This window comes from Oryzias latipes, chromosome 14, assembly GCF_002234675.1.
Source record: "Oryzias latipes chromosome 14, ASM223467v1".
Classification (NCBI taxonomy): Eukaryota; Metazoa; Chordata; class Actinopteri; order Beloniformes; family Adrianichthyidae; genus Oryzias; species Oryzias latipes.
In genome coordinates this window covers 23,408,705-23,511,815 of record NC_019872.2, presented here as the reverse complement: position 1 = coordinate 23,511,815, position 103,111 = coordinate 23,408,705, and the positions used below count along the sequence as shown (strand labels likewise).

Genomic DNA, 103,111 nt, shown 5'->3' with positions numbered 1-103,111 from the left:
GCCCATGCCAATCTCCTATAAAATACGAAATTTTTCGCGACTCCTGATGTGTGTGCCAAATTTGGTGAGTTTTGGGGTATGTTAAAGGCCTCAAAAAGGCGACTCTTCCGGTAGAATAATAATAATAATAATAATAAACATTCGAATTACAATAGGGTCCTTGCACTCCGTGCTCGGGCCCTAATAAACCTAACAGATACAATAGGGTCCTTGCACTCCGTGCTCGGGCCCTAATAATAATAAACGTAACAGATACAATAGGGTCCTTGCACTCCGTGCTCGGGCCCTAATAAACCTAACAGATACAATAGGCTCCTTGCACTCCGTGCTCGGGCCCTAATAATCCGAGTAAATACAATAGGGTCCTTGCACTACGTGCTCGGGCCCTAATAATAATAATAATAACTCTTACAGATACAATAGGGTCCTTGCACTCCGTGCTCGGGCCCTAATAAACCTAACAGATACAATAGGGTCCTTGCACTCCGTGCTCGGGCCCTAATAAACCTAACAGATACAATAGGGTCCTTGCACTCCGTGCTCGGGCCCTAATAAACCTAACAGATACAATAGGGTCCTTGCACTCCGTGCTCGGGCCCTAATAATAATAATGGATAAGATTTATCTGCGCTTTTTCCAGACGCTCAAGGCGCTTACATTGTGTCCATTATTCATTCACTCCTCATTCTAGCCCCCTGCTAGAAGACAGGCCGCGGGCGGGTAACTCTGTTAATCATACTGATAACAATTTTCTTTTCGTTCCTGTCAAGATCTGCTGGAATTCTGAAATCCATAACCTAAAGGCTTTAATTGATTCTGGAGGCGAACAAAGCCTTATTGATCATCATCTTGTCTCAAAACTCTCTCTGCTTACAGAACCCCTGAATACCCCCATTGAAGCTTCTGGATTAGGGGGTCAACATCACTCACACATCACTCATCACACCAAACCCGTTCACCTGTTAACATCCGGTAACCACAGAGAATCTGTCATGATCTCGCGGGATTACAGACAGACCCAGACGCTGGAACCCAGAAGAACACTTGGAGACGAGAGGTAAGAATTAGAAGATTTAATTTACAGGAGGTAAGTAAAGAGCAGGATTCTTGGTGCGGCGTGGCGGCTGACTGGAGGTTTGCGGCAGGTAGAACCAGAGAGTGAGGCTTCGGCTGAATCCGTGAAACGAGGATGGTGGACTGCGACCCGTGGTACTCTCGTGATGAGGATTCCGTGGGAGGAACAACGAACTGGCATTGAAAACAGGTCCTGGATCTCCTTAAGTAGGCGGGGAACAACGATGAGGTGAGGGGAACCAGCTGGTCCCGTCCAGAGCAGAGCAGGAAGTGGGAGGGGGAAGGTAATTGACAACGGCAACATGTCAGAATCTATTCAATTTCTTATTACTCAGTCCACTCATACTCCTATCTTACTGGGCTTTTCATGGCTTGAACTACACAATCCCCAGTTTAATTGGACCCAGGGTAAAATTATCAATTGGAGTGCTTACTGTATTGCTAATTGCCTCAAATAAGCCATACCCTCTGTTTCAACATTTATTTCTGATAAATCCTGCGAAGTGGACCTTTCTAAAATCCCCTCTTGTTACCATGATTTAAAAAATTTATTTTTGCAAAGCTAAAGCCAGTGCATTACCACCTGACCGCCACTATGGCTGCTCCATAAATCTGTTGCCTGATGCCACCCTTCCAAAGGGTAGATGTTGTTTAATCGTTGTTGTTTAATTTATCCGGTCCTGAGAAATCCTCGATGGAAAATTACATTCAGGAGGAGTTATCCCTGGGACACATATGTCCTTCCTCCTCTCCTGTGGGAGCTGGATTTTTCTTTGTGGAGAAAAAGGACAAAACTTTACGCCCATGTATTGATTACCGCGAGTTAAATCAAATCACCATTAAAGATAAATACTCTCTACCTCTCATTACTTCCGTATTCGACTCTGTACAAGAAGCCTGTGTCTTCACTAAATTGGATTTATGCAACGCTTATCATCTGGTTTGCATCAAAGAGGGAGACGAATGGAAAACGGCATTCAACACACCCCTGGGACACTATGAATATTTGGTAATGCCCTTTGGGTTAACCAACGCCCCTGCCTTTTTTCAGAGGTTGGTAAATGATGTTCTTAGAGAATTTCTTAATTGTTTTGTATTCGTTTATCTGGATGATATCCTCATTTACACCAATAACCAAACCCTACATTAACACCATGTCCGTCAAGGGCTCGAGAGACTTCTGGAAAATCAATTGTTTGTCAAATTCAAAAATTGTGAATTCCATGTCAATACCGTTCAATTCCTGGGTTACATCATTGAGGCTGGTCACATCCGACCTGATCCCTCCAAAATCGAGGCTGTCATCAATTGGGAACCTCCTGACAACCGCAAAAAATTACAGCAATTTCTGGGATTCGCCAACTTTTACCATCATTCATACGAAATCATAGTAGCATTGCCTCCCCTTTGACGTCTTGTTTAAGGAGTTTACCAGCTGACAAAGTTTTCCGTACAGAGCAAAAATTTTCAGACCCTAAATATTTTTACTGTAGCCCATAATAAGCAGAAATACAGACGTATCTGTGTTTACATCCAGAAACAGTTTTTTCTTTCATTTATTCATCATTTCTATTTATTACAGTTATACTTTATTTTACAGCAAATATGATCATTTTGACACAAGTTTAATTGCCTTTTCACTGCTTTGATCAATAAAAGCTGCTTGAAAATAGGCATATTGTAAAAATAAATAGGATTTCACTTGTAACATTTATAACAGTTTGATTTAACACTCAAATGGGATTTTTCTGGAACAGCATTTTTCAGATAGAAACTTTTGGATCTCTCTGGACTGCACCCCATAGATGATGGGGTTTAAGCTGGGGGGCAACATAACGAAGAGGATGGCACTGAGTTTTCTGTATTCTGAGTACTGGGGGAAACGGTGCAGAACAATGATTGAAACGCCACTGATTGACATGATCAAATACACCACTAAGTGAGTGCTGCAGGTCTGTAGGGCCTTGTTGTTTAAACTCTTGCTCTTGCTGGTCAGACAGACCGCCGTGATCTTACTGTAGGTGAGGACTATGCTGCCGATGGATGAGGTTAGGAGGACCGCGGTGAAGGTGAGGCCGTAGATGTTGTTGATGACAGAGCTCTCACAGGACAGCTTAAACAGCGAAGCATTGTCACAGAATGGGTTCTCTATCAGAGTACGGCATCGGTTGAGTCGAATGGTCAGACCGAGCAGAACCGCTACCCAGACAAAGGGGACCCCCCACGCAAAGACCGTCAGTTTGATGATCATCCTGCTGGTCATGATGTTGGCGTATCGCAGAGGGTTACAGATGGCCACATACCTGTCGAAGGCCATGACCATGAGGACGGTGTGGGAGGTGGAGCCAAACATTTGAGTGGTAAAAGCCTGAACCACACACTCGTAATAACTGATGAGGCGCTCAGAGGGGGGCACCAACATGTCTGAGAGCAGCCGGGGCAAAATGTGAGTACAACCAACAATATCACTGACTGGCAGGTTACAAAACAACAAGTACATGGGTTGATGGAGGCTCTTGTCAATGGCAATAATAGCCAAGATGCCTAAGTTCAGTATCATGATGACAATATAGGAGAAGAAGAAGAGGAAGAAGGCATATTCTGTTGACTCCTTTGTCACCTTGAAGCCTTCTACCTGCAGAACGATGCTGTTGTAGGTAATGTTTTCCATCAGACTGAAAGAACAAAACAACAGAACTGATTAAAACATTTGCAAATGCATTTTTCAAATCTCTAACCACATTCAGAGCTCGTTATTGTTCAAAATGCTAAATAACAAACCTAGTGCTGCTGGAGGTGAGCAGGTACTGTTCTGCACCAGTGAGACTCGTATCTTTTGTAGATGTGGTTTCACCATCAGGGTTACCCTGACATCCTGGATGATGCAACGTCAAAACACCCAAGAGGTCACTCTCAAACTTTCATCCAAACACAAACGAAAGCTTTCAAAGTTTGAGCTTCACAGCAAACAACCATTTAGAACAACCTTCTAAAAGGAATACAGAGAGGATCCTTTATTCTTCTGAAAATTTCCTCTCCCTCCTCATGTGCCATTATTCTCTTTGAGGTATCAAAAGTATCTCAAGTACCTTGAGTGGGTGGAAAACAAAGCCTTTGTTGAATAAATGTTGCTGCAAAGTCAGCATAATCTTTACTGTGACCCCTAAAGACAAGAATCCCTGTATTGTGTCATTTATGCATTGTGCGATCTGTGGTTTGTTTGTGTGTCTGCAGACTCAGAAACTGTGTTTTCTGAGAGCTTCTGTGATTCATTGATCCTGCTGTGCTTAAAGAGCAGGGGGTCGCTGATCTTCACTCTGACATGAGCAGGATGTCACCTCATTAACCAACCCTCCATTACCACATCGACTCTGTTTCTCCTGTTTTTCCCTCCAACTGTGAATGCTCCTTCATGTTCTCCCACATGTTCCACCAAAAAATCCTCCTTCATGTTCTCCTTTATGCTCGTTTATGTCATCCTACATGTTCTCCTTCATGTTTCCCATTAAAGTTTTCTACCAGTTTTCCTTCATGCTTACTTTAATGTTCCCTTATTTGTTCTCCTACATGTTCTTTTTTATGTTCTCCTACATTTTCTTGTTCTCCCTCATGTTTTTCTTTTATTTTTCTACCTGTTCTCCTATATATGCACCAAAGTCATACTAGACGATGTTGCAGGCAGCAGAATGTTCTCCACAGTGTCTCCAGACACTGTCACGTCTGTCACGTGTTCAGTTTTGACCTGCTTTCATCTGTGAAGAACACAGGGCGCCAGTGGCGAATCTGCTAATCGTGGTTTTCTCCATCAAATGTAAAACGTCTTGCACGGTCTTGGGCTGTTAACACAACTACCACCTGGAGAATTTAGGGCCCTCTGAGCACCCTCATGGAGTCTGTTTCCAAGGAAAAGCGGAGCGGAGCACAGCTTGTGGCTTTTCATCACAGATATCATAATATTAAAACATCAATGAAACAATAACGAAAAGTGGAGTTCGGATTTTAACAATGGATTTGTGCTGAAAAACGAGACGCGTTCCAAGGGGTAAAAACTAAACTGCAGGAGGATCAAGTTTTCTTTTGACGTGCCAGTGACATGTCCGGAAAAGGAAGAAACACAAACTCCCACTGTGAACGCTGTTGAATATGTTAACAAGAAATAAAAGAACTACAAGCATGAGTATTTGCTTTAGAATCTGAAAATGGACTCCACAAGGCCCTTTCAGTAGCATCTGGTGGTAAGAAGCCTACTCTTACTACAAATGAGCGGAGGAACTATGTGTTAAGCCAAAGCAAAAAGACGACAAACAGATTTTTACCTCTATCGCAGTGTGAATTTATAGAACAAAGATAAATTGGATCAATTTAGAAGAATAGGTATCATAATTTTGACAACAAAGCACAGGCAGAGAGAAAATCTGTGCCAAACGTCAGGGTCAGAGATACGCTGCTCCTTGGAGATTGGGCTATCAGTGGAGAAAGCCACAGAAAAAAGCAAACTTTCTGCTGCACGAATGTTATTGTTCCAGTGATTACAGAACTCTTATCTCAAGTAAAAGAACAATCTGAACTTTTAAAAAAAGACTTCATAAAGTTATTTGAAGAGATTGGCTGAAGTCAATTGTCATTGTCAACTTCCATGCGGGAACCTCCCAAATGGATAAATAAAGTTGTCTATCTATCTATCTATCTATCTACCTATCTATCTATCTATCTATCTATCTATCTATCTATCTATCTATCTATCTATCTATCTATCTATCTATCTATCTATCTATCTATCTATCTATCTATCTATCTATCTATCTATCTATCTATCTATCTATCTATCTATCTATCTATCTATCTATCTATCTATCTATCTATCTGTCTATCTGTCTGTCTATCTATCTATCTATCTATCTATCTGTCTGTCTGTCTGTCTGTCTGTCTGTCTGTCTGTCTGTCTGTCTGTCTGTCTGTCTGTCTGTCTGTCTGTCTGTCTGTCTGTCTGTCTGTCTGTCTGTCTGTCTATCTATCTATCTATCTATCTATCAGTGGACCTCTTCCTAACATTGATGGGATGTCACTCAATTTTAGCTGGCTGTCCAGAGAGTGTGCTTCCAGAGGACTCCATTACACTGAAAACTTTAAAAAGGAACCATTCATAGGAAAAGGCCCACACCTGAACAGAGGTGGAGCTAGAGAGTTAGTGAAGAACCTCCTCCACGCTCTGAGGCAGAGAGCCCAGGCCCGTGAAAAGACAATAAGGAAAGACCAAGCCAGTGTTCCAAGAACCACAGCACCATGTCATGAACAAATACCTCCACCACCATCGGTCAAGGACTCAACTGCAGCAGCACAACAACAACCTCCAGCTAAGGACTCAACTGCGGCAGCGCTACAACTAAATCACCATCATCTCCACTGTCCCTGGGGCTTTCATTACAGGCCTTGGATCCATCTGTGGCCCCAACAACAAGTTGCAGCAGAAAGTCTTGTGTCTTGGTCGCAACAGTAAACAAATTAACAAACCCTCCAGCTTAGCTGCCATTGGAACTGGTTTGCACAGGGCATTTAAAAAAGCTATAAACCCCACAACACAAATGACTACCCAACAGCCACCTAGTCACTCTAAGATGGCTCACTTTATACGTGACTGACAAAACAAAAGATTATCACCTGTCTGAGTTTGTCTACATGCTGCCTTGATGAGTTACCCACTAGATTTCTAAAGTCTTTACTGAACACCCTTTTTGTTCAACCTCTACATGGTGCCACTAGGTCAGTTAATTTGCAGTAATAACATATCTTATCACAACTATGCAGACGATAATAAGATCTATGTGTCACTGACTGCAGGTGAATATGGGCCAGTGGATTCACTCAGTTGCTGCATCCAACAGATCAGTGCTTGGATGCAAAACAACTTTCTCCAGCTAAACTCAGACAAGGCTGAAGTCATCGTCTTTGATCCACAGAAACAAAGAGAAAGGGTCAACAGCTACCTTCACTCTCCAGGTCTCAAACCTTCATATCAAGTGAGAAACCTAGGGGTAATCATGGACTCAGACCTGAACTTTAACAGCCATATCATGTCAGTAACATCAGCAGCATTTTACCATCTAAAAAACATTGCCAAAATCAAAAACATTGTGTTAAAGTCAGACCGGTAGATACTTATTCATGCATATGTCTCCAGTAAGTTAGATTCCTGTAATGGCCTGCTCACTGGCCTCCCCAATCGAGCTGTAAAGCAGCTTCAGTAAATCCAGAACGCTGCTGTTCGAGTCCTGACTAGAACCAGGAGGTACCATTACATCAGTCCTGTGCTCAGGTCTCTGCACTGGCTTCCTGTGGCTCAAAGAATAGACTTCAAAGGAGCTCTGCTTGTTTACAAGTCTCTCCATGGCCTTGCACCAAAGTACATCTCTGACATGTTAGTGCCAATTGAACCATCTTGGACTCTGAGAACCTCAGGGTCCGGCCTCCTGCGGGTGCCCAGGGCATGGGCTAAACAAGGGGAATCAGTGTATCAATCTTATCAGTGGTTATCTTATATTCGCTTACATGTTTACGCATTCTTCCAATTGTTCTCTCTCTTATTGGTTGAATGCTGTAAAGCATTCAACCCTTTGTTTTCCTGTTTCTCTTTATTTATTTATTTATTTATTTATGGTATCTTCCGCCGTTTTTTGGCACCTAACTCCTCCTACAGTTTTTATCCAATTTTAACCATTAGACTATTAAAACGTTCAGCTCTTTCAGCTTATTCCAGCTATGACTTTTGGTTTTTCAAATCCTTGTACTTTTTAAGATATTCCAGGTTGTCCAGGATTTTTTCCCCCATAGAAATACATAGGAAACCCCCCCACCACCCCCTGCAGAAGCTCGCCGGTTCAAGACCCGGCTCATCAGCTTTTACAAAAATATATATATTTTTAGTTTGCTTTTCTTTTTAATTTTATTTATGGTCAACTTTGATTATTTCTTAATTTAAACCTTTTTCCCCCCACAAATTATCACCGTTTAGACCAGGGGTCGGGAACCCTCGCGATCCATAACTGGCTCTTTTGATGGCCACATGATCTGGGTCGTAGACAAAGGGTTTTTCCGGAGCGTTTCACCGGAGCGTGTCAGCGTGTTCTGTCGGTCGAGTTGTAAGAACGAGATGTCGAGACCTGCTCAGTTAACAAGATCCATCATTTATTTTCTTCTTCCGTTTTGGAATGACAGTCTATAATAACACCACACAGCGGTGACTGTGTCGCCGGCGACAAGCGGAGCTGGCAAGCCAACAAAAGTGGCAAGAAATGAAAAAGCTGACACGCAGACCACTTGATCGTCAAAACTTGAAACGCGCTTCCTGTCACACTGTCACAGGAAGCAGACAAAGCAGAGAGCTACTTTGTCTGCAGTTTTCTTGTGACCCACATTATTTCAAGAGAGGATCATGCGGTGCGAAGCGATGCCCTCCTGTACCGCGCGATCCGAGGCACGGGGCTTTTCGCAGCGCATCCGCGGCGGATCGCGCGGTGCCGGCGGCTTTCCACCGCTTAATGCGCTGCAAAAAGCCCCACGCCGCTGATGGCTGGGTGTTTGCACGGCGTTACCGCTCGGCAGCCCCCGGTCCTTTCTTAAAATAATGTGGGTCACAACAGAACTGCGGTCAAGCCAGCCATCATTCACATACCACACACTGCAGCGTGTGAGTATTGCTGTACTGACAATGTTTGGCTCTACGTCTGCACGTGAGCAGTATTTCTCACATCTAAAGAACATTAAGACTAACCTACGATCACGTTTAACGGGTGGAAGTCTCAACACCTGCATGAACCTTAAACTCACCATGTAGGTATGGTGTCAAATTAATGCCTAAACTATTTGGCATTAAAACTGTAAAACCAGGAATCAAAACCCCAAATCTGCGAATCAAATTCTGAAATCGTCTTTTGAGTTGAGCTTTTATTACGGATGAACCAGATTACAAGACCATGAGCAAAACCATGCAGCACCAGAAGTCGCATAAGAAATACTTATCATTAATAGCAACAGCATCACAATCATATTAAGAAATAATCCACAGATGTTTTGTACTTTAAAATTGTTGAAATTACATAAAATTCACACATTCATTTAAACATATTGTATGGCTCTCATGTAATTACATTTAAAAATGTATGGTGTTCATGGCTCTCTCAGCCAAAAAGAATCCCGACCTAAAGAGCCTAAGGAGCCTAAATAAAAGAGTTTGTTCGTCATCATTTTTTTGTCCATTCAGCCCTGTTTTGAGCTAATTCAGCTTTCATTCAGCAGTACAGCATTCAACCCTGCATTTTCTTCTGGAAATGCAGACTTTCTAGTTTAGTTCTACTTTCCTTCATGTTGTCCTCTATTTTCTTCATTGTCTGAGACATTGTTAAATGAAATTTTCCGTTAGTTTTCTGTGTTTATTCCTGCGCTTGTACTCCTTTATTTTCTCTTACATTTTATCTTGATGTTCTCGTTCATGTTTCCCCACATTTTCTACAGACTCTTCTGTGTTCTTAAACATGTTATCTTTTATGCTCTCCTTTTTGTGCGTTTTTGCTTTCCTGTGTGTAGTTTTCCTTTGTGTTCTACGTGTTCTCCAACTTCTCCTTTATGGGATCTGTCCTTCCAGAGAGAGGGTAATGAGGTCATCTGAGGTTGCTCTGGGTCGCTGAGGTGAAGTGTCCTGAGGCCTCTGAGCACCCAGGAGCTTAGGTGACCAGCAGGCTAACAGAATTAAAATGTGTTGTGTAACCTTCAAGAAGTGTTGGACAGGGATGTCCTCAGTCTCTAAGGAGGCTGCTTGGTGCTCTCTGAGCCTCCGTCCAGTTCCAGTTCATCCTGAATTCTTCAGGGCTGAGGGAAATGAAGCATAAATGAAAGAGTCTGAAAAGTTTTGATTTCAGGCTTACATCATGAGTTGTAGAAGTTTCCTACTGCGAGCCAAAACAAAAGATACAGAGACTGTGATTGTCACACTAAGCTCCTCTCTGCTTTGACACTCAGGTAAGAGTCTGCAGACCCCAGGAGTTTTCGTTACAACCTCCTTATTCCCAGTCCTCCTAAAACGCAACCATCTATATCCTCACGGACTAATTACCATCAGAAACTGTTGATCAGTGTTTGTCAGGAGAATCCCTTAATTGTAGCCACATCTGAAAAAAATTACCACTACTTTGCCGCTGCTGGAACAACAGAGATGCACAGTGATGAAACAAAGGTCCTTGTGAGGGGGCAACACCGTCCCCTGAGCTTCCAGAACATGAGGATTCCAAACACCATGTTGAAACGTTCATAGACTTTAGTTGTTTATGTTCATGCGCAAGAGTTTCTACACTTTTTCTTAAAACGTCTCTGTAACATATAACTAAAAACACCTTAGAAAAAGGATGCTTTTTTCACTAGATTTGAAAAAAAAAGAAAGAGGTCTGAAGTGTATTTATTGTCCGCTGTGAATGGTTACATGTACTAGGTACTGGTGTTGTATCACCCAAAATGCAGGAGACTAGGCTTGGTGACAGAAACTGAAACATTTTATAAAAAAACTGAACAAAACAACAAAACAATGGGAGCAACAAAAAGGGTGAAAGCAGAACAGAGCAGAGCAGATGACCTAACAAGGAAGAATTGAAAACCAGAAGAGACTCTTTACAGATCCCATAATGCAGCGCTTCAGCTGCCCTGGTAAACACTAGACTTCACGATGCCGAAGAGAATTCTGATTCTTTTGATTCTGAAAACAAAGCCTTTAAAAACACATTAAAGGCAGAATAAATGTTTCTGAGATTACTGGGAAACCCGTTTGTTTCATTTGTGGGAATGTGGCTGAAATGCAATATCAGACAAACATCAAACACACACTTTGCTGAGCACACTGAGTTTACACGGCGCTTTGGTAACTTTGAATGCCGTCGATGTTGAAACTGTGCAGATTCAGATGCAGCTGAGTGAGCTGCAGGGTTTTGGCACACTGAAGGAAAAGTATATGGTGGCCGAGAACCACCATTGCAGCAAAAAAAGAATAGCAACTGCAAAAAAACAAACAAAAAAAACGGAGATGCAAAGAATAAAAAAAATTAGCAAAAAGAAAAAAGAAATGCAAACAAGAAAAGCTACATTGGAAGTGAATCGGAGATTTTCCGGTGACACCTCTCTGCTAGCAGCCCGTGGGCTTGTGGGGCTTGCTCGCTTGTTACACCGGCAGACATAGATCCACTGCGGGATGAGAAGCTGCCGGCTCAGGCATTCTCTGCTCACCCCCTGTCCAAAAATGTGTTTCTGAGCTTGATCCCGAGGCCCCGTGTGGGAGGAGCTTCCAACTAATGTTTTTAGCCCGATGTTATTTACAATGCATGGAAGACACAGGTGGTGTTGAGATATCAGGTTAATTCATTATGAAGAGTTCTACAAAAACATCAGCAATCACTTCTGCATTCAGGGTTCATGGGATCGTCCAAAGATTCTACCGGTACCGGCCGTTTCAGTCACGCTCCAAGAGCTGTCTGTATGTCAGCCGCTTCTACTGTGTTTCTCTGTGTCTCTGTGACCCACTTTGAAGGCTCACTGTTCCGTATTAACCCAAGAGGGGAAAACAAAAATAAAATTAGGGGACCTTTTTTATTTTTATTATTGTGGCAATGAAAATAAGTTATTAAGTTGTTGTTGTTTTTTCCCATTAACGAGAAGTGTTCTCTTCCAGCTGTAAATGCGAACAGGGCAGCAGACGGCTGCCAAGGGAACGTTGCTTTCATTTTCTTCCTTAACCCCTGTGCTATCTTAGATGACCCCACCATAGTGGGTCTAGATGACCCAACTCCCAATGTTAAAGTGCCTAGGATAGCACAAGGGTAAAAAAAATGATCCCAAAGATTCCTGCAATCATCTGGCTCCATCTCCTGTTCACATAGGAAACTGCAGGTTCTGCAGGTCAGCACTGCTGAAAAAAGCAGAAAAAGTCGTCCCACCAAGCTTAGGTGGCATGTGGAGCTCTTGAGGCTGTTGACAGATACCAGCACTTTAACATTTTAACACCAGAGATGTCGCTGGTGACATTTAAACAACACACACTCTTTGACCTACCGTAACTTTTCAACCATTTACATGATCAATGTCAATCAGCTGATTCTGAAGCGGAGAAAACCAGCTTTGCACCTTACTGTTAAATAACTCATTATTTATTTACTATAACTTTTTAAAGTGACAATTACAGCTGCATAGAAAACATATATTTGCTTGTTATTTTAGCATAGATCCTTTTACATTTGATTCTGTCAAGTTAGGTTATATGGACAGTGTTTAAGTCCTAGTGTATAGTTGCCCAATCCGATATTTCAAGTCAGATTCCCCCTAAATATGAATAAATACACACCCCTTTTATTTTTTATTCTAAGAAATTAAAAACTTTTATGCTCTCACAGGCTTTGAGTTTGACACATGTGCCATCGAAAAAGAAACCATAGAGGTTTATTCTATGTTATTTGCAGGCGATGTTGTCCTCTTGACCTTCAGATTGTGGTGAAGCGGATTGCGGCCGATTGTGAAGAGGCTGGTTTGAGGATCAGCACCACAAAGTTTGAGGCCGTGGTTCTTTACCAGAGGAAGGTTGTTTTTACTCTATTGGTGTGTGGAGAACTTCTGTCCGAGGTGGAAAAGTTTAAGTCTTTTGGGATCTTGTGCACGAGGATGAGGGAAGATCAGAACGTGAGATCTACAGGCAGATTGGTGTGGGGTGTACTTTCATGCATGATTTATTTTCTTCATTAATTTTCAGGAGCTTGTAGCCTGAGGTGAACATAATTATACATAGATAAGGATTTCATTTGCAGCAACCTAAAAAAAAGGAGGACTGAAATGCCAAATATCCACAGGTTGGTTTTTTATTCTTCACTATAAAGATGTCACACATGGATCATGAAGAAGACTCATCTCATCTGATTTCTAACAACAAGCTGCAAAAAACAGGTTTTCTTTTTTGTTTTTCAGTCAAATTTCTTTAATTTGAACAAAAAACCTTTGAAGTAAGAAAATTCAGGCGCTGCTTTTTATTATTTTCTCTTCATCTGTCTCTCAGTGTTTTCCTTCTTTAAAAATGTTGTTTCTCCACTTTTTTCTTCTTCTTTCTTTTGCATGCAGAGGTTTGAAATAATTAGTGAGAATCACTTATTGTCGGCATGATCATAGGTGTAATTTGTGGCTTTGATCAGAATAAATTCAGTACTAAGTAGTAACTTTTTGCTGAAACTTACAGTTTCTTCCAAAATGGAGAGAAAAGTCAGATTTCACCTGCAGTGAAGCCCAACCCTGCATTCGATGAAATGATAAAGTTTGGATCTAGACTTTGATTACCGGTAATTTAGATCCGATCATGGTTTTACATTTTTCAAAATCAAGATTAGTCTTTTAAAAAGGAAAACGTTAAAAGTCTTTCTAAAAGTAAAAAAATAAAAGTTACAAAGTTGAATTACAATGTTAGCATTTGTGCAAATGAGTGAATCTGACACCAGAATGAACCAAAATCAACACCCCAACCTTTATTTAGACGTGTGCATGCAAACATCTGGGGCTGTTAGTTTCAGCCCACTGTGACTTCACCATTGTGTTCACACGAAGTGGCTCTGGAGCAACTACACAGCAAAGGTGAGAGGACTAAAGGTGAAGGTCAAACCAGAGAAGAAGTCCTGCTCAGCTACCTCAAATGGCTTTTCCCAGGATGAGGACGCTCATAAAGAAGAACAAGATGAAGAAGAGCCACATGAAGAAGCGATCCATCACCTTGGCAACCTTTCTCCACTCTGTGATGCGCAGCTGAGCAACCCGCTGGTCCTGGTACGAGCTGGCAATGAATTCCACGTTGCTGCGGAGCCGCTGGTGCTGGCACACGCACTGGGTTCTCACCAGAATCTCTCTCCGGTTCTGCTGAGCTCCACCTTCAACATCGCTCTTTTCCTCTGCATGTTCTCCTGCGGCAACTCCTCCCGCACTCATACTGTTTGACTTCTCCCCTTCCTTATGGCCTCCAGCAGCTCCTCGCTCTGCAGAGTGGTCAATGGTCACAAACAGATCTTCCTTCCAGATCACCTGCTTGGTTAAGTCCTGCTCTGTGCTCAGGGACACCCCTGTGTTGTCCTCTTCCACCTTCCCTCTCCACACCTGTCCATTTCTGTCCCAGTTGGTTCCTGTGGTTCCAGCACCAGCTGACGGAGCATCAGACTCTTGCTGAGACAAAGGCTGCTTCAGGGACGAGGCCCGGGACAGGCAGCTGTCTCCAGCCTCACGGAGGAAGCAGATCCGAGCCAGGAAGTTGAGTACGAAGCGCTGAGCCCACTGGGGGACAGGCCGGGCCTCTGAACCACAATGGTGTATGTTCATGATGAAAATGGTGAGAGCCGTGGATGCAGTGACCATAGTCATGGTAGCGATGTAGTACTTTCCTGTTGGAGAAGGACAGACGGTTCAGGTTCAAGACCCCAATGATCCCGCTTGGTTCCTAAAAAATAATTCCTATTTGGTGAAAAACCTGGGGAACACCTTAATGTCGGCTACAGAAGTATTGTCCAGTCTTCAGCAGCTGCTGCAAGCAAACAGGCTAATTGCTGGTCATTTTGTCCTTCAAATGCTGTGATGCTCCCTGTGACCACTGCCCCTCTATAGCAGCTGCTGGTGGGTTTTGCGGCCCCAGGAGCCCATGACTCTGTCAACTGATACCAATGTGAGTTTCCTTTATGTAAGAATAAACAAATATTTTGAATCTGCTTCTGCAGCTTCTCTTCTCTCCAACAATTCACTGCACCTCAGAATGATACAAAGGACTTTTTAGCAGCAGACATTCCCCTACTTTTTTTTATAACCACTGTTTCTTTTAATTGAGGCTGTCAGTTTTTTTTAGGGATGTCCCGATCAGATCACGCGATCTGAAGTCTTGCCCGACCACATGGTTCATTACTCCATCGGAAATCGGATGTTGTCACCTGATTAGTATCGGGCATTTAATTTGTTCTTATCATGATCAGATTATCAAGATGATTATTCCAGATAAATACTCTACTAGAAGGCTGCATATCATGAACTGATCACCAAATTTTATTGCAATGCTAGTTTGAGCCGGAGGCACACAAAAAGATTTCAGCTACTGGATTATCTCAACGCAAACAACAACCTACAAAGGTATCTTAACACAAAAAAAGATTACGTTTTTGAGGATGAAGGCTGCTGAACACACAGCAGGACAGAAGTCTGGAACTCACCGATGAGCGGGACGCTCTCAGATGGCGGCATGCTCTCTGCCACCAGCAGCTGAAAGACGGTGAGAGCCAGCAGCACCGTCACACCGAGGGATACTTTTTCACCTGAGTCAGCCGGCAGGTAGAAGCCCAGCGGAGCCAGGAAGGAAATCATCATGCAGGGGATGAGGAGGTTAAAGATGTAGAAGGAGGCTCGTCTCTTCAGGTTGAGCGTGAAGGTGATGTCTGGATATGGATCAGAGCAGCAGCCGTACAAAATGACGTTCTTTTTGGCTGGCATGCCCAGAACCTGAGGAAGATTCAAATCAGTTCATAAAAAGAAGGGTTGTTTTTTTTTATTCGTTCTTTTGTGTAGTAAATTTGACCTCTGACCTCCCACTCAACGTTGGGGACAAAGTCAGACAGATCTGCACTGTCCAAAGCATTGAACAGGTCCATCTGGTTGCCATTGTGAGTCCAGGAGCCGAAGGTCAGATGACACTGCTGAACATCAAACGGAAAGAAGGCAACATCTACAGAGCAGGAGCTCTTGGTTATGGCTGGCTGGTCCCACATGACCTGGCCGTCGTTACGGAGCACAACGTTGGTCTCCATGGAACTGGAGAACTCATCATTCGCACTGCGAGGGAGAAGACGGGCTCAGAAGAGGAGTTGAGGAAGATTCAAGGATCAGAAAGCTTCTCTCACCTGTTATACAGGACAATGTCTGGCCTCCAGACAAGGCTGCTGGGTATGCGGATAGTGTCAAGTCCATCATAGTCCTCTTTCCTCCAGCTGAGGAAAGCATCCATCCACACCTGACGAATCCACAGGTAGGTGGTGAGGATCTGGTTGCGTTCATCCTGCGGAGACAACAGCAACTTTAGTTGAGCGTTTGGAGTAAACTGTGTGTTTGCATCGCCTGGTTACCATGTCGATGATCTGGGAGAGCGTGATCTGCAATGTGACGTTGATGATGTTGTCGGTGTCCTCCACCGGCCGCAGAGCGCTGGTGTAGTTGGAGAACAAATCGTTCAGCAGCTTCTGAGCGAAACGTCCCTGAGCAGCTGAGCAAACTGTAGAAGGAAGAGGGGTTGATGCATTTTTCAGGTGGCCAACTAACTTTATTCTCACTCCTTACTGCAGCGCCACCTTCAGGGCAGCCACAACACAGTTACCAGTTTGGCAGTTTCAGTTGTCTCTGAAACTTCCTGTTTTTGACAGCACTACTTTTTTATATTTTGATCCATCACTGCAGATCGTCAAACATTGACGGCGATGCTCTGGTGGACTCAGCCTCTATCGTTGCTGCCAAACTGAAACAAGGACTGAGTCTAAGGATACGGGCTGTGGGTCCATTTAATATCCTCATCAATACGACTATCAACCATCCATTGGTTTGTTAAATTTTCATTGTCAAATTGGGTTTGTTTCTAGAAAAAAAAAATGTTTTCCCATTTATTGTTTTAAGGTGGAACTTCTATTAATATTGTGAAAAAACCCAGCTAGTGTGGAGCGAGGACGGGGGTACAAACTGAACAGGTCACCATTCTGTTGCAGGGCTACACACTCACACTCACATGCACACCTAGGAGTAATTTAGATTCACCAACTAACATATAAAGCATGTTTCTGGACTGCTGGATGAAGCTGGAGTTCCCAGAGAAAACCCACACATCACCAAGAAGAACAAACGCCACACAGAAAGAACCCAGTTGGGATTTAAACCAGGACCCTCTTGCTGAGAGGCGAGAGCATGAACTACTACTACTACGCCCCTTAATTTTGTCTTTTGAAAATGTAAAATAATCTTGTTTTCAAAGCCTCCTGACAACACTCATACTTTTGTCATGACTGTCCAGTTACATGTCATATTCATACCAGGTGTTTCATCCACTAGTCTTTGTTGAATGTGTGGTATTTCTGCAGACACGTTTGTGTCACACACACATGAACAAAGAAGTCTCAGTTTAATTAACCTGCAGACACTCTTGTCCTCCTTCAGAAAGCAGCTCAAAGATGAAATCTCTAAATCCTGTTGCCAGATGCTGTAGTTTTGCTCCTTCCTCTCCTGTGAAACAGTCTGCCTGTAAAAATTCTGCGGTTAGTCCGGCTCTTTGTTGTCTTCTCATCTGGAGGATCGTATTGAAAGAGCTGTTTCTGCCTGTGGATTTTAGGATTCTGACAGTTGCTGGTTCTGACGCTGCCTTTACCGCATTCTGCTGTCATAATGACCTTTAGATCTGCATCAGCTGATGCTGGACTGATGTGTTGCTGCATCTCTTCTGATGCAGCTACATTTTATTTAACATCCAGATGTTGTCTAAATGTCTTCGTGCTTACAGCTGTTCTTATCATTGTGGGAAGGAAACTTTCAGGTCCTTCAAACAATTCCTGCTTGTTCTCTATGTTTTTCTCCCCTTTACTAGTTGTGAAGTATTGAGCTGTAATGTTATTTAAATGAGGTACAGGGTTTGAAATCTAGTATAAACCTTTGCAACCATCTTATTTGTGTATTTACCAGCTGATTAAGACCTAACCTCACAATTTATTAATTCATGTTAAGAGACTTTATTTAATGTTTAATGTTAATGTTATATAATGTTCACAAATTCAAGTTGAACATGTGCTTTGTGTATTATTCCAATAGTAATGTCATATTTTGGGTCCAGGTTTGGTGGTCAGTGAGATTTGTCTCATCAGCATGAGGGTGTTGTGGTGTAACTGTAAGATTTTAAATGACAGCTAAATTAACAAGAAATAAAGGAATTAAGAAAAAGCCTGTTTAGAAAATCAGATGAGTTCAGTCAGGTGGGTGTGTAAATATACCACAAACAATGTGCAAAGACGATACTAAAAAGGTTCAAAATGTCGAACTGTAAGAACTTTGAACCCAGAGAGACTCATCATAAACTCTGTTTCACAGAAGATACCATTAAGATGATAGACATAAACATGTTTAGAGAGGTTTTATGAAGTCTCACATATCTTATGAAACAAATTAAAGATGGAGCTAAGTTCTGTGGTAAAGAAATTATCACCAAACTTGTTTATTTGGATAATAGTAGCGGTCATGTTTTTGGTTTTCTTTTTTTCAGTCACACCACTTTAAGGTTCATGATCCACAGCTGTCTTCAATTCAGTTACCCTCAGCCTATTTAAGTGTCTTGGTTTCTGTTCTCTTTTGTCAGGTCATCTGCTCTGTTGTATCACCGGTTTGTTTCTCCCCGTAGTTTTGTCATGTTTGAGTTTGTTTATTAAATGTTTTATTTCCTGTCACCAAGCATGGTCTCCTGCATTTTGGGTCCTCCACCACCAGTTCCTGACAATTTCCTGTTTAAGTTCAACACTGCGAGCTCTGACACAAGGGAGATTACACAATCCTGAGTGAAGTCGGGTTGATTGCTCCTTTAGTTTACTCATTGTATGCTAATAATGTAAAGTTTTTTTTATTATTTTACATTCTAGTCATTTTATTTCATCTTCTGTCTGTCTAAATGATAGTTCATGTATTTCACTACAGATGTGACGCGAAGCTGCTGAAAAGACAGAATGAGGCAGAAAAACAACTGAACTTATCTTTATATTTTTTGTTTATTAATATAAACAATGGAACATTTGTTTTATGAATGCATATATAAGTTTTTACTGTTGGTGTTTTTGGAGTCGTCTCAGGTGATTGTTATTTAATACTTGTAAATTTTATATTCACAAAATTTTTTTTTCAAAAATCAGACTTATGTTTCACAAGATGAATGTTTAACTCACCTAAATTCATGAAACATAAAAATACAAGAACAATTTTTACTTTTTTTATTTTTTTACTTTTTTTTCTGGATGATGCAGATTTTGTGTTGAAATTTTGTTATTAAAAAACACAAATTGAAACCTGGCTGATGAGTTTAAACCAAAGCTCGTGTCTACTCTGTCCTGGATCAATATGTACACAGTGTGCCCCCCCCCCCCCTCCCAACAACAACAATCTAACAGGTTTAACGCACTCTGAACAAAAAAGGAACGCTGTCCGCTGGCTGACCCCCAGATGACGACGGGAGTGAGTGAATATGGACGGCAGAGTTTTCTGAACAAACATGGACATGCTGGAATCAGACACTACTGCAATCATCTGCTGGTATCATTTGCCCGCAGGAGGATCCCAAAAGCATTAACACTGTGGTGTGCAGAGGGGGACGGGGCAGCTTTGAGCTGACTTTTTAACAATTCAAATTGCAGTTGTTCACTACACTTTCTTCCATTTAAAGACAATGAGATGATGACGTACTGAAAATCAAAGCTACGGTACGATAAGGCTCCAAGTGGAAATGCCTAATACTCGGATAGACCCAGAACAAGCAGCACTAAATTACTGCAAATGATGACACACCTGAAAATGGTTGGAAACACATAAGAACATTTGAGAACACCTGGCTTTTGTGAAACACAGAAAAGAACATCTGTGAACACCTGAAAACATGTTTATCTGTGTATACTTGAGAACACCAGTGAGCAACGCAGAACAGGGGTGTCAGAATCCAGGCCTCGAGGGCCGGTGTCCTACATGTTTTCCAACCAACCTGCCTTTGAAGCTTCCTTATTGGCTAAACACCCATCAAGGTTATCAGCAGCAAAAAAAAGGCAGGGTTTCTGGAAAACCAGCAGGAGGTTGGAGTTTGATCCCCCCTGCCCCAGAACACCTGTGAGCTTCCAAGAATTCCCCAAAACATCTATGAAGGCCCAAGAACACCTGCAAACATCCAAGAATACCAGAGAACACCTGTGAACACCTGAGAATGGCTATGCAAACTCTAATACACCTGTGAACATCCAAGAATGCCTAAGAACACCTGGAAACACTTAGCAACACCTGTGAACGTCTAAGAAAACCTGAGAACACCTGAAAACACAAAAGAATACTTCAGAACACCTGTTAACACCCAAGAATATCCAAGAAAACCTGTGAACATAGAATAAGACATTTTTACACCAGAGAACACATGAAAACATTTCTTAACACCTAAGAACACCCAAGAATATCTGAGATTACCTTATAACACCCGTGAACTTCTGAAAGCACTACAATTGAGAATATCTGAGAACATGGAACTACCCAGGACACCTGAAAAAACTAGGAATATCTAGGAACGCCTGAGAACACTTCTGAAAACACATGAAAGCATACATGAACATCTGAAAAAATATGTGAATACCTGAAGAACACTTCGGAAAATTTGAAAACACAGATGAACACTTGGGAACACTTGTAAACACACGAGAACATGTATGATCATTCAGCAGACCTTGCTTATTACAAGCTGATCGTGTAAGGCAGGAAACATTCTGAGAAGACTCTAGAAACATGCCATTTGTCTGACAAAAGTTAGTTTTAGTTTTTGTGTTTCTTACTTTGATATGGTGCTTAAAAAATGCTCTGAGCTTGACATTTCACTAACCATAAATACTGACATTTTTCTCACAAAAGATTTGAAAAATAAGTGATTGAATAAATCGAGCTTTGGTGTCTTTTTACATTTTTTGTGTGAGATGAGGAAGACTGTTGACCTTCAGTGAAACCAGGTTTGTTTTTCTGCATTTAAAGCATCAAAACAGTGATACAAGCCTTGTTCAGTTGTCTTCTTAGGAGCCAATAACTCTGGAAGCATGTCTGCTGGATTAAATGTACCTTTGAAAAATGTGGGTGGAAGTGGAATTAGGCTCGTGTTTGGGCTGCATGTCTGGCCTCTGCGCTTTTGAAAGTGGTTGAAGAAAGACAGCCGCAGCTAAAACAAACGCATGAAAAGTCATAGTCTTTCATTACTGCCAAATGCTGACAGCAGAACTTTTAACATCATTTGTTGGTTCTCCAGCCAGCATGAGGACCTGAGATGTGGCGCCCAAGACCTGCCTGTACTTCAGCCAAACTATTCCAGAGCAGATTTCCATCAGGAATGTGAGGCTGCATGAAATCTGTTGATGGATGAAAGTCACATTTAGCAGTACAAGAAAGAACATCTGGGAATCTAAAAGATAGATCATTTCTTCACGGAGATTCCCTAATTTGGTGTTTTGATGGTGAGGAGGACCATGTACTCTACAGGTCATGCTCCGATCTGCATGTATCAACACAGTTAAGAGCCTCTTCAGCCTTTGTGAGGTTTCTTGGAAGCATAATAAGACCTAACAAATGGCAATGGTGGCGGAGCAGCACACGTGTTTGTGACTGACAGATCAGGCGCACTTGATTTTTCCCATCCAAATCTTCTCAACAAATGCAAACATTTCTTCTCAACACATGAACATTAAAAAACAATGTTTTCAGATGAACACAGGCTCTTGACATAGATGTTCCAACAAATGAGACCTCTTTATGAACTAATGTTACTAAAGATCACAGATGAAGGTTTTAAAAAAGGTCATAACTGTGTCTGATCAACACAGGGGTATTTCTGAAGAACACAAAACATTCTGATAAAATGTTTGAACACACTCATTCATTTGAATGAGAAGGTGTGTCCAAACTTTTGGTCTGTACTGTACAAATAACTCTCAAGAACACATTGATGTTCTATACTGAGGCTTGAATGTTAATGATCAAGAAATGACTGTTCTGATAAACATACAAACGTGTCTAAATAACACATGGATGTTCTTGATGAACCCACAGTGCATGATGCCTTTCATTAAGTAGGTATTCGAACCTCCCTGGGTTTGGTTTGAAAATCCTAAACAAGATCCACGCGGCTTTTTTTCAGTTCTTGGTATCAATCTAAAAACAAAAGGTAATATTTTTCAGGACTAAAGAATGATTCAGTGATGAAATGTAGATTGGAAGTTGCGTTAATTTGCAGCAGCTATCAAGCTGCAGGTATCAGTCAAATGGCATCAGTTTAATTTTAAGTCTTGTTACACTCAAAAATGTTCATCTGACATTTCCTAACAATAAATGTGTGGACCTGCAACCACACCTCCACCAGGCAGAGTCCAACACGCTGCTGAAAATATTTAAGGAAGAAAATGTATTTTTACCTGAAAGGAACAAGGGGAGCAAAAGGAGCACCATGGATCTGCTGCAGAGGATCTTCATCTCGCTCTGGAAACCCTCACACTCACTAAACAACAGTCGATTGTAGCTGTGATCACACGAGGCAGGAGAGGGGAGCACTGTGAGGGGGAGGGAGGGAGGGAGCTGCTGATGATGGGGGTCACTGTGTTTGCTGCAGTGTGGTGGTCTCTGATGTATGAGGGGTCGTTAGTGCCACGAGGCGGCAGGCTGCGCTCCATGTTAGGATAGAAGGGTGGGCTGCAATTTGCAGCAAATCAGAAGCATTTACAGCATGTTTGACTCATTATGAAGGGATCCAAAAACAGATCAGTCCTTTAGGAAACGATTCAATTTCACATCAGTCACCAGTTGGATAGCGAAGGATATATCAAGATCTCCCAACAACTAGAAGCCACAGATCCTTGTTTGGTGGAAAATGCATAATGTTTGATGAAACTGGTGTCTGCTCAGCACTCCAAATGGGAACCAGCCCACTAAGGTCCACCACAGACTAGGAACGTTCACCACAGATGATGAAGTTACACCAGAAATTAAAAAGGTGCACCGTGCTACAGACTTCACAACAAGCTGTACAGGTCCACTGCAAACTTCAAAAAGTCCAAGATAATGGTTCAACTCAGAGATCAGCTCAGCAATCGATCTTAGCTGGGCCTGTTGGATGAAGCAGTGCATGCACTTACAGCCACACCTACAGGAAGTGAGCTCAAAGAAAAAAAATGATAACCAAATACTAATACGTGACGTGTGCAAGTGATGTGCAAGAGTACTGGAACTTATGTTAGGTGAGTGGAAGCTTCTTCCTCACAGAGTCACAAGGTTGCTAGAGCCTATTCCAGCTAATGTCGAACAAAGGGAGGGTGGAAGGAGAAGATACAAATTAAAGGAGCGGGGATTGTTCCTCTGCTCTCAATTCAAATATATAAAAACATCATGAATTTTGGGAGGAGCACAAACTGTAACAATGAAAATTTCATCCTTGTTAGATTTGAACTCCACTTGCTGATCACATCGTCAACAAGTCACTACCAAAGCTGAGCTGCTAGTTGGTTCATGCAATGCAAATATTTGCCCAAGTTCAGTTTATTAAACTGGGGAAAATTTGCACTGCCTCTCAAATATTTTGATGTGTGGCAAAACTTTTGATGTGCCACACAGCCTGAAACTTAATGCCGCGCCGTTTTTTGAAGTTATATGGAAGGACTTCTCAGTGCATCTTTACTTTGACTTTACATTAACCTTTTAAGACCTGGCGTCCACATGCCATCACATTTTGGGTTATATTTCCCCAGTAGTCAATTTTTCTTACTTGGGGCCCTGTGATTACGCATGTAGAGGATCAGCTGAAATAATAGCTAAGGTCTAAAGAGGATTAAACTGAAAATGCTAGTAGTACAAATGGCATTCATTGAGAACCTAGCTTGAAATTTCAAAAGTGACTTCAGATCAGCCCAAAATGAAGCATTAGGTCACATGACCTAACTTTGAAAGGTTCTTCCTGCCCTTTCTGCTAACTTTCTACTTGTCATTATGTCAGACGTTTAGTTTATTCTCTGCTTTGTTTAATGATACAATTGCAGGTGTAGTTTGTTGGCAAGGTTAGAGGCAAAGCTCATGAAACGGAGCTCTGCATTATTGAGAACCAACCTCTAGTTAGTCAGACTCTGTTAGCTTGTGCCTTGCTGTCTAACTCAGCCAGTCCTGCAAGGAGACATTGCTAGAAGATCAGGTGAAGCTTCTGTCCACATTTCAAACCTCTTTTCTCCACTCAGTGGTGCCCCATTGAGAAATAGACCCATATCCAGGTAACACTGTGGCTGTGTCTGATTTCATGGTCATTGGTCATTACATAAGCTGCATTTACACTGCAGTTCTTGATGCCCATATCCGATTTTTTTTAAATCTAGTGCTCTAGTCCCGCAATGGGTTTGTAGTAGTTAGGCATTAAGGTAGGGAATTCAGACACAGCCTGTCATATCACGTTGACAACACACAGTTCCATCATCCAAAGGTTGCCAGAGTTGACGTTGCTTCAGCAAGTACATTTTTGAGACATTTTTGGAGACTTAAAAGTCTTTAAAGCTTTAATATGATGACATCTTTAGCTGTCCTTCAAAATCTGGATGTCCAAGTGGCTCCAGAAACAATGTTGACATTAAAAGCTGCTGAGGAAAACCTGGTCTTTCACCTGGATGTCGCAATATCCATCTTACTCTAGATGGTGCAGCTCTCATTTCCAGAAATATGGACCATTTTTTTAACCACTTAAACTGTTGACTAACCAGGACTGAAAGCAGGAAGCAGTAAAAGTCTTTCTCATTTCTCCTTCTTCTGCCATATGTACAATAACCCCCCAAAACTACAAAACTCTATCTGCCCTCAAGTAACAAAAAATGTATGAACACAAAGTAAAATTTTAAAAAGTTGGTTCAAAAATGTGTTTTAATAGTAATAAGTTAGTTATTTAAAATATCTCAACAATAATGAATGCTTAAACTGTAGAGAATAACAAAATAATTGAAGGTGACCAATTGAAGATCAGATGTCTGTCCTCAAAGTGTCTGCTACTGAAGGGTTTGATAACTAATGACCAAGTTGATCTGTTCTGTCTGACAGAAATCTGACTGCAGCAGCAAGATGATGCTGGAATGAATGAATCATCTCTTCGCCGTTTTTTTTAAACTGAACAATCCCAGAAAGGGGAGCAGGGAGTCCTGCAGTTTATCAATCAGATCTACTTATCAGTCACAGAGCAGCTCTAACTCATTTGTCAAAAAACGTGTTTCTGTCCTGCCAGATGTTCATCTTCATCTTCTTCTGTTTTGTCCCTTTCGGGGTCACGGGGCTGCCGGAGCCTATCCCAGCCGCTTGTGGGCGAAGGCAGGGGACACCCTGGACAGGTCGCCAGTCTGTCGCAGGGCTCCTGCCAGCTCATCTATTCAAAATATCTGAGTTTACTTTGGCTGAATATACAGCAGCTGACAGAAAAACTAGATCAACTCAATCCATACCATAAAATGCAGAGACTGAATTCAAGGAAGAAATACTCCTGAAATCCTCTTTTAAACCAGCTACCAGTATGATTGAGAACTTTTTGGTTTTTCTCCTGTTGCTGATAGTTTTTTAACATCTGTGTGTTCGACATTAGATATTGAGTACCCTCTTTAAAAAAGAAAAAGTCAAAAAGCTTTTCGGTTGAATTCAAAGGTGACTGAAACAGATCTGCTGAAGGTAATCTCCTCATGGCCGCAGACTGTTGACTTGTGTTTGTTCTTCCTCTTTTGGACCCTCGGTGCTGCAATTAACAAGACTGATCAGAACATTTTATGGCAGGACTGGAACATGAGAATTAACAGTGTTTTGGTGTGGAGTTTGCATGTTCTGTTGTTTTCTCCAGACACACAGTCCAAAAACATGCTTCACAGGTTGATCAGTGTCACTAAATCGTCCCTAGGTGTGAATATGAGTGTGCAATTGAGTGACTTGTTCAGAGTGTACCCCACCTTCACCCAACAATAGCTAGGTTGGCTCCAGCAGCCCCATGACCCCAAAAGGGATTCAGGAGGTTCTGAAGAAGGCGGATGGAAAAATGGCTTATGTTGTAAATAAAACATAAAGTTGACATTTTAAGAGCCTGACAGAATTAGCTGAAGGTTCAGCCTTCCTTTCTCTAAATGGAGTTTATTTTTGTGACATGATCTCCATCCTCAGGTGGTCTGCTCATCTGGGTGGCTCCATCGCAGAGAGGAGGGGTTGTGTGAGGAGCAGCCGTTCAAAGCCAGGCCTCTGCGGGTCTGCTCGAAGCTGCAGCCACAAACCTTCATTAAACAGTGAATAGTGTCAGAGAGTTAGAACAGATTAGAGGATTAACAGAAAATTAATTGAGTGGCAGAAAAAGTGGAGATGAAAGCAGCGGGTCACAAATCACACACTCCCCAATTTGTACTCTTTAATGATTTTTTTTTTTTTTTTTTTTTACTGAAGAGTTTTTTTCAACAGCCTGCTGCCTGACACTAACATCTGCAGGTGTAGCAGCTACATCCCTGGTGGTCCTTTTGTCTTTATGCACATTTGAACGAGGAAAAGGCTGGAGGAGCTGCAGCCTGACTTTCACGGCACGGTTCTAAGAAAAACAATGTGTCAAAAGTCCTTAACTACTCACTACATAGTGCACTATATAGTGTGTTTGCCATTTTGTTGAGCTGTCTCAATTAACAATTCCAAAATCCAGTGCCCTAAAAATTTCCCACAAGTCTCTGCAAAAAAAATGTGTGTGCATTGATGCTCAATAAATTGGTGAATATATCCCACAATGCATTGCGTTTTCAAAAGTTTTTCATGTGAAAAAACAAGTATTTAAATTTTATGTTATTTATTTTTAAACATTTGGTTCGCTTTAAGTGAACCAGAGTTTGTTTTCCCCGATAATATGGAGAAAATTTTCAGTCTAAATATACCCAAGCAGAACTTGGTCCAGGACCAGGAACCGCTCTCTGACCCATCTATGGAGGTGATCTTGGTTCGTTTCCAATCAGACTGAGCTTTGGTTTGTTCTGAGATTCCTCAGTCTGAATACAATCCGTTCCCGGAGCGGTACAACTGAACCAGAATGACCACCATAGCCGGTGGTCACATGATGTAAACACTGTGAGAATGTTGCAACAGAAAAATATAAAATCAACAATTGTCATGTTATCAAAAATGAAAAGAGGGTGCAACTGTGTATTTCTCAAAACATTTAGTCTAACATCCCTGAAAACACTTCTTTTATGTGGCATCACATTTGCCGCTTAAATAAGAAAATAACGTAGTGAGCATAGTGCCTGAAAATCCTAAAATCCAGGGTACAAGATAGTCCCACACTATATAGTTTTTTAGTAGTTAGGGATTAGGAAAGGAATTTAGACATAGCCTACAACGCAGTGAACATTTGATTTGAATTTTTGATTTGAAATGGTTTATTTCAAGAAATTAAAGCAAGAATAATGCACAAAACGATACAATCAGCGGTCATACATTCATACATGTACGTATCAAACTTGGGATAATTAGACATTAAATCAAAGATTGCTTGAAAGGGAGTCGAAGGAAGCAAAATTATATAATCCCACCCCTGTTCTACCGTAACCACTTTTTAGTATTCGGTTCATAACTTTTATCAGACAGAATTAAGAATCTTTAATTATCAATAAATCACATGACAAAGATGAACTCAGTAATTATTATGTAAAAATAGACATAACTCTATTTTAGAAATCAACACAGCAAATGCAGATCAAAAGTCAAAAATATGTGTAGATTATTTTTAAGTAGAAAAAAAATCATGAATCAATTTTTGAGGCAAGTGAAGTGATATAATTATAAAGCTATCCCTTTAACCCCTTCGATTAAGCAATTTTATCGTCATAATTATAAGGTATTGATGTGAAATAAAAAAGGATCTATATACAGTCCATTGTCCAAGGTTGGTAAATCCATATTCTGCTGCCTGATTGACAGCCGTCCTTCTGGGTTTAACATTTTTTGTAGGTTCTCTTTGCTGTAAGGTGTAACATGTTGCTTTTCCTTAAGTCCAGAAACTGCAGATGGGAGTTAAAGATTTGTTCTGCAGTCTGTCTGCAGGTTCAGGCTGTTTTCTGTAAGGGAGGCGTCTCTGGTTGCATCACTCTTAGAAAGGGATGAGCTGCTGATGCTCAAAAAGTTGAAGGAGGCTCAGCCTTCAGACTTTGTGTTTGTTTGCAGCAAACTGAACTTTACTGAGTCCCATTTACACGCTTAGCAACTAAAAAAGAAGTCTTGCTTGTTCAACTAACAGCATGGATATAAAGAGAAAACACATAGGCTACAGACCATGCAGTGATCTCCAACCCTGTTCCTCGTGAGCTACTGCCCTGCTTGTTTTGCAGCTAACCCTGCTTCTGTAATTATTGGTCACCCAGATAGGGTGTGTTCAGTCAGTCAGAATCTGGGCCCACTCAATCCAGCTAATCAGGGTTGGAGATGCCTTATAAGAACTGGACTGAGTGAGTGTGACGTCACCCATAGAAAACGGCTTACTTCTGGAGTCAATTCTGGAGTCAATTCAGCCACCAGTTTTTCGCGATACAGACGCCACCATGCTGGAACCAGAAATGACCAGTAAGCAATGATTGGTCCGAATCGGTTTGAGTCTTGTATCTATGACAACCACTCTTTCCAATAAGGAGCGAGCTTGTTGAAAGTCTGCATCCCTTCCACTAGAAAGCGGGCTTGGGATAATCTGTCAATCAGATATATTGAACATGTGACATGAGACCACATGCTTTTACTGAGGACTCTGACTGGTCAGTTTATAACTTGAATACCTTGCAATAAAGAAACAAAAACATATTAAAAAGGTGGCAGCCATAGAATGATTAATCTGACAAATAGAATGACAGAGTATTTATTTTTCTAAAGAATCTGTGGTATTTTGTCTTGTTTTTGAACCAGCGGGTACTTCCTGTTTGGAACACGAAGGGGGATGGGTCACTCAGTACATATCATTGACGGTTTAATATGACAGGATGGATTGCATGTGATGTCACTCATAGAAAATGTCTTATTAATATTAATATCATTATTATAATTACTGACTTATTATTCACTTAATGTTGTGCTTTTCTAAATAATTTAAATTACATGTCAAAGAGGTCTAAAACTTATAAATGTTTAAAAATTATTTTTTTAAATTCTTTGTAATAATTGTTTTATTTGTAAGAAGTCCTGCAACTAGAAAGCGTTGTCATGTGGGCACCGACGACCTCACCAAGGTGGCGTAGCACTCCGCCACCATTGGCTAGGCTTCCGAAGTGGGCGTGTCTCCTCTCGCAATATAACTCATTGGTCCATGTCCAGTCAATAATACAATCACACACCCAGACAAATTGTAACAACCCAAGCAGGCAGAGAAGCATAATCTCTTTTCTAGATTCAGGGCCTATTTATTTGAAAACCACTTAAACAGTCAAACAGCATGGAGGTCACTTCTGCTCACAACGCCCTCACTCATGGTGAGGAACTTTACACCCAAGATTCCCCACTTCCCATGAGCCTTCGGAGCTGAAGGCAGGGCTAACCCCCAGGTCGCCACACTATATACATGCACACACACAAACTAATAATCACGTGCACACAAACATCAGTTAATATTTTTTATGCTTTTTTAAAAGCAGTATTTTTATGATCGTCCTGTTCTCCTTGGATCTTTTCTCCTTCAGCGGTTTTATTTAATATTTTTGGTCTCCAGGAAAAACATTCGTGTGAGGACACGCCTCCAGAGCTTGATTGGCTGACGCTCCTGCCATTCAGTCAGGAAGCAGCCAATGACAGCGCGCGGTCATGGTACAAACCGACAGCCGCCATGTTGGCTCTGCTGGGTCAGGTTGTGAGCGGCAGATGACAGAACCTCCGCTTCGGCCGCTCGTCGGACTAGGACCGCAGCTGGGAGCCATGAGCGGTCCGTCCTCAGCCGGAGCCGGAGGACTCGGGGCCGCGAAAGCAGGCGGGGGGAAGCACGGAGCCGCTTCAGCCGCCGCAGCTGCTGCCGCCGCGGCCGTGGCCGCCGGCGCCGGTGTGGGCTCTGTGGCCGGGTCGGGCTCGGCAGCATCTTCCTCCGTCTTGTCTCTGCCCGCAGCCGGCCTCCCCGGGCAGCCGACGGAACTCACGGCGCTGTTCGAGTGTCCCGTCTGCTTCGACTACGTGCTGCCGCCCATCCTGCAGTGCCAGTCGGGTCACCTGGTCTGCAACCCGTGCCGGCAGAAGCTGAGCTGCTGTCCGACCTGCCGCGGCCCGCTCAGCCCGAGCATCCGTAACCTGGCCATGGAGAAGGTGGCGTCCACCCTGCCGTTCCCCTGCAAGGTGAGCCGGCCGCCCAGCCCACAGTTCGGGTCCGCAGCGGTTCTGCAGTATCAACCAGCTTCTCTTTGTGGTCCAGTCGAACTTTTCTGAAACTCAGAGGGCAAACAGAATGACACAGAGGTATAAAACGTAAACAAACGAACCATCAAACTGAATGTTGCGTTCACTGTCTGAGATAACAGTAGGACATGTCAGTTTCAGGTTTTAGGAACCACAAACAATGGACCTATATTCTCTGACGTCACTTAAAAGATTACGAACGGAATTAAAGTGAGAATTCCTCCCCCCACTTCAATTTTTTGAGCATCTCCATTTGGCACAAAGTCAAGGGATAGATAAATCCACAAGTGACCTAAAACTATCTGTAGTTTAATAAAAGGCACCCTCACCCCATACCGACATTTCTGTGTAGGATGTCAGAAGGTCATTTCTGCTGTCATGTTGGATTTTTGTAAGATGGGAGTTGATGGGAAACCAGCCTGCTGTGGTCATTTGAGGAACTGCAACCTTCCCCGGACTGGCATTTAGGCACAAAAGGTAGGGGGGTCTAGGTGGGAACAGGGGCGTGGAACGCCGTGTTCCCCCCAGACGTTGTACCTAAAACAGCGGCTCAGGTTCTGTCACGGACTCGTTAAAGTTAAATGAGGGGATCAGAGCTGAAAGGTGAGTCTTGACCTCACCTGATCAGGAGGAGGGGCTGAGGGAGGACACCTGATGCTTCAAGGTGAAGACACCCTCTCTGCTGCATCAAGGCTCACACCTGAGGCAGAAGCACGATCAGGAAGTCAAGGGCAGATGTTTTAGATGACGGAGGCCTCGCTCTCACAGGTTTAGTTCTCTGGTCCGACTTAATTCAGGAATTTGGATAAGATGTTTTGATCTGGATCATGGTGAACGTGTGCACATGTCTTGTAGTTGTAGAGCTTTACTGTAGGCCCTGGTCCGTAAGGTTCTGCTTTGAGCCTTGTTCTAGCTGTTCTGCTGTGAAGCTTCTTAAACCAAACTATCTTGAAGTTGCCTCTGGATGGGAGTTTGTGCTTCACACCTCAGGTTCTTGAAGCCTTCAGGTTCAGACAACAGAGTGTTCTCTTTGTGTTTGTTTATGATGTATTTGGTCAGTTGCTTTCATTTTGGAAAAAGTTCCACCCCTTAAACGGTCTACGCCCATCATTCTTCAATCTAACCAATCAGAAGTGGTTATCGTCTTCACTTCCTCGTTCCGTGGCTCAAAGTCTCTCAGTTCCAACAAAAACATCCCCTCAAGATCGAGTTTAGCGCTGTAGCTTCCCATGGGATCCGGTGTTAGATCATTTTAAAAGTGAATAAAATAACAAAGCTTGGAGACGCTGGTCTGTCCGGCATCGATACCGCAGCACTACATCTCCCATGATTCATTGGGTTAATGTGACAGCATCTCCTCCGGTGCTGCTGTTAACTGGCATGAAGCAAACGCAGAAATCTGTTCCGTTCTAACGGTTGGAGAATCTTCTTGCTAAAATCAGAGGTAAAGGTTTGTGTTGGAGCCCAAGGAGTCATTAACGGCCAGAGGTTCCAGTCTTTTTAGTCTAAAGTCATCTTTAGATCAGAAACAGCTGCTTTCTAATAATGTCTGTTTGAAAGACAATTTCATATTCAGACTTCAGTCACTTTTCAAAAAAAAATCTAAACGGCAAAAAATGTTTGTTTTTTTATCTTTTAAATAAATAAAACCTTTTTTTTTAATTTATTTAGACAAAACAATTGTGCTTTTTTAAAGTTCCAATTTAACTTATAACCCTGAATATAGTGCTATAGTGTTTTTTTATGAATGTATTCATGCTGTGGTTACATCATTTACAGTTGCTCTTGCACAAAGGAAATGAACAAAATATTTAATGAATTAACCCTGTTTAAAAGGAACGTCGTGGTTTTATTATTTTTTTTTTTACATTTTACTAAATCGTATCTTAATAAACTGGAGGATACAACACTGCTTGAACATCCCCATACAGCCTTTAGTTGAAACAATTAAACTATCCCAACTTGTGGAAAAATCTGTTGCAACTTCAAGCGTTTTGTGCTGCAAGTGTTACAAAATGTGAATACAAGATCCTGGAGATCCTGTGACTCTTGGTTTTGGTCGAGGTATAGTGACCCATTGCTCAGAGAAGGTTAAAAAACTCCGTTTTAAGGGCGTTCTGTGCAGCGACGTTCGGGGGGGTCCAATCTGTGTGTCCTGCCCGTCTCCTGAGTTCCGCGTGCACACATGTGGTCACAGTGGATCCCACAGACATCTTATGAAAATCAGGCGGCCGAGGGCGGGGCTAAACCTAATCACCAGGTTATTGCTGAAGACAGAGGAACACATCTGCAGTGAACAGGACTGTAGCTGTAGGGCACAGTGCTGCCCCCGTCTTTGGGGCAGTGCCATTAGAGTTCAGGGTGGGAGCCCTGCATAATTTTGGGTGACGGATGTTGAGGGGGGGGTACCTTTGCCCCTCCCTCCCACTGCAGCATCTGTACACGCACGTTTTACTGCTGCAGCGTCGACGGCTCACAGCTGACGGAGCAGCTGCTGCCCCCCCCCCCCCGCAGCAGCAGGAGAGCGGGACGGGCGAGCTTCAGCTGCATTCGTGTCTGTTTCCATCCATCACTGCCGGCTGGTACGTGCGCACGCATGCATGTGCACGGTCCTTGTGTTGGGTCAGTGATCATCCGCTGGTTGATCTCCTGTGGATGATTCGTCTTAATGCGTTAAATTGAGTCTGTTTATTCTCTTTGGTGATGCCTTCTGGAGCGGCTGGGAAACTTGAGCTGCAGCATCATGTGGACGTTGTTTTGTTTAAAGTTTGATGTCAGAAGGAAAGCATCTATAAATCTAAGCTTCAGATGTGAAAGAGACGATCAGATTTCTGGAAGGTGATGGTCCTCCAACGTCTGATGTTCCTTTTCTTTGGTGATGGAACCAGCAGAACACCAGCCGCTCCTTTTCCATCTGTCTTTGAACTCGCCAGCTGCTATGCAGCAGTATAAGGAGACTGACCAGCCTGCATGCTGCTCCTGAATGCACCGTGCGGTTTCTGTCTTCAGGTTTCTGAAGCTTCTTGGTTTTAACCGTTTGGTCTCTGAGCTCAGAGGCGAGTAATATGATGGTTCATGCAGAAACCAAACTCTGTCCATAAGTAGACCTAAGACAGCTGTTGGGGACAAACCCAGTGGACGCTCACGGAGATCAAGCACGTCTGTCTCTGGTGGTCCGTTTAGTTTGAATGTTTTACAGTTTTTATCAAAGTGTTGTAAGTTTTCTTCTGGTTCTTTAGTTGTCTTGTTCTTTTAGTCATTGTTCCTTTTGGTCCGATGGTCTTTCATGTTCAAGTCAGTTCCCTTCTGTTTCTTTCCCAAAATCAATTTAGCTAGTTTGTGATGTTGATTCCCAAACCTGATGATGATGATGATGGTTGGTTGACCCGACTCCCTTCTCCTGGGGGGATGGGGGGGGGGGGGTAGCATGTACATCCGGGGAAATCCCTTTAGACTTGAGAAAAGGCCTCCACCTGTTTCTCCTCTGCATCTCACCAGATTCCTCAGCGTTGTTGATGTTAGGTGGGTTAGTAATTGATCGAGGTTTGACCTTTATTCCGGTTATTGTTGATCCTAAAGTTCTGATCTTGGTCGTTCAGGACTTTAGCGATCGTGTTTTGTTTTTGTTGGTTCAGAGCTCGCCGCTGTCTCGCCTCCTCCAGCATTTCCTGTGTGCATTTCTGCTGGATCTTCATGAATCTCTTCTCCTCCACCAGGAAATCGAGTGATTCCTTCTCTTCATTGGCTGGGCTTTTCTTTTAGGCCATGGTCAAAATCACCTTTCACAATCATTTCACTTTAGGTCTGGCTGGGATGTTGTGTTGTTTGTGTGTTAGTTGGCGTGTTCTTGCATGTGCACGCTCAGCCTTTTCTGAGGTCGCCGCGTGAACTATGTTTCAGCTTCACGTATCGCCGGTTGTCGTGCGCAAGCGCCCTTATGTTGTGCTCCGCCTCTTGCCTGCCCCTCCTCCGGGAGCTGGCTCCGTGGCGCTGCCTGCTGGGCTGGCCCCGCCCCCGTGGACTTGCTCCATTCGGTGCTGACGGGCTGACTGCCAGCACCAGCCAGCAGGAGGTCAAAGACCGAACCCGGCACCCCGTGGGACGCAGCACAGCGCTGCCGGGGGGGCAGGTGAGTTCTGCACTGCACTTCCATGCGCCCCCTGCTGGTGTCCACAGGGATCAATGAAGTGAGGTGTTGGATAAAACCCAACTGTTCATGCAGACTTTAGCCTGAACTCTTGATTTCCTCTAAAGTCAGATGTATGAAATGTAGCAGAGATTTAGCTCCGTCCTGCAGGAGTCTGATCCTTCCGTCTTTTGTTTTCCTCTTTTCACTGCATCCGTGTTCCACTGTTGAGCTGCAGTTTGACATGAGGAACTGAGCGGACAGTCATGACAACAACTGCTCATTTTCCAAGCCAGAAGTAATACGACTTGATCTCTGAAGCTCCGCCTTTCGCTCCTTGTGGGTGCCGCCCATTTCATGATGTCATCCTAGAGTCGCCCTCGGCAGTGTGTCTGGGTGTCTCCCACGAAAACAAACAACATCCAAACTTTTGCAGAGATGAGTGTGCATATTGTGCATAGAAAAGGAAAGCGTTTAGCCGATCACTGCTAGCTCTGGAGAAAGTGGGTGTGTGTGTTAGTCTGGGGGCGGGGCTGGCAGCACAGACTCTTCCTGGAAGGGGCGGTTCCTCTCTGTGTGACATCACAATGTGAGGAACCTGCTCGTTTTGGTGGGTTGGGAGGGGCTGATGCTCAGAGAGCACGTTTTTAGAGGAATGATCAGAAATACATGAATGGATCAAAAAACCACTTTGGGTTGTTTATAGTGAGGAATGAACATTAGAAAACACGTAAAAGCTCAAAAGGTTTTGCATAGTATTGGCCCTTTAACTGGTCTACAGAGGCTGACTTCCTCTCAGAGCTCTCAGCTGATTGGTTGATTATTTGATCTGCTGCGTTGGGTGGTTCAGAGCTGGAGTTTGTGCACGTGCAGTCGTACACAGAAATGACTGCCGTGCAAAAAGCTTCTTGTTCCTTTAAAAAATGACACCACATCACTATTTCCTCATCTCAAAGATGGAAGCGTTGACTGTGGTTACCGTGGCAACAGTGTGCAATATGTCAGTGGAGTGGGATATTTTCAACAAAGCGAAGTTGGAGTTGCAATGCATGGTGGGAAACTGGAGTACACTTAAATGGATTCTGGATGTAATGGCCTTTGTCTTCAGGTTTCAGGAGGATAATTAGATTAGATTAGATTAGATTGTTATTTTCAGATGTTTTTCATGAGTCATCTTAATTTTTCCATCCAGCATGTACAATCAAGTACATAATGTATGATGGGATTGAATTCTTACACTTTAAGATCTCAGGATCATTTCTACATTATGACTAGATGTGGTCGGTATTTTTCTTTTGTCTCCCGATATTTAAAAATGAGAAAAATGTTGTGAAATAATCAATAGTTGGTGAAGTGCAGCAGCTGCTTATCTGCTGATGAACATCTTTCCTGCTCCTTTGCTCTTCGCCGGGGCTCCTGATGTTGGCGTCCAGCTGACGCCCGCTCTGTTTTCTGCAGTACTCGTCTGCCGGATGCCTGCTGTCTCTGCACCACAGCGAGAAGCCTGACCACGAGGAAGTGTGCGAGTTCCGGCCGTACACCTGTCCGTGTCCAGGAGCCACCTGCAAGTGGCACGGCTCGCTGGAGGCCGTCATGCCTCACCTGATGCACGCCCACAAGTCCATCACCACGCTGCAGGTCAGAACCGTGTGCAGATCCTGGTCTGAGAACTCCTGATGCTTCTGTCATGTCTTTTTAACGTGAGAATCCCTGACTCAGCATTAGCCTGAAGGAAGAAGAGACCAGATCTTCATTGTTCTTAAAGGTCACATCAGACCAAAACGTACAGCAAGTTCCTCCTTCGTGGTGATTCATGAAGGAGGACTTCCCTGTTTGTTTCCTCAGGAACCATCTTTCTGCCATTTACCTGCTTAACCTTCTATCTGCTGCACTAATCTGAAGCAGCAGATGGATCTGGTCACCATCTGGTTCTGGGTCCTGTTTAGTTGAGGTTCATTCAGAAACCTGCCGGACCTAAACCGACAGGAGCACGTCTCCCTCGAGGAGCAGATGACTGCAGATCAGCTGAAACTCCTGAAGCTTAGAACTTCCTCAGAAAGGACAGATTGTTCCTCATGAAGTCTGCTTCAGGATAAAGGTCTCCCATGCTGAGTCCGTCGTCTTCTTTCTTTCTTCCTGTCTGCAGGGAGAAGACATTGTCTTCCTGGCGACAGACATCAACTTGCCGGGCGCCGTGGACTGGGTCATGATGCAGTCGTGCTTCAGCCATCACTTCATGCTGGTTCTGGAGAAGCAGGAGAAGTATGAAGGTCACCAGCAGTTCTTCGCCGTCGTCCTCCTCATCGGCACGCGCAAACAAGCTGAGAACTTCGCCTACCGCCTGGAGCTCAATGGCAACCGACGCCGGCTGACCTGGGAAGCCACGCCACGCTCCATCCACGACGGCGTGGCAGCCGCCATCATGAACAGCGACTGTCTGGTGTTCGACACCTCCATCGCTCACCTCTTTGCAGACAGCGGGAACCTGGGCATCAACGTCACCATCTCCATGTGCTGACGAGCGACAAAGTCCAGCTCTGCGGCGCCACCGCAGACGTCATGACCTGACGCCGCTGATGAAGACGAGCCCGGTTGGATCAGCGCACAGATCTGTACACGGATGAGAGTGCACGAATGAGCGTGCACGTCAGTTCTGAACAGAGAGTGGAAGTACTTGCTCCATGACAGAGCCGCACAAAGCTCCACCTTAGGGTCCAAAACCGCCTGAGCACCGATCAGGGCAACCAGAACCGTTCAGACCCACAAAAGGACCACCTCAGTCAAGTGTCCTGCAGTCTGAATCAGCAACCTGTAACCATAGCAACCCTAAAATTATTATGCAAATGATGCCACGTGACGTCAACAGGGGGCGCCAGTGCATCAAAGCAGCTCAGGTTTTCGAGGTAAACTCCGCCTCCTCAGATTTCCCGCAGCTGCACTGAATGTTTCAGCGGCCGAACCGGAGGTTGCAGCGGCATTAAAGGGTGTTTGGCCCTGCAGACGCGCCGGAAGAATCCGTTAGGTTTCTTCCACGGTTTCAGACATTTTCTGGCGATTTCTGCTTTTTCAGATTTCCTTGTACTGTTGGATGAATTCCGAACTAAAGTCTGTGTGATCAGACAGACGATTATAAAATGTTTCTTTTCACTTCTGATTCATTTCTTTGTTTCTCTTCTTTTAATATCAGTTTTCTTGTACCTCATGATTTTAACTGGGAAGAAGGCGGAGCCTGTGTTTATGAAATAATTCATTCCTTCATGTCTGTCTCATAAACCAACCCTCTGTTGGATTTGATGAACCGATGTTTTGTAAGTGCAGATGGACTGAGCAGCAGCAGGCGGTGCTGTTCATGAGACAAAAAGCAGTTTTCCATCTGAGGTGCTGCATGTTTGACTCAAAGCAGCTTATAATAAACGTTTTTTTACTGTGGCTTCATGAATGAAAGCTTTCATCAAGAACTGTTGTCTGTATCCCTTGTGCTATCCTAGGCACTTTACCATTATCTAGACCAATGTTTTTCAACCAGTGTGCCGCGGCACACTAGTGTGCCGTGGGAGATGGTCAAGTGTGCCGTGGGAAATTGCCCTCATTAACTGATCTAAAAACTTTTCCCATATCCAGGATTTCAGCTCTCTGTTCATCCAAACAGGCCCTGATAAAACACTGAGGAGTTAGGAATATAAAATATTGTTAAATACTTTTTCTTTGCGTTTATTTTATCTTATTAAAGACATTTTGATAAGAATGACATTACCGCGATTCAGCTGCAGCTTCGGCTGTATTTTGGAAAAGTCCCGCCCTTTTAACTGTCTCCACCAATCATTCTTGGGGGGCTGAATCACATGTCATCAGTCTGACCAATCAGAAGTGCTTAAAGTCTTCACTTCCTTGTCCCGATTGAGCTCGTAAAGTCGCTCAGTTCTAACAAAAATTCCAGCTAAAGCTCGTCTTTAGCGCTGTAGCTTTCCACAGAATCCGGTATCAGACCGTGGAACAAGTGAACAAAACAATGAAGCTCCGAAATCCGATCTCCGGCCGTTTTATGCACTACATCTCCCATGATGCATTGGGTTGTGAGAGTGACAGCGCACAAGGAGATCTGTTGTTAAACGTCTTGAAACCAACGAACACACATCAAACTGTTTTTAAATCTTCTAACTTAACTTTTATTGCATCTTTTAGGAAAAAAAACAGCTGCAGTTTCCAGCTTTTTCTGTAACAATTATCTCAAAAATGCATGTGAGACTGTGGAGGGAGGGGCTGTAGATCAATAAAGACTGAGTTTCTCCTTTTTTTTTAATTTTTGAATGCTGGTGTGCCGCGGAATTTTTTTTTTTAAGGTTAAAGTGTGCCGTGGCTCAAAAAAGGTTGAAAAACACTGATCTAGACCCACTAGACGGTGCTCTGAACCTTTTTTCTTCAATGATTTGTGATCTTCACTGGTGTCCATGGATTACATGAAATCTTTCCACCTTTATCCACCTTTGTCATGGTAGGGAGAACACGTCAATGTAAGGGTGGGGTCATCTAAGATAGCACAAGGGGTATGAGCGAGTGAGTGTGATGTCACCCACAGAAAACTGCTTACATCCGGCTCCAACCAAATGAAGCCGGTTCAGTTTTTCACGGTCTGGACCCAACTATGTTGGAGTCAGACGTCAGTAAGAGTTGGTCTGATTCAACATTTCTATGGCGAACACCCTAGCCAATCAGTAGTGAGCTTGTTGGCAGGCCGCACTCCTACTCTCACAGATGCATCTATTTGGTCAGTTTATAACTTGCAATAGAGAAAACTATTTAGTAAAAAAAAAATGATAAGCCAAAATGTGTTCAAAGCATCAAATAGTCATTCTGACCAATGGTAAAATGCCAGGGGGAGGGGTCACTCAGTCCAGTTCTTGTAAACAGTCAATGTCTGAAGTTTTCTGGATCCCTTCAGGCTTGATACACATAAATAATTCTGTTCTCCAAATGTCTTTATTTAAATGCTCCTTAAGCTTTAGTGAATTCTGAAACGTTTTCAAAAGAGAATCAAATTTGCTGTTTGAATTTTTTTTAATAAATCAATTATTTAAATCATCGCCCAGAAGACAAACTTGTTTTTTAACACTTAAGACAAACTTTACAAATATCTGTACAAAAAAAGGCTTCTCATGGAAGCTTTGTTTACAGGAGGATGTCAGCCAGCAGGGGGAGCTCTTCTGCTGAGGAGAGAATGTATCATTCTCCTCTCTTTACTCCTCCATCTATCTTCTGGAGCTCTCCTTGTCCGCCTCTCTCCTCTTCTCTCCTCTCCTTCTGTCCTCCCTCTCTCGTTCAGTCTCTCTCTTACTCTCCACATCTCTGTCTCTCCTCTTCTCCTCCCTCCTCCTCTCCGTCTCATTGTGTCCGTTCTGTGACCCCCCCGTGGCGTACTTGTCGTACGCCGTGTCTCGTTTTTCTTCTTTGACTCGGATGGGAGGTGAGGAGGAGGAAGCTCGGCTCTTCTTCTTCTCCTTCTTCTTTTTCTTCTTCTCTTTTTTGTCTGCAGCAGAAGAGTACAGGTGAAACTGACCCTCCCCCTCATAAATGACAGAACAGGAAGTGACCTCACCTTTTTTGGGTTTTTTCACAGGTATGACGAGCTGCTCGTCATCCTCAGAGGAGGACGGGGGGGCGGCAGGGCCCGTGGGGGCGCAGCCATCCTCCCTCAAGCGTTTGGTGACATCATCGATGTCCTCGCCGTCTTTGGGGGGGCGGTAGTTTTTTACGTGGTCTACGCGAATGGTGCGTCCTTTGATCTGGAGGGGAGAAAGAGCTTCATCATTAAGGATGCTCACAGTGGCGCCGCCCCGGGTGGGGGGTGGGGGCCTCACCTTGATGCCATTGAAGTTGTCCACAGCCAGGATGGTGCTGCGCTGGTCCTCGTAGCAGATGAAGCAGAAGCCTTTGGACTTTCCCGTCTTCTTGTCGCGCACCAGGTTGACGTTGACGATCTCACCGTACCTGAACGGACACATCAGTAAGCGGTGTGTGCCCCCACCCCACCCCAAAGCGAGGCTGTGGGTACGTACTGAGAGAAGACGCAGAGCAGGTCCCCCTCTGTGAGCTCGTAGGGGAAGCCTCCTGCAGGATCAGAACAGACGTCAACCACCTGCTTTCACGCTTCATTTACTGCAGGTTCCTGTGAGAAGCTCCGCCCCCTCACCCACAAAGATCCAGGCGCTGTCCCGGTACTCGCTGTGCCACGACACCTTCTCGTTGACCCCGAGGTCGGCCTCGCGCTCGTTCAGCTCGTTTATCAGCTTCACCTTCGTCAGAGGACTGAAACAAATCAACCGGCAGGAAACTTTCAGTGTTTTAGAAGACAGCAGTCAAGATTCTGTTCATTTAAACAAAGTGAAATAAACCTGAAGGTCAGCTTTCTAATATTCATGTTTCATCAATTTATTTTTTTATGCACCATCTCAACATAATGAACATTATGAAGATTTCAACCATATCTTCTTTGTCTCTTAGTTGCTACATTAATCATCCAGCTCTCTCCTCTATCGTCCCCACCAACAACCCTCATGCCCTCCTCTTCATCCATGAACTTCCTCTGTGGTCTTCCGCTAGGCCTCTTTCCTGGTTTCTGTAACCTCAGCATCATCACTGCTGCTCCTCCAAACCATCTCCATCTGCATTCATGTCCCAAATATCAACCATGATCTGCTCCTCTGATGGACTCATTCCTGATGCATCCTGGTCTCTCCCAAAGAGAACCTCAACATCTTCATCTCTGCTACCTTCAGCTCTGCCTATTGAATCGATATTGGAAACCACCGTTTGGATTGAGACCTGGTGAGGTCATTTTACTATAACATAAAGGCTGTGCCCCAAGTTCCCACCCTAACATAAAAAAAGAAAATTGCAAAAACTGTTCGACGCAATGCATTGTGGTTTATATTCACTCGATGCACACTGCTTTTTCGCAGAGACTTCTGGGAAATTTCTAGGGCACTCGACTTTGAAATTGTAGGTTCGGACAGCACTACAACATGGTGAATGTTGTGCACTATATAGGGCAATATATAGTGCACTACATAGTGCCCCCTAGGTAGTGAGTATTGAAGGAATTCAGACACAATCAAAATTAACAGAGTGCATTACAGCAGACAAAAAACATGTAATTTCATCAAAAACTGATCAACCATCATTCCAGTCCAAAACTGAATTTAGAAAGTCATGTGACCACACAGTGTGCTAGAATGTTCCCTTTGGATTCTTTGGATGTGGAAAAACAACAGTGGGCTGAACTTCAGGAAACTAAAATGTGGATGGATTTGATTTTAATTCTTTGTTTGTACATATTTAATTTAAACTTGATTATCTTGGAAGAAATCTAAGGAATCTGGAAAACTTCACATTTCAGTAGCAGGTATTTCTCGCTGAGTCACACTGGATGATGTTTTGGATAAAGATGTCCTGGATCCATTAGGTCACTGAATCGGATAAAACGAACAATTATCGAATGATTGAATCACATCAACAACCACTGATTGGTATGCAATCGTTACACCTCTAAAATGCAAATACAATCAAACGCAAGTACGAATTCAGTAGGTGGCTATTCAGTACCTGGTCTATTAAGTTTAAAAAAATCAAATTTGATTTTTTAGAAGTTTTTAGAAGTTTTTGAAGTTCTACAGTGGAGAATTTGAATGGAAATGGGGAAAAGGCGACACACACGAAACATAAAGCCTGCTGCTATCGGCTGGAATCCGCTCAACAGGAAACCAACGACCAGAAAAGGGATTCTCTACCAAATGAAAAATAAAAACTAATGTAATGGCTGTAGAGGGAAACGTTTACTTACTTCATGGTGAGCTCGAACAGCAGCGATGTTATGGTGCCAAAGACCAAGCGTGGAGAAGTGGTGCACTTCCTGTGGAGGTTCTGCGTGTGCTGCCGCCTGGTGGTTGGATGACCGAACTACAGATGAAATGAACGAGAAAACTGCGCGAACGCGAAGCGTCTAACACTGCCCGAATGCTGCTTTTAATAAACAAGAAATGTATTTATTTTATTTTTGTAAGAAATTGTGAAATGCTGAATGTTCTGTCTGTAAAAAGCAAGCGTCCAATCTTTCCGCCTGCACGACAGGTGGCGCTAACAAGCTAACAGTTCATTTTTAACAGGATGCAACACTTAAACCAGACAGTGGACGTTTTAAAGCGTGTTGTGTTTTTCAAGCTTTTAATGTTTAAATAACACCCTTTCTTAGAGTCGACATCATTGCAGGAGATTTTACGTGGAACTGGAAAATGATTTGTAATTCCACGTTAGCATGGCTTTAAAACACTTAAAGTTCAGTTTAAACGTCTGAACTGTGTCATCTTTTCAGGTAAATTCAGTTTTCCTTCGACTTGTCTTTACCCTATTCCGCTTTACTCAGTGTCACCTTTAACACGTTTGAGATTAATGTGTGACGCACACCTACAGTAGCACACACCAGACAATCTGATTGTTTATTGTTAGTTTATTTTTTTCCTCATAATAACTAGTTTCATGCAGTGAATATGAGATGCTGCTTGTTTGTCATTTCCCCCATAAACAGGGGTTTTCTCCTTTATTTCGGCTTGACTGCAGTTCTGCAGACAGACTTGGACGTGTTCCTGCAGATGTTGTTTCTGCAGATGTTGCAGTGGCACTGAAACTCCCCCTAGCTGTCCCACCGGGGTGAACTGTTGCCCCGACAGTCCTCTATCCTCTGCAGGATGATCCGGCAGCTCTTCATCTTGTCCTCGAAGGGCGACCCCCTCCTCTTCAGAGACTGTATCCTTCTCAGCTCTCACCTGCTTCTGTTTAAATCATCCTGCTTTGAAGTTCAGTTCTGCTATACAGTGAAAGATCTCCCCTTTGGGACAGACTTACTCTAGCAGGGGTACTTGTACTTGCCCATCTGGGGTACATTTTTTGCATCAGTCAGACACAGGTGTTTTAAAGTTGTTATTTTCAATGGTGATGGGCTTCTCTGAAGGCCTAAAAATTATCTGAATCATGTGTTAATTAGAGTTCGTCCATGCATTCTCATTAAATCATTCCAAATGGTCTGTCCATTCCTCTTTTAGTGTGTTTATGATGGTGATGCTGCTTCCAGACGTATTTTCACATTGGAACATTTAACCAATCACATTCCAGCTCTCCTTTGTTGCCAGGCAGGGTCAGAGCTACAGAGGCCTTCACTATCTGTTCTGCAGGCCCTCTAATGCAAAATCAATGTCGGAGATTAATTTCCCTCATCCAATCAGATTTTGAGTTGGTGTCAGCAGGGCCTTCTAGCAGGCTTAGACAGCGTCACAGTATTCAGACCCTCTGATTGGACAGAAGTTTCAGGAAGTCACATGCTTCCTTGTCCAGTTTGACACAGAGACATGGAGAATGATCTGTTCCCTCTCAGTTTATAGCAGACTGACTGTAATGTACTCCATGGAGGATTTAGCAGGAAAATCTCCCACTGATCTCCATCAGAAAAATCTGAGTGAATCGTGACCCTCCCCGTGTCCACTGTGTCTGTCAAGCTGACAGTTTGAGCTGGTTCATGAGGGGTTGAGTGATTCAGACGTAGCACTGCTGAAGGCCCAGGTGTGTTATGCACGGTCCACCAAAGGTTTTCAATAATAACGGTGGTTTTTATCATAACCAGATAATTGGGTTGGGGGTGGGGGGGTCTTTGCTGGGAACATCCTTCAAACTGGACGTTTCTCCCATCCTGAGCGACCCACAGCTTCTCTGTTCTCGCTGCTTTGGGCAAACAAAGCCAGTAATGGGATCCACGGCTGAAAAGAGGCGGAGCATCCCTGCTCTGGAGGACATGCGCCTCAGTGCATCCGTCAGGCATGAGTCTGAGTCTACCTTGACCCTGGCTCCAGTCCGCGGAGAGACGGGGGACGATGATGTGGTCAACGTTTTCTACCAGAAGGTCACGGCGCTACCTGGAGACCAGCCTCCGGTTGTCATGGTAACCTGTCCTCCAGCGGAACTTTTCTATTTGTTGCAGCTCTTATGGAGCACGTTTAGATGCCCTTAAGGGCCGTGTGTACGCTAACAAACTCTGAAACTCCGTGAACATGGCAGCGCTAACAATTGTAGTGTGAATGTGTCTTTAAAATAAACGACACAATGCTGCTGTTTGAACTCAGGGAGGAAGAGACTCTTGTTGCCTTGGATACACAACACTACCCTGAGATCCCAGACGTAAAACTACAAAGCATTCAGATGGCGTGGATGCATGCTGGGAAGGATTGTATTTTCAGGGGGAAATCTACTTTTGTTATTTAATAAATTTGGTTATTGGATGAAGGAGTTGGGATTATATCACCAAGTAAAATAATCCCAGATCTGCAGAAATAATGTCTGGCTGCTTTTATAAGTCTGCGCTTTTCTCCTGCAGACGCTCAGAGACCTCCACTTCCTGCACATCAGGCAGGGGGGCCTCTACTGGGTCGCCACCACTTCAGCCGACTCCTCGCCCTTCACCATCGTTGAATTCCTGAACAGGTTTGGTGGTCAGCTTCCTGGACCCTCCAGCAGAGCGCGCTGGCTTCTGCTGTCAGGACTCTGACGCTCTGTGTTTCCAGGCTGGCGGCGCTAGTGAAGGATTACTGCGGCGGCCTGTCAGAGAAGTCGGTTCAGATGAACTTTGCTCTGATCTATGAGCTGCTGGACGAGGTTCTGGTGAGTGCCTGACTTTGGGGCTGTGGTGGAGCGTCCTTCCTGCTGAATTTTGTTGCTTTTGTTGGTCACCAGATGAGATGTTTGGGTGAAGCTGGGTAGCTGTGTTCTGCAGTGGAACCAGCTTTGACTCCTGTTTGTTTAAAGTGTCAACATTCAGAAACACAGAGCAGCAGGCGGGACAGTGAACGCATCACCGCCTGCACAAACCAGTGAAAGTGGAGGACATTTTAGGTTAAATGAGTTTGAGGAGCTCAGCTAAAGATGCGTCTCTTGTGTGGTTATCATGCAGGTTTCCTGTCCGTCCGTCTGTCTGTGTTGCAGGACTACGGTCACATCCAGACCACCTCCTCTGACATGCTGAAGAACTTCTTGCAGTCGGAGGCGGTCAGCTCACGTCCGTTCAGCCTCTTCGACCTCAGTAACGTGGGCCTGGTAGGCTGCTTCTCATGGGTTTACTGTCATGCTGTGTTTACACCGGGCTCGGAAATGTGTGTTTGAGTGACTACTTCATATCCAAAGTCTATGTAAACGCACATATAGGCGTGTTTCAGGCTTCAAAAATATGGCATTCTCTACATACAAAACACGGTGACATTGAACAGTTTGACCAAGCAGGAACTCAGAGTTGGTGGTGACATATGCATTGCACCCTTTTTAAAACACGGAAGTGCTGACCGTTTGAACATGGATCACGAAGAAGAAACTTTTAATAGCAGCTTTTGCTGGCTGGAACTTCATGTCACCAAGTCTAAGTCTGAATTCCCACCCTAACCTCTAACTACTAAAAAGCTATATACCCCAGATTTTAAAAGCAATTCGGACACCGTGCTAACTACTTCTATTTTTTTTTAACGGCGGATATGACGTCATTAATTTAATGAAGTTCAAATCTAATTAATATGAGCGTTTTGTGGTGATTATTTATGCGTCCACCGTCTTCTGAAGATAAAAACGCTGATGATTTATTTAAAAAATGGTTCCAGCGTAATGCATTGTGGTCTATGTTCACTGATCTAGTGAGCATCGATCCACACTGCTGTTTCGCAGAGACTTCTGGGAAATTTCTAGGGCACTCGATCTTTGGAATTGTAGATTCGGACGGCTCTACAAAATGGCGAGCGCACTATATAGTGCACACAACCCAAGTCTTTCATAAATTAGAATAGAGCTGTGAAAGAAAAAGGCTGGAGCTAGATTTGCGGAATTTGCACGGCTTTGACATTTCACACCAAGCCTCTTCCAACTGTGAGCGCATGCACAATCTGTTAGCCACAGACCCGTGTGCACCGTATGCAAAAAGCGTGTTCAAAAAGCCACGGTTCTTGAAAGCGCCGCACACACCTGTTGTGTGTGTAGCTTTAGCGCGGCTCCTGCTCACGTCGTGGTGGTTTCTGTGCAGTTCGGCGCAGACACTCAGCAGAGCAAAGTGGCTCCGAGCTCCGCAGCTGCCAGACCCATCCAGGCCAGCAGGGAGCAGGTAAGGTCACTTCTCCATGGAGGTGTCTGACCCCCGCCTTTCCACGAAGTCATCCGACTCCAACCGTCTCTGTCTTCCAGGGGGGGCGGAGCGAGATATTTGCGGACGTGGTGGAGCGGATGTCGGTGGTGGTGGGCTCCAATGTGAGTGCATCAGCTGAGGCTTTCTGCAGGTCCTGAGGCGTTTCGGGTTCAGAAAAACCACAAGCACGGATCCAGCGGTCCTCAAAGTTCTGACCGGAGTATGGATCTAAGTGGAACTCTGGTCCTGGTGGGAGAGACGGTGTCTATGTGGGCCTCTTCAGAGCTCACTTCTTCACAGGTTTTCATGGCAGGATATGACATCACCAGCCCTGCCCTTCCTGAAAATAGACATACAATTCAGTTTATCTATAAAACTGGTCATTCTATTGTCCAACCAAGCAGAATCACAAGGTTAGGATTATTATAATCCAGTTTAGTGTAGATTATTCAAAGAAAACAGAACTGTGTGTGATCAGAGGATTAGACAGCAGGAAGTCCTGCTAAAGCCGACACGGTAACTACTGAGCTCTCTAAATTTCAGGAGGATTTATTTTTGGTGAATTTTTTATTTTATTTGTTGGGTTAGGGTTAGGGGTTAGGGTTTGTTGTGTTGTTCAACACCTGAAAACAGAGACGCTCTGTCGTGTTGGGAAAAATGTCGGTCTGTGAGATGCTCAAGCCAGCGGCAGCTGCCAAAAAACCTGCCGCCTTGTTTTACAAACAAGAAAAAGAAAAAACTTCATGCTGGCTGCTCTGTTCTGCAGGGGGTTCTGATGAAGGCGGACGTGGAGGGGGAAATCCGAGTCAAGTGCTTTATGCCCAGCTGCTCAGGTGAGTGAGAGTCCGGGTCACCTGAGGGTCACCTGGAGTGAACCTTCACTCACGTGTCGGTCTGCTTTCAGAGATCCGGATCGGCCTGAACGAGGAGCTCAGCATCGGGAAGTCCCAGCTCAGAGGTAAGGTCTCCACGATTCTTCAACGTTCAGGTCAAATGGAAGCAGGAGGGGGGTCTCCTCATGCTTCAGCGCGGTCCTAACTGTTGGAGGGCGGGGCATGACTTGGTTGGGGTGGGTCATAGTAACCTTTTCAGTGGGTTTATTTCTTGTTTTTTAAAAGTTCCAGCTTTGAACCGAACAAGCTGACGGTTCCCGTTTAGACTGTGGCTCTGCAGAGGAGCTGACCTCAGGTTCTGGTGGGTCTTCAGGTTATGGAGCGGCGGTTCGAGTGGACAGGTGCAGTTTCCACCAGGGCGTGCGACTGGACGAGTTCGACAGCCACCGGATCCTCCGGCTCTGCCCCAGCCAGGGAGAGGTGAGGCGGTCCAGTGACCCGGCAGGAATGTGTGGTGACTGTTTCTGTACAGACCCGTTAATGCGTTCCCACTTTGTTCTGTTAGGCAAATATCTAAGAGATGCTTTATCATTGAAAATCATCTCATTACCAAAGTTTATTCTGTTCCATTTCTGCTCTTCATCTGTCAGTGCTGAATCCTCCTCTTCCTCTGCCCCCCCCCCCCCCCGCAGCAAACCGTGATGCAGTACCAGCTGACCGACGACCTGCCGACCGCGCCGCCTTTCCGGCTTTTCCCAACCATTGAGCGAGATGGCACTGGAAGGTGAGACCGAACCTGCGGACCACTTTAATTATGAGGTTCAGACTAGAGCCCTGCGCGGGACTATTTTCTTCATCCCGCTCCCGCCCGCACCCGCCAAATTTCTGACCAATCCCGCCCGCTCCCGCAACGTATGCGTTACACTCCCGCCCGCACCCGCAATATGTATGTCCACTCCCGCCCGCACCCGCAAAACTCATAGAATTTAGTCCCGCACAGTAATAGAGATGCATTGATTTTGTATCGTCTCCCGTCCCGCAGAAAAAAACACGTATTTTTATTGATATTATTACAGAGATTCATGTCCCTCCTCCAGTCTCATCTTTTCATGCATTCCTCTTTTGTGTAATGTGCAACATAATCATTAAATATATTTTCACAAATCCTGTTCGGTAAAAAAAGTGTGCGTGTGTCCGCGACATTGTTTGTCCACGACAGACGGCCTGAAGCGCGCTGAACCAGCTGGGATAGATGCAGGTCAAAGTCATTTGCAGGAAGAAAAACATTGTAATGGTTCAACAGAGCTGAAAATCTATGAATTAATTTTTTCCTGACGGAAAAATACTTTTTTTTTTTTTTAGCTTCAGCCTTTTCCCGTTTTTGCTGTTTTGCCCCTCAGTGGGGCATTGGCACGCAGATCTGAACACGATGAACCTCGTTTGAGGTTCTTTTCTGCTTCATCAACTGACATCATGTCCCTGTCAGGAAACCTCTGCTTCTTCCTTATCCCGCGCAGTGTTGCCAGATAGATTGACAGCTCTTTCATCCTTCTGTTGCGCTAGAGCGTTCCGACTAACGTGTTAACCTGCTATGACCGTATTTTGCGCTCTCTGTGTAGAACACACTGGGAGCGCGGGGAAAATAACTCTAAGCTGCAGAGGATGTGAACAGGTGAACAGGTAGAGAGGAAAAGCAGGTAAAGAGGCGGGGGAGGGGCTTTGGCTTCAAACTCTGTCAGAGAGATGGAAACACGGCGTCAGATTGAGACGCAGCTTTCACTGCGGGAGTTGAAGCAGAGACTTTCTCTGGGATGATTCTATGAACTCAAACATGGAAACATGATTATCAAGCAGAACTCTTTAAAATAATAAACCTGATCTCTCCACATTCTTCGTGTCTACCATGCATTGATGCACACATCGCTCCATGCAGCGATCAGACCAGAACTTTAGCTGATAGCTCCGCCCATACGCGACCGCGGTATCAGGCTTTAAAGAACACAATTTCTAAGAGGCGGGGCGGGGCGCTGCACACCCCCAACAACAGGTTAGATGACAGTGGCCATTGGGCGTCTCTACCTGGTGCCTTCACGGAGCTTCAGTACATAAGACTCCAACAGCCGCACAGCCTAACGTAGTCCGCTATTATACATTCATGAGATATTCATGGCAAAACTGATCCCGCAGAGTTTTTTTTTGCCGCCCGCAGTACAATTCAAACCGCCCAAACCCGCGAGATTTGCGTTGGGTCCCGCGGGACCCGGCGGGACCCAATCCCAATGCAGCCCTCTAGTTCAGACTCACAGATCAAATTGTAATCAGATTACAACGAGCCCTCATCACTCGCTGTAATTAAATATGGCAGCTGTTGCTAGGTAGATTTATGTTCTAACAGGGGCATTTCTATGATCACACCTGTATGGACTGTAACTCTTTCCTGCAGAAGAATCCCCTGGAAGCTTTTAGAACCGTGGAATTCAGACCTTTATGTTGGGGGGGTGCTGGGACGAGCTTCTGAAATCTTCCACAACTGTCAGGTTTTGTAAGAGCACAGCTGTCGTGCATGTGGCATTGGTGGGACTGCATAATTCCAGAGAAATGCTCTTACGTTGTGACCTCTGACCTGCGGGGGTCACAATATTTAGTGCGCCCGTGTGCCCTGTCTGTGACCCCTCTCCCTGTGACCATAATAAGTGACTTACCCCCCACCCCCTACAGGTTGATCCTGTTCTTGAAGCTCCGCTGTGATCTGCCCCCCAAGAGGTCAGTTCTCCTGCTGAACATGTGAGGAGGAGGAGGATGCGGATGATGATGATGATGATGTCACTGTTTTCTCTACAGCTCCGCCGTGAACGTGTGCGCCTCCGTCCCCGTCCCAAAAGGAGCTGTGAGGTAAGGCTTTCCATCCACACCTGGGGGGTGCAGATATTTGGACGTGGGGGGTTGTTTGTGTGAACTCTCTTCTGTGCTGTGGTCCAGTTTGTCTCAGGAGCTCAGCAGTCCGGATCAGAGCGCCGAGCTGCAGTCCCAGAACCGGGCCGTGGTCTGGCAGATCCCCCGTTTGGCCGGTGGAACGCAGCTGTCCGCCTTGTTTAAGGTGAGCCCCCCGCCCAGCACCAACTCCTGTCAACCCCCCCCTCAGAGCTCACATCAACCTCTCTCTGGCCCCCTGTCCCTCTGCTCTCAGCTGGACGTCCCGGGCCTCAGCTCGGCTTCCATGCTGGAGGTGGGTCCAGTCGGTCTGAGCTTCGAGTTGCCCAAGTTCACGGCCACTGGCCTGCAGATCCGCTTCCTGCGCCTGTCACCAGTGCAGCCGGCCCCATCGCAGCGCTGGGTCCGATATGTCACACACTCTGACTCCTACAGCATCCGGATCTGACCGCAGCGGCAAATGCTGACCGGAACCGAGTTACTCTGGGCGGCACCGCCTCTGTTGTGCCCGGATGGAGCTGCTTGTTACAGCTGTGCTCTGAAAAAGTTGAGAGGCTGAGTTTGTTCTATGAGCAGCCGCCGGTTCAGCTCTCTGCTCAGAACCAGGGGACAGATGAACCTGCCCCGTGGTTCTGCCCCTCCTCTTCCTCTGGAGCCCCACAGGAAACCCAGCAGCGCTGAGCGGGTGAAAATGACTTTCCGGATCTCAAAGGCGGATCTACAGGATGCAGTAAGGAAAATATCCTGGAAGAGCCTGGAAAAGGAGGAGGCATGTCTGACGTGCACCCGTTCAGCCGTGCTCAGCTTCAGAGCTATACTCGAGAACCAGCACACCAGAACAAAACCATCCACCGAAACCAAACACTGATCAGAAAAATGTCCTGAAGTCTGTCGTACGACTTATTGGGTCTATTTTAAATTCTCTTTTCACAAAGATGGACAAAACTGTTGATCCTCCCACAACAATCACTGAAAAATCCATAACTATCACTGAGGTGATCATAAACAAAATCTACTGAGTGAAAATATATCACATGACACACGCATGGAAGCGTTTCTGTGCAGTTCTGGAGAGGCTGGGTCAGGACTTCAGAGGAAAAGCCTTTCTCAGCTCGATCAATGTTTGAAGTCAGTCATGGAACAAAGATTATACCAGGTCCAGATTGGGAAGTTTGTGTGTGTTTGTGTGAGGTGGGGACACAAACAGCTACACAACTGGTGACACTTACCAGCGGGACAAGGAAAGGAATCACACGAATGTAAAGCCTGGGTCTGTGCTCGTCAGCCAGCATTTTCCTGCTGCTTCATTCTTCTAATGATTTCATGATTCAGAGCAGCAGCTGCCTCTGACAGAAGAAGACCAGGCTCTCCCCAGAGTCTGTTCCAGTTTTCAGTGGAGTCCACGTTCTGAAACCACCTGGAAGCCAGAGGTGAGCATACAGAGACTAAAGTCTCCAGCATTGTCCTAACTACAGGACTCTCTGCAGCAACGTCAGCTCTGGTGACCTTTCCATGACGGAAGCGGGTGTGGTGAACTCTTTTACTGCGTTTCTGTTCATCTGGACGAATGCATTTCTGTTTGCTGGTGTTTCAGACTAAGCGGCTGCCGGTGGTGCGTTCCATGAACCTTGGAGATCTGAGCATCAGTTATCCCAGTTCGCTTGTTTTTGTCCATTTTCAGAAGGATTTCCAGCGATCACATGTGCTCAATGACAGACGTGTTCTTGGTGCTGCAGAGGTTCACATGCTTTCCTTTACGAATGTGTTGATGAATGTCTGCAGAACAGACAACATGATGCAGTTCCGGCTTCCACAGCTCTGATTTGTTTTTTCTGCTTTCTGTGTTTAGTTTACATACATGTAAAACTAATTAGATTCTAATCTTATGCTTGGCGTACATGTAAATGGGCTCACTCCCCCATCCTGATGCTTTGCCGATACACCACACGTCCTGTCTGACCAAACTGAAATGTGTTTTTTTTGAAAATGTAAAAGCCCCTTTGTGTTGTCCTGTGGGTAAAAAGTGACCCACTGCCATGTTTAGTAGAACAAATGTGATTACTTTTACCTGAAGAGACTCCATCGTTAGAAAAAGTGATACTTTGTTTTTTATTTATGTGTACATGTGGGCTGTGCACCACTATGATTGTCTTGGGGGTCATTTTTCACTATTGAAATATAAAAGCGCCACACGCTGGTGCTGTCGTTTGCGCTCTCGCCTCACAGCAAAAAGACTCTGGTTCAGGGTTGCATGTTCTCCTCCTGCATGTGTGGATGTTCTCCAAAGTCCAAACTCTAATTCACAGATACCTAAACACACACACATCTACACACATCAGAGCCAACTGAGGTTGCAGTCGGGTCAGTCAAAAGAAAAAGGTCCCAGTGGGAAGACTGATCACAGGACAAAAGCTGTGTGCTGAAACGTTAGAAACCCATCTGCAAAGCTCGCTGTCACCTTTACTGTCCTACATGTGCTAAATATTGAACATTGTTTTACTAAGTCAAAGCAACAGTCGTGTTTTGAGAAAAGTACTTCTAGAATTTACTTCCTAAAAATAATAGAATAAACTGTTGACACTTTTATTCCATTTCAATATAATAAATTCAGAAGTAATTTCTTCACATTTATAAAATATCAATAATAAAATAAAACATTTATTACAGTTTGACAATCATTAGAAAACATAAAAAGTGTTTCCCAGTCATTGTCTTTTTTTATTCTAGAACAAAATTCATGCACAATAGATTTTGGAATAAAAATTCAATTGAACTGCTTTATTTTGGGACTTTGGTAGGGTGGGTAATTGGTCAAGGGGAGTACACAAAAATGTAAAGATGGCACACGGGTTGAATATCAAGGAATCACAAAACTTGCATGTTTATATATAGTTTTTGTTCAACAGAATCAGTTTAAAAATGAGACCTGAAAAGAATAAAAACACAATAGAGCAATACCAATGAAGTGACCACAAGGACAAAGGTACACACAAGGTAAAACTCAGGCTCGACCACAGATTAGAGGTCACAGGGGTCATTAAAAACCTGTTACGAGTCGGTCTGCCTTTTTAACCAGATTCTCTGTGCTGCTTGGTGTCCCACACTAAACACGGACCACAGACGGTGAGAAACTCCCAGAGCGGTATGTTCAAGACTGTGAGAACGTCTACTAACAGCTCGATGTTCCTGAGATTGAAGCTGCTGAATAATCAACCCCACAGAACCGGAGGTGACTGCAAGAAAAAACGGACAAACTGGAACGTCAGATAATGCATATGGAGATCAGAAAACCCCAAATGACCTCAGAGATTTAAAGAGTCCAAGATCAAAGTACACCAGAGTCTTATCCACCATCTGGAGCTGTTTGAGTGACACTGGACTTCATTTGAACTTTCAAAGAGGACACCGCTGATTGAAGAAATCCTCCTGAAGCCAGACTGAAAAGTTGTATTCTAACAAACCACAATTCCTCTGGAAGAACGTTTCTGTTGTCGAACACGGAAAGGGCTCAGTCATGATCTGGGCTGGTCTGCTGTATGTGAGACAGGGTTGCCTTGAGCCAGACCATCAATCATTCTGGAGCTAGCGTTGCTTCTGGTGTCACAAAGTTTGGTCTCAGTATTCATGGATCCTCAACAGGAGAAATTCCTGTTTCACTGGTTTATCTGATTCTGTTTAAACAGATTGAAGTTGGGAAGCAGTAACCTTTGCGGTGTTTACTCCCTATTAGAAAGGGGGGCTAACAGTTCCATCCCCATCGGTGAAGGACTACCGTATTTTCCGGACTATAAGTCGCCCTTTTTTTCATAGTTTGGCAAGGGGTGCGACTTACACTCCGCAGCGACTTATATTAGAAATAAATACATTGTTAACCCTCCTGTTATGTTCATTTGTGAGGAACAGAGATGATGTTTCTGGGTCAATTTGATGTTTGAGGTATGTTAAGTGTTAAGAGGATGTTAAGTGACTCAGAGAATCAGCAAACTTTTTTTTACAGTAAGATCTTGAAGGCTAACAACATGATATTCTATTTTCCAATGATTTCATAGATTCAGAAATGCAATAAAAGTGAAAACTGTTTCTACAAATACAGGATGAAAACAGAGTATTAGTTAGCCAATGATGCTTCATGAAAAGAATAAATAAATAAGTTTGAGAAAAAATTACACGAATTTATCTGCGATCCAGAAGTAAATGAGGGAATTCTTTCTGCTGATTCTTATCTAACCGTATCTCATATGTATCCATTTGAACTTTTTATTCTCTGTTTTCTTTAAACGTCATAATTGCATTCAGTGACGCTGGCACGAGTGTTCAAAGCTTTCGGTGTTGCTGTGAGAGCCTCTGCAACTTCTTTGCATATGAAAATCCCTGAATGAGCTCAGTGTTTGAATTTGATACACAAATGCAGCCGTTTTGCCTAAAATGTTGCATCATACGCAGGCGAGGGCCACGAGTGTCTGGGGCACTTGAATCTTTGGGGCCCTTTAGTCTGTCTATGCCCTGAGGGCCCCGTTGATGAAACGGCCGTGCCCCCCCATCCTTCTGTGCTTCTTGTTGTCATTCTGATGAAGAGCCTCAGTTGCGCAATCTGAAGGCGCTGCGCATTCACACGCGCACGCGCAGTGCTGTCAGGACTTCTCCACGGGAGCACAGAAACCTCCATCGCGGGTCCAAATCATCGCTCCATCTTCTGATGTCGCGGTGAAGCACTGGGATCCATTCGGAACCGCGATCCAGTTCTGCGTGGATCCGAGAAGACGCTGCCCGCCGCGCGCGCACAAGCGCGCATCTCTTTGCGGAAGCCGAGGCGGCGCTCCGGACATTAGCATACTAACGAGTGTCGGCGCGCGGACGGCTGAGCGCGGCTGCCCGCACACACGCCGCCTCTCCCAGTAAACAACCACCGGCCCCGGCCTCCGTCTGTCAGCATCGAGTGTCCGTCCGCCTGCCGAGGAGATGGGGGACAAGGCGGGCACCAGGTAGGACGGTTCCGCTGCGGCGGCTAACGGCTAACTAGCTGCGTTTTCACGCACTTTGATTGCTAACGAAAGTCGCGGCGCTGCTGCCCTGCACGCGGGGGCTGAACCCCGCACAGCTAGCGTCGTATAGAGATTCACACTAAGAGGGAATTGACAAAGAATCGGGCCCAGTTCGGGTTCGAGTGCGGGAGCTGCCAAGCTCCTCGAGCAGAGGTGAAGTTAGCAGAGCAGGGCGGGGTAAGCTAACCCCCGACGGCAGGCAGCTGCTCGCTCGCTCGCTGCTGTCCGCTGCGGGGCCCCAGCTCCGGGGTGTTTTTGCAGACATGCTGAGCTGCGGGGAACCGGGCGTTGTTATGTAACTGGACACCTACTAGCGCCGCATCCACGGTAGAATTCCCACGGTACCTCTGGGTCACGGAGGTTCTTACACGACACAAACGAGTCAAGCAAGCGGATCTGGTTGGACTGGTACTTTCGATTTATACGTGTCGAAGCTGACCCGGTTCTGCAGTTCGGGAGGGTACAGGACCGTCCATGGTTCGTACCGTTTCCGGTTTTACCAGGCTGCATCCAAGTCTGTCTAGATCCCCGGTACTTCCACCTGCTGAGTTCCTGCTCCGGTTTCTAAGTCTGAGCTCGGGTTTGGTCCAGTTCTGTTCTAGCAGATCAGAACCAGGACCTTTTCCGCTGAAACGTGTCCTGGTGTTGGATCAGAACTCTCAGAGGTTCTGTCACCACTGAAACAGCTCCAGATGATCCATGTTGGACCTCACAGGTTCTAGGCGGTGGGCTTGAGGGTCTATTATGTTCCTCAGGTTCTGGTTTACCTGTTCATGTCTGCAGAGTTCTGTGGAGTTCTGATATCAGGGGTCAGCGTTAAGTAAAAACCATCAGAACCAAAACTGCTTTGGATCGGCTCGGCTCTGGGTCAGAGTCAGCCCGCAGCATTGGACCCAGATGTGTGATTGTAAACAAACGTGTGCAGCAGTTGAGGATGGAGTTCTGGCAGAAACCACAGGTGACGGCGCTGACTCGGCGTCAGAAGGTCCTCCTCAGCCGGTTCCTCTACTGCCTGACCTGCTGACGCTCTTCAAAAGGACACGATCCATGCCCTTTCTGCTAGCTTCCCAACTTCCTGCCAGGCACTTCCTGTTAGGCAGGGACAGGGGGAGGGGCTTCCCTATGTATGCTTAGCAGCTTCCTCCTTTATGCCCCACAGCTTCCTCTTCTACATCTTCAAGGTTCTGAAGCTTCCAGCCTCTCTTCATCACGCATGTCCCATGACTTCCTCATGTAGGTCCAAACGGTGCAGCAAAGGTTTGCACCTCTCTTTGGGTTCATGTTCTGTTGGGCCAAATGGACCATCAGCAGTTATTTGAGCCCTGTCCTCCAGTTTAGTAGAGTTCAGAGCGGATGGATGTTTTCTACCTTTAGCGTGGGTCACTCTGTCCACCGTCACCCAGTCTGCTGTTCATGAAGTAAAAACCTCCATTTTTTTGGGTCAATCATCAGGGTTTCCTCATCTTCCAGCCAGAACCAATAGGTTCTTGTAGGACCTAGAATCTTCTCAGTGTCTTCCCTGGTTCAGCATAGCTGGAATCTCCTGGGCTGATCCAGATCTGGTTTCCTCTGGTCTTCTTCCTCTGGTCCTCTTCCTCTTTTCTCGTCCTGGTCAGAGCTCGTTTTAGAGCACAGCAGCTTGTGATGAACAGCTGCTGGACCTGCATGCTTTTTTTTTTATTTTTTTTTTATGGTTAGGTCGTCTTCAGTCTGTGGCTCTTTCCTGGGAGCCCCCGGTGTGAAAGCAAACCAAGGCAGATGAAGGGGGAGCATTTCCTGGATTCTTGTCTCTGCTGGTCTGTCCACAGACCCTGCTCAGACCCTGCTCAGCAGGCCTGCAGGGCCTCCTCAGAGCTTCGTGTCTCTACAGGTGTCTCGCCCCCCCCTGTGCTGTTAAAGCTGCAGGAACCGAGCGTTTCCGGGATGTTCTGGGTCAGACTGTGGAAATGGAAGCTGAATCTCCTCTTTACCCCCTAACTACTAAAAAATGAAATAGTGCAGGACTGCCTAGTGCCCTTTGTTTAAAAAAAACAATTCAACACAATGTTCAATTTCTTTTTATATTCTTTAACAGCAACTATGACGTCACAGATTTCTTAAAGCAATAATAATATTAAGCTTTTTATGAATCCACTGTGTTCTGATTAAAAAAAAATTAATGAAAATACATTTTTTCACAACAAATGTTCAAAGGAAATGCATTGTGGTCTATATTCGCCAATCTAGTGAGCATCGATGCACACTGGGTTGTTTTTTTTTTTCCAGAAATTTCTGGGAAATTTCCATGGCACTGGATTTCTGAATTGTAGACTCGGACAGCTGTACATTCTGGCAAACATTATGTAAGTGGTGAAGGAATTCAGACACAACCGTGGATTCTTAAAATGACTTGACTGGACTTCACCTTCCACAGACCCACTCATGACCCTGCAGATTGAGACTTCATTAATAGTTACGAGTCATTTGTCAGGAATCCCTTAAATCAACTCTTCTTCCTCGGTGCAAAGAGGAAGATCAGCGCTGGGGGGTCAGCAGAGCCCCTCCCACTTATGTGTTCAGAAATTGCGCTGCTGCTGTTTGTGATGGACGTTGTTTTCCTTGAGTGGAACACAAATGAGAGAGGTGTTTTGTTGTAAGAAGCGCTGAGTCATCGTCGGAGAAGTGCTGAGTCATGGCTGTAGCAGGTCTGCTGTTTTTGTGAGGGAAGTCTCTGTTGGTTTTCCATTAGTGTCTCCGTCAGCACAAGCGAGCTGCTAGAAGGGAGGAAGAGGAGCAGGCTCCGCCCAGGAAACCTGCCTACTTCCTCATTTCTCCCGTTCTGCCGTTCGTCCCTAAAACGTCTGCGTTTCATGAAGTCGGCGAGCAGAGGTTCAGGCGCCGTGACCTTTTTAACCCTAGCTGAAGCTGCAGAAAGCCTCATCATTGTGGATCAGATCTGCTCTGTGCTGCTTCATGATGAAGAGGTCATCCTGACAGAAGGGACCTCTCCAAAGTTTAGCAGAACATGTGAGACAGGCAAAAGCTGAAACTGTTCCTCTCGGTTCGTGGTTCAGTTGTGTTCAGCCCGTGTCAGTGTTGGCTCTTTGGAGTCACCACCTTTAGCCTGACTACAGGTGAGACAGGTGTGGGTGAAAGCAACAGCGTAGTGTGCAGATCCATGTGAATCCATACAGCCCAAACCGCCTAAGAGTAATCAGATTACTGCAGACGGCAGAGATTGCTCAGCAAAAAATAGACAAACAGAATCAACTGATGGGGGGGGGGGGTGTCTGTTCGAAAAACCCTATATTTACGAAATAAATAAGCTGAAAACACAAAAAGAAAATGAAGCACAAAGAACCAGAAATACCGCAGTTAAAAAGGAAATAACCCAGAAGGCAACTAAAAAGATGGACTTCACCGGCAATAATTCAACTCTGAATACGTGAAGCTGAAAATGCTGAAGGGATTTGGATTTAAAGTGTCCTTTAGCAAAAAGTTTCAATAATTCTGCAAATGAAGAGCTAAAGACCCTAAGGGAGGTTTCCTGAGAAGTTGCTTTTTATTTCGCTGAAATCCTGAATCTCTTTCCTTCGTTTGCTGCAAACGCTGAAGGGGTTTGCTAAAAATTCAAACTCTTGGCTGACATTGCTAAAAGACTTCCAGTTTTCTTCAGCAAATCATTTAAATAAATTGTGAAATACGTTTGCCAAAAAGGCTGAAGTGATTTGCCTTGTGTTGAAAAAGTTCAAGTTTTCTTAAGGAAAAGCTTTGAATAGATCTGGAACTTTGAATACATTTGCAAACGTGCAGCTGAACAATCTGGAGGGGTTTGCTAAACTCATTTGTTTAAAATGCCAAAGCAATATTCTTAGTCAAAGGGCTGAAGAATTGTACGTTTCCTGAGCAAAAATGTTAAATAAATTGCTGGAAATGTTTGCTTTTTGTGAAAATATTGGACATATTAGAAGTTTCCCTCTGGTGTTTTTAACATGATCTTGTAGTATTTTTCTAAAAATGATTTAATTTTAAAGCTCTTTTCCGAGTATTTCTTTGTTGAAATAGTGATGGATCAAGAGCAGACGCTCAGGTTTGTGACACGGGCCAAAGCCTCCCTTCACTCCAAATCTGATCCATCCACTTGCAGAAATATTTTATTTACCTGGTCTGAGCTGGAATCTGGTTAGAAACTGTTCGCCTGCAGTTTTAAACCAATATTGCTGCCGTTTTTGTTGCACCAGCAATGTTAGGTTGGATTTTTGAGGGACTAAAAGTCAACATGAGAGAGTGTTAACAGTAGGTTGATGGGAGTCTAAAATGGCCTTACTTCTGCACTAACAGTCCCGCCCACAAACCAGAGGGGAATTTCTAATTAGCTACTGCCGATGTGTAGAAAATGTGTCTTAAAAAACAAAAAAGGGCTTTTTGAATTTTGCCTAAAGTGTTTCTACAGTTGAAAAAATAGAGTTGGTGTGAAACTTGAAGCAAAAAATTGAATTAATTGAGAAAAAATTGATAAAAGCATAAAAAGTAATTTATAGAATAATGGATTATATTTTTCTCTGCTTTTCCAGACGCTTAAAGTGTATATATGAGGATATATATGATTATTCATTCACTCCTCATTCATACTTGGTGATGGTAACTACTGATGTGGCCACAGCTGCCCTGGGGCAGACTGACAGAGGCGTGGCTGCCAGTGGGCGCCTATGGTCCCTCTGACCGTCACCGGGACATTCATACACATTCACACACCAGTGGAGACACACTGGACATGACGACGGTTGGCTGGGGGGGAGCGGGGATCGAACCGCCAACCCTTCGATTGTTGGCCAACCTGCTCAATCACTTGAACCACTGCCGCCCAAAAAAAGGGTCCTCACTAATATTTAATCAAGTGTGAAATGTAAGTGTTAATAATGTTTCTGTTTCTTTACCGTTGGTCTGATCGTAAAACTACGGTACTTTTAGTTTGTGAGGCTGAGAAGAAGAGGAATTTATTCTGTGTCTTTATGTGAAATTGGTCAAACATGTGAAGCGCCAGTTCCTCCCTGAAGGTATTGATGAGTGTTTACATGCCAAATTAAAATCTCAGCTGTGTGAATAATTCCCTATTAAAAGCATTCAGTCAAAGCAGAATAATTAGTGATCAGTTTGATCTGAACGCGCGTGAACGTGTGTGTGTGGTTGTGTGCGTTCATGGAGGTGTTAAAGGAAGGCTGCACGAAGCTGACCAAAAGTCAGTGTTTGGCAACTTGATGTGAGAAGAGGAGGAAGGAAGGAAGGAAGGAGGAGCTGTGAAACGGCTGGGTCTGTGTGCTGGCTGCTGAAGTGCCTCTAAGCACTCATTAAACGCTGTTGGGTGTTGTACTGCAGTGGTCCTCTCCTCTGTCGTCACCTCTAACCCCTGAAGGCGGTCATTGCACAAACTATACTCTGCTATATCTTGTTATTGTCTGTGACCGCAAGCACGGCCTGCTTTGTGCCACCTGTCACTAACCTGGAGAAACCGCTGACTCTTTCAGAGTTATCTCTGTTTTGTAGTTTCCTGTGTGATGGTGATTGCAGCTCTGAGCGATGTCAGTGAACGTGACGGGGAGAGCCGCTAGAACTGAAGGCTGGCATGTCGGCGGATGAAGCCATTCACAGGAGACTTATCATTTCAAGTCTGCAGTTTGACTGGATCTAAATGAGAGTGGGACTGGATTGAACCAAAAAAAGTTCTTTGTTCTTGATTGTTGGCGGTTAGCATGGTTGAAGGTGGTTTTAAGGGGAAGTGTTTGCTGCAGACCTGAACTCAGCCCCTATGCAGCTCTTGCTTCTGCACAGGTTCAGCCGTGTGCTTCATAGGTGTAGATTCAGGCTGCACACATGCAAACAACAAACTGCACGAGGAAGACAAAGACGTTCTGGGCTGTAGAATCACTTGTTTCATAGATGCACCAGCACACGAGTTAGGCGGAACCACATTATTAACCACAGTCCATTTGACAGCAGCTTGAGTCACTTTTTGTTCTTCTGTGCATTTGCTGGTGCTGAAGGGAAGAGGAGACAGACACTCTGTGTATTTATTGCACCATGAAATGTGTTTGTAGCTGCTTTCAGCTCAGAATGTATTAGAGATGCACTAAAGTCAGCCGTCATCTTCCTCTTCCTTCCTTTAAATTAAACACAGTGCATTATAAGGCTGCAGGATATGAGGAAAACTCGTGATTTGGGATATTGGTGATCAATATTGCGATGACAATTTAACTTGCGTTACACAAACAAATAGCAAAACAACTAAAAACATCATTTCTATTTTACTGCAACAGTTTAATTCAAAGAAGAGTCAACATAACTTATATTACATTCCAAATGACCTTTGTCTACAAAGGAGGCAAACGTCTAACATTAAAGGACTCCATCCGATAGGTCAACAACGTAAAGGGTTCCATCTGATTGGTCAAATGCATAGATGAATTTATTTGATTTGGTAAATCCTTCAAGCTGTCATAAGATTGTTTTAGCCCAATCAATGTTAACATTTGATATTCCGATAACGATAAATTTGCGATTTATTCTGCAGGCCTTGTGCTCTATCTCATGGGCTTTACTATACCTGAGCAGTAAAACTGGCGAGGAGACTCTGGACATTTACACAGTACGGGAGACACCCCACCCCTCCCAATGGATGCATATTTTGTACTATTTTCTCCGCAGAATGTTAGATTTTAGGATTGTTGTTGGCAGGATTGTTTTTGTGCGATGTTCATTCATGTTGAGATAATCTGGGAGGCTGTGATGCCCCTGAGGTTAAACCCAGCTGGTGTCTCTAATAGTTTAGCTGCTGCAAGTAAATGTTGTGAGGCTCACGTTAAACCTCTGTAGACTGAGGCTCACATTAAACCTCTGTAGACTGAGGCTCCCATTAAACCTCTGTAGACTGAGGCTCCCATTAAACCTCTGTAGACTGAGGCTCACATTAAACCCCTGTAGACTGAGGCTCACATTAAACCTCTGTAGACTGAGGCTCACATTAAACCCCTGTAGACTGAGGCTCACATTAAACCTCTGTAGACTGAGGCTCACATTAAACCCCTGTAGACTGTGCCCCTGACAACCCGACCTTGGATCATAATCTGTGGTGCTGGAGGCAGGGCTCTGATCAGGACTAGTTTGGGTCTGAAGGGCATGTGGCGGCTGTTAGGATGCTGGATCCCCGTCTGTATTTGGGTGAGCCTGTCTCCACAGAACTAGCTCAAGTATGTGCACGTTTTTGGGTCATGTGGAGTCCCTGTGGTTTGTAAACATCATGGTTCTGTGAGAAACCCTAGCAGTGGGTTTTCTCACATGTGAAGATGAGGTAGCTGCGATAACCATCTTTCCCAGCAACTGATGAGTGCATGATAAGCAGCAGTGTTTGTGGTATGGCGACTTGTCAAAGCGGGTTGTCGAGGAGCTCCTGTTGCCTCAGGATGGATGTTCTGAGTTGGGAACCAGCAGGGTTGAGGCCTGAATCTCAGTGTGAGTCCTGCAGGGTGCAGCTCCTCTGGGGAAACCGCAGTTCAGCATTAAACCCAGACAGAAAAGTTTGATGGCATCCCATAATACATGCATCTTCTTCTGACATGACCCCACCCCCCACCGCCGGCGTGCGGCCAACATAAAACAAACTATTTATTCTGCACAGCAGGAAGCTGCCTTACTTCCTGTTTGACAGCAAGTTTGATGAAACAGACATGAGTGACTAACTTCTCCTCTTCTTCTCTTCCCCCATGCTGCTGTTACCACTCCAGAGTCTTCAAGAAGTCCAGCCCCAACTGCAAGGTGAGTGTGAGCGTGCTCATCTGAGCAGAACCTTTCCCCATCAGGCTGTCTGCTGCTGCTGCCTGTAGAAACAGCAGCTATTTCTGTAGAGGGGACACTAACGTTTACCTCCACCGTCACTGATGATGGTGACGTTCTGGGGCGGAGTTAGAAGTTTTGCTGGCGTGTGTTGATTTTCTTGGTCTTGGGTTTCCATGTATGTTCAAATGAGTGCTCAGATTGTGGCTCTCTTAGATGATTCATGAGGTCAGAAGGTTTTTCTGACCTGGTTTCTGTTGTCCTGCAGCTCACAGTTTACTTGGGAAAGAGGGACTTTGTGGACCACCTAGACCACGTGGATCCAGTGGGTACGTGTCCATGAGCAATGCTCGGCTCTCGTCAACCTGAGCTGCTCCAGTCACTGTTCTGTCTTCTGTTCACAGACGGCGTGATCCTCGTGGACCCAGAGTACCTGAAGGACAGGAAAGGTGGGTCTGCTACTTGCTGACCTGTGATCACTTGCCCACAGCCTCCTTCTAGCTTCTTCATAAGTTCAGACAGTCTTTCTATCTTCTTCATCGGCTTGCTTCTGTCATCATTGAGGCATGGAAGTCCTTTGCAGGCTCCTCCCTAAGCCAGCCTGATACACCGACAGGTGCATTTAAGTTTCCTCTGGCTGAGGAGGAAAGTTCCTTTGATACCCTCCAGCAAAATGAACCACAGCCCTGCCGTCATAAATAAGTAGGTGGGCGTGGTTTGAGTTGTACCGACTCCTGAAGGCCAATCGGACCAGGCTTTCAGGTGATTGGCTGTGAGAAACTTAGATGCTGTCTCATTGACAGAAGGCTGTAAATCAGAACATCCAGTCATTATGCCTGACCCATTGACCGGATAAAAGAACTGGACCGAGTGACTCCTGCTCCCTGGCGTTCCAAACAGGAAGTGCCCGCTGGCTCCAAGAAGCCAAAATCCCGTAGAGAAATAAACAGCTGTTACTCAGTCATATATATTTTTAAACATTTAAAGTTTGTGGTCTCGTGTCCAACGTTCAAAGCATTTGACAAATTTCGTGCAGCTGCTTTCAGTGGTAGGGGTGTGGACTTCCAACACAAGAGTCGTAACTATAGAAACCTAGACTCAGACCGACTGGGACCAATCACTGCTTACTGACGTCGTCTGGCTCCAACATGGCACCTGTATTGCAAAATAATGGCGACCAAATTGATTGCATCTGCTTGGAACCGAAAGTAAAGAATTTTCTCTGAGGGATGTCACACTCACTCAGTCCAGTTCTCTGATGCAGTCAATGGTGGGACCTTAAACCTGCTGAGGCATCAAATTTTTACTAAATCTGATTGTTATTGTCCAATTTAGTCCAGATCATTGCAATGTGTCCAGGCTATCTTAACGATGTAAAGATGGCCTCCATAGGGGGTCCATGGAAGGATCTTCAGGGTAATCTCCAGAGTAACAGGTGACAGTGGAGAAGACAACTTCCTTTAAGGCCCGCCCACTGCCCGCCAGAGACAGAGACAGCGGCCCGTTCCTTGGCTCTAAAAACCATATAGTTGTTCCAAAACGGGACAGGGAACAATATGATGATTTACAGGTTCTGTTGGATTTTTGAGCAAAGGGGGGTAGGAGCTACCACAGAACAGATGGTGTGCTGAGAGTTTGCCTTCAATAATAGATTAGGAAGAACCCTCCAGAACCCAGTTGGAGTGGCCAGGATGGGTTGGAGTCCCCCACTGATCCCCCTGTGCTCTTCCTCCCACAGTCTTCGTCACTCTGACCTGTGCGTTCCGATATGGCCGCGAGGATCTGGACGTGCTGGGTCTGTCCTTTCGGAAGGATCTGTACATCTCCACCTTCCAGGTGAGTCTGTGGCTATGGAGCGGAGCCAGTGCCCCCTGACCCTCACACGGGTTCTGAGAGAGGGTTCTGGTGGTTCTGTGGTGTGTCCTGCAGTAGAATGAGGCAGGTGCAGAGGCCACTGAGGTGTTTGGGAGGCTGAGCGGTCTCTTGTCTGTGCAGGCGTTCCCCCCGGTGCCTGAGGAGCGCAAACCCAACAGCCGTCTGCAGGACAGGCTGCTGAAGAAGCTGGGCCAGCATGCACACCCCTTCTACTTCACAGTGAGTCCCTCCACCCAAACCCCGCCCACGCTGATCTGCCTTACAGCCCCCTGCAGCTGGAAAGCAGAAGTGACACGTGTCTAAACATCCTCAGGAGGAAAAGCTGCTTTTGAGGAAGTCTGTCTACTTCCTGCTAGTCCTCCTTCAGGCCTGCTCTGTTTGAATAGAACCTAAAGTTCTGGTTTGGTTACCACTAGAGGAGAGTTCTGTCTCTCCCCTGGGGGGCCCGCTGCCTGCAGAGGGGGGGCATCCAGCAGCCTGGGTTTTTCTGAAATGTCTGAACACATGACTTAAAGGTGTGAGCAAACTGCTCGTAACAGAACCTGAGTTTCTGTGCTTTTGTGTGCTCCAGATCCCCCAGAACCTCCCATGTTCTGTCACTCTGCAGCCCGGACCTGAGGACACCGGGAAGGTAAGACCCGGCCCGAGTCTGTCTGAGCTTCAGCTTAATCTGCTTCCTTGAAAACCCCAAACCTTTCTAAAGTTGGTTGTGTGCATGGTATCAGACTGACGAGCATCCTCCGAGCCAGAACTCCAGTAACACTGGACCTGGACCCCTTCCCCTATTCTCTTCAAAGCTAACCTAGTCTTCTGAGGAAAACCAGCCTTTCTGCTCACAAAGGGCCAACTCTGACCACCTTCTGCTTCTTTAAAGTTTCACCAACTGATCCCTTTCTAGACCTGGATCCGGAAAAAATCCAGGCTTTTTCTAACCAAATAGAAGCTTCTTTCACCCCGTCACCCCTCCCTCTGCACAGAGGGGCAGCTCCTCCGCACCTATTCTGTCCCTCTGAAAACCAACTTTCCTGACAGTTTCAGTTGTTTTGTGCCTCGTTCATAGTCTAACCGTCCAATCATCTGAAGCCCTGATTTCTGTGTGCAGGCCTGTGGCGTGGACTTTGAGATCAGAGCATTCTGTGCCAAATCCATAGAAGAGAAGATCCACAAGAGGTGAGTCCAGGCTTGAGGAGACATCTCGACTCCTCCCCTGTTGGTGATTGGACTGCAGGTGAGCGAGGTTCTGCTCTTGTGCAGCTGGGTTCAGACAAAGTTGTGTTGTGTTCAGGAACTCGGTGCGTTTGGTGATCAGGAAGGTCCAGTACGCTCCGGAGAAGCCCGGCCCACAGCCCATGGTGGAGACGACCCGCAGTTTCCTGATGTCGGACAGATCCCTGCACCTGGAGGCCTCGCTGGACAAAGAGGTGCTCAACCAACCGCCTCACAGCCTCGTTCTCCCCGCTTATAGAGTCTTTTGTTAGATTCCTGACCTGTTTCTCCCATGATGCTTTGCCTTCAGCTGTACTACCATGGAGAGCCCATCAGCGTCAATGTTCACGTCACCAACAACTCCACCAAGACCGTCAAGAGAGTGAAGATTTCAGGTACGTCCAGATGGAGGCCTCTGGCAGAGGTTTGCTGGTTCAAAACCCTCCCAAAGAAAATGTGGAGTTCAGGGATTCTGGTTAGGACTGGCTTTGAGTCCGGTTTAGAAGCACAAATGTTTTTTGTGTCTGTATAATTCAGATATGTCAGAGATAAACTGTGATCCCACACATGAGCACAGCTGTAGCCTGGATCTGAACCTGGTCCTAGGCCTGTAAGAATTTGGGTGTGGACTGGGATCAGAGTCTTGGGTCTAGGTCTGGTTCTGTTTTAGGATCTGGACTGGGATTAAGGTCTGTTAGTGTGACTTTAACTCTGTGTCTTTATCCCTGCAGTGCGTCAGTACGCAGACATCTGTCTGTTCAGCACCGCTCAGTACAAATGTCCCGTGGCCCAGCTAGAGGCTGAGTAAGTCCAGTTTTTCCTTCCTATTTCCAGTTCCACTCCTCACTGACCCGCTTCTGTGCACAAGTCTTGATCCAGACCTCTAAACAGGAGATCCAGTGGTCCCGATGATTATTCTGCGTTCCCAGTCTCGTTCTGGTGTCTGTGACACAGCTGGGTCTAAAAACCCTCATCTGATTGGAGCAGATAGGAACTGGATCAGCACTTCTGCAGACCAACACCACAACTTTGGTGCTTAAATCTGGATTTCAAGTTTCTGTTCTCGTTTGAAGGATTTTAGTCTGAAAAAAAGAAGGAATCTAAACAGGTTTTTTTTCTAGTTTTAATTGTATTAGTTTAATTGTATATATACCCAGCTCAAAAGCAGTGTTGCACCAAAATGCAACCCTTTACGTAAAAAGCTAGAAAAGGTTGAAATTACTTTAATTGTGTAATTGGTCGAAAAATTACGGAAGTCCAAAGAGTGCGTGTCATTCCCTGTCTGGCAATAGCTCTGGTATTAAAGGGTCAAACATGATATCAGAAGATTGGTGCCGAAAACCAGACACAAGACCTCTTGGTGTTTGAGATGCTTTTGAGTGGTGTGATTTTTTTAATGTATTTTATTTTCTCCTGAACATGAAGACGGGTTAATCCAATGTTGCATCAAAGACTTAACTCAGAGGGGGTGGGGCTTTCTGGGCCATGTGACTGATGGAGTGTGTCGTCCCACAGCGACCAGGTGTCGTCGAGCTCCACCTTCTGTAAGGTGTACACTCTGACCCCTACGCTCGACAAAAACCGGGAGAAGAGGGGCCTGGCTCTGGATGGCAAGCTCAAGCACGAAGACACCAACCTGGCCTCATCCACCATGTAACGTGCACTCTCACAATTGCGCACAGTGGCGAGGCGTCTGGCTGTTGCGTGACCACCGCCTCTACTCTGTTTCAGTGTGAAGGACGTCACCAACAAGGAGGTGCTGGGCATCCTGGTGTCCTACAGGGTCAAGGTCAAGCTGGTGGTTTCACGCGGAGGGTAAAGAACACACAGACTCTCTACCGACATCACTTCGTGTTGTATGGCGTTTCATCGCTGCCATAAAGTGAAAGGGCGTAAAGACAACTGAGCGGGCGTATTCGGTAACTGAGTGAGTGAAGCTTACAACCGCGCAGACGCAATTGTAACCGAGCTACCCCGCATTTTAAAACTAAACGCCTGAGCCGTGATCTGGCGCGTTCACTTCCCCTTTGCGCCCTCACCAGGATTTTTCCGCAGTGTTAAGGGGGCGTTTTTGTCACTTGGGGGCGGAAACCTTTCTGGTTGATCTGATTGGCTGCAATTTTTGGCATGTCAAGTCCGGTTTGGGGCTTTAATAGAAAAGAAACGGCGGCAGTAACGTGGATTAAAACGGTAACGAATGCATTGATTTTTACATGAGAAAAACTTACAGCTCAAAAAAAAACCTGCTGCACTTTCTTGCCTTGGTCTTGGGTCATTGGTTAACGTTTTAATCCAGGTTACATCTGACATTTTTTTCTTCGGGATCTGGGGGGTATTCCAGGAAGCATGTTTAAATCTAGCCCGACTTTAACCCTGAACCCTGGCTGAAATCCGCCTGAACTTGCTAACTCTGGGTATGTCTGTTCCAAAAGACCGGATATGAATTAGCGTAATTATGCCTGACTTGGTAACCCTGGGTTAATGCGCGATTTCCGGCATCACCATGGAAACGCGTGGAGAAAAAAAGAGGGCTCTTTACTTCAGTGAGACGGAGTCGGAGAATTTAATGACGGCGTATGAAGATTATTATTATTCAACCTAATTTCTTACGTCTATAAAACCTAATTAGTGTTTATACAACTTAAATTTATATATTTATCTAACCAAATGTCATGTTACTAAAATTCGATTCATGTATTTTCCATCTTAATTTAATATAATTCTTGAACTCTCATATGTCTGAGTTCGACCGGGCAGATTCTCTCATTTTTATAACAATGAGAAGAAAGAAACAATATTCAGGGAAGATTCACATTCATTTCCCAGATTTCCAACATTGTCATTACAGTAATTGACAGTAGGGGTGCTATATAAACTCATCATCCTCTCCCTCCCTCTCACTCATGGTGCAGAGACTTAAGCACAGTAGGACAAAATAACTCGGCAGAAACACAGTAAAACAACTAAACATATTTGGTCAAAAACTCACACTTAAACCCAAATCCATCCAGACAGGCAAAGGGAATGGTATCCCACAATCCCTTGCGGTGCCGATCTAACAGTAGCACCAAAGTTACACCTACTTAATTGAATTAATTTGAATGAAAGTGAAATAACTGTCTAACTACGTGTTATTTTTAAGATGGCTTAACTAAAAAAATGATTTATCTTAACTGAAGCAAATAATTAAGTAAGATCAGTGTAAAAAAGTTCATCCTTCCAACATCCATACATGGTCTTATCACCCTCTCATGGTGGACAAAGTATTATCTGAGCTTCTTCATCCACTAAATCATCTTCAAATGGACACGCCATGCTCCTTCACCTCTCTGAAAACAAACTAACCTTCAACTAAACCTGCTCCAGACCAGGTTATGTTCAGAGCATGAGTTGCTATGGCAACTTGACATACCCTGAAACACACCTCTATTTCTGGAACCGAAAGCTGAGGTTATAAGCTTCCTTAAGGCCTGTTCACACCGGGACGAATTTCGCCGGCGATTTTCGCCGACGTTTAACGCCTCGTGACTAAACAAAGGGCACCAATGTGAGTGTGCACACCGAGGCGAAAAAACGCCAAGCGCCAAAGCGTCAAAAAAAAAACGCCTCGGGTTCGTTTTTTTTTTTTCGACGCGTCGCGTCGAAATCTATTCGACCAATGAGAATGGCGCTTTTGCACACGTGTCTGGAGCTTCTGAAGTTACAGTAAAACACAACTTGGGGGCACTCAAACTCAAAACTGCCTTGCTGAGCACACATACCAGCGAAGAAGTTAGACGCCAAGTAGCGTCTACACTGCCGCGAAGAAATAATGACGGACATTCTTAAATATCCCCTTACCAAGTACCAGTTGGAGCTACTGATGCTTGAAATATTCATGTTTTCTTTGTATGATTCTGACAAGCGCGTAAATACTTGCTCTCTTCTTCTGAGTGAAAAGCGACTTTAAGAATCGTAAAGTTGCGCAGCGCCACCTTGTGTACAGGAGTATTTCTGTTTACATTAAGCGCCATCTAATTTCAGGGAAGGAAATTGCATGTTCGCTCGGCTCATCGTCAGCGAAAATCGCCTGGGTGTGAACACAAAAGACGTGGCGAAAAACGCTGGCGAATAACGCCTGGCGAATATTCGTCCCGGTGTGTACGGGCCTTTAGCCTCAAATTTACCGTGGGGGCTAGCATAACCTGTTTTCTGGAATTACCCCCCCCCCCCCCCCCCCCCCCCCAGGGCTGGGCGTGTGTATGTCCTTCCGGCCACCCCCACCCCCGTTGGACGGTTTATATGATGGGTCTGGCGGTTTTCAGATGATTTTGGAGCTGAACACTGGTTACAACTGTAAGAATCATGGCGGCGCGTGCGGACGCAGCGGCTTCTCTCTCTCCAGTCAAAACGGCGTTTTTTTGTTTGTGTAAGTTGGAATGTTCTAGTAAGTTAACTTCGGAAGCCATCCGGACATACAGCCGCGAGTTTCTGCTTGAAATCAAGCAGACTACGAATTTGCAGCTAAACCCCGCGGACGTCGGCGCGCTACGGGATGCGGGTCTGCTCCTCCTGAATCCTGAACAGTCCCCCATGACTGAATCCCCCCCTCGCTGGACGCGCCGCAAGCGGTGTATGAGAAAACAGAAAAGGGGAAAACGCGGAGGCGTTCGACTTCGAGCTAGGCTAGCGGCCACCGCATCTCTGGATAACAAACCGGACCACATTCATCAACCGCGGTCCACTCAGAGGTGGGCTAAAACTGCTGTGTTTTTGTGTCCACCCAAACTCGGCTAAATGTTTTTGTTAACTTGGCTGAATAACAGTTTTGCGGACAATGCTCTTCTTCAACTCGACCAGCTGCTACGGAGCGGATAGGCTGTACGCGGGGAAAAAAGCGAGGCTGCGGGCTATTTGTTTACATCAACAATTCAAACAGTCAAAGAAAACTTTATTGACAATCTAACTTCAAGTTACAGAATTAATAGAATACGATGAACAAATAAGGTGACTATAAAAAGAGAGAAAAATTAAGTGACTGTAAAAATGAGAAAAGATAAGGTGACCGTAGTATAGTTCTTCATTTTTTACCAGTGGACTTGTGTGTCTGAGTTCAGCAGAGTTGGGGGGCAATGGGGCAACAAGAGGGGGGTGGGGGCAGTGCTGGGAGAGACTTCAGCTTCCTGAGTCTGCTGGTCCTGGCCTGAAGACTATGTAGGCAATTCCTATTGCCGTGATGCTGTCGTGGTCGCCAAACAATGCTCAGATCTGCCAGAGTTCTTGATTATAAAGTGTCGTCCGTTCTACCTTCCGAGGGAATGTACAGCAATATTGCTTGTTGCAGTTGCACCCCCCCAGCACAGATCAACGAGCAGCAGACTGCACACCCAGACGCATTTCTCTTTCTGGCTGGGGATTTTAACCACGCAGACCCTAAAAGTGCGTTTCCAAAAATGCACCAACGTGTGGAGACAACACACTGGACTGTGTTTACACCTCACAGAGAGGAGCCTACAGAGCCCCCCCACCCCCCACCTTCGATCCTAAGACCAAATCACTGTGATGCTAATGCCTGCATACAGACCCCTGGGGAGAGTGGCCGGACCAGTCTGTCCTGCCCCCCTCCCTGGACCCATTTCAGTTTGGTTATCGGTCCAACCGCTCGACAGATGACACCATCTCAACTGCGCTTTACTCTGCGCCAACCACCTGGAGAATAAGGACTCGCATGTCAGAATGCTGTTCATTCAGCATTCAACATCTTCATCCCCCAGCAGCTCACTCACAAACTGGCTCAGCTGGGGCTCAACACTCCTCTGTGTAACTGGCTGCTGGACTTCCTGACGGGGAGACCGCAAGCAGCGCCAGTCGGCAGCAACACATCCAGCACCATCGCGATGAACACGGGGGCTCCCCAGGGATGTGTGCTGAGCCCCCCTTTCAGAAGAGCGCACACTCCTGCTCCTCTGTCTGTGAGCAACATCAAGGTCCTGGGTGTGCACATCACAGAAAACCTCTCCTGGTCAGATAACATGACATCACTGGGAAATCACAGCAGCGTCTCCACTTCCTCCGCAAACTGAAGAAAGCCAAAGCCCCCGCCCCCCGTCAAGCAGACTTTTCACAGGGGCGCCGTGGAGAGCATCCTGATCAGCTGCTTCACGGCGTGGTGTGGCGCCTGCAACGCGTCCTGCCGTAGGTCCCTCCAACGCATCGTGAGGGCACGATCGGTGCCCCCTCCCCTCCTTCCAGGACATCTACAGCACCCGCCTCACCCGGAAAGCCCTCTGCATTGCCGATGACCCGACCCATCCATCCCACGGCTTCTTCAGTCTGCTGTCATCCGGGAGGAGACTACGCAGTCTTCAGGCCAGGACCAGCAGACCCAGAGACAGTTTTCTCCTCCATGCTGTCAGGAAGCTGAACGCTCTCCCGGCCCCCCCCCCTGTTGCCCCGTTGCCCCTCCTGTTCTGCTGAAACCCTGACACACACACGTTTTCTACCTCATCAGCACTGAACTGCACTTTCCGCCAGTCCACTGGTGCTGTAACTAAACTACAGTCGCTTTATTCTCATTTTTACAGTCACGTCATTTTTTTATTATTTATAATCACCTTATTTGTTCGTCTTATTCTATTTTATTCTGTAATTTGATGTTTTTTTCCCCGTTTAGACTGGAGTTTGAAGATAAATGGAATTTAAATTTCTATGTATGTGAAAACATTATAGAGATTGACAGTAAAGTTTACTTTGACTTAAAGACTGGTCTGAACTTAGCCTTCAGCAGAACTTTTCCTTAGTCAAAGGTCATCGGGTTAGAACTGGGTTAATTATGCCGTCTGTCTTTCAGCGATGTGTCGGTGGAGCTACCCTTCATCCTCATGCACCCCAAACCTGTGGAGCCCCCGTTGTCCCGCCCTCAGTCTGGTAGGTCGACACGTCGGCGCCACTACTCTGGTCTTGAATTGGTCTCCATGGAAACAGACCAGTGTACTCATGCTTGTGTGTTTCTGTTCCAGCGGTGCCAGAGATGGACCCCCCCATCGACACCAACTTGATAGAGTTCGAAACAAAGTAAGTGTTGGTGGCGCCGTGCAGCCGCCGTTCGGTTCTGGACGGGTTCTGACTCCTCCCTCTGTCTGCAGCGTCTCCCAGGACGACGACTTCGTCTTTGAAGACTTTGCCCGCCTCCGGCTCAAAGGCGCCGTGGACGACAAGGACGAGGACTGCTAGGAGCCCGCCCCCGCCACACTCGCTTTTCCAGACACACATATGCACAAACCCACACACACATGCACACACACACACACCCCCTGAGGTTCAGCGTTACATTCCCGATGGAGGATGGGTCCCGGCTCAGCGGCGCTCGTCCTGTCCGTGTCATCGCGCCGTCTTTGTTTGTCTTTTTAGTTTAAGCGCGAGAATTAAAAAAAGTTCACAGCTGCAGGTGTGTTTGTGGGCGGGGCTTTCAGGTCCAGAGTCAGAGCCAGCGCTGCATCTATTTTCTATCAAGCTGCTACAGATTCTGGTCCACTTCCTTTCCCGCAGTTCTGACAGAAAGCAGCTTTCTCTCGCTTCCTGTCACCCATCCTCCCTGACACGCACCCCAAGAACCACCCGGATCTTTTGACCCGAAGCCCTGATCCGAGGGCGACTTTATCCCGATCAGAGCCTTTTGAGTGTGACTGTGACTGACTTTGATGCCACTGAACCATTCTGAATCAGAAACATTTCTGGATTTTAAGAGTTTGGTTCTGATGGGTTGAACCAGAACTAATCTGTGATTGATGTTGGCCCAGAATCGGCTGGTGCCGTCTAAGCAAATTCGTATTCATTTTTATGGGAGTGGAATTTGATTCAGACCCTTGACCCTGTTTTGACCCAGAACCCCGTCTTTAATCTTTTCATTGACATAAAGACCGTTGAGGTCTGAAGCCGAGCGGAACAACCCCAGACCCAACCTGAGTTGTGAGATGCCAATGTCTGGTTCAACTGTTTTCTACTGGTTCTGTAAATCGTTCTGTTCTGGTCGAATTTGTTTGGATTCTCTGAACTGTTTGTGTTATTTTGGACCTGCTGGTTTCTTAACAAAAAGATTGAAAATGCATTTTGATTAGTGAAGACAAAAAAGAACTGGTAGAAAGTTCTGTTCCACAGAGCCAGAACCTCTGACTTTATTGGAGGAACTTTGTGAAAGAGCTTGAAGTTCCTTTGACCCAAATGAAGTTCATTGGTTTGTTCTGTTCGCTCATTCAGAACAGAACCACAGCTTGGACTCATAGTGGTGGTTCTTTCCCAGCTCCTGAATGTCTCTCTGAAAACCTTTCCTCAAAGTTTTCCAGAACCAACATAAGTCCAAACTGTGTTCCGGTCTGCTGTGGTATCACAGAACCGAGGGCTGTCGGACTCTGGACGAAGCTCTGATGTTTCTGACGACCCGTTGGGGTGGTGTTGGTTCTGCTAAAGCAGCACTGGGCTCTGCTTGGTGGAGCCTGGCCTGCAGGGGGCGCCGTGCAGTTGCTGAAAATGATTTTTACATTGAAGATTTTTGAATCACAAACTGCCAGCAGCCCCGCCCCTCTCGGGCCCCGCCCCCTGCATTGAGGGGCATGTTCAGTCGGTGCTGTGCTCGTGTCCTCGTGCTCGTGCGTCTGTGGGTGTGACATATTTGGACGAGTGCCATGCTAACAGTGATCTCTGCTGCTGGACCCCCAGCAAACACTGATGGTGATTATTATGCTTCTGATTATTATGTGACTATTATTATTCTACTGTATCATCACTGCGACCACATTATCCTCATAATCAGTTCAGAGTCTGTTTGCCATCTATTTTTTATGTTGAGATTTTTATTTTAGTTCTCTTTTTATTATTAAAGTTCAAATGAATCCAGACTGTTTGTGTGTGTGTTGTGAGTGCACGGCGTGCGTGCACGGCCCTCTGAGACCTGAGACAAGTTTCTGATCCTTGCCTCCGTCCACATGCACAGCCCGTCCTCTGCAGAGACGGCTGTGGATTCTCGTGCTCTGCAGGACGAGGAGACTTTGATACGTTGGTCCAAATGATCCTTTTTTTTTTGTTTGAAATGGTTTCTTTTAAGCAAAGCAAGAATAATGCACAAAACAATGCAGTCAGCAGTTATACATTCATACAAAGACGAATCAAACTTAGGAGAATTAGACATTAAACCAAAGAATGCTTGAAAGGGAGTGGAAGGAAGTGTTACGCCCCCTTTTGAGTCTAGGGGGATAACAATTACAAGTGAAGCAACAACCAGCCATAACTAAAAGTGAAGCAAAAAGGCTTCATGGTGAACCAAGACCAAGATAAACAATAACTGAAATCATGTAATCTTACCTGCAAATGAAAGAAAAGGGAAATCAATGACAAAACACTAACCTCCCTAGACTATCAAAAACAGGAGAAAACGTTACTAAAGAAAATGGCAGTTCACCCCTACAGCTTCACTTAACATAATTACCATCTAGGGATGGCCCGTTTGACACGACGGTACGGTGCATGTCTCCCCTTCATGAAGCAGAGTGGTTCGGCACAATGTTTCGGGCGTGTGTCAACTAGCCCAGATAACGTGGTTGATGACGTATGAAGCGCCAAATGCTTCGTTTGGTCGAACCACGGTTCATATGTCACTTGTTGTGTTTGAACAGTTGGGCGCTCTCTCTAAATACAAATGAATCCCGAACGTTTTCCGACCAGTTCCATTGTTTCACCTGTATTGGAATCGGCGTCAGTTCGTTGCACTTTACCATGACTCCTGCTAAAGTATAAGGATAATACTTGTACCAATATATGATGTCATTGTATCAGTACCAATAGAATGGTGGAATAATCACAAATAATCACAGCGTTTGAATCCTGGAATCCCAGGTTAAAAACTAGCGTTTTACTTTTTTTTTTTTTTATTTGCTTTGCGTTTATTTTCTTCATGTGATGTGTGTTTTGCTGTGTCAAGCACTTCTCACAGCAAACGTAACTCGTTGTGTTGTTTTACGTTGATCATTAACAACATTGTTTAGTTTTACGTTTTTTTCATGATCATTTCCACGTTGAAGTGTTGCAAGGAGCTTAGTTGAAGGATATACGCCCAGTCCGCCACCAGATGCCGCTGTTCTGTGTGGTTTCAAAGCCCTGACTGAATGGTTGGTTCATCTTTCCGGCACAATTACATGAACCCCAATGAGGTTTCATGGGGCTTTTTTTCCCCCATCCCTACTACAAACCAAAAGACTAAACAGAGTGGGCACAAAACACTAAAACACAACACTAAAGTGCAATACACAACAAAACAGGTGGAGAACTACAAAAAAAAAAATGGAGAAAAGACACAGAAGTCCCACTCTGATACAAATCCAATACACAAAACACAGATCAAAAAGAAATCCAAATCAAATACGGCCACAGCCGTTGTAATGCAACGTGGGAAGAAATGACGTGCATGTCACAAACCATCCCCTACACTGATCTCCTGTAATATCCTCACACGCAGCATCTATTGCATGGAGAAGGGACCTCTGATCTTGAGCCCGATGCTCATACACTCTCCACCTCAAAGCGGAGAAAAACTCCTCAATAGGATTGAGGAAAGGAGAGTAAAGCTGTAGGAACACTATGACCATCCTTGGATGAGTAGTGAACCAGGCCCTGATGAGCGGGCCACGGTGGAAATTCCCATTGTCCCATACAAGAACATATAGCGGTAGGTGAGGCCCTACGAGAGCTCTCTCATTTGCAGGGATCAAATCAAAAATAACAATAAATGTATCAAATGTTCCAAGGGATATATATATGGTATTCAAGGTATTATGTTCTTGACTAATTTTGACAATTGAACAGACTATTGTGCATGTGATGACTTACACGATGAAACGATGCTGACTCATTTTGGGGCAAACAACCATTAGACTGAGAATCAACAATCAGTTTAGATCAACAAGATCTATTCACTTGGAAATTGTGCTAAACGAAGGCTACCTGTACTTAATAATTTGCAAAGATGTACTGACACATTGACACATGTACTAAGACATTTGCAGTTTGATGAAATTAATGAGAAATTCCATTCTGTTGTGAACAATTTCCAAGTGGTTTGGAGGTTTGTCCATGTTGTTTTGAGAATGTAATTTCTGTTTCAAGTAATGAGCCAAACCAATGGAGAAAAACTAAAAACACCAAAAACATAAGCATCTAACCCGAGCAGCAAGAGCAAATAGAACTACACATTTGTAAAAATGTTTGACAAAAATGAACAAACCTAATATTTATGAAAAAACAATCCACTCATTGGTACCAAGGTCAAGGGAATGCTGGAGCCTATCCAGTCACTGACGGGTGAAGGTGGGGTTCATTAATCCATCACAGAGACACACAACTGAGGGACAATTAGAGTCTGCAATCAACCTATGAAGCAGGACGATGCAGTTGAAGCAGGTCCAGGACCTCCCAGAACAAGGCGAAAAAACACCAGGCAGCACAACTGATGAATTATACGCACATAAAGCACCGCCACACCCCACCCCATGAAGAAGTTCACCTGAAATCAATGTGCAACAGAACAGAACAAATCTAAGGCAACATCTACAAAGGACAGTCACAGCTCGGTAGTCCAGGTGAAGTATATCTGAATCTGCAGTCTGTGAGATTATCACAGATTGTGAAGGACAGCAGCTCAGCCATCCAGCTGTGGGGTGCATGAGCTGACAGGGTCAGAAGATGTAGACAAGCAGCCAGTCAGAGCTTCAGAGGGCAGGAGAAGCGACTCCATCTCCATAACACGCTTCTGATCAACCAAAGAAGACCTCAAGGCCCAACAGAATGATGATGATGATGATGATATTTGATTTTGGACATATAATTTAAAAGAAAAGAAACTTCTAAAAGAATTTACCATTAAAGAAAACTTGAAGTTCACATCGTTATGACAACCTTTAACATCCTTCTCCATTCAGTCAATCACTGATCCTGTTGCCCACGGCGACTCTCAGGCAAAAAACTCAACCAGCAGGAATTATGAGGGTTTTATTGGAACCGAAAGGAACATCTTTCATTTCATAGATTCTCTGAGGTATCATTGGTTTAATAAACTTCCAGACGTAAATTATTATAATTGTTTAAATAAGAAATTGTTGTGGTGACCAAAAGAAAATAAAAGACAGTTCACTACTACCAGCAGGTGGCAGCACCGAGCCACTCTGCATCCACGGAATCAGGTTAAGACAAACCGACTATTCTGAGTTTGAGCAGAAACTTCATTAATAAAACAGGAGCTACATTAATTTGTTTCATTGTTGAAAAAGGGACATTTTACTAAAAACCCTCCGTTTTGGACCTCATTTGTACATCTTTGAGCTAACTATAAATTATAACCATTTTTCGATTTACAGAAACAAACATTTAAATATCCTGCTTGCTATGGATAAAGTCCATGTTTTTATTGGATGTAATATTTTTACTTTGGATAATTTGACAGGATAAATCTTCTGCCAGGCCTCTCAGTTTAGGAGGATGATGCGATGATCTTCATCAACCTCAGAAAGATGTCATTCCTATGAATATTTAGCGTTCATCTACCTGAAGGTTTATGAAAGCTCTTTTGTTTCTTCAGTAATGCAGACCGGGACTGGGACGTATATCTAGAAAACCATTTTTTTAAAATTCTAACATTTAATGGAAGCCCTTGTTGATGTTTTCAGTCTGAAAAGTTTCAGGAAAAAAAAAACTTTTTCCATCCAGATTCAAAAAAGCAAACACCATTGAGCTGACGATGATTCCAGTCAAAATCCCGGAAACGTGATGTTGATCAGAGGAAAAGCAGAGAACAGACTCAAGAACCGGCTCCAGAACAGACTCCACCATTTGTTTTCACAGAGCATGGAGACCTTTGGGTGAGTGTGCTCCAGACCAGGTTAGCTGGCTGTTACCATGGCAACAAAGTCTCCTTCTCTGTGAAACAGTTGATCCTGTATTTAGCTGAACTTAGTCGGGGTTTGCACCCATTCTGCTTTTTTTTGCTATAGTGTGAAACGTTTTTCCTGTTTTACTCTCTTCTCGTGAGCGTTGTCTTTCAGAATAAAAGCTTCCAGGTTCGGTTAATGTTGTTCTTGGTCACTGAACTGTTTGTGGAAACAGAACCTGCTTCTCCGGCAGCTTTATGACTTCCGCAGGTTAATGTTCACCTGCAGCAGGTGATGCTCAGAGCTCCAAACCACTCCCTCTCTTCTGACCCGGTTCTTTAGTCTGCAGGTCCCTGACCCTGCTGCTTTTAAAGAACCAGACCGGTTTTGATCCATTTGGGTTCGGATTTCTCCCCTTCTAGACCCACAGAAGCAAACTCAAGAAGCTCCAGCAAGTCCGGCACAGCTTTAAAAGTCCTCCGACTCGCATTCCTTCTATCTAAAGTTTGTGATTCAAAGTTGAGGTTCTTGTTCTCGTCGAATCAAGAGGAAATTGTGAGACATGGACGCTTTTTCCCCCCATAATTTGAAGTAAAATTCTATTCTCAATCAAAAACACAATTTGGAAGTCAGGCTTGCAATTTGAAAATCTCTATTTCAATTTAGATTTCAATATGAAACATAAAAATTCAGTGCTACATTTTTAGAAATAAAATCGTAAATAAAATCTTAATCAGTTCCATTTTAAGATGACATGGGTTTTAGGTACCATAACTCCAATGAAAATGCATTTTGCAATTTAAAATTCAAAGTCATATTCAATTCTTATTTGCTAAGAATTTTATTTAAAGTAACATCAAAGCAAATGCATTGTGATTTGATTAAAGGAAACAGAATGCATCTGACAAATGACACTATGTTTATGACTACAACTGAATTTATTGCAGCTCTTAGCAGTTTTTTTAAACACATCTTTAGGGCTGCTGTGTCCTATAAGTAGCCTCTGTATGTATATTTTTTTTGTTATGTTGTATAAATATGTATGCATGTTTGAATTCATCTATTAAGATCTATAGATCCATTCTGGGCATTCTGTCAGGACTTAGCAAATGTAAGCAGGAGGGATCCACCCCGATGAGAGTCTGACAGATTACAAAAAAGATTTTCATTTTGAATTTTGTCACCCAAAATCCATGACAATTTAAAGTGCAATTTATATTGGTTTTATTAACATTTTTATTTTTAAGAATTGTAAGATTGAATTATAATTTTCCATGTTGAATTTTCTATTGCAAAATGTGTTTTCAAATAGCATAAATAAATTGCAAATTGAATTGTCAATTGAGAATTGAATATGACTTTGAATTATTGATTGAAAATTTTTTTTTTAGTGAGAAATGAAAAATACAAACAGAACTTTACACCATGTCCATAGCAAAATGTATCAGCCGATCACCTCCAGATTTTATATCAGGTTTCCATTTATGATTTAATGAATTGTTCATTTTTCCTCTTTTCATCTCTGACGGTTTAATTCAAGTGTTGAATTTATTTGTTCTTTATTTTATCTATCCATCTATCTATCTATCTATCTATCTATCTATCTATCTATCTATCTATCTATCTATCTATCTATCTATCTATCTATCTATCTATCTATCTATCTATCTATCTATCTATCTATCTATCTATCTATCTATCTATCTATCTATCTATCTATCTATCTATCTATCTATCTATCTATCTATCTATCTATCTATCTATCTATCTATCTATCTATCTATCTATCTATCTGTTCGTCCATCCATTTATTCATTTGGAACAGACCTTTAAAAAAGTATTGGTTGATAAGTAATAAAACAAAACAAATTAAAGAAATGACTATAATGTTGATGAGTTTTCACCACAAACTGTTTAAAGTCTAGTTCAAAAAGAAGTGAGAAGAATAAAAATTAAAGTAGGAAATAAGTGAGGCAAAATGGAAACAAAAACTAAATTAATTCAAATAATAAATAAAAATCTACAACTGACATGAGTGTTATAGTAAAAAAAAAAACATAAAACATTAAAAACCCTGAAATCCCCCCAAAATACAATAATTTAAAAATATGCAGCAATCAAATAATCAAACAACAAAATAACTTCTCACAGTAAAAAAGGACAAAGTGAAAAAAAGAGTAAATGAAAAATAAAAACCCTAAAACCACAGCTAATGATGACAGGAATAAGGATTTATTGCAGAAGAATTTTGGAAACAGACAAAAGCAGCAGCAGCCCATTTATTACCTTTACAGTAAATCTAGACAACCTTTTTTGTGGATGATCCGGAAAACAAACACTGACCATTTTAATTGAAAACTCTTTTCTCTGGTTTCTCTGCAGAGACATTGAGGAGGTGCTCTTTGGCAGGAGCTTCGGTGTTAAACCATCAAACTCTCTAGAATCTGCTCAAATATCGGCTTTCGGGTCATTTTACTGCAGTGGTTAAAGTAATTCTCATCAGTGTAAAACAATATATCTCCCATAAATCCATAAAAAGCAAATAAATCCTCCTCAGTAGGAACAGAGGACGGCAGCTGATGCTGTCAGGAGCAACACTCAGACATCCCGATGGACTTGAACACAGCAGTCAGTGTTTACAGACGCATGCAGTTCATACGGGCAGACTATGGGTGGCGCTAATATTATCACACATCAGATTACAGTTGAAGAGAAAGAGGGAAAAAAAGCAAAAAACTTCCTAAAAAACTGTAATTTGCAGCACAAAACTCCTCTAGCCCCTCCCACTGGCCCATCAATAAACGCTCCCACACTCCTAAATAAATAATCTCATTTAAATTTGATGGTTTTTTTGATGAGATGTCATAAATAGCACATGAATCCCCAAAAGATGCAGCTAGACTGTAAATATACTTATTTTGGTGTTAAATCTGATATTTTTTTTTTTGGAGTGAACCTCTGAAACCAGCCCCTAGTGGCCTTTAGAGGAACTGCAACATTTGGATTGTGTCAAATTCAGGAACAGAAGGGTGGGCGCTTCTTTGGGGGAGGGGGTGGTTTAATTTATAATCCTTTTGTCTGAGGGGGGGGGGGGGGTATGTGTGTGAGGTCTGTACATTTGAACAAAATCTTTTCTTTTGCAGTGAACATAATATCTCTATATCTTCCTAGTTGACAAAAAGACGGTGCGTTCAGAGCCCCAAAATACAACTCAGAATAAGATAGTGAGCCGGTCAGCTGATCACAGAGTTTTTAGTTAGAGATGAACAATTGTTTTTTTGTTTTATTTAATTGCATTTATTCAGATTTTTGATTTTCTTTAATTTTTCAATTTAACTCAGCTTTTTATGTCTTTGGTTAAGATGTTGTCACATTCTCCAGAAAACACACTTAAAAAAGAAACTTTGAAAAATAATACAATCTAAAAAATAAAATAAAAAGTAGGTATAGCTTACATAAAATAACGTCAGGATGTCAGACTCCCTGTAGAATTTAAAAATATTTAATGCTGACAACAAAGAATTATGAAAACAACTAAAGAGCTATATTTTCAAAAATAAAAAAACGCATCAAAAAATGTAAAATCGTTTCTATTTTCATATTTTCAACCATATTTTAAATCTAACAAACGTTCGCTGTGCATCATAAAGTTAATATGCAAAAAACAAAAACTCAAACTATAAAATTATTTGAAGCAAAATAAATTCGTTTGTGACATTTTTTTCACGTTTTTGTTGTTTCAATGTTTAATTATTGGCCTAATTTAAAATATTCGTTTGTTAAACCTGTTGTAAAAAATAACAGATTTAACGCAGATAAATAAAGTTTATTTTACTTTTACATCATTTCAAGCATAAAATCAAAACACATTTCTAACAAAAACAGAAGATTTAACGTTTTTTAAATTATAAAAAGATATTAACAATAATTTAAAAACGAAGACGGTTATGTGACACCATACAACAGTTTTATTATTAGTAATAGAAATGAATAGATTTATTAATAGTAATACAAATGAATTGATTTATTGATTTTCTGTTTCTTTTGATTTTATCGTTGTGAATGTTTTAAAAACCAGCGGAGAAAACATGACCATCATTGTTTCCATTAAAGACCATAAATGTAAATTAAATCAACGCAGAGTTACGAGCAAAATGAAAAAAACAATTCTGATTTGTTGTTAACGTAAAAACTACATTTTCAGGCTGAAGTAGCAGAAAAGATTTGCGTTTGTTGATCATATTCATGGATCGGGCCTCTGCGAAGGCGGGAATCCGCTTTTATTTCAGAACCGAGTCGGGGCCTCGCGGCGGGAGTTTGAGATAGATGAGCGCGCGCGGGGGGGGGGGGGGGGGGTACTGTCCGCCGCGCGCACACGTTCTAACTTTTCTAGGGCGTCTGGCGGCCCTTTGAAGTGCGAGATGCAAATGCAGCCGCAGGACTGCAGGTCGTGGGGAGTGGCGCGTGGGAAAGCTGGTTTCTCATGATGAACATTGTAGGAAGAAGAGGAAGAGGAGCGCGGCGAGAAGGAGATAAAGGCCATAAAGTGTCCTCGTGACCACGGCTGTTTTAACGGCACGGTCACGAGCGCAGGTGGAGGTGTGCTCAGGTGCACGCGGGAGGACAAGGACGTTCGGAGCGAAGCTCACTTCACCTGCAGACCAGGTGAGCGCGGGCACGCAGGCAGGCTGGATCCGCAGTATGCTGAGGGAGCCCCCACCCCCGGTAAGATGTACGTCAGTTACCTGCAGCTGGACAAGGAGCCCCCCATGTACGCGCACCAGAGCCCGGTGAGCCGCCACCCGGGGCTCAGCCTCAGCCCGCAGAACTTCCCGGTGCCCCCCCCGCCGCAGTACTCGGACTTCTCCAGCTACCACCACCACCACCCGGGACTCAGCAACGACCCGCACCCCTCCCAGCAGGCCGGCCCGGGCCACGGCGGCTGGAGCCCGGCTTACCCGCCCCCTGCGCCCACACGAGATGACTGGTCCTCACATCACTACACGGCGGGGGGGCCCCCGGGGGCCTCTTCCGTGACAGGCCCCTCACTGGGCTTTAGCCCTCCGGATTTCTCCGGGCAGCCCTCCTCGCTGCTCCCCCCCTCCCTGAATGCGACGGTCGGACAGGTGTCTCCCGGTTCCCCCCGCAGAAGGAACCCGTACGAGTGGATCAGAACCTCTGCGCCGCCCAGCAACCCGAGTAAGAACTGGAACCTCTTCTCGAGGCCAAACTTTTTTTTTTTTATATTCATCTCTTTATTCATTTTAAAAAATCCCGAACCTTTATTCGGGGCATACAGAACCGAACCGCCGCCCGTGCGCCGCCCACAGCAAGTTCGACTTTTCTTTCTGTTATATTTTAATAATGAAGCAGATATGAGCGCGCGGAGATACTCAAATGTCCTCGCGCCGGCACGCCGCCGGCAGATAGCTGCACGTGCGCAATGGCTTGGACCGCAGGGTTATTTTATAATTAAATATTGAATTAGTTCTCATATTAATGTTTAACTTTAACTGTTTTTATTGTTTTGTGATCATTTAAATGCTTTTTTTTACCTTTTCCGTTTTTATTTGTTTAATACCACGTTTTAATAATAAATTATTATAATTATAGTATAATTATATTAAGTTATTTTAATTTATTACAAATTGCTTTATTTACTAATTTAATCTTTTTAAAGTTATAGTCCGTGTCGTGTCGAGCCTCATCAGGTTGTGATAGAAATGCCCCGCATGTCTATGTTGGGGTCAAAAATGAGCCTTTGAAGTGTGTGTTCGTTTGTCTGCGTGTGTGTGTCGGTCAATCGGCCCTGACGTGAGGCAGGTCGGTTTGATTAAAAAATAAAAATCTAAAATATATTTTGAATATTTTTAGCTTCTCCACGCGCTCAGGTCAGTGTGACGTCAAAAATCCTTTAATTATTGTTTCATTTGGAGAGGCTGCAAACAGAAGCGTGTAAAACAAAATGTGCCTGAGTTAAGCTCTATGTGCCTGTTCCAAATATAGATACGGAAGAACCTTCCTCAGCTTCCAGATCCACCTGCCTGCTTCAGGTTTTGACTCAGTTCAGACTGAAGAAACATCAAATCTCTGATGCTATTTGTCCAGTGGGAGGGAGAGGGCAGATAGCTTGGGTTCTGAGTCCTGCAGAAACATCTTTTCATAATGTTAGAAGCTATTTTAAACATCCTCATTCATCTTGTCGGTCTAGACTTCCAAGGTTCTGGACCTCCAGGTTCTAGATTGCAAGGTTTGACACTTCCCTCACTCACTTTTGTTGTCAGTGGGTCGGGTTAGACATGGTGGCTTTGTGATGATGCAAACTTTAGGAACTGCAGCAGCCAGCCGATCCAAATGTGGAACCATGAAGAGCACCTTCAGCGCTGTCTGACAATTTGTGTTTCAGCTAAAGAAAAATGCAGAGAGAGGGGTCGTCCAGGGTCAGACTTCCAGATTCTAGACTTCCATGGTCCATACTCCCCCATTTCAGACTTCCAGTTTCCAGATATAAGAATAGGACACCTCTTTTTTTTAGACTACCAGGATCTAGATCTCCAGGTTTTGTGAATCCTGGTCATAGACTCCAAAATTTGACACTTGCCAGTTCTAGACCTCCAGGTTCTAGATTACCAGGTTTTACACTTCTTGGTTTTAGACAGGTTCTAGACTTCTAAGTTCAATACTTATACTTATACTTACATCTAGATTTGGACATATAGGTTCTAGACTTCCAGGCTCCAGGTTCTAGACTTACAGATTTCAGATTTTTTTATTTCAGACTTCCAGGTTCTAGACTTTCAGGCTCTGGGCATCCAAGTTCTAGATTCCCCAGGTTCGACACTTCTGGTATGGCACTTGCAAATTCCAGACTTCTACGTTCCAGACTTGCACTTCTGGGTTCTAGACATCAAGGTACTAGATTTCCGTGTTTCAGACATTCAGACTCTAGACTTGCAGATTTCTGAATTTCCAGACTTTGAAGTTCCAGACTTCCAGGTTCTACACTATACTAGACACCTTAACTTTGACACTTTCAGGTTCTAGATTTCTAGGCTCCACTCTTGATGTTTCAGACTCTCAAATGTCACAATTCCTTGTTCCCAATTTGCAGGTTTTACTCTCCAGATTTGACACTTCCTGGTTGTAGAGTTTTTGGTTCCTGACTTCCAGAGTTTCTGGAACTTGTGGAACCCCAATGTTTTTGGTTGGTGGAGGGAACGCCATGGGCTTTTCCATCTCTGCTGGGCAGGTTCTGATCAGACCTGCAGAGAGACTTGTTTTAACCAACAGAATGAGGCAGCTACAGACAGACCGTTTCTGTGCTAATGTTGAATCACTAGTGACAGTGGGTTCCTGGTTCTGGATCAGATCTGAAGTTCTGTCAGCTTTCCCTCATAACAGTCTCCTCATCAGCTGATGGAGAATCCAGTTCTGTCTCCATCGCCTTCAGGCAAAAGTTTGTGACAAACCCAAACAATTTTGTCTGAATTCAACAGTTACTCCGCTCTGGGGAGGGAGGTGGAGGTGGGGGTGTCTGGAGAAGGGACTCTCATCACTTATTTGACTGTTGTGTGTTCAGGGTTAATGGTAAAGCACTGAGAGCTTTAATTATCTGTTTGTCCACACACAGCCTCCAGAAAATATGTTACCTATTATCCTGTTTGCACCAAACAATCACTCCAGAAAGGAGGAAAGATGGTTTCCTTCTGGTGTTGACCCAAAACCTTTTTGAGGACTTATTTGCTCTCCAATTCGTTACCCCTCTAAAGCCATTTTACTAGAAGCAGGTGGAGAAAAACGTCCTGCTGTACTTTGGAAAAGAGCCAGGAGATCTTCAGAAACAAACTGAAGGGTTTTCTTCATGTTCCTCCAGAGATTGATGGAACAGAATAAGTCTCATCTGTCACATGTTAACCCTCACTCCTTAGAGAAAGAATTTGACCTACATGCTGGGACATTTTAATACATCTTCATCGTGTACATACAGAAACATTTCCTGCAGATCTGTGCATGCCTGGTCATAAGTGTAAACACTTCCCTTTTACAGAAAACACCTAAAATATAGCTTTTAAACATGATGATAGCATCAAGTTAACACAGACAGAGATGCAGTTTGGGAAACGTAGGCGTCAGGCTGGCTGTCACTGTAGCAGTGTGAGAGTAGAGATTTCGAAGCTGCACACAAACACATCACTGCAACAGACAGGAGTCAGTTTATGTAAATACTTCAATTTGAATGGGGAGATGGGGCGGGATCACGCGGCTGTAGTGCACGGCCCTGGGGCGCGCACGCCTGCAGTTTACAACACAATCACGCTCAGTTCATTCACAGCTTTGACACTGGCAGCAGTTGAGAGCCTCAACCCCCCATAGTCCAGTCTGACCATGTGAGGGCCTGAGCCTGTCGCTGGAGAACATGAAGGCAGTGTGGATCTAAGAGTTCAGAGTCAAACCTTCGGACATTTCGTCCTCTGTGATGACATCACAGCGTTGCTGTAGTTTTACCAATTCTGACCTGCAGGAGGGTGATTGTGTTCTAACTGCATTTCAATTTTAATATTTCAGGAACTGTAGCAGATGACAGGTATAACATTGAGGGAAAATTAGCTGTTTCGTCAGGAAATTGAACCTCTGACCATCCAGCAGATCGGGCAGCTCAACCCACTGAGCCACAGCCCTTTTTGCTTTTCCCGAGCAGTTGTCTTTGTGTCTTTTGCAGACGGGAAGACGCGAACCAAGGATAAGTACCGGGTCGTGTACACGGACCACCAGCGGCTGGAGCTGGAGAAAGAGTTCCACTACAGCAAATACATCACCATCCGTAGGAAGGCGGAGCTCGCCACAGCACTGAGCCTGTCAGAGAGACAGGTACACAGCAGCTCGGCTTCATGTACTCCATGTTCTCCAGATGCTGTTCTGACATGAGTTCCACGCCTGCAGGTGAAGATCTGGTTCCAGAACCGACGGGCCAAAGAGCGCAAAATCAACAAGAAGAAGCTCCAGCAGCCCGCCTCCTCCACCACCACACCCACCCCGCCCACCGGAAACGGCGGAGGAACCAGCGGGGCGGGCATCCACGGGAACGGCAGCAACAGTGTTGCCATGGTGACAAGCAGCAGCGGCAGCAACGGGCTGGTGTCCCCATCTTCTCTGGCGCTGAACATCAAGGAAGAGTTCTGAAGAGCAGCAGAGTGTAGAACCTGGACAGCAGAGTCCCCATGAGGAACCGTGGTGATCCTCTCAGACCAACATAAACCAGAGGAGAAGAAACGCTGATGTCAAAGTCAGCGTGTGAGGAGCACGTTTGGTCTTTATCACTGCTGCACCAGACTTGAGTCTTTCCCCCTTTAAGGTTCTGTGAGCTTCAGGAAAAATCCAGAGCTGCTTTCCTCCGTTTGTGAATCATGCCATGTGCTCTTCAGCTGGAGGAGTGGAGTAGCTGCTGCATCTCCTCCATTATGACGTGATCACATGCTCCTCCATCAGCTGAACCACTCAGACTGAAGCTCCTCCCTCTGAGCGCCATCGTTTACATTCCTGTTGCCGGGAAGATGTGGGGTTTGAGCATCTATGGTCAAACGGAAATGAAAAAACTTTAGTCTGATTCAGGAGAGAAAAGAAAGTCCTCACTTTGTTTCCTCTTCTGTCTTTTTCTGGAAACCTTCATGTTCATCAGTAAGTTCCAAGACAGAGCTTCAGCTGCTCCTTAGAACTCCAGCTTCTGTCTGCAGATTTCCTCCAGAAACACAACAAACAGTTTTTTTTCAAGACACAACCAAGGACTATCTGAGGCGGCAAAGCAACCGACCCAGGAACCTCCAGCAATGAGCTCCTGCCACTGTCTTGATGCTTTCTTGAAGTTCTTCTGTGTTTCTCCTGACCTTCTTTTAAAGTTCTCCTGGTGACGTGTCTCTAAATATTTTTTGGATGTTCTCCTGTCATTCTCCTGTTGTTGTTCTGACGTTCTTCTGATATTCTGCAGCTGCTGGAGAACATGAGCAGTTTGAGGATCATCTACTGACATGAAGGATCTGAATGGAATCTGTTCAGGATCCAAACTGGATCAAATTTAAAAGAAGCGTCTGTTGTTTTAAATGTATGATTCTTTCCTCGTTTATTTGATACTCCAAAACACAGAATGGGGATTTTTTTTTTCAGTACTTTGCTTCTGGACTTGGTGAAGTGGATTTTGGAGCTTCATCGAGTGACTCAGATGCTCTTCTTCCTCATGTAATGTCCTGTAAATGTTTCTGATTCCATCACATGTATATCTGAAATCTACGTTTTATTAAAAGACAGATCTTTATTGTAAAGTGTCTTCTGCATGTTTATGTTCCTGGTGTCTGCTTTATTGTTCTGATGGTTGTCAGAGGATCTGACCTCAGGTCTTGATCTTAGGACGGAGACACTCAGATGCCCCTCTATGATATTCAAAAACCACTGCCTCTCTCTGGTTGGTGGTCCTCCTTGTTTATTCACCTTTGGGTGATGTGCTGGATTCCTTGGAGCTTCTCAGTTTGGATCTCAAATGGTCTGGACTTTAGGCCTGATTCACCTTGACCACAGGACTCCGGGCCCAAACGTGCTGCGGGTGTTGAAGTGATTCTGCATCCAGCCAGCAGAGGAGAAACTTGAACTGTCTCTCAGCTGCTGAGAATTGCTTGGTTCTGGTTCTCCGTGGTTCTGGCCCAACTTTTCAATGCCTTGTCCAGAGTTACGGCAGGTTCTCCTGGTTCTACGTTCTGCATTGGTTCAGTTCCTGAGCACAGATTCAACCCTCCAGCTGCTTTTAGAAAGACTCCAGACTGTGTGTTGTGATGAGGACTAACACTGCCGTAACCGGCCTTTCTCTGAGAGCAACGTCAGCTGAAGAAAACAACAGACATTTACATGTTTGTTTCAATATAATAACACACACACACTTGTGTTTGCCAAGAACTGCATCGGTTGAGGTGTGGTGTCCAAAGGGCAGCGAAGCTCTGTGGGCAAACAGAGCCGATCCTGCTATCTGCTGCAGTCAGTCCACACTGGGACCTTTGTCCTTCTGGGCCCACTTTGCCTCCAACAACAGTCCTATCTGACTCTGATAGAGACTATCTGCTGAGCGTGCTCGTGTGCATGCACGTATGTGTGTGCAGATGCACATATATGTGTGTGTGTGCATGCGTGCTGATGGTGGTAACAGGCAAAGAGCTGAACTTGAGCTAAATAGGAATAAACGAAATAGTTAAGTCGGTCAGCTAACAACGTTCGGTCAACAGTCTTTTTTCATCAGCTGTGGATTTCTCATCAAACTCATCCCTCTGTGTTGATATTTGACTCATGAAAAGATAAAACGAAGAGGCTCACATCATGAGCCCAGAGGATCTTCATGATCATAAAAGTGATTGTCCAAAAGCCCAGATGCCTCTTTTTTTTAACCCTTGTGTTATCTTAGATGACCCCACCCTTACATTGATGTGTTCTCCCTACCATGGCAAAGGTGGATAAAGGTGGAAAGATTTCATGTAATCCATGGACACCAGTGAAGATCACAAATCATTGAAGAAAAGCGCACTGTCTAGTGGGGTCTAGATGACCCAACTCCCAATTTTAAAGTGCTTAGGATAGCACAAGAGTTACACAAAAAGTGAGGAAGCCATCTTTGTTTTAAATACAAACATCATAAAATAATTAGAATTGGGGTTTTGTCAGAACACTGGTTTACATTCAAAGACATCCCATAACGTTCTCCTAGAAAAAGTAGGAAGTTCCATCATTCAAAATCTTTCGATGAAAAGACTAAAGGCAGTTTCAGGAAAAGAAAGGAATTCCTGCTCTTGATTCTGCACAAGGAAACGGAGGAGAACCTGGAACCGAACCAGAACCACAGAACCCTCCACAGAGTCACGACCCTGCACTGAAATGTATGAAGGAAGTTGGTGAACATCTGCAGGTCATCAGCTCTCGACCTTGACTGAGCGTGTCAATGAATGGTCTTTAAATATGTGCACAGATAAACATTATCAGGTCAAAGGTTGGCAATCCTGTTTCACTTACGCTCTCAGATACAGACACTCTACCTGCCTGATAAGCTGCACTGCGTCACACAGCGGAGACGTGGCACCGAGCCGGACCAACGGGACAAACCCAGAGCTTCCCACCAGATCCATGCGTCACATTTCCCTCAACAAACTGGAATGGACCCAAATCTTCACTGAAACCAAACTTACATTATCTAACCTGCTTCAGCAAACCTGGATCAGGGAGAAGAAACAGCGCGCAGGCTGATGGGAAAGAAGATCAGCTCATAATTCAATTCACTTCAACTTCAAATCAATTTTATTTATATGGCCCAATATTTGCAACAATAGCCATCTCAATGGGCTACATGCCAGTGATTGTGTAATAAGCATGAATCATAAAGAACATAAAGTCATAGAATGCACTAGCTGTTTGCTAAACTAAACAGACTAAACTAAACTGGGTATCCCTGCCCTCAGACCCTTTTAGGAAAAACTCCTTAAAGAAAATGGATTCCGGAAAAAAAGATGAAAACTCAGTAATGTTCAAATGAAAGACGGGTCCTCCCCAGGATGGACAGGTGATGTACCAACCAAAGACGATTCTGAAGAAACAGCAGTGAATGTGAGAGACATGATGATGTTATGCAGCTGAGATGAACCAAACTGAACATACAAGCGAAAAAACGATTTCAGTTCTACTTTAAGTCCATTTTTAGCCGTCAAAGCCTTTTATAGAGCATTTCAAGTTTTCAGCCTCTTACCAACATAGTTTTAGACCATCTTCAAACTGATTTTATTCCATTTTCAGATAATTTTGAAACAGTTTTTAACCCGTCAACCCGGATTTTAAGCCTGATTCTATTCTTTTATTTGGTCAGTTAAAGCTGCTTTGCCCTGTTTTTAGTAGTTTTTAGCCACTTACGTCAGTTTCAACAAATCTTGAGACTGTTTTTGGCCAATAATCAGACTTTTCCTTTATTCATCCTTTAATGGTGTATACCTTTATAGTGCTTTACTACCTTCCTTGAAGGCCCAAAGCACTTTACAGTCACAGACCAATTCACCCATGCACACACACATTTACATGCTCTGCTGATTCACACTGGCACCAACCTACAACCACCAGAAGCAATGTGGGGATCAGTGCGTTGCCCAAGTACACTTCGACACAGGGCGGGAACCAAACCTGCAATCTTTTGATCAGAGGTCAGTCGGTCTCCCTCTGCACCATGGTTGCAGAAGTTAAGTAACACACCTTCCTGGACTCCTTGGGCCCTGCTCCTCAGCTTTTGGGCACTCCCCCCGTGACGATGAGCCACAATGTCAGTTTTGCTGTTTAGACTACGACTGTTGGTCCTTTTAGGATCTACAGTATGCTTTTACACTTTCCCTGGACCGTACCTCAGACTCGTCTTTTTCTTTCCCCTCACTGCTGCAATATTTCTTTTTACTTATTACAAAGGTTCAGAAAGATTTTGTGTTTGTCCAATTGTCTGCTGTTCTCTCTAGGGGTGTAATGATTCATTTAACAAGGATTTGATTTGATTTTTGTGGTTGTTGATTTGATTTCCTTTTGACTTTGATTGATTTTTAAACGATTTGATTCAATCCGATTCTCTGACCTGAAATGGACCCAGAACACCTTCATCCAAAACTTCCACTAGTGTGACTCAGAGAGAAATTCCTGCTACTGAACAGTGAAGTTTTCCAAATTCCTTGGATTTCTTCAAGATCATCAAGTGTAAATTAAATATGTGTACAAATAAACAAGTAAACAAGAATGAAAATCAAATCCATTCACATTTTACTTTCTTAAATTTCAGTCCACTGTTGTTTTACAACATCCAAAGAATCCAAAGGGAACATTCTTAGAACATTCTAGCACACTGTATGATCACTTGACTTTGTAAATCTAAATCTAACCCTAAATCTAAATCTAAATCTAAATCTAAGTGTTTCCACTCATTGGACTGAAATGATGGTTGATTAGTTTTTGCTCACATCACATGTGTGTTGTTTTTACGTTATAATAACATAAACCTACCATACATCAATCCAAACTGTATTTTCCAATTTTGATTTGATTTTTGATTTATAACCGATGCGGTTAAGATCAGGGGACATTGTCTTCTCTGTTTGCCCTACAACAGATGTTGTAGTGTTTTTTTTTTCATGTGTGGTTCTTTCCCATCCTCTCTGACTCCAGCTGGTCCCAGATGATGCATTTCCCTTTCTGAGTCTTGTTCCGTTGGCTTTCCCCACCCCTGAGATGGACTTTTCTTTTCCACTGTAGGATTTTGGTTGCTCATTATGAGGTTTATGCTGGAAATCCATTGGTGTAATTTGTTATTCACAGACATAAGATGTTAATGCACATTTAAAATAATCTGACCTTATTGGAATTACCTGGACTGAAATGGATGACAAAAATCATGACTATGAAAGCTCAGTGATCTTTTGGTTTTTTTTGTGTTGTTCTTTTTTGACATCCTTGGTTTTGAGCTGATGCTTTATAAACAAAGAAAATTTAGACAAATAAAAAAAGCAATTTTTTGACGGTTACCAGTGAGTGTTCAGACAGATTACCAGAAGTTTCAGGAAACATTTTTGTTTTTGCATACTTACTGTGTCTGCACACGACTGTGTCTTCACTCGACTATGTCTGCGCACGACTGTATCTGTGCACGACTGTATCTGTGCACGACTGTGTCTGCACATGACTTTGTCTTCACACGTCTGTGTCTTCACTCGACTATGTCTGCGCACGACTGTATCTGTGCACGACTGTATCTGTGCACGACTGTGTCTGCACATGACTTTGTCTTCACACGTCCTCACCGCTCTCAGCTGCTGGGACGTCAGATCTTCACCTGAAGATTATTCTACTCACGCTCTCCAAGAGCCTCTGTTCAATCCCTGGAAAAATAAAATCACTTTCAAACTAATCCTTGTTGCGGGTTCACTTCTGGGTTTCAACAATTGGGTCTGCCACGTCTACGACGTCATGACAGATTATCAGATTTCTGCCCAGCAAAGACCTGCTGTTTTGCTTTTAAATAGTCTAACTCCACTCCATTCCACTTAGCTTGCATAAAGGCACCTGTGCAGCCCACTATCAGTCAGAAGTCTAACTACCAACATGGGCAAAAACAAAGAGGTGTCAAAAGACCTTCACAAAGCTGGAAGTGGCTACGGGGCAATTGCCAAGCAGCTTAGGGAGAAAAGAACAACTATTGGAGCAATTGTCAGAAAATAGAAGAGGCTAATGATTGTCAATGTCCCTCGGACTGGGGCCCCTCGCAAGATCTCACCTCATGGGGTATCGATGATGCTAAGGAAGGTGAAGAATCAGCCCAGGACTGCACGGGAGGAGCTGGTCAATGACCTTAAGAGAGCTGGGACCACCGTTTCCAAGGCTACTATAAGTAATTAAAATGTCATGGTTTAAAATCATGCGGAAGGTTCCGCTGCTGAAGTCAGCCCATGTCAAGGCCCGTCTGAAGTTTGCCAATGACCATCTTGATGATCCAGAGGAGTCATGGGAGAAAGTGTTGTGGTCACATGAGACCAAAATAGAACTTTTTGGTCTTAACTCCATACGGCGTGTTTGGAGGAGGAAGAAGGAGGAACATCATCCCAAGAACACCATACCTACAGTAAAGCACGGGGGTGGAAGCATCATGCTCTGGGGGTGTTTCTCTGCACAGGGGACAGGACGACTGCACTTTATTAAGGAGAGGATGAACGGGGCTCTGTATTGTGAGATATTGGGCCAAAATCTCCTTACCTCTGTCAGAGCGTTGGCTGGGTCTTTCAGCAGGACAATGACCCGAAGCACACAGCCAAGAAAACCAAGGAGTGGCTCCATAAGAAGCAAGGAACCATTTGACCTCTGTAATTGTTAACAAAGGCTTCTGTACCAAATATTAAAGTTGTTTAACTCAAGTGATCAAATACTTATTTGTCACAGTAATATACAAATAAATTGTTTTTAAAAAATCGCACAACGTGATTTCTGAATGTTTCTTCAGATTCTGTCAATGTGGAAATGCACCTATGATGAAAGTTTTAGACCCCTCCATGTTTTCTAAGTGGGAGACCTTGCTAAATCACTGGGTGATCAAATACTTATTCACTTCACTGTAACTGCAGCTGTGGACCAAAAACCTCCTTTTTTGTGTTGTGGTGTCATGTGACTGATTATGGTTTTTCACACTCCCGCACCTTTCATAAACATCAGCAGACTGTCTGAGGGATCCACCCTGCACCGCTGCAGTGTTTTTTTGTCTGAATATGATCAATCTGGTCAGATAAAAAGCAGCCACTGGATTGTGGCTGCTGGAACTGAGCATCCCTGTGAGTTTGCGATCACATGCACGATGTGGACTCTGAGCTTGTGCTCTCCGTGCAGCAACAGCTGCACCTGCCTCTCATTTTTATGTCAACAAAGGTAATGAGCACCGAGCTGTTCTCTGCCTCTTCACCACCATAAACTTTATTAGGGGGGTGTAGTAAAACGCTTTCACCGCAGAGACACAGTCATGTTTGTGGAGGGGGGGGGGGGGGGGTTTGGACGGGTACATGCAGACCTAAAACGCAGAGGGAGACTCAATCAAAGATTTTCAGCTGTATAGCTGTATAAACCGAAGGAAATCACACAAATAATTCCTTGAACCATAAGAAGATCGGGATCAACAAGACTCTGCTCTCAGCAAGATTAAAACACATCTTTCCTCAAATCCAACCCCCCTGCTGGCTTCATGGTGCTCTAGATCACAACAGGGACATCCCCGGGTTTCCAAAAGTAAAATAGCCTGAAGAATCCAAACCTCCAAGTTACTTACATATTCAAAGTTGAATGTTTGTGTTTAGGTCTTTCAAACCGGATGCTGGACCCAAATTTCAATCCGATCTGTAGGAAAACTGATGAAAGGTTTCTTCCCAGTGTGGTACCGACACATAAAAGTCTCACATGTATGAACAAAGTTTGGTCTGGGGCATCTGAGCAGCAAAAGCGTCTTCAACATCACCTCCTTCTAGAACAATCTGCCCCAGAAGTGGTCCAAGCAGACGGAACAGCCTTTCATCTGACCTGATGATCTAATTCTTCATCTATTTTAAAATAAAGCCTCGGTCGTTGTTGTCCTTCCGTCAAGGTTTGAGTTGGAATTTGGATTCTGGCTCCAGTGTGGATTGCAGCCCCTGGTGGTTACCTGGAGAACTGACCTGGCTCCAGCTGGAGTGGTTTTAAAATGCGACTCTCATTTAAGTTGTTTGCAGGAGGCACAGAATAGGAAGATAAAGGTTTGTAAACTTGTCTGCTTTATTTCCCCTTTGTCTCAATGACAGATGTTCCAGTGTTCGACTCTCTGTTTCTTCCTTGTCTGAACCTCGCCTGTCACATCTGGTTCACTGCTTCATCTGGTTCACTGCTTCGTCTGGTTCACTGCTTCATCTGGTTCACTGCTGTTATCTGTCATAATTTGGAGTTTTTTCCTGATTGATAGTTGATTGGATTGTAAAGATTTCCTGTGTGGGATGAACAGCAGAATGGTTGGGGGGGACGCCGACATGGCAGAATAGACTCTGACGGGCTGCTGAGAGCCTGAACCTGAAACTCGTCTTTATCTGCTGTGGAGCGCCGGGTCCCCCTTGAAGGTAACACAGACATTGTTCTGCATTTATGAGCCATGTTAATGAGGAACAACATCCTGCTGCGTTATCAGCAGGTCAAACGTTCGCGGGGGCGGGGGTGGGGAGGGATGCGCAGCAGCAGCCACATGCGAGGACAGCTCGCCGCTCGGTGCGGCTCCACGGGAGACTTTAACTCCTGTGAGACGACTCTTCGGGTTTACCTGTAAGCCGGTACAAGCATGGTGGAGAACGCCGTTACCGTGGCGGTCCACCCTCCCTCGAAACTGTCTGAGGAATCCTCCCCCCCACCCCGTTTATGCACTCATCTGGCAGCCATTTCAGGACACGCATCACCTGGTTCAAACAAAATGGCTGCTAAGCAAACAGACTAAGCTGACCTTAGGTCCTGCAGGCCTTGGTCTGATTTGTTGGCGAATGTTTCGGCTGCGGTCCGACCCGCATGTTTACGGCCTCTTCTTCATCAACACGTCAATAATTAGAGCAAATAAGACGGCAGACTCAAACTGAGTAAATACATGCAGCCTCTCGCCGGCGTCCATAAACTCCTGCAACTTCACCTCTCATCCAGACTTATATAGCCGCATCTTTATGGGCCATTTTACCATAAACTTTCATTTACAATATACTTACTGCCCCTAATACGCCACTTATTGGCCACATTGATTGTGGATAAACAGAGAAGCTGTAAAGAACGGTAGTGCGCTGTAAACCAGATAATACTGAAGACACGCGGGACTACTGGTATTTAGCCACAGCTCCCCAAAGGACTGAACACGCCGAGGGCGCCACCGCCACCACTATCGCCACCACTATCGCCCCCACCGGCACCACCACCACCCTACTACAGGCGCAGGGTAACACCAGCACCCCCACAGAGCAGGCTGAGTTCAGGGCAAACGTTAGCTTTATAGACCTCATTTAACATTTTTGTCTCCAAACAGATCATCACAATGCAGCTCTGCAGCCTCATTAACCTACAACTCTGTGTACACACACTCTCACATTAACACACACATCCACACTTTAACACACTCTCACATTAACACACACATCCACACTTTAACACACACACACCTTAACACACACATCCACACTTTAACACACACACACCTTAACACACACATTCACGCTTTAACACACACACACCTTAACACACACATCCACACTTTAACACACTCTCACATTAACACACACATCCACACTTTAACACACACACACCTTAACACACACATCCACACTTTAACACACACACACCTTAACACACACATCCACACTTTAACACACACACACCTTAACACACACATCCACACTTGAACGCAGACGCATCCACACACACTCTAATGCACACACATCACCACACACTATAAAGCACACACATCTCCACACACATCCACACACACTCTCACATTAACACACACATCCACGCTTTAACACACACACACCTTAACACACACATTCACACTTTAACACACACACACCTTAACACACACATCCACACTTTAACACACACACACCTTAACACACACATCCACACTTTAACACACACACACCTTAACACACACATCCACACTTTAACACACACACACCTTAACACACACATCCACACTTTAACACACACACACCTTAACACACACATTCACACTTTAACACACACACACCTTAACACACACATCCACACTTTAACACACACACACCTTAACACACACATCCACACTTGAACGCAGACGCATCCACACACACTCTAATGCACACACATCACCACACACTATAAAGCACACACATCTCCACACACATCCACACACACTCTCACATTAACACACACATCCACGCTTTAACACACACACACCTTAACACACACATTCACACTTTAACACACACACACCTTAAAACACACATCCACACTTGAACGCAGACGCTTCCACACACACTTTAATGCACACACATCACCACACACTATAAAGCACACACATCTCCACACACATCCACACACACTCTCACATTAACACAAACATCCACACTTTAACACCCATACATCCACACTTTAACGCACACGCATCCACACACACTTTCATGCACACGCTTCCACACACACTTTAATACACACACATCCACACACACTTTAATACACACACATCCACACACACTTTAATACACACACATCCACACACACTTTAACGCACACGCATCCACACACACTTTAACGCACACGCATCCACACACACTTTAATGCACACGCTTCCACACACACTTTAATACACACACATCCACACACACTTTAATACACACACATCCACACACACTTTAACGCACACGCATCCCCACACACTTTAACACACACACATCCACACACACTTTAACACACACGCATCCACACACACTTTAACGCACACGCATCCCCACACACTTTAACACACACGCATCCCCACACACTTTAACACACACGCATCCACACACACTTTAACGCACACGCATCCACACACACTTTAACGCACACGCATGCGCACACACTTTAACACACACGCATCCACACACACTTTAACGCACATGCATCCCCACACACTTTAACGCACACGCATCCACACACACTTTAACACACATGCATCCAAACACACTTTAACGCACACGCATCCACACACACTTTAACGCACATGCATCCCCACACACTTTAACACACACGAATCCCCACACACTTTCATGCACACGCTTCCACACACACTTTAACGCACACGCATCCCCACACACTTTAACACACACGCATCCCCACACACTTTAACACACACGCATCCACACACACTTTAACGCACACGCATCCACACACACTTTAACGCACAGGCATGCGCACACACTTTAACACACACGCATCCACACACACTTTAACGCACATGCATCCCCACACACTTTAACGCACACGCATCCACACACACTTTAACACACATGCATCCAAACACACTTTAACGCACACGCATCCACACACACTTTAACACACACGAATCCCCACACACTTTCATGCACACGCTTCCACACACACTTTAACACACACGCATCCCCACACACTTTAACGCACACGCATCCCCACACACTTTAACACACACACATCCACACACACTTTAACGCACACGCATCCACACACACTTTAACGCACACGCATCCCCACACACACTTTAACACACACTTTAACGCACACGCATCCACACACACTTTAACACACACACACACATTAACGCACACATCCACACTTTAACGCACACACACATTAACACACACATCTACACACACTCTCACATTAACACACACATCCACACTTTAACACACACACACACCTACACACACATCCACACAGACTTTAACGCATCCACACACACTTTAACACACATTCTCACATTAACACACATCCACACACACACACTTTAACACACACAGACATTCACAATTTAACACACACACCTCCACACAAACTTTAACACACACACATTCACAATCAAATGCACATATACATACACATCTATTCATAATTTAACACACACACATCAACACAAACGCAAATTAACACACACACATTAAGACACACCCAAATGAACACACACACATTAAGACATAGTCAAAGTAAAAAAATACATCTTTACACAGAAACACTCACTAACACAAATTCACATTAGCACACACTTATTACCAACAAACTCAAAATAACACATTCACGGACAATAACACACTCAAAATAACCCACATTGGGACGCTTGTTCAGATTACCACATTAAAAATCAACATACACATTTACACAAACTCACACACATTCAAATTAACACACGCTTTGAGGCACACACACACACACATTATTACACCCAAACAGACACAGCCATACATCTAAGCTAGCACACAAACACACTAACCTTAACACGAAGTAATGTGCACGTAAACATCCACATTTACAGACACACAAACACACACAACAACCGTATAAAGGAACAGAAAGCATGCAACACACACAAACACACAGTCGGACTAGCAGTCTGAACTACTCTCATACCATCGGATCTTTTTTGTGTTGAGAGTTTTTACACAGAAATTTAACCGTTTTAGCATGAAAACAAGTTTCATTGTAATTCTTTTAAACAAATTGATTTTTTAAATTGTTGTGTTTATTGTTGTCGTGTATTTTTGCATGTCTTTTTGATTCTGTGTTGTTCTGTTGTGTGTAAGAATTTGTGTTTTCGTGTCTCTTTTTGTTTTGTTCCCATCCTCGCCAAGAGGAAGTTCCTCATGAAGCAGAAGATTTTTGAAACAAAGCTGGGTTTTCCACGTTGGACCTGAACTCCTCATTCGAGCCATCTGTTCTTCATCACTTGTGTGATTTATCTCTGAGAGCTGAAGAGAACTTCTCCACGCAGTTCTTCTTTCCTGACTGCCAGCTCTGTGTCGAAAAAGGGAAGATAGTGTTGTGGGGGGGTGGATCAGATGGGGCCCATCTTTAAATCCATAAAGCGTGTTTGTAAATGAGTGACAGAAACAGCTTCTCTCTTCTGCTCTGAGAGGAAACTGTTGAGTGTGAACTGTAATGCCTGCCTTCTGGTCCTGATGCTGCACGTTTTGTCGTTTTGTCAGATTACAGCAGAACCTGAAACCATGCTCAAAATCCATCGGTTCTCAAACACAGGGACAAACTCAGGGCAGACAATTACACCTGACGAGAAAAGCACTTTGTTCCGAGAGTTTGACCTCAGAGTCCAGTTTCATCTCCATGTCACCAGAAATTGGACCTTTTCAGACTCAGTGTGCTTTGTGTGCAGTTGGAACACTGTCACTTAGATGAACAGATCTTTACTCTTTGTGTTGTTTCACCCAGAGACAAAAACTCGATTTGATTCTATTCCCATAACCACTGGTGATGAAAGACTATTTGGGGTGGAGTTAGGGTGAGGGGCTGGCATTAGAAGGCCCTAAAAATTCCAGAGCGGGACACACCCTGCTACAGGTCATCATTGCTGGTAAACCATAAACAAGAGCTGTCAACATGTCAGACTGAAGTTCACCAAGACACGCGCACGCTCAACCACTCCCCAATGTCTCAGTCACAGAGGCTCCAGACTTAAACCGGAACCATTTTCCAGGCACGGAGCGACTGCGCCCCCTGCTGGACTCTAAAATCTGTTCAACAAAAGACACACTTCACTTTGGAAGATGTTCATAAAACAACATGTAACAAAATTTTCAGAGGAGAAACCTTTTTAAAGGCCCTTTTCCTGACATGTACCAACAGAATGTCTTCCGTGAACTCTTCATCCCCGCAGAACATCAGTCTGAAGACCGACGTTGTCGGCCCCTCTCTCTGGAATGCGTGTGAATGCTGATAAATGCTACCTCATCATGTTGTTTGGTTTACTTTCACCCACAGCTCTCAGAAGAGAACCAAAGATGGAAGTGGACTGAAGTGGAGGAAAAACCATGCAGTTTTAACAGCTACTCAATTGGAGGATGGTCGTAAGACTGAACAAAGCAGGAACCTTGGTTCAATCCATTTCTGTGGTTCCTCTGCATCCAAACTGAAGTGACCAGAGGTTATCTGCAAGAGAACAGAGACCCTCATTCTTACGAGAGCCAGTTCTGTGTTCGGTCCAAACCGGAGTTCATGTGAGCTTTACACTTTCCAAACCAAGGAAGCCAAGAGCAGAACTAAACCTGGATCAGATTGGCCATGGAGGAATCTGTCTTGAAAGATGGTTTCAAAGTGAGGAACATATTGAGGAGCCAGGATGCTATGCAGAATGCAATGTGAATGTTTTGAACAAAACTATAAATAGAAATACACACATCATCGGGTGACGGAAAAAGGGGTGGGATCATACAAGAGTTCTCTTCAACCCACCCCTTTACAAGAACACTGTTTTGTTGTATCTGTCTATTTTAAACTCTTGTGTTTGCTTTCATTTGTGTTTGAAAATAAAGAAAATTTGTCACCCCTACAGCACACCCTCACCACTGTCTTACAGTCCTCATACATGTCCAGCACTGCTCTAACATACTTCTCTGTCACTCCAGACTTCCTCATACAATACCACAGTTCCTCTTTGGGCACCCTGTCCTTAGGCTTCTCCAGATCTACAAAGACAGTGTAGCTTTCTCTGACCTTCTCGGTACTTCTCTATCAACATCCAGAAAGCAAAAAACTGCATCTGTAGTGCTCTTTCTTGGCAGTAAAACCATACTGCTGCTCACAAATGTTCACTTCTGCTCTTAGTCTAGCTTCAACTACGCTTT

General features: G+C 44.4%; 7 protein-coding genes across 9 annotated transcripts; 4 read left to right on the top strand and 3 right to left on the bottom strand.

Moving 5' to 3' along the window:
* Positions 1 to 2,784: 2,784 nt before the first annotated feature.
* LOC101158130 (putative gustatory receptor clone PTE03) lies at positions 2,785 to 4,036 on the bottom strand. The gene has a single exon (XM_004076739.3). It carries the CDS (start codon positions 3,743 to 3,745, stop codon positions 2,801 to 2,803), a length of 945 nt encoding a protein of 314 aa, XP_004076787.2. The 5' UTR covers positions 3,746 to 4,036; the 3' UTR covers positions 2,785 to 2,800.
* An 8,904-nt stretch (positions 4,037 to 12,940) lies between these two features.
* LOC101157879 (neuronal acetylcholine receptor subunit alpha-10-like) lies at positions 12,941 to 22,459 on the bottom strand. The gene is made up of 6 exons (XM_011483838.3): positions 22,323 to 22,459; positions 16,230 to 16,375; positions 16,008 to 16,162; positions 15,693 to 15,939; positions 15,324 to 15,609; positions 12,941 to 14,510 (listed from the first exon to the last, which is right to left on the bottom strand). The coding sequence occupies exons 1-6, from the start codon at positions 22,378 to 22,380 to the stop codon at positions 13,771 to 13,773; spliced, it is 1,632 nt and encodes a 543-aa protein (XP_011482140.1). The 5' UTR covers positions 22,381 to 22,459; the 3' UTR covers positions 12,941 to 13,770.
* A 7,051-nt stretch (positions 22,460 to 29,510) lies between these two features.
* LOC101157637 (E3 ubiquitin-protein ligase Siah2) lies at positions 29,511 to 37,859 on the top strand. Its single transcript, XM_023962690.1, has 3 exons — positions 29,511 to 30,234; positions 35,879 to 36,058; positions 36,567 to 37,859. Exons 1-3 carry the CDS (start codon positions 29,716 to 29,718, stop codon positions 36,936 to 36,938), a joined length of 1,071 nt encoding a protein of 356 aa, XP_023818458.1. The 5' UTR covers positions 29,511 to 29,715; the 3' UTR covers positions 36,939 to 37,859.
* A 1,597-nt stretch (positions 37,860 to 39,456) lies between these two features.
* Positions 39,457 to 42,365, bottom strand: rbmx2 (RNA binding motif protein, X-linked 2). Its single transcript, XM_020709094.2, has 6 exons — positions 42,258 to 42,365; positions 40,608 to 40,723; positions 40,474 to 40,525; positions 40,276 to 40,405; positions 40,014 to 40,200; positions 39,457 to 39,944 (listed from the first exon to the last, which is right to left on the bottom strand). Exons 1-6 carry the CDS (start codon positions 42,260 to 42,262, stop codon positions 39,667 to 39,669), a joined length of 768 nt encoding a protein of 255 aa, XP_020564753.1. The 5' UTR covers positions 42,263 to 42,365; the 3' UTR covers positions 39,457 to 39,666.
* A 196-nt stretch (positions 42,366 to 42,561) lies between these two features.
* On the top strand, positions 42,562 to 53,155 carry ap4m1 (adaptor related protein complex 4 mu 1 subunit). 3 transcript variants are annotated; one of them, XM_011483836.3, is made up of 16 exons: positions 42,562 to 42,785; positions 43,078 to 43,216; positions 44,314 to 44,402; positions 44,835 to 44,941; positions 45,022 to 45,118; positions 45,440 to 45,550; positions 46,518 to 46,595; positions 46,676 to 46,738; positions 47,383 to 47,449; positions 47,521 to 47,574; positions 47,823 to 47,929; positions 48,142 to 48,233; positions 50,168 to 50,212; positions 50,291 to 50,341; positions 50,429 to 50,546; positions 50,637 to 53,155. In XM_011483836.3, exons 2-16 carry the CDS (start codon positions 43,159 to 43,161, stop codon positions 50,826 to 50,828), a joined length of 1,329 nt encoding a protein of 442 aa, XP_011482138.1. In that variant the 5' UTR covers positions 42,562 to 42,785; positions 43,078 to 43,158; the 3' UTR covers positions 50,829 to 53,155. The 3 variants fall into 3 exon arrangements, with proteins under 3 accessions (XP_011482138.1, XP_004076707.1, XP_020564752.1); XM_004076659.4 differs by having other exon boundaries at positions 43,031 to 43,216; XM_020709093.2 differs by having other exon boundaries at positions 42,999 to 43,216.
* Positions 53,156 to 54,955: 1,800 nt separating this feature from the next.
* On the top strand, positions 54,956 to 75,182 carry arrb2 (arrestin beta 2). Its single transcript, XM_004076657.2, has 16 exons — positions 54,956 to 55,362; positions 63,180 to 63,210; positions 63,497 to 63,557; positions 63,633 to 63,677; positions 64,967 to 65,064; positions 65,224 to 65,322; positions 65,675 to 65,734; positions 66,206 to 66,273; positions 66,389 to 66,524; positions 66,620 to 66,704; positions 67,041 to 67,113; positions 67,825 to 67,962; positions 68,041 to 68,124; positions 73,139 to 73,215; positions 73,308 to 73,362; positions 73,434 to 75,182. Exons 1-16 carry the CDS (start codon positions 55,340 to 55,342, stop codon positions 73,519 to 73,521), a joined length of 1,221 nt encoding a protein of 406 aa, XP_004076705.1. The 5' UTR covers positions 54,956 to 55,339; the 3' UTR covers positions 73,522 to 75,182.
* An 8,430-nt stretch (positions 75,183 to 83,612) lies between these two features.
* LOC101157389 (homeobox protein CHOX-CAD) lies at positions 83,613 to 89,512 on the top strand. The gene is made up of 3 exons (XM_004076736.4): positions 83,613 to 84,398; positions 87,919 to 88,067; positions 88,140 to 89,512. The coding sequence occupies exons 1-3, from the start codon at positions 83,930 to 83,932 to the stop codon at positions 88,377 to 88,379; spliced, it is 858 nt and encodes a 285-aa protein (XP_004076784.4). The 5' UTR covers positions 83,613 to 83,929; the 3' UTR covers positions 88,380 to 89,512.
* The last annotated feature ends 13,599 nt before the right edge of the window (positions 89,513 to 103,111 follow it).

Bases quoted from the DNA above. Each gene is read 5' to 3' on its own strand.
- LOC101158130 (XM_004076739.3), bottom strand. From the start codon at position 3,745: ATGGAAAACATTACCTACAACAGCATCGTTCTGCAGGTAGAAGGCTTC.
- LOC101157879 (XM_011483838.3), bottom strand. From the start codon at position 22,380: ATGAAGATCCTCTGCAGCAGATCCATGGTGCTCCTTTTGCTCCCCTTG. The intron at 16,163-16,229 runs GTAACCAGGCGA...TTGTCTCCGCAG, and splicing joins TCTCCCAGATCATCGACATG to GATGAACGCAACCAGATCCT. The intron at 15,940-16,007 runs GTGAGAGAAGCT...TCTCCCTCGCAG, and splicing joins GACATTGTCCTGTATAACAG to TGCGAATGATGAGTTCTCCA.
- LOC101157637 (XM_023962690.1), top strand. From the start codon at position 29,716: ATGGTACAAACCGACAGCCGCCATGTTGGCTCTGCTGGGTCAGGTTGT. The intron at 30,235-35,878 runs GTGAGCCGGCCG...TGTTTTCTGCAG, and splicing joins CCCTGCCGTTCCCCTGCAAG to TACTCGTCTGCCGGATGCCT. The intron at 36,059-36,566 runs GTCAGAACCGTG...TCCTGTCTGCAG, and splicing joins AGTCCATCACCACGCTGCAG to GGAGAAGACATTGTCTTCCT.
- rbmx2 (XM_020709094.2), bottom strand. The intron at 40,526-40,607 runs GTGAGGGGGCGG...CTGATCCTGCAG, and splicing joins CAGCGCCTGGATCTTTGTGG to GAGGCTTCCCCTACGAGCTC. The intron at 40,201-40,275 runs GTGAGGCCCCCA...TCTCCCCTCCAG, and splicing joins ACAACTTCAATGGCATCAAG to ATCAAAGGACGCACCATTCG.
- ap4m1 (XM_011483836.3), top strand. From the start codon at position 43,159: ATGATCCGGCAGCTCTTCATCTTGTCCTCGAAGGGCGACCCCCTCCTC. The intron at 44,942-45,021 runs GTTTGGTGGTCA...CTGTGTTTCCAG, and splicing joins ATCGTTGAATTCCTGAACAG to GCTGGCGGCGCTAGTGAAGG. The intron at 50,213-50,290 runs GTCAGTTCTCCT...TTTTCTCTACAG, and splicing joins TGTGATCTGCCCCCCAAGAG to CTCCGCCGTGAACGTGTGCG.
- arrb2 (XM_004076657.2), top strand. From the start codon at position 55,340: ATGGGGGACAAGGCGGGCACCAG. The intron at 65,065-65,223 runs GTGAGTCTGTGG...TTGTCTGTGCAG, and splicing joins TGTACATCTCCACCTTCCAG to GCGTTCCCCCCGGTGCCTGA. The intron at 66,274-66,388 runs GTGAGTCCAGGC...TGTTGTGTTCAG, and splicing joins GAAGAGAAGATCCACAAGAG to GAACTCGGTGCGTTTGGTGA.
- LOC101157389 (XM_004076736.4), top strand. From the start codon at position 83,930: ATGTACGTCAGTTACCTGCAGCTGGACAAGGAGCCCCCCATGTACGCG. The intron at 84,399-87,918 runs GTAAGAACTGGA...TGTCTTTTGCAG, and splicing joins TGCGCCGCCCAGCAACCCGA to ACGGGAAGACGCGAACCAAG. The intron at 88,068-88,139 runs GTACACAGCAGC...CCACGCCTGCAG, and splicing joins TGAGCCTGTCAGAGAGACAG to GTGAAGATCTGGTTCCAGAA.